General features: G+C 40.4%; 10 protein-coding genes across 22 annotated transcripts; 3 read left to right on the forward strand and 7 right to left on the reverse strand.

Annotated features, from left to right (window-relative positions):
• The first annotated feature begins 1,580 nt into the window (after positions 1–1,580).
• On the forward strand, positions 1,581–34,657 carry ptcd1 (pentatricopeptide repeat domain 1). 4 transcript variants are annotated; one of them, XM_022246695.2, is made up of 10 exons: positions 1,581–1,713; positions 4,525–5,250; positions 5,799–5,942; positions 6,489–6,629; positions 7,101–7,424; positions 9,017–9,688; positions 11,057–11,173; positions 13,569–13,751; positions 16,032–16,203; positions 32,260–34,657. In XM_022246695.2, exons 2-9 carry the CDS (start codon positions 4,705–4,707, stop codon positions 16,188–16,190), a joined length of 2,286 nt encoding a protein of 761 aa, XP_022102387.2. In that variant the 5' UTR covers positions 1,581–1,713; positions 4,525–4,704; the 3' UTR covers positions 16,191–16,203; positions 32,260–34,657. The 4 variants fall into 4 exon arrangements, with proteins under 4 accessions (XP_022102387.2, XP_022102386.2, XP_022102385.2 ...); XM_022246694.2 differs by lacking the exon at positions 32,260–34,657 and adding an exon at positions 17,189–18,919; XM_022246693.2 differs by lacking the exon at positions 32,260–34,657 and adding an exon at positions 17,231–18,919.
• LOC147798611 (uncharacterized) lies at positions 20,035–25,640 on the reverse strand. 2 transcript variants are annotated; one of them, XM_087139496.1, is made up of 2 exons: positions 22,253–25,640; positions 20,035–21,966 (listed from the first exon to the last, which is right to left on the reverse strand). In XM_087139496.1, exon 2 carries the CDS (start codon positions 21,834–21,836, stop codon positions 21,444–21,446), a length of 393 nt encoding a protein of 130 aa, XP_086995622.1. In that variant the 5' UTR covers positions 21,837–21,966; positions 22,253–25,640; the 3' UTR covers positions 20,035–21,443. The 2 variants fall into 2 exon arrangements, with proteins under 2 accessions (XP_086995622.1, XP_086995620.1); XM_087139494.1 differs by having other exon boundaries at positions 20,035–22,035.
• LOC110985581 (testis-expressed protein 47-like) lies at positions 25,564–40,672 on the reverse strand. 2 transcript variants are annotated; one of them, XM_022246705.2, is made up of 8 exons: positions 40,513–40,672; positions 33,992–34,064; positions 33,626–33,729; positions 32,282–32,488; positions 31,901–31,960; positions 28,738–28,801; positions 27,111–27,206; positions 25,564–26,584 (listed from the first exon to the last, which is right to left on the reverse strand). In XM_022246705.2, exons 1-8 carry the CDS (start codon positions 40,651–40,653, stop codon positions 26,541–26,543), a joined length of 789 nt encoding a protein of 262 aa, XP_022102397.2. In that variant the 5' UTR covers positions 40,654–40,672; the 3' UTR covers positions 25,564–26,540. The 2 variants fall into 2 exon arrangements, with proteins under 2 accessions (XP_022102397.2, XP_086995618.1); XM_087139492.1 differs by lacking the exon at positions 40,513–40,672 and adding an exon at positions 35,215–36,576.
• LOC110985579 (G patch domain and ankyrin repeat-containing protein 1-like) lies at positions 37,047–43,630 on the forward strand. 5 transcript variants are annotated; one of them, XM_022246702.2, is made up of 3 exons: positions 37,047–37,222; positions 40,777–40,847; positions 42,130–43,630. In XM_022246702.2, exons 2-3 carry the CDS (start codon positions 40,809–40,811, stop codon positions 43,273–43,275), a joined length of 1,185 nt encoding a protein of 394 aa, XP_022102394.2. In that variant the 5' UTR covers positions 37,047–37,222; positions 40,777–40,808; the 3' UTR covers positions 43,276–43,630. The 5 variants fall into 5 exon arrangements, with proteins under 5 accessions (XP_022102394.2, XP_086995617.1, XP_086995616.1 ...); XM_087139491.1 differs by lacking the exon at positions 40,777–40,847 and adding an exon at positions 40,599–40,703 and having other exon boundaries at positions 37,192–37,222; XM_087139490.1 differs by lacking the exon at positions 37,047–37,222 and having other exon boundaries at positions 40,710–40,847.
• Positions 43,291–50,694, reverse strand: dxo (decapping exoribonuclease). Its single transcript, XM_022246698.2, has 6 exons — positions 49,605–50,694; positions 48,760–48,983; positions 48,045–48,258; positions 47,511–47,646; positions 46,103–46,188; positions 43,291–45,591 (listed from the first exon to the last, which is right to left on the reverse strand). Exons 1-6 carry the CDS (start codon positions 50,141–50,143, stop codon positions 45,438–45,440), a joined length of 1,353 nt encoding a protein of 450 aa, XP_022102390.2. The 5' UTR covers positions 50,144–50,694; the 3' UTR covers positions 43,291–45,437.
• On the forward strand, positions 49,829–70,071 carry stk19 (serine/threonine kinase 19). 3 transcript variants are annotated; one of them, XM_022246707.2, is made up of 8 exons: positions 49,829–49,913; positions 65,017–65,119; positions 65,557–65,708; positions 66,319–66,542; positions 66,801–66,898; positions 67,499–67,557; positions 68,257–68,345; positions 69,120–70,071. In XM_022246707.2, exons 2-8 carry the CDS (start codon positions 65,026–65,028, stop codon positions 69,160–69,162), a joined length of 759 nt encoding a protein of 252 aa, XP_022102399.1. In that variant the 5' UTR covers positions 49,829–49,913; positions 65,017–65,025; the 3' UTR covers positions 69,163–70,071. The 3 variants fall into 3 exon arrangements, with proteins under 3 accessions (XP_022102399.1, XP_022102398.1, XP_086995619.1); XM_022246706.2 differs by lacking the exon at positions 49,829–49,913 and adding an exon at positions 62,484–62,841; XM_087139493.1 differs by lacking the exon at positions 49,829–49,913 and adding an exon at positions 62,943–63,054.
• On the reverse strand, positions 69,921–76,062 carry slc25a17 (solute carrier family 25 member 17). The gene is made up of 9 exons (XM_022246704.2): positions 75,857–76,062; positions 74,777–74,837; positions 74,323–74,389; positions 73,430–73,584; positions 72,623–72,748; positions 72,099–72,247; positions 71,449–71,547; positions 71,089–71,159; positions 69,921–70,634 (listed from the first exon to the last, which is right to left on the reverse strand). The coding sequence occupies exons 1-9, from the start codon at positions 75,920–75,922 to the stop codon at positions 70,481–70,483; spliced, it is 948 nt and encodes a 315-aa protein (XP_022102396.2). The 5' UTR covers positions 75,923–76,062; the 3' UTR covers positions 69,921–70,480.
• Positions 76,063–76,593: 531 nt separating this feature from the next.
• Positions 76,594–79,585, reverse strand: LOC110985587 (beta-1 adrenergic receptor-like). The gene has a single exon (XM_022246715.2). It carries the CDS (start codon positions 79,328–79,330, stop codon positions 78,215–78,217), a length of 1,116 nt encoding a protein of 371 aa, XP_022102407.1. The 5' UTR covers positions 79,331–79,585; the 3' UTR covers positions 76,594–78,214.
• Positions 79,586–80,964: 1,379 nt separating this feature from the next.
• On the reverse strand, positions 80,965–87,565 carry LOC110985611 (uncharacterized). Of its 2 annotated transcripts, none has more exons than XM_087139461.1 (4): positions 87,391–87,565; positions 84,593–84,722; positions 83,805–83,997; positions 80,965–83,187 (listed from the first exon to the last, which is right to left on the reverse strand). In XM_087139461.1, exons 2-4 carry the CDS (start codon positions 84,631–84,633, stop codon positions 83,002–83,004), a joined length of 420 nt encoding a protein of 139 aa, XP_086995587.1. In that variant the 5' UTR covers positions 84,634–84,722; positions 87,391–87,565; the 3' UTR covers positions 80,965–83,001. The 2 variants fall into 2 exon arrangements, with proteins under 2 accessions (XP_086995587.1, XP_086995586.1); XM_087139460.1 differs by lacking the exon at positions 87,391–87,565 and adding an exon at positions 86,079–87,293.
• Positions 87,566–89,912: 2,347 nt separating this feature from the next.
• scpep1 (serine carboxypeptidase 1) lies at positions 89,913–101,471 on the reverse strand. The gene is made up of 14 exons (XM_022246746.2): positions 101,294–101,471; positions 99,370–99,494; positions 99,044–99,133; positions 98,445–98,600; positions 97,650–97,724; positions 96,892–96,964; positions 96,687–96,724; positions 95,712–95,840; positions 95,053–95,146; positions 94,597–94,707; positions 94,032–94,094; positions 93,537–93,611; positions 92,161–92,318; positions 89,913–91,636 (listed from the first exon to the last, which is right to left on the reverse strand). Exons 1-14 carry the CDS (start codon positions 101,370–101,372, stop codon positions 91,574–91,576), a joined length of 1,329 nt encoding a protein of 442 aa, XP_022102438.1. The 5' UTR covers positions 101,373–101,471; the 3' UTR covers positions 89,913–91,573.
• Between the last annotated feature and the right edge of the window lie 15,816 nt (positions 101,472–117,287).

A 117,287-nucleotide genomic window follows, 5' to 3' on the forward strand; every position in this document is an offset into this window, starting at 1 on the left:
TGTAGTTTCTACCTTGATGCATCTCCAAAATAGACCAATTCATTAAACAGCACCTCGTGGGCCTTCTACCAATGACACTGAGCTACGATGTCCAGCATGCCGGCACTAATAGTCTGAAGCACGAGTACATACCACGCACAATGTAACCTGCGCACTGCGCATTGCATGTGGCGCAGAGAGAAGCGCGTGCCAATCACGTGCTCATCATAGCGTGAGGGCAAACGCACGTCACCAGGCAAACACGGCTGACCGTACGACTTGAAATCACCAAGGCGCGGCAAGTGTGTACTCAATGTCACCGCTCGCACGCTGCTAAGATAAACAGAGAAATCCCCGTTTCGGAGGGATTAAATTTTAAGAAGGGTAATTCGCCTCACATCACAGAAACAGCGCCCCCAGTTGTCCAGGAAAGCATAGAAAATTGCGCTACAAGTATAGAAAACACTAGTGCGCATCGAACAGAAATAGCGAAACCTGGAGACTCTTAGGAAGCGATTGGGGTCCCATTTTTGTTTGGAAATTCAAGATTATGGCCAGAGGTTCATTTCTCTTTCATTTTCATAGGGGTTGGCCACACAATTTTCTTACATTCGCCCTTCCCCTAAAACACCCCCAAATAGTAGTCAAAGTATACGCTCAGCTCCGAAATCCAGGGGGGGGGGTGAGGATCAAATCACTTTCCCTTTCTACTCATTGCCATTTGTTTTTGGCCTAAGTCTAAAGGCTGCAATATCCCCCAAACAGTGTAAATCTTTTAGTTGTCTTACTCGCATGCTCAGTTGAGGACAAAACAAAGAAACAAAAAAATTAAATGACTTAAATTGAACAACAGCGACAGATACAATTATACCTACCCCACGAATCCCTCCCCCAACATAAAAAAAATCCTGGGTAATTCTGATCATTTCGATAAAATTTGGTTCAGTGGCACTTTTTAAGGGAAACATTATTGAAAAACATCAACCGAAGCAAGGAGCAAGTAAAAGCAGTTTGCCACTCGGAGTTAAACGTGTCTGGCCGAGCCACCACCACCCTGTGGATCCAGAGCAGAGTGTGCGTGCTATCGACAACTGGGGGCCGGGGTGCAGACCACTAATTTGAGTGAGAATTTATGGCCAGCGCATTAGCGTTAGCAGTATCTTTTGATAAAGGAGATTGTTTGGACCCTAAAATAGTGAGATTGTGTAAATCGTTGCCAGAATCAACTCCCTGGGTCTTTGAGCTTTCATATGAGAGCAGAATGGTTAAAATCTACGGTTGAAAAATGGTCCTAAGTGCTCCAGAAATTTGAGGGTTGCCACTTGAAAAATGGCTGCAATAAGACTTTGGAAAATCACTTTTTGGGGGTGATTTGTTTTGTGGGAATAATTAAAAAATGTAATTGGTTAACCCACAAAAAAATTGAAAAGAAATTGAAAGATTAGTGATTAGATTCATTCGTGTTTCAGAAATATCAGGGATGTTGGCGTGCATGTTATTGGGTCAGCCCTGAACAGTGCTGATTTTACACTGTTTTCAATGGGGCTTGAATTTGTGGACAGTACCGTGAGCCCAACACGAGATCAGTTCGCTCGACGCGTCTGTAACAGCGCCCTCATCGAAGCATTTTACAAGATGGCAGCGTTCTTGTGAACTCATGTGACAATCTGCGATCCGTTGCACGCAACATGTGTTAATATTTTACCTGTTGACCTCGTTACACTTACACTTAAGGTATGAAGGGAGTTGGTTTAAGCATTTATGACCCCATATCCTTTTCTTACCCCATTACGAATCAAGATGACTTTTGAACAGGGTTAATAGGCTAATCTCAATGATCACCATCCATGACAATGTTTTTGTCTATCATGTCATTGCATTGTGAGTGATTCATTGAACTGGGTCTGGGGGAGGCCGTTACACTCATTCAATCACTTTTTGTGAGGCCTAAATTTCAGTTGAATATAGAGCAAGTAACATATGGGAAGTTCGAGGAATAGCACAATTTTATTGGTTATTGGGCCTTTAGGCTTAAGCCTAGGCCTAGACTGAAATGAACTATCAGCATGATCGGAGGGATAGAACCTGTTCATTGCGGTTTCAAGTCAACTCAGACCCAAACCAACTTGGACCCATGCCAACTTGGACCCATGCCAACTCGGACCCAATACTAACCCGGACCCACGACCAATTCGGACCCACAACCAACTCGGACCCAATACTAACTCGGACCTACGACCAACTCAGACCCACCCTGAGTCGACTCGGACCCAACCCCAGGAGCGTGATTAACTTGTTGAAAATTTTGATTTTGTCCACTTTTACATTTTAGCATTTGGTAAATGACACTTTTGCACTGCATGATGCCAAGATGTAACCTCCTCTCTACACGTAATGCAGGGAAACAGTGGCACAGGCTTTGAGTTTGAACAGGCATGGTGGTTGAAAACGGTACAGGACTAGATTTGATATCAGTGATGACTTGGAAAAATGATAAGTAACCGACGAGCGTCGTATTTTTATGCAGGCACATTTCCTTTGATGTCGCTTGTATTTGCCGCTTGTAATCAGGAATGTTAATCAGTTACATGTATTAGCTTCCGAGGTACCGGTGTAATTGACCACAAAGACTGACTTTGTCACCTTCCATTCTTGAAACCCTATGATCGGGGAGTGCGAGCTTGGGACAGCCAATGGGAGCAGCTTTTGGAGTGTGGTTGACAGTACCAAATCATTGACGCCCTTCCTCCGAAGTTTTTTGGCACTCCAGATCACCAGAAGAAATCGAATGAACTTTCACCAAACAGCCCCCAAAGTTTTTGATGCAATAAAAAGCCACAGATAGGCCCTTCTGATGTACAAACCTCAATATCACGAACATTGACCTTTTATAGTGTCTCGTGGTGTTATCCCCCACCTCACCTTTCAAATTTTTTTGGCCTGGCAAGTCTCACCGAATACCGGCAGATTTAGGCAGATGGAGGAATTCACCCATTTAGGCCTAAACTGACTCTTCAAATAACTCAGATAGGTTGGTAATTTCGAACAACATAAATCAAATCATTTTGAAATAAAAATGTGGAATATTTCCTATTGTCTTAAACTTGGAGAAGTTTTGAAGCATTGTATGTCTGGCAGTGAGCTCATTATTAATATTTCGTAAAAACTGAGCGCATAGTTTTACTACTATTAGGGGGTATCTTTGGGAAAAGGCGAATTAAAAAAAAATTATAAAATTGAAACGAAAAGTGATTGATCTGGCCATAATCTTGAATTTCCAGCAAAAAAATGAAGGCCGACCTTTTCGCGATGTTCAAGAGTTGGCACTATTTTGGGCTATTTCGGTCTATGGGCGCGTATTTGGTGTAATGCAACCATAAGACTCAGTGGGTCCGAGTTGACTCAAGGTGGGTCCGAGTTGGCGTGGGTCTGAGTTGGTTTGGGTCCGAGTTGACCTGATCCCTTCATTACCATCCAGTACTGCAGAGTGTAGTGTAGGCTATAAAGTGAAATTTAATCAATCATCGACCATGTACATGTGGATACCAACACCATGAGAATGAATTATTTTCATGATTAATGAATTGGGGATTGTGTATTTGGGGACCCTGCTCCTATAATCATGATAATAGAAGGGAGACCTACATGTAGGCCTAGGCCTACATGTAAAAAAACTTCACTTTTCAGATTTAACTAGATACTGTAGATGACCATCATAAGGTTGAAGTAAAAAGAGGGCAGTGCTTTTAGGGAATTTATGAGAGGAAACTGTGCTTTAACACGTGACACATGGTGGAGTCAAATTTGCATGGCCGGTTTATAAGTAAGAATAACAAATTTTCTCAGTTTATAGGCCTAATTCAACATTTCCAAATAATAGGGTTGGTGCAGTAAAGAGAGTGTTGCCTTTGATTTGGGGGGGGGCTTACCAGTTTTGTAAGAGTAAAATAACAAAAAAATGGGGCTTCCCCAAATACATGAACACAGTCCCCATCGATTGTATGTTTGTCACATTGTTAATGTTCTGCTGTGAGAATTCAGGAGGAATTTCTATCAGGTACATGTATCAAGTACCAAACTGCCAAGTACGACCTGTTTTTCTGCAACTGTAAATGTTGGGCATGATTGGTCGATCTGTGCAATCTTTTGTTGTTTGTGCAATCTGTCAGTCTTATTCCACATTTGTCTTCTTTTCTAGCCTTGTGTTTGACAGGAGAATTATTTTGATAGGTTTGTTTAAGTTTCAAAATGAATGTGGATTCACATACATATTACTGAACAGTGATGTTACATGTAGTCAGTTACTTTGCATTGCACCCAGGTTGATCTCAGGAAATCTCAGACTTTAGTTCCCTAGTTCAAATGTTTTCATGTTTTTCAATTTTCAACAACCACAAATTAGAAAGAACAGGTGAATGGCTTGTAGTTGAAGAATCAACAGATATTGAGATTGATTTAATATGCAAATGGAATTATCACAGCCAAAAGTACAGCGGCAACAAAACCTTTTTTAATTTTAGTAACTTGTTTTTGCTCTCATTCCAGGCGCAGCGCTGAGCTTTGTTGTTCAGACCAGGAAGAAATACAGTATCTAAGAAGTTTACTACAGGAGAAATGCGAATGTGCATCTACATGTACATAAGAGAGCAGATCTCAATTTCAAATTTACACACTGTAACTTGAGGATTTTTTTTAGTGTGATCTACTGTGATTGGTGTAAACACAATGGAACTCTTCCCAGCTGTGTTGTCCTTGCAGGGGCAGAAACTAATAACGCCTTTCAGGCTTCCAAGATTTGTCATGAACAAAAAGCCATCCGCTACTCTGTCACACCTCCCAAGGTTCTTTCAAAAGGATGATGACATACTAAGAACTTCAGGCCCTCGGCTAACCTCAGCAAGGACGCTGGCCTCATATCCGAGTCCTCGTTGGGCACCCTGCTTTTCTGTCAGTTCTCTGCCATCTCAATGCCGACCTGTATCATCCATTCTGACTGTGTGTCAGACAACATATTTCCCGTCGCCTCCATTTTCACCCAAAGTGTGGTTTTCTCAGAGCAGCGAATCACTACATCCTTCAAGCAGAACAGATGAGGAGAAGGAGCGGGTCATGCTAAGTGAGTACGGAAGGACATATTCGGCAACCAAGAGGTACACTGAAAGGAGATCAGCAGAGCAGGAATCTGATGATGAAGTGATGGCTCAGGAAAAGCTTGACGACTTGTCACCAGAAGACACGTTTGGTACCCTGACCAATAAGTATGAAAAGAAGGTGAGAATAAAAGTACTCTTCATTATTCCAGGACCGGTCTTCCTGAGTGACCATATCTCCTGTCATAATTCTGAAGTACATATTTCTCACAATCAAATATCATGGTTTGCTGGATAGTGGAAAGTTCTTTGCAGAATCCATGTACATGTATATTGTGACACTCTGGTCATAAAAATATTACAGTTACTGTGACGTTTGAGGATTCATCTGCCAATTTCTTAGATTGATCCCAACACCAATAGATATTTTGAATTTATATATATATTTCATAGTACAATATACTCCCAAATAACATAATGAAAAGTGAAACAGGCTCTTTTTCTGGTGCATGCATTTGAATAAAACTTTGTTTCTTTGTGTGAAATCGCTGATGCAGAAATTGCTGATGTTTGCAAGACAGAATATCACTGATGGCAAATGCCATTGTGGAATGTATGTAATGTGAATGCACCAAACCCAGGAAAATCTTTACTAACAAATGTGCCAAAAGATGAAGATGTCATTTTAAAATGGTGTTTCTTAATGTATGTTTCTTAATGTGCTGGCAGTTTCGTGTAGAAGGAGACCCTTATGACATTGAGGTAGATAGTGATGATGATGGGACTGGAGACCAGAGAGCCATGCCACCAGGCAGGCGCAACACCCCAATCTGGTATGGTAACCAGATGAAGAGACTAGTCAAGGAAGGAAAGGTACTAGACTTGTGCATGTATGCAAGGAGGAACCCGGGCTTGGGTTTGAGGCCCCCAGTTATGGGGGAGGCACTGAACCGGCTTTTCTGCATAAAATAATTTGCCCTTTACAGGTTTTTTCTCTTTCTGCACAATAACTGGCAGCAATGCTTCTGTTACTTGGAACTTCCAGGAGTTTACAGGAATCATTTATTCATTCATTCTTGTTTCTGTTTTTGTTTAGTTACACCAATACATGTATGTGATCCCATCTTTTGACAGATGACAGTGAATGAATTCTATATTGTAGAAGAACTCCAGAGGATAAATTCTGAGGGAAGTCCACTTTGATGAAGTACACATAGGGCTGGCACTCCAATCCATGTTACTTACAAGACTGGTTATGGACCAATTCCTTGAAGAGGAAAAGCAAAGAAAATACCCATAGAAAGATTTCTGCATAGGTTTTACAAAGGAATACCCATAGAAAGATTTCCACATAGATTTTACTGAGGAGTGATAAATATACATTGATACTTCTTCATTTTGAATTTTTGCCTTTTGCAGTTGATGGAAGCCATTGATATGCTAGAAATCCGCATGTTGAAAGAAGACCGAGTTCAGCCAACTGAGTTTAACTACAATGTGCTGATTGGGGCTTGTGGGAGAGAAGGATACACCAAGAAAGCATTTAAGCTGTACAATCAGGTACAATAATCAGTGACAAGCGACTTTGTCACAAGTCATATCCAACTGATGCGGTTGACCCTGTATATAAGTCTAACCTTAACTCTAACCATGCCAAATCCAGTCAGACACTACATGATTCTGAAGATCTGCTGTCTGTGGATTTGGGGTGTGGAACCTGGCAATGAAGATTTCCAAATTGAATTGATTGATAATTTTCTAGGACTGTATTTGTAATGAGCTTTCCAATGAGAAATCTTTAAAAAAAATGGTTTTGAGAAGAAAAATGATTGAAATTTAATTTTTGAATCCCTCTTCTCCTAATTTAAATTGGAGGGCAGATGGGAGTTTGTGTGTGCATGTATTTGAGTTGTAACTCACTGGGTCTTTTCACAACCACACATCTTCTCCAAAGATCTGTAGTAACATTGTACTATTGCCGACCTTTACTGGTCAAAGTATGGTTGAATAATTCACTGGTGTGAGTTGCAGATGAAACAGCGAGGCCTGACACCCTCAGAGGTCACCTTCACAGCTCTCTTCAATGCCTGCGCCGAGTCCCCATGGCCGCTGACCGACGGACTGACCAGGCTTCGCCACCTCCACTCCCAGCTCCAGGAGAAAGGCATCACGGTGAACCAGATTACCCACCACGCCATGATCAAGGCCTACGCCAAGTGTGGCGACCTCCCAGTGGCCTTTGACCTATTTCGTGACCTGTTGTCATCAGGCACCGAACTGACCTCGGAGAGTTTTGCCTTCCTGCTGTTTGCGTGTGCGAGTGATAAGCAGAGAGGATTAGTTTATGCGATTGAGGTTAGTGGTAATGCTGATTTACGAGCGGATTTCCAGGTCCACAATGTGGCAACAAGTGTAGTGTTTTGTGCTCCTATTTTACTCTTTTTGATCCTGAGTGATGTGTTGGGCAAAACCAACTGATTCAGTTTGGGAGCTACTTTAAATAGAATAAAATGTAGATAACTGTAGGAAAGAGTCTTTCCAAAGGCTCAAATTATCCAAAGAATTGAAGTATTTTTGGTGTAGAATTGATAAAAACACAAGGATGCAAAGAGTGAATGCCAGAAAATTCAATGGAGTCTACAGTTTGGGAGGTTTGTCACTGTTCTTGAGGTGGCATCGATTTCTTCCAGTTGCAAGGATAATGTGCAGATTGATTCAAGCATTGGTTCATAATGCTTCACTGAAATGGCATGGATGAGTGTTTGCTCATGAATGCATTCATAATTTCTTGTTTAACGTCGTGGAAATATGATCATGTACATGTGACTGCACTTTCTCAGTTCACGTGGCTCTGGCATGAAGCACCTGAGTCAGTAGCAGTAGATGAAAATTATGTACATGCCACGTGTATCCCTTCAAGTGTTCAATTTGCATTTTAGAAGGATGCATACTCCAGGGTAATGCACTTACTAAGTGCATACGTGTATATGTCCTTGTTATGTCATGCTTGTTGAATTAAGGTTCACATCAACCAAAGCAGTGTAGATCAGCACAAGATCATTTGAAAAATTTACGTCAGTGCTGTATAGCTCTGAGGTAAACTAGTTCCTTTTTGTTCCATTTGTAAAGGAACAAAAGTTCTTTATTTTTCTTAATCAAGTGGGTTTCAAACAGTTAGTTTGATTCTGCAGTTAATATTCGTGTTTTCAAATATTGTTAATCAAAATGTGCAATTTTCTTTTAGTTTTAAAATGAACCATTTGTGGTTTGAAAATCACAGCATGCAAATATAAAAGGTTTGCCATATACTCCATCCCAAGAAAAGCATTTTTAAAAAGAACAAAAATGCTGTTTCATCTTAATTAAAATTTTATTGTGGAAAGGAAAAAAAAATGCCTCTTACAATAATTCAAGATCCACTCCAACTGCATGTTGAGAAGAATCTTAAATTACATTCTTATGGCTCAATATCACAGACCCACATGTATGTGCATGCCACTTGAATATTACATACTTTCTCAAAACAACCTGCTCTTTCATGAATTTATGTATTGGTAATATCTAATTTTCTTGAACTGGTGACCTACATGTATGTGTAGGTCACTTGTGACAAAATGGCACAAGAGGCTTGAAAGCAACAATTGGGATGGTCGTGTCGTTTGAAGTGTGTAATATTAAAAATTTCTTACTCTCCGAAACAGCAAAAGTGCCAAATCTTTTTGGTACATCAGAGCAAAATCTCAAAGTTTTATTTCCAGTATTGCATTGTATGATTTCTTCAATTGGTATCTCTTAACAAGATATCAACAATATGTAGGTTTCTAGTCACTCTGAGAGTGAGCCTTTGACTTTGTTAATCATAGGCATAAATTACCCTTTGCATTTTTGCATAATTGGTGTAATTAATTGGCATAATTTAAAGTGGAACCTATTTGTCTTGTTTACAGGCTTGGCGTCAGATGCTTCAACGGGGTATCAAGCCTGACATCTACACATACAATCTCTTACTAAGAATCACACGAGATTGTGGAATAGGGGATCTAGAGTTTGCCACTCGTATACTTCTTAATCACATGGCAGAAGGACACCCTGAAATGCTCCCTAACCCTGGAAAAACAGGCAGGAAAGCCTCTTGGCAGAGATCATCCCAAACTGGAGTACAAAGGTCACAAGGTCATACCACGGAGGAAATGATAGAACTGACCCCGCTTGAAGTTAAGCATGATGCCAGTTTAGATGTTGATAACAAGGCGACGTTGAATCCTGTCGGTCAGTTTGGAGGTGCTGATCAAACCTTGGTTCCCCAGGAACCGCTTCCAAACCTCTTGGACCTGTCAGCAGATATCAGTCGAGTCCAGTCTCTGGCTAATGTCTCTACTTCCCCAGATCGCCTGGCCCTCCTAGGTGGTGCAAGAGGCGTCCTGGACAGCATGAAGGAGCATGGTGTGATCCCCAATGTCAAGACATTGACGCTGATGATGGAGAGCCTTCCCATGACCACCGAGGATGAGGAAAGACTCCTTGAAGTGGTAGAAGAGTACAAAGTCAAGGTTGATGTTGACTTCTACAATGCTATCATCCGAAGGAGGTCTCGAAGGGCTGATCTAGAAGCTGCCAAGGTATGAAAACAATTTTTTGACTCCTTGCAACAGTCTCAGTCAACCTCACCCAAGATGCCAAAAGACATAAGTACTGTTAGATACCGGAAAGTCCTTGTGTGCTCGTTGATGCACAGAAATCAAGATATGTACATGTACATGTATGTATAACAGTGTTACAGGTGCGTCAGCACATCTTACAAGCCAATAGCAGTCGTGTTGTCAATTACTCTATGTTGGGTCATTTGATGAGAGGAACAGTATTCACAGAACACATGTGTATTCTGATTTTATCTCATTTTTGCAATAATAAAGGGATGCCTTTGTCACCAATCAATTGAACAGCTTGTTACTTGGCATAGGACTGGCCGACTTGTGATGGACTTGAAGGGATTTGTGATGGATTCAGGTACAACCATCGCACACATGGTGCAGACTGTGCGTGAAGAATTTTAAATTTCTTACCCTGTGCACACGGGTGCATCATTATCTCCTTCATCCATGGCTTTAAGACTCCCTCATTAAGATTCTGTTTAATTTTCTACTCTCTTTAGTAAATTATTGTGAACCTATTTTTCCTGTAATTGTGTGTCTTGGGTTGTATTTGGGCCCAAAATTTTTCTTTTGGGTTTATCTTTAAAAAAAAAAAAATCTGACATTCGTGACCTGTCTCAAATGAGCACTCGGTCATGAGTGCTTTGGATTACAGCATTCCCAGAGCTAATACTTAAAATAAGTATGGTCCAGGGCAGTGAGGAATTGAACTCAGTATTGGCATTGATAAGCCTTTTGAGAGTTAATTTTGAATAAAATCGGAGTTTAACATCTGATTGCACATAAGCATAACAAATGGAATTTCCCAGACTGTAGCTACAATATATACCTTGTGATTCCGAGTAAGCTTTTGCATATTGTAGCAACCTCCATCTCTGGAATGGACTGGTTCCTTTGTGCTTTTCTCTGTTGAAAAACAGTGTATTGGTACAAGGCATCTCTTAATCTTATGCACATGTACATTGTAACTTAGCAACAGCTTGTCCCGAATCATGAGACACTACAACAGTGTCTGTAGTATGAAGAAGTCATATTGTTGTGTTCACAGAAATTTCAAAAAGTCAGTGTACCAGATGTTATTCAAATTTAACTCGCTGAAGGCTTAAATTGGCCAGCCATGTACTGTATTTACAAAACCTCTCAAGTCTTGTCTGAAAGTTAGGTTTGGTTGAGTGCTTGGACCTCTTGTGGGTGCCCTCGCACAAAATACCTGTATGCTTGGTAAGTCTTTGAGTGTTTCTCCTATTGGCAGAACTTGCCTGTGTTGTACTTTATCAAAGGATTGCTTTTGGTATGAAATAATTGCGGTTGTTGTTTTCTACGTCTGTGTACCAGGCCATACTCCCTCTGATTCAGCAGAAGGGCTTGTTTCCCAACCTGCGGACATTTGTCAACTTGGCCTGCGAATGTGTCAAGCCCAAAGATGGAATTCAGCTGTTGAAAGACATGAAGGTGAGTTGTTTCACCTGTCTTACTTACTGCTGCCACCACAGCTTTCAAAGAATTGACCACCGGGTGCTTGTTGCATGGCTTGTGAGGATTCCATCATGGCGCCATAATAATGAACACAATGTTCAGTGCACAGCCTAAGGTCTTTACTTGGTTTAAGTTTGATTGAGGCTGTAAAGCTGAAGTGCGGCTGACAGAAATCAGGCACAAAGTCTATGGGATTTGGGGGAAGACAAATTAGAAGAATAAGTAAAGAAATTAATTATCTTGAAAAAACCAATGGCTGTCCCACAGCTTGCATAAAAGCCAACTTGAATCCTTAAAAAACAACAACAAACAAACAAACAACTCAGAAAAAAAAAGAGACAAGGAGATAGGAAAAATATAAATAAAGGCACTTTCTATTGACATTTTTATTAGCAGGCTCAGAATAACCAAGTGCGTTAAGGTAAAGACATGCATCATGTCATGCGTGTCATTAAATTGAGATGCATTTATCATTTTCTTATTTGCTATGTAGGAACTGTACATAACAGAAAAACAAATATACATGTATATAATGAACTGCATTGCAAGTTGCATCACAGCATATGCATGTACATTTTAGTTTAGTCTGTATTTGAATATTCAGTCACTTTCCAGATAGTGTATTCCATATGGCTTCAAATATTTTCACAGTTTTATCTCATTTTCGTAAACATAAAAGGAGACCTTTGCCCAGACGGCACACAGGCTGGGAGTAATGTGCCATTTGTTAAAGTATCACCTGTTGATGTTTGCATAGATTTATACGTAGATGGTTTGATACAAGCAACATGGATGCATTTGTTCTGAAAGGTGTATTTGGTATAAGTTATAGAAATGTAATAATGTACAGTGAATGTTTAAAATCAGTATCATCCACAAACATGTTTTGGGATCCTGCAGCTTTCTAGTTTATGGCTGCGTTCATCTTTGTGTCTACATGCTGGGGGCATGTAGGGATGGACCACATGTAGAAAGTAAAATTTGTTGGTGACATTTTTGGCCCATGCTGCCACAAAGTCTTTCGTCACCAAAATATCCAGCATATGCGCGCATGGCCCCACAGCCAGGATCTGTACTGGTAGGTTGTTTGCACAATATGTCCCTGGTCCAGAATTTGGCTCTTTAAGGGGCAGGGCAATATTTCCAATGTAATGGGATTTACTGCATATCAGGAAATCTAAATTTGATGCCAAAGACCTGAGCGAAGGAGCTTACTATATGTACATGTACTGTACATGTGTGTTGAGTGTAAGAATCTGTGTGTACGTACATGTACATGTCGTACCGTATACCTGTATGAGTTGGTAACCCCTCATTGTGTTAAGAGCATAATTTCTTTTGTATTAAAGGAAAGTTGGATCTGCGTCATGGGTACAGACATTTGTCTCAGTGACCTTTTTAGCCCCTATTATTTTACATCTATTTTATTACATGTGTGTGGTCCCTATAACCCAGTAGCAAGTGGAAATGTAAATGTATGTTATTATTATTCTTACCGATATTTATTCAGAAATCAATCAACTCAATGACTGACAAATCCACATACAAACAGGATACAGTTGATTAATTCTAGGATAGCCCCCAAAAGCCAATTACACAGGCTTACATGTATTTCCACTTGGGTCCCACTGATGAGCTTCATTAAAACAGCAAGGTTACTGGCACCAACGCAAATCTCTCACAAATACAGTTAAAGAGAGTCATCATCACATTTTTCTGAGAATAGCGACATACACAATAAACCATACATTAAATGTACATGTATCTGGTACATACAGACATGTAGTCTCCACGTTTCAGACATTTTTAGCTTCAAATTTATTGGACACTGCTATCAGTCATGCAAGGCAAACCCTTCCATTGTGAAGTCCATCTTTTCCAGCTTCGGAACAGTCTTGTGTCTTTAAAGCATTCTTATTGACACAAGACTACTCCACTGCAGGAAATTGCTGAAAAGTGACATCATTAATACTTGCCTTGAATTGCATAATACAGCATCAATGTACTGTGTTCAAAGTGTTGCTTATTAACAGGGGGCATTGGTTTTTGTGGTCTGATAATAAAAAGTGTCTGTTTTTTTAGCAGGCCTCAGTTTATTCCATGAACAATGATGAAACTAACCATAGATTAAAAGAAATAATGGCAAACAAATTTAATTTGCAGTTACCAGTTTGACTGTGTGTGCATGATAGAGAGAGGGTCTGTGAGATCGGAAGGGAATTGCTTTTCTCTTTTAAGCTGGTTGTGAAACTTACCGGATGGTAGTACAGTAATTAATCAGTAACCCTTGCACAATAGAACAAAGTAAAACAGTTTGTTAAATTTTTTTAACTACACAAAAATTATTGCTGTAGTCTGTTGCCCATTTCAGGAGGCAGGTCTCAAACCAACAGTGCATGTTTATGGAGCATTAATCACAGCAGCAGCAAGGAGACAAGATTATTGGTACCAGACCGAACTTCTAAAATGCATGGAAAAGGACAAGGTGTCACCCAATGAGCAAATTCTTGAGAAATTGGAAACCATGGCAGCCTTTGGTCAGAACCCTTCAAAGGTAATTAATGTTATAAATGCAGTCAGTGCACACCCCAGGGTTGCCTGGATCAGCCAGTCCTTGCATGAAAATATTTCTCAACTGTGGTGAAAAATAAGCTCTTATGATGGGGGATGGTTTCATGACTCCTTATAGATATTGTTTATCCTTAAAATGGGATTTTTAAAAGTTGTTTCAACAGATTTTTGTCTTATTATGAAGTCTTATTAATTAAGGATTTTCATATAAATTGCAATATAATGATCACCAGAAGGAATTGAAGCTGTGGGCTTGAGTGAGAAATTTGATCTAGAGTTTTATCTGAACATGTAATCATCCTTTGGGAAGTGAAAGGAAAATGGTAAATTTCTCTGACAGTCAGTGAATAAAAAGTTATTTTCGCTTACATGTGCACATTGTAAATGTAATGCACCAAGACTGAGCTATAGTCATTAAACTACATATTTTACCTGCTCTTCACATATCTTTGCATATATATAAACATGGATCCTCAGCCACATTTGTATACATTAATTATAATAATTCATCTTTTACTTGTCGCTATCCAGGGGAGATTTAGGGGAGGCAATATAGGTTTTGTTTTGCTTACATGTACGGTACCGTCTCAAATATTACGCTCTGTGAAATTACTTCCCAGAGGTACATGTATCTCAAATACATGTATTTTGTATCTCGGTAGAAAATATGAGCAGATTTTCTGTGAAATCAACCTTGTTGCTGGGATATTCTCACTATTAAATATCCATCATTCTGTCCTAGGGAAACATGCATTATGATATTGTATAGTACGTGCTCGGAGTACACCTTTGAAATACATGTATATACATGTATTTCTTTTGGAGGCAATGCCCTGAAAAGCACTATTCGAACCTAACTTAACGATGCCTCTTCATTCACTCGGTGTGGTCAGAATGTCTCTTACAGGATGGAGATTTATGACGTACATGTAAATAGCAAGATTGTTCCTGGTTGTCTGTTAGCATGACATTAGGTATTCACATTGGCAATTCTTTGTTGAAACGGCTTTTTGGTTCATCAACCTTGCGAGCATATTTTTCTGACCATGTGCCAGTGGGTGTCACAGTCACAGTGCATCCAACTGGAACCAGTAGCGTTGAGGTACCATATCAAATGGAAAGTGAGGAGCGGAAGATAAGATCTGAGAAGCCCACTCCTGAAGATAACATCCAAAGTCTAGTATCATGGTCGGTATAAATAGGTTCACCCTCCAAGCTATTGAAATGCATGTAATTGACTTCTTATGCAATTCTGCCCTGGGTTGATTTTAAAGGTAGGATATTTCACTTCCCTGCTGCATTGTTATAAGCAGTGAATGCTGAATGCATTTTGAAAAAATATGCAAACTTACATGTGTGGGTTGCTCACTTAAATACTACATGTAGTACAAGTGCTTATTACTCAACAATAAATTTGACGGATATCGACTTTGAAATCAGTCTGGTATGCCATTTTTTAAAGACATCATAGTTACATTCATGGGTCATTCCATGAGGTTGGGGCACAATTTGTGACGGTGTTCATTGTTACATGGGTTCCGTAAAAATGAGCAGCTATTTCCCTGCATGTGGATTCCAAATTATACATCTTGCAAGGCTGAATACAGAGGTGTGTGTTATTTTTATAGAGTGAATGACCTAGTCTACAGGTCATGACGGGTGGTAAAAGTTACCCATGTAACAAGGACACCGTCACAAATTGTGCCCCAACCTTGTGGAATGACCCTCATGGATACGCAGAGCAGTTGATACAGCACTCACCACAGGAACTTTTTTGTCAAGTTCTGGTTTGAATCTCATTTCCAGTAAGTTTCTTTGCTTAATTAAATACACTTATACTTCACCTTCTCTCTGTATGTAAACAAACAAACACGTAAAGCCTAGTTGCTTTTTTAACATGCTGATCAGCAGCATGACCGGTGTTTTTGGACATGTATGTTAGAAACTTATTTTGTTTTAAACCCAAGTCAAACGACATGGAAACTGGATCCTATAGTCTCCAAAATAGCATCCCAAGAACACACAAATTGTTAGCAGAAATATACCCAAAGCACTAAATAGCTCAGTCGGTAGAGAGCCAGTTGAACACTGTTGAGGTTTGATGCTGGAATCTGTGTTGATTCATATATATGTATGTGTTGTGTTATTCTACTTAAAAGTAAAATCCTGTATTGGTAATTCATCTGAGTTTTGAACAGGCAACAATTCCTTGTCTTATTGTAATGTTAATGTAAAGAATATGTCTAATGTTGTTCTCATGCAGAGTGGACTGAGTAAACGTCAAGCCAGCAAGCAAGCCAAACTGAATCTTTTCCGCGGTTTCTACACCCGGTGGCTGGATAGGATGGGAGTTGAAGAGAAACCACACCCATGGAAAAAGTTTTACAGACCCAGGGCGAGTCCTGCCTCCCTTGAGTCGTAGGAATGAAAACCAGGTAAGCAGGTGATGTGTTGTATTTTCCAATTCTCATTGTACCTGTAGTCAGTGTGTTTTTTGTTGAAATGGCAGGCAGTTCTGGGTGGGGTTAAGAGAGGTGCCATCGCAGACAAACCAGAGCTGCATGTACATGTACGTACACAGACAACCGTGAACTGAAAAAAGTTTCATTCAGTATCTTCACGCTGTCACACAAGAATTTCAGTGAATAGTATTTTTTTCCTGAGGTGCAGTGATCCAACATAATTATTCTTCACATTCTCTATGCTCAGCCTGCGTCTATTTTTCAATTGATGCTTGCTCTGTCAGATCTTTTTTTAGTTACCCTGAACAGTGCTGCTTCCTCTAACAGGTGCATTGAGGGCTGTTAGGGTTAACGAGACACACTTCTCTCACAGACTGTCCAGTTACATTATTCCCACGCGGTAGTCCCAGGAGGACCCAAACTGCAAGGTTTCAAAGTGTATGGCTATGCTGGAAGCCCCAAAACCCAGTATGTGGAAAATCAATTTGATGTACCACCTGCACTTACTGGCTGCTCTCACCCACCTCTATCCTTACCAGAATATGACGTTGTGAGACTTACCCTTGGTGATACATTAATGTCTTTTGTTCTTTTCTTTTCACGCATCTTAGACAAGGTCCACTGAACCTGTTAAAACCCCCCAAGCTACCAATTTCATTATGATTCTTCAAACAACGTTTTCTTTTCCACTGTTGTTAGCTTTTAGACAAAGAAATTTCACTTGAAAGTTTATCACATTTGCCCCATTGTGTCTTGAATTTGTGGGGGCTGAAACTAAGACAACCAATAATGGAGCTGGAACATTTCACCTCAGTAAAACAGCTACATATTTGGAAGCTGTCGTGCTTATCTCCATTATAAAGTAAGAGACCAAATAAAAATAATACTTAGTCTACACTCCTCCAAAGTAAAACCCTTATTAAAGTGAAGCTATATTTTCAATGATCCATGGGCAAAGCAATTAAACCGGTGCTATGGCAACGTGCCCACCCCGCTGCAGGACACAGCTGGTTGTGACAGCAAGACATCTTTACTTATTCGGCGGTTCATCAGTCACTGCACTATAACTGGCCTAGGAAGGCGAGGGCTATCCGTAGAGGCAATTAATCTGCCCCTGAGTGGATGATGCCAGAAGAGGAAATGATTGGAGTTTGAAGCGACAGCTGTCACCCAGCCTTTGAAGCGGGAGAAATTGCCCGACAGTTATTTGTGGAAGTAGTTTAAATAGCGTTAAAGATGAGTCCCTAAAAGACAGCTCCAAAAATTGCTGCAATAAGAATTTTCCGTGACATGAACAAAAGATCTATTCCCTGCTTAATGTTGATACAGGTGTATCTAGAAAATGTAGCAAGGGGCTGATAGTTGAAAAAGAAATGCCCAACGAAACCGTTACCCGTACCAGTTTGCTATACTTCAAGAAATGTATGTGCCTCAGACAAGCCTTTTATTTTAACAAGCAAAATTTTGTCATAGTTTTGTTAATGCATCTCAATTATACGCAATTGAAATGCATCTTACAACATGATGTTATCTTTGACATTTGATGGATTCGCAAAGAAAGTAGATACTTTCCGAATCATCGTACATTTGAAATGGCGTTCCTACAAGGAGTTGTTCTCAATTATATACCGCATGCATGTAATATCACACTTCTCTTTTCTGCCACTAGTTGACCTTTGTGAAAAACAATTTCACTCTCTCGTCTGTGTATTAAACCATTAGAAAAGTCCTTTCTGTGTGATTAAACACGGCGAAATTCTATTAACCATTATTTCTGAAATCAGAAAGCTTTGTCTTTGTAATATTTCTGATGCTTTAGGGCGTTTTTTCTTTATTTCTCCTAATGCTGCAGTGCAAGCGATCCACGTACTATTGTGCAGAAGTGTTCAAACGTGAATTGGTTGGATTCCCTATTTATTCCTCCGCACCACACTGTTGTGGTGCAGGGATTTTAATTTGTATCCGCTACCCCTAAAGTACTTGACCAACCAATACATGTACCTGAATTTTATTTTCCAACTTTTTGAGGTGTGTTGTTCCGTCACGCGTCAATCGCCACACAACCTGTTTCTGAATGTTCTTAGAATGGCTGATTCTTCAGTAGGGTCTATAGGCCTATACGGCCGAGTGTTCGATGTTAGATGTCATGTCAATGAACCTGGCTTGTGTCATCAAGGATTATCAGGGATAACTTCATTTCCTGATAAAACTTGGTTTGAAGTGACATTTTCCACTACATTTTATAGCTTGTTCTGTAAAATTGCAGATATGTAAAATCCCGATTTTTTGGCACAGCTTGTTTCCTCTTTGACCTACTCGATTTCCTGTACCTGAAAATTCGAAACACCGCTTTACCAAAAATCATTTTCTTTGCTCGAAGTAATTTCCATTTACCTTCCAACCCACGGGCACTGTCAATCAAGATCCACTTTTAGTCATGCATGAATGTCTGCCATTATCACTTTGGTCCGCTGAATACATGTACTATCTTGATGTCTCACAATTGGTCATGTTGGTCAATCTATGGGTGTTCTGTGTGCCTCAGGCTAAGGTATATTCCAGGCAACTTCAGACTTCAGGTTTTATCTTTGCTAAGTCCTTTTGGAATTTTATATGTTTTAGGAGACCAGATGATGTTATTGGCTTATAAAGCGATTTAACGTACATAAAAATTGTCAACATACATGTAGTTAAATTTGTTGGACTTGGGTTATTGGATCGATGCGTGCTTTAATGTATCCTTTACAAATCGTTCAGATTATTTTTGGTCATATGCGCGGTAAGCTGTCTTTAAGCACGTCATGTTATCAAATTGTTAATCACCATGGTAACCCCATACGGCGTGTCGCCAATTCTCGCCAAGTCGGAATCGGGAAACACGGCCCGTATGCATATGACGGTGGCATATTGAATTTGAACGAAAGAGTTTGTTCCCGGGCCCTTTCCATTTCTCGGATTTACGCAGACAGGTTTACGTTTCGGAATGATTACTTTCACTGAATACTTACCCTGAAAGAGTTATGCGTCATTCGAGTCTTGATTTTGAGCTTCTAAATTATTGAAAATACCAAAATTCTTTGCCACAGCCTCCTGTAAAAGATGTCTTTGAGAAGCCTACTAAAAGCTAAGAGTGATTCTGTATTGTGTTGACGATTGGATTTCTTCATAAATTTTCAAGTGGACGTAGACTAATGTGCGATAATCATTCCAGCAAGAACTGCAGTGTCTTATATTTGGCTTTTCCAGACTGTATTTTAATTTTCTTGAACTTGGTCGAAGATGTCCGACAGATCATGCCAAATAGGTGTGCTTTTTGGGGCTTGTTAACCCCCACCCGTAAAAAAAGAATTGCCACCCCTCCACCAAGAGAAATTTGGACTGTTTTGAAAAGCGCCAGCTGATGAAGTGATTTCAAATAATGGGGTATTTAGTGTCTGAGCGCGCGGTAGTCACCCGTGATCAGTGGCGGGGACAAAATCAGTGAAATATTATACTTCTGGTCATTACGGGAGCAATCGTATAGTTCAAGTGACTGCACGGCTGACATCGGGAAAATAACAGTCCAGACGGCAGCAGATGGCTGAATTCCCATGAATTAAAGTAGCAGGAGCGGGAAAACCTGCGTTGGTCAGGGGTGTTTTCATTTCTCTTTATAATTTTCACTGGCAGTCTGTCGTCGTAAGTATGACATTATGTCCCCGAATGGCTGAATGATGCACATTATGGTAATCACAGGCAGTCAGGTATCTAGCAAGAACCCACTACCTCTCAACTCATCGATATATACCATTCCATCAAAACATGACTGTTTCAAAATGACTGGATTTATTTTCCTCATTAGATGTACAGCTTTTTTGTAACCGTGTACCTTTCTTGGCCAGTTTTTGCTTCATTCGTGCAAACGTGCACAGTATGACATCACCACAAAAAGTGTAGTCATGCATAAACAGGATTGGTGGCATTTAAACAGTAAAATTTTGAGATACAGGCCTACATGATCCAAAGGGAAGAATGAACTGCTATTCAGTTAATTCCTGATGCAAATATAATTATACAGTCACTAACTAGCGCACTGTTCAAATTTATGAATTTCCTCTGTCCCTGTTCCGTAACTCGAACCATAAACAACCGTGAATGGCCAACCAATGTCGTGTTTTCCGGTAAATTGTTTCAGTTAGGGTATCTTCTATTTACATCCCAAGACTTTCTTGCAAAAATGAAAAATTTCGTTAAACACAACCGAACGCTCCCATTCATAACTCGACATCAATAGTATTATCATAACGGTTGATACTTGATGCAACTATTACCCTGTCATATTTGTTTCCTTTACTCAAGGCAGATGTCTTACGTTTGGAAGAGATTTGGCCATTGGCTGGGACAATGAGCCAGTTACAGCAAGGTCATTCGGGAGCAAAGCACGCGCGCGTCCGAATGACCTTGGACTCGCCTCAGTTTGGGCATGCACTGTTGGAATACCGAACTGGCACAATAGAAACGGCTGTTCAGGGAACAAAAACAGTAACAAGGCGTGTTTTCTGTGGGTTTGTTCATGAAACAATATCACACAAGCATAAAGGTACAAATGCATGTCACAGAAATTATTGTATATAATTGATTGTATCACACAAAGGTAAGAAGTATGGAAGTGAGAGCGGTTTGTAATGATAGTGACTACTTAATATTACATCACCGTGTAAACACGTTTATTTTCCTTTTGAATAACAGGCAATTTAATGTTAGACCTGATTACTGACAAGTTTGACAGTAAGTTTGATTTTTAGAAGCAATGTGTATTTAAAAATATCAAATTTAAGAACTTGCTTACTGCGTGTAACACGCTGACAAACGGACGTTTATACAAATATAATACACGTGAGTGCACGGGACATCAATACATTGGTACATGGGCAAAAACTGGGGTATTTTGCGCATTGGTGATTTGGATTTTACAAGGATTTGCCATCTACAGTCACCATCGTGTGTTCGTAACCATTTAGATTTCCTTGCACCTCAAGTTAACGTTAGGATATCAGTGAATTAACGTGCGCGTCTGATGTCTCTAAAACAGCCAACGGAATGAGGTCTCATCATCGACGACGTGATCTCAAAGTGATAACTGGCATTGTGCACTTCAAGAAGCCGCACGTGGGCTTCGAAACAACTGGAGCCGTCTTGAAGTGTTGCATCTCTCTACCCGTTCCTGCAACAAGTCAACAGGTGCTCACCTCTGACGTCTCCCGTATACTTGGCATGAACCCGTCCTCTTTTTTCACCACGTCCACCCTGTGCTTAAAATGAGCAGTTAAGATGTCTATCAGGGCGCCGCCCTGAAACTCTCGGCCTGAGGTGGTGAAATCGTCCTGTCCCACCTGATTCGATACGGCCACCGTGGGCACTGTCAGCGAAGTCGTGATGGTGTATTCAAGGCTTTTGCGGCGATCAGCCGCTCTCAAGTCGCCCTTGTGCTCCGTGATGTCGTCCGACAAGACGATGGCCGTCTGGACGGTGATGAGTTCGGACAACAAGCGCTTAGCATCGTACGGTTCTTGCTCGATAGACGACCGGTGGTCTCTCGTCGGATAACAGCTCGAGCCACTTCCCATTACTGTTTCTTTAGCAAACCGCTCCAAGGCGGCCCGTATCAACTGATCAAGAAAACTGAAGCGAAATCCTGTCAATAATGCTGGCTGGTACGGCAGACCATGGAGGAATAAGGAAGACTTGGTGAGTTGTCTGAAGAAAAAAGGACAGTACCGTGTATACAACTTTGGTAGCGTAATCCGGTTTCCACAAATCGGATATCTACAAAAATAAAATACCACTGGACATAAAATGTTGGAAATAACGTAACTATTAATTAAGTACGACTTGCATAGGACTTAACTACCACAGGTGTGCAGAGACGGTAAAACACCCAGTTTCACACAGTGAAAGTGCTGTGAGAATTGAAAACTATTTTCACTTGTGATTCTCCTGTGACAGCACGCACAAAATTCCTTCGGGCATAAAACTAACTTACCTCAAACTGCGGTTTACGACGACGACCTCTGAATTAGGAAAGGAGTACCCTGATTCCTACAACCAAGCAGAGGATTCATCGGGCTCCGAAGCTATCAGAGTTTTACCGTTTGCGGGCGAGGAAAGACTATAGAGTTTTGCGTCAGCAGTGGACAGAGAAATGCTCAGATTGTTTTGCTTTCCGTATTTATAGCAAAACCAATAATCCATGCGCGCTCTCCGATGTTGTGTGCATATGCGAGCCTGCTGATTACGACTAACGACGTGGGATGCGCAACGGAGTCCATTACGGGAATTGAGGAGTCTTCAACTGAGCAGCACGCAAATACACTTCCCTGACGGTAGAATGGAAGTTTCCAAAACAGCAATCTATAGCATACACCGGCGAAGTCACGCCGGGGCGCACGTGAAGGCCGTGATCCGGAAACTTTTTTGTTACCAAAAGTAATTATTATTTTCACGAAGTTCCGGCTGTTTGTCGCAGACTGAGGGTGAAGTTTGGAAAGTTTGTTAAGTGGAAGACTGCCGCATCAGGTGCTTGGGGGTCATTACCCAAATTCCGTAAAACAGACGTACTGTTTGTACAGACGCGCAAAACTGAACCTAGCAATGTTTTTTGCTTTATGTTTTTGTCCCCCGTTTCAAAATTCAGAACGCTATCGATCGCTCAGTTTGTTTGAGCGCTGTCCTACACCATGCCTCACAGTGTGTCACATACTTTATTACAGCGTCCCAATACCAATGTGACTGAAAAAAAAATGCAATTTTGGCCCATTCCAAAAATCTACAATCACCAGTGCAGTGCCATTATTTTTCTGAGCTGTCAACGTGAGAATGTCCGGGAAATGAATGCCTAAGTATGGGCCGAGTCTGGAAAACATACATCGTGCACCCACACATCGGATGAGAAGAGCCATGTTGATGGGGGAGTGTTCATTTTGTTGGTGACGACGCGACCGTATAATGCGTTCGTTTCACAGTCGTTTGCCAATGGAGCGAAGTGTAATTCCGCGAAAATGAGCCTCCATTGCTAGGGAAATTGCGCCCTCTCTTGGTCCCCCTTCGGGGCAGATAAAGTCAGTGTAATGCCGAGGACTAGTCAACTCCTGAATCTGTTAGCATCTTTACCCTTCACAACTTCACCGGGACTAAGTTAATGGTTTTTCATGCGCCACTTGAGTGCCAACTTTTCTATTGAACCTTGGGAAGAGTTGAAGATGGCAACAATTTGGTCTGGATAAATTCACTGAGCCGAGTTTGACGCCCGTAGGCCCAGATTGATTTAGCAAATTGCACTTTTGTCTGCAGAATATCGGACGTCCCCACCTTCAAGCCACATTCTTCCGGGAAACTTCAAGTAATAATTGCAAGGGCAACCTGTTTTAATGGTCGTCTCAGTTATAACTTTTGCGGCAGAAACTCCGGCCAACGGCACGGACAGCTCATTGTTTTTGGCGAAACCATCTTACGAAAAACAATGTAGGGCCTGTCAGCTGCTGCGTAAAAAGTGGGCGAAAGGGATGATAAGAGAAGAGTGGTATAGCAGAGGTCCTTCCATTATTTTCCGAAGGGGTTTACCGCACGCGCAGTAAAGGTCACTATCGCATCTTGATTTGATTCATATCAACTCATCGAAATTCTACTTGACTGTGTTTCAAGAGTCCATCGATCCTCACGTGTCCTGGCATATGGCGGCACAATATCAGAGTTTTCTCGAGAGAATCCAACCTCACCACGAGGACTGCCACGTGCTCTGAGCGAGTCGAAGTCCCGACTTATACATAACCCCCTCCCTCCGGAGGCTGTTTGTGGCGTTGGTAGGCATCAGTCTGCAGCTGCTCGGTCCTCCGTCAGACCATAAGAGTAAGTCGGTATGAAACAGGTTATTCTTAGTTTCGTGAAAATTTGTACCCCCGCCTTCATTATTTTCTTTAATTATTTTTGAACAGTTCCTTTACATCAGCCCATGTTGCCCCGCCCACAGTAAATACTACAAAAGCTCACCAAGCATACCACTTTGATAAAAATATTTTGATGTGCTTCCGCTCTCCGACCACAGAGCTAGACCGATGATCTGAATAGAATTAATTGTTATCACGAGAACAATTTTCAGCCCGTGTTCATGCTCCGAGCAAAATTGCACCAACTCCTGCATTTTTACCATTTGTTGATATCTTCATATAATCGTCATATATTTTATCTGATGCCCGGCGTAGTGTGATTTTGTATGCGGAGAGAGCCAATCGCCGCCAGCACGTGTAGGTACACTACACGTACAGCAGCTGCACGTTGCTGGCAGCGTGCTCACTGGCAACAAAAACATAAGTGAAATCACAACAAACACTTTCAACAGAACTTGAAATTCAGAATTAATGTTTAAAAACAATGTGATTTTACCATCAAGGATATAATTTCTCAGGAGCCCTTTGATTTAGTGTCTGCGAATTGGTGAGTTTCAAAAAAGCTATATTTTAAATACTATATAGCTATATTTTAAAAACTAGAAACGGCTATATAGCTAATAATTGTTAACACAATTTGGATTTTAACATCGCGGATCTAATTCACATACCCAAATAAATAAGGAACGAGTGGTCGTTTTCTTTCTGTTTAGCGTGGGAAAAACTGACAGAGTCTGTTGTGAGTGCTGAAATTTCACACTATTTTTTTTCAAGATAAGCCTGTGATTTAGCGTCTGTGATTTGGTGAGTTTCAAAATAGCACAATATTTCCTGGTCCCTTTCAAGTACAAAAACACTCTGTCTTCATTTAAGACCAGGATAATGTTTTCATCAATTGAGTGTCACCAGGGGATTTTTCATTTTCCGGAGGTTCAGAATCGGTCATTTCCAATTTAAATGAATTCCTCTCTGCGCGTGTAAAATCGCGTGCCCCCCCAAAATGGCAGGGGGCTGAATTATACAGGGACGTCTACATGTATTTGCTTGAACGACGTCACATGTGGTATTTTCCCTTTATTTGTTAAAAGGCCTGCGACGAACAAAAACATACCATACTACTATCCCCTGTAATGCATCTCCAAGCCCCTCCCATGCAATGGGCATACACATGGAGTACTTTTGGTATCAGTTTCGGCAAAGGAAACTGATTCAGTGATAAGATGGTTCCAGACCATGTTCTATAATTCCGGCTTACCCCCCCCACCCCTGGAAATAGTCACTTGGCCATGGCAGTTTGTTAATTATTATATAATTATAACAACAATATAAATTATTCTATAATTCTATGCATTCGAAACATTACACATGTACCTTGTATAATTTAAAAATAATGCCACAAAATGCCAATAAGTAGCTGATTTGCAAGTTTAATGTCAAGATGCACGTGCCTTGTCGCGTGGCCAAATATCAACTGCAGTTCAATGTAAAATAACTTGATTTGTCCAAGATTTATTTGCTATAAAATAAATCTGGTAGGAAAAACACTGCTAAATTTTTCAGCAAGTCAAATGTTACCTAAGATGGTGGTAGTTGACATTTATTTTTGTTGCATTTGCTTCAAGTTCCAAAATGATTTTTGTGCTTCCACATTTGCAAAATACAAGAAGATGAAGACCATTTGTGGTTGGAATGAATCTTACCATGTCATCCGGTCTGTGGGAGTTGGTCAATGGGTGTGGTTCATGTGGAAGGCCAGACAGTGCTTATTCCATTTTTACATCAGCTGACGATACATGTTTTGTGAACATAAAAGCCCTACAATGATGTGCAAGATTGGCTCATTAAATTTAACTGATTGTCAGCTTTTCCAAATTGTACAAAAAAAAGTTAGTCTCTGATCAGACTGATGTTCTGGAATTGATGCGGCTACGAGACTTTTTCTTTGTTTTTCCCCTTCAGGGTTGGACTGTACAGACAGTTGCAGACACACGCTGTTGAGTCATGGGACTGGACCAGCTTTGTTATGATTATAAGCTGACAACAAACAACTTCGTATCCATAGTTTGCTATCATAGTTCAACATCGATTTCCCTTAGTAAAAGTGGAGCTGCCTGCAAAAATCTTGAGGCAGTGTGGCAATAGAGGGTGCTGTTACAGGTCTCACAGAGTAACAAAGATCGACGTGCATGCTTGACCAAAGACGATAGACTTTTTTGCGGGGGGCCTCACATCTCTATATTTAAGTTTCTATGACCTCTTTCTTACTATTGTAAAACAGACCCAACATTGTATTTAAAATGTGATAGAGCGTTGTCAATAATACACAAAAGAGATATAAATAAATGGTACACAAATCCCTCAGATGCTGAATATGATTGATGCTCTCTATCAAATCAGAGGGAAATTCCGTGTGGGTAGGGGCCAAACCAATTCTGCATTAAAGGAAAAAAAACTAAATTTCAGATCAGTAAATTGGCATAATGGTGCAGCATATCAGAATGTGCATCTAGCTTACTGGAAACTACTGAGCTACTACTAATTTAGGAGTTCAGAATGGGGCGACAAGACGTGGCATCTGATCTCATTTGAGAAACGAGCACTTTAGATCCTGGAAATTTCTTAAAAAGCATGCAGCTGACTGCATACCCATCATGAGAGAAGGGTCAAGCGGGAAAAGTAAAAGTACACGTAGAAGTTATTTTTTGTTTTGAAGTTGTTGGAAAAACTCTGCCTGATGTACCAGTTTGGTACATCAACATTGCATGAAATACCCCCTTGGCTTAAATTGACAACACTGAGCATGATCGAAGAGTCTATTAGGTTCATGTTCGGAATAATGGAACACAGAACAGGTACATGTACTTTCTCTTGTGTTACTGGTGCTGTAGCTTCAGGATTAGAGTTTGGGTGGGAGAGAAACAAGTGGGGAGTGGCACTGGGATGCAATCAGTCACTTACCACTGTCCAGAACTATATCCAGTGGCTTGTCATATCGATTCAGGAACTCCTTTGGGGAGCAGAGATCAGTGCTCTGCAGTAGAAACCCAATCAGATCTGTGTAGTGTGGGAGAACATTGGAGAAAAGTATTCTTTTACTTGCCACTGCTCATCAAGATTTCATCTAATTTTTAAATATCAACCTGTCCCTTCCAAGCCAATGTTAAAAACTGCCCATCTAATCCCAGCAATATTTCTGAATTCGACTCCCTTTGGTGCTGTTTGAAGTCATAATAGTTTAACATCCGGTAGCTTTGAAGGAAATGTAAAGATTAATTAACCAGTGATAAAAATAGATGAAAAACGTGAGGGTTTGTAAGTCTTGTAAAGCAAAAACTGCCTGTCCAAACTTTTTAAAATCTAACCACTGGATAAGTTGACAGGTAGCCAGACGAGACACTCCGTTACTAATGCAGGCTGGTGAAGCCAATGAGAGGGTGTTTACACACCCGGTACATTTATGTATTCCAATTTTTTGGTCACATCATGTGCGCAGGTTGTGGCTTCAGGAATGCCTATTGTACCAAGACAAACAGACTTCCTTTATATGGCACTGTATCCAGTGAAAGCTTATAATTCTAAACAAGATTATTAATGCTGTCACTTGGAAAAAGATGTAAAGCATTCCTAGTACTTTGATCAAGGTTATAAAAAGGGCAGAATAGCTCATGCGGCTTCACTGCTTTTTATATGGTTTGTATGACTTAGTTTGTCATTGGCACATTTGCTTCCTGATAGGTACATGTAAGCAATCAAGTGTGGTACATCAGATGAATTCAATGCTGATGTAGTCTGATTAAAATATTTGTCAAAAGTAATTCTCCTATCATAAAACAGAAACCATGTTAAAATCCCAAATCAAGTTGGAAGTATTTGCAAGTATGTTTCTTCTGGATACAGGGATTACTCATTTCAACTACTGGGGAGCATTTCGCATTTCTCCCCGTCATTAAGGACGCACTTTTATGAGGCTGGCTAGTAGTAACCAAGCCTTGTAGCTGGGCAGTGCATTCTGAACGCCCACACATCTTTGGATTGGAATACGAGTACATGTACTTGGACAAATAAAATTAATTTGCCAAAGTCTTTGTCCCTTGGGTAATAATTGCATGCACACTCGATTTTGTCCAAACATGCTATACTCCTACTCGCAGTACTTAGTCAACACTGAGATATGTCTAGGCTTGATAATGTCTTGATCCCAACTTGATTACACCTTTTCATTTCATACCAGGCTTAAGGTTGGGGTGCGTCTGCCACTCAGTGTTCTCAACTCAAGAATCGTTCAGTTTCATGTTCCCTTCTCTCTCTCTTTACCTCAACCAAAGCCAGTAGAGAAGTTTCTTGAAGCTTTTGAGAAGCTGTCAGCGTGAATTGCTTATAATTCCAACCATTCATTTTGTTGTTTTGAAATGTGAACAGAATGAGGATAGTACTCTGAAAGATAAAGTCATTTTATGCTGAAACTAAGGAATAGGAAGTTGCATTACGGGCCACTGTGCTACACAGAAATGTGACCACTAGATTTGTATGACAGCATTTTACAGTTTATCACGCATTCACCAATGCCATGAGGGCTAGAACAAACCTTGGGGTATAAGTAGATCTGGAACTTTTTCATGCAGTGAATCCATCACATTTTTAAGTGTTACCTGGACAGAAATTAAAAAATAAGACAAGGTTTAAAAAGTCTGTGCGCAGCTCTCTGCGTTGAATAATTGTTGCAACATGTAATTTGGGAGTAACCCACATTATGCACTGTACATGTACAGTATGTATGTTGTTGTGTGAGATAAATCTGAATATCATATACACCACCGTTGTCGATAGGGTCTAGTTTCCAAGTGATTGGTACTCTCAACTTTGGATTCACTACATGCTGAGTACGTTAAAGCTTTCAACAGAGTTTACAGTACTGAACATGAATGATGGATTGGGACATTCCTGAGCTCTAGATTTCTGGTATAATAAGGCTTGCCTTGACCTTGATTTATATGGTGTAATGAGTGCATTTGACTTGGGAAATTAAATTCAAAGTTTAGCAACAAAAGCCATGGTCCATAAAAGCAACCAGACAGATAGTACATGACTATACAAAACATGGTTTTGATATGAAATTCAAGGGTTAGTAAAGTGAGTTGGGTTGCTAATCTTGTTCACAAATTAATGCACCCACCATTCGAGGACATGATACGGTAACTTGGACTTTGGATGGAATTAGTTTGAGTAAAAAGAACAAGTAGAAGTACACAACTTGCTTCAAGCTGCAGGATTTCACACATGATGCTCAGGTAAAAGAGCACAGATTTATTTAATTCTCTTTAATCAGCAGTCGGCACCCAAATAGGAAATAAATCAGAATAAATGAGCCTAAATACAACAGGATCAGCACCCACAGTTTCCAGTATTTCTATCGGTTATGGGCTGTGGACCCGCAGTACATGTACATAACCTGACAGGGGGTTGGCTTTTTAAGGGTACTGCAAAAGGTTGGCCAGTTTCTGATAAATCAACGTTCTCCATGTAGAACTTTCTGGCTCATTTTTTCTCCAGACAAATCGCATTCCTTCCAGAAAGTGATTCTTTGTACAGGAGTGGACAGAGGGGAGAGTGAGGAGGTGAAAGTAAACACCAATTTATCCCGGCCACATTGCAGTGCACGTGCTGGGGGGTGGTGTTATATTTACATAAAAAACCAAGAGGGATTGTGACCACTTGGTTAAAATGTCAAGATAAAGCCCAAGCTTTTTCTTAGTAAGCACTCTAAAACCTTGTTATATCTTTCCAGGTACATGTAGTATATGACTGTCCTTTGGGGGGAAATTAATGCAAGATGGCTATTTTCATGAGTGGAATTAAAAACAATTTTTTTCTTTTAACTACAGCACACTAATTCAAATATTTATTTCAGACGCGGCACACAACAAGGTTTTACTACATTGTCTAATAGTTTTTATATTTAAACAATTTAGTTAACTGTCCTCTTCCTGGTACCCCATATGAAACCCCAACCAGAGGGCTGCTTAGTATCTCAGCTCTGAGGTTCTAATAACAAGGTGGCTCCATGCAAGTGTACAATGTGGGCAAAGTAGAAGACCATTAACCCCTCTCCCTGACTATCCTTGGCTTCCGTTGTTTGATGTTGTACTAATAAAAACGAAACTTCACAGTGGTTTTATGTGCTGATATGATCATGTTGATCATACACATTGTTCCAAACTTTTGGTTCAAATCAATACATTCAAGTCATATGGTGAATAGGATGAGTGCTCGGGGTGGGGGATTAAAAGTGTTTCAATGTTAGCATAGATCTTGCTATTGTTGTTCTTGAACAGTTGACTTGTTCATTAGAGACATAATACGAAAAACTGAGCTAAGATTATTTGCTGCAATTTTGAGACAATGCACAAGGCTAAGACAGTGTAAGCAGTTCAAGCTTATGCAGTTTATAGCTCAGAATGAAAATGTTTACCTACTGAGAGAAATCACGGGTTTTTTAGCTGCTCAATACTTTGCAGACATGTGCATACGCATACAGGCACAGGGTTTGCAAATACATGTATACGTTTCAGCATGAATTATGTATTGTAATATTGAACATGCCCCAAAAGTCTCCATTTGTTTTTATTGATGGAATGGTTTTCATTAAAGTTCTGCTTGTAAGAATCTTTAAACAGAACATTGTGATAGCCAAACTGATGCTGAAAAGTTTGTGGATTGATCTTCACCAAATCCCGGTCAGTAATTTCAAATGATCGAAGCTTAGTCCAAGGGATGAACGGATAAAGGATGAAAGAGCTGGGCAAACCTCTTCCTAATCCCAAACACGTGCAGCCCACTCGCCTTTTTTCAATCTACAAAGCAAATTGACATTTCGCTAAGTCCTTTGCAGGAGGCAAATGGACTGTGCTACGTGTGCTTCCTGGCAATGCTGCCCCCTGAGGCATCCTCTAGTCTCTTGACTGAATGTTGGAGCAATTTATATTTGCCGAATCAAATGAAATAGGCAGCTTATCATATTCCAATCCTCCTGCACCTGAAACATATGGGATATATCAGTCGGTGCATTTTGCCAACAAGCAAGGCAGGCTGTAACATAGCCAAAGGGGTATAGCCCCCGCATATATATGTATATATTAAAAAGAATGTAGCATGTATGTTTCATGTGTCTGATATGGTCAGGTCTGCTGAATTTAAGCACAAACATTAATGAGAGTTTAACAACTGAAATGGTTAGAAATGATCACAGCTGGACAGTTGATTTAATCATCCTCAAGACAACTGTTAGAGTGGAAATCACTATGTAAGGCAATCTGGAATAAAATGAAGTAGGGCAAGGCAGGGTAGGGGCAGTTGGGGGAAGGATGTGGTCTGGGCAGGACAGTGAAGGGAAAAGGATATGGCAGAGCTGACAGCACAAAAACGAGGAAAGTCCTGGGAAAGAAAACTGGGTCAACTGGACCACATTGCAAAATGGGAGGGGGGATTTCCGGCTAAACCAGGGTAAGGCTAGGAACAATGCAGGGCGGGTTAGGATAAAGCTGAATGTACGAGCTTGACAAGGACAGGGAGGGAAGGCGTGGCTGTAAGTAAGACACTGATGATACAGCCAGACAGGGAAAGGTGGGGTGGGGGATGTACATGTAGCATGACAGTGCTCAGGCGAAGCTGAGGCATGATCAGGCAATGCCAGCCTGGTCAGGGCAGGCATACCGGTACCGGTACTTTGGAGGATTCAGAGCAGATCTTACCTTGGGTTGTTTTGCCAAGTATGCACCAAGCTTCAGCATCAGTGCCAGACATTCTGGGGCCTTAATTTGAACAAGAATAATGGATAAGTGAAAAATTTGAAGATACCTATGCCGACGGAGCTTAGAAAGCTGGCTGTGGTGAATGAGGCTGTTTTTCTTTCTCTCATCCAACATAAATATAACCCTCTCCCATCATGGCTTTGCCCTGGCTTGAAGTCCAGGGGTAATAATTGGATATGAATGCCAACAGATGTGAATGTTTTTGAAATTGATGTCAGAATTGTATAGTTATTATTTGGGGAACTGTAAATATGTGAAATTGGAAGTTGATGCCTAGTTTTCTTATTTTCATTTCACAGTGAAGAGCTACACAGCTCTTACCAGACTCTGAATGGGCTCGCTGGTCTCGTACTCTTCTAGACGGGAGGCTGGAAGGTTCAGCACTCGGAAGCTCCACTGGCTGAATAGCCTGGTGGGCACATTGCTGGAGATGACAAGGATCTTGCTCTGAGAGATGAGGGTCTGGTCACCGGCTTCCTCCACAATCCCCAGGTCCCGGATGAGGGCCATCAGCATCTCACTTGAAGACTGTAAATTTGGAGGGAAAAAAAATCATTTAAGATGTATGTGTTTCTGCCTTTCTGAGTGCTTTTGCTTAACCTGCAGCCACTTTCATGAAACTTTACGCAATGACGCAACTCCACTTACGCCACATTTTATTACGTAAGTTGCACGACAAATTAAGACTGATTTCACAAAACTTATGCACTGTGTAAGTCTATGACTTACGCAACATATTATGGTGTAACTTACCCAGTCATTTTAGGTGGCATAAGTTGCGCCAAACAAAGCAAAAATTAACAATTTGATAGATTATCGTGTTCAGTTAAGCCTCATCATTGCTCAACTTAAAAAGGCTTACATAAGAAATGTACAACTTTGTTGTACAAGGTAATGAAAAACTCATTTGGCTGTGAGAGAACGGCGAGATTTTCTGTCCGGTTCTGGCGAAGAAAAAGACGAAAACTTTTTCAAATTGGTGGGCAATGGTGATTCAATGTCTGTTTGATGACTGTTGTTATATTGGAAAGGAACAGCTGTCACAAGCCCTTTTGTGTCCTTGTCCAAGAATGTAATATTATTGAAACATGGCGCAGCCACTCAACTTCGTGAAATCAAACATAATTATATTGCGCAATTACGGCATAGATTTGTGACACAACGTTTAAAGTTACTCCACTCTTCATGAAATTGGTTGCTGGGGCAGAGCCTCAAAATGGTGTTTCCATTTCCCCATCGATCCCGGCTATTCATGCCTAGTACCATCAAATTCAAAATGCATTGTCATTTTCTGCGAGAAGATGCAGATAAACTGTCTACACTGCCATTGGAATATCAGGGGCCCATCTAGAATATAACAAATTCCAAGCTAAAGAGCCTCAGTTCTTGAAAGAAGTAGGCAGAGTTTATTTTAATTTCAGGATTTTTATACATCAACTGGTTGACTGGCATGAGAAAGTAAGTGTTCTGATGTGGGAAATGTTTACATGTGCATGAGGAAACAAGTTCCAGAGCAACTCATTCCATCTGTGAAAATCTTCCACTTTGAAAGCACTGTAATCCACAATGGGGCAGATTAAGAGAAAAAAGACTGTTTGTTTTGAGATGCCATATACATGTATGTACACGTACATGTACATGTACTGTTTTACAAAATTTTCCCACCTCAACAAGATGCACGTAGTGATTAGGATAGACCAGCAGCATTCCTGTGGCTCCTTCACCCTGGAAATGTGACTGCCATTGCTTAAACTTCTTCTCATAATGAGCTGTTAAAAAAAATCAAAAGAGAAGGCAGAAAGCACTTTAGATCACGATTCCAGCCTGTTAATCTCTGAAATCTTGTCTTGAATCTGAGAGTAACCCGGTATTACAACAACTCTTTTTATTTAATTTTGATATTGTGTTACTGCCTTGGCTCATGATATTTGTAATCTTACAAGATTACAAAAAGGTACTTTACACAAAGTACATGTATGCTTTTTAACATAATTTTGTAATTTTACTGCTCATGGCATCAGTTACATGTACCTCCAAGATCTCGTTTGTCATCCAGTCGTTCACTGAGTCTAGCTATGTAGACAAGTCTGTGGAGGAGAGCTTTCTGTAATAAAAAATAAAATAATTTGTGCAAAGAATTGGGATATAAAGATTAAACATGTCTGTTTTTTTATGGCTTTGGATTCCAAAAATAAATGTAATAATATAAAATAAAAAGAAGAATGAAATAAAATAAAATTAAATAACATAAAATTACATGTACATCAAATGGAATGAAATTGAATTGCCAATTCCCTAGTGTTGCAATTGCCAATTCTCTAATGTTAGATAATGGAATTGAACAGTAAATTGACTCATGATTAAGGAACATTTCAAATTAGCAAAAAAAATCCTTTTAAATTTGGTAGTACATGTACATTCACAGAACCGTCATGCTATTAAAAGCATTCTTTTGGTGAATGGACTTAATGGAATACACAGAGTTGTAAAAGTAATTTCGTTCAAGTACATTTCTCTAATTCAAAACCAAAGTAAGCAATTTTTCCCAGCAATTTGTTCTGACCAAATCCACTGTGTGAAAGTTTCAGCAGAGCATGGAAGACCTGCAAAAGATTGTAATTTAAAATGAATGAAACCACAATTAACAATTGCTTCAAACATGCCGAAATAAAGATGTACCAACAAATTGAAAACGGATACTTTGGTGCTGAACTGAATTCATTTTGTTATTGAAATCTAAGGGAGTCAGGTTGGTAGTGTGGTGCTATCATTCCGTTCTACCTCTGTGACCCAGGATCAATTCCCACCCAGGCCAACACATGGATTGATATTCAATTTTCTTCCCATTTTGGGTTTGATTCCTGTATTATTTAGGTTATTCTCCAGCTTTTTCTAAGTAAACAATTTTGTACATGTGTGTTCTCTTTTCTCTGTGCAGGCCATCTCTCACAAATCAATTGATGGAAAGTGCACAGAAGAGTGTGAGCCATAATTGGCTTATTTGCTCCTTGTGAACACTGCAAGATCACAATCTAAATTCTTTTTTTCACTTCAGAAAATCTTAAGAAAATCGAGTTTGCCATAAAATACAAATGCTTGATTTACTAAAGAAATTCAGGGAAAAAAACTTCCAGCACAAGTGACCAAAACATTAAAAGCAAGGATAACAATCAGATGGATCCAAAATACATGTAACAAAAGAAGTGAACAAGTGAGAAAGACTGATGGGACAACTGATAACTTGAACACTGTACCCTGTTTGCATCAAATCTCTGTGCTCTGTTCATAACTGCATCCAACATGGTCATTCTGTGTTCAGGGAAGACACTATCAGCATCATCATCATTATCACTCCAATGCTTGCCACTGCCTGGCTTCTTGGCCATCATTCCACGGTCTCCTCTAGATTTTCTCCCTCTCACAGATGACCTTTTCTATTACATGTATTACTGAATGTACCCTGTATGGTCTACAATCCTGTGCAATGCTGAATTCACGAGTGACCATCCAAAGTTTAGAGATGCCAGTGCAGGACTTGACGGTTAGCAGGGATTGAAAGACTGGATGCAAAAGATTGTTGTCCCAAGAAGCTCTGGATTAAACAAAGTGGTGAATGGGCATTTCTGTGTACCACAAGTATGTATTGTTAAAATCCTATCATCTCTGAAGAAAAGGGCAAACCAAAAAGAAATCAGATGGTTCCCTGCAGTCCCTGTCTTTGAGGATGATGAATGAAACTCTCGTTTCTGACCATTTGAATAACAAATGCTGACAATTTGGAGTGTACTTCCTTTGGGCAACATGCAGCTTTATTGGGTGAAGTTTTGCAGCTTGGGAGGTCACTTCAGTCTGTTACTTTCTACATGTACATGTAGCTTTCAGCATACATGCAAGTGTATGGTGTACTAGTGTAATTGGTGTTACCAAGGTGATTTATTTTAATTAATACTGTATTGGTGCTCTGGACCACTTCTCCTTTTCCTGATTTTTCAGCTACTTGTACGATTCCTGTGACACCAATCAGTCTAAGATACATGTACTGTAGGTAAAACTGTGCCTGTTCAAACTCGGACCAATCAGTTACTATGCCTCGGGTGCTCTGTCAATTTCACACTAAACATCAAATGCATCAGATAGTTTGCAATCCAGGTCTCAAGAAATTCAGGCGAGTAATGACCGCTTGAGAGAGATAGAAATGTGGCTAGAAGCCAAATCAGCACTCAGATCTACAGTGGCAATGTGCCCAACTTTCTCCTGCAGCAAAAAGCCTAGTCTCCTGCAACTCTGAGAAAAAGGTGATCTCCAGTGCATCCAATCATTAAGGTCTCCATGCAACCATCATGGCATCTGTCCTGTAGATAAGAATCTTTTAAAACAAGATGAATGCAAGCATGCAATCAACTGATAGATCCAGAGTTGATGCATCCACAGGCTCATGAATCCAAGTCTAAGGTGTGTATACAATGTACATACATGTACAGGTATGCATCTCTCAAGGTCTTAAACTAAAGGCGAGTCCAACACCAATTACAACTCTGCCCATAAGCAGAACAAATACATGTTGTACAGGTATTGTAGGACATGCATGCACGTGTAATTCCACAAGACTTTAGCCCTCCCATTAGACAACACAAAATTCCGACTGTACATCAGATTGGACTGGTTGGTGCTAAGCACTTGGGTTGATATGTAATTTCCTCTTCATCCATCCCAGACAGGTGGGGCACTTCACAGAGTGGAAAGCTAATCAATTACAGAAAGCGAGCTCAAAACAAGGCAGTTCTTCATTAGCATAAAGCACTCAGCCTTCCAACTTCAAATGTGAATGCATTTGTGTACACTGGACTCAAATCCTGGCACTGAAGTGGTTCAGACTGCATATTTGTCCATGGCAGTTCATACGGTGTATTTGAATCTCCTGAAAAGGGAAACATATTAACTGATCCATGTCTTGTTTCTATGGTAACTGTTGCTAAGGACCGCAAAACACAGTAAGTTGACCAGCTGCATTGGCCAAGCCAAATACAAGAATGTCAACATGGGAGTCATGGCCCTGTAAATAAACACAAGTCTCACATTAACAGACACTAAATCAAACCACCATGCTTGTTAAGTGGTGGTGCGAATTTGATCTGAATAATAAGCACAAGCAGTCCCCTGTATTTGATTGATGTAGGCAACTTCCAAAGCAAATGTGGATTTACCCTTGACTGTCCTATCCCTCCCCTTCAGTCTGGATGGATGGCTTTAATACTGGCAAAGGTAGGAAGTTTTACATCTTTGCGTTTTGTCTGTTTATGAGGATTCCTTATTAAAAATTGATATGTTTGTTTTAGCCATTCGCCTATGTAACCTCACAATGTGGCACAACAAAATTCATTTACATGTACCTGTAGCTTTATTCTTAAACCAAAACCCTGGTTATTGGTCTTGTGAAACATGCTTTAAGTACATGAACTGGTAGCTACATGTAGGCCTGTTTTACTAAATGGCCAGTCACAGTTATATTTGAAAGGGATGTCCATTTTTAGGTGTTGCTTATGTTTTATGATGATTACATAAGATAAGATGACACACCAGTATTAAAGTAAATAGCAAGATACTTTGGTGGAAGCATGTGAAAAGTGTTTCAACAGTTTACAAACACATTTGTGTGAAGACACAATCATAAAACGGTTTGCTTTGTTCAATGAATCAATCCTTTCATTGTGATTTTTTTTCCCCAAGAACACTATAAACATGTACAGTGTACCTCATCTTCTAAAACTGCCAGAGACCCTCAGTTTTCAACAAAGATTCCACCACTATAACAAATACACAATCTTAAAAAGTGCCCTGAGCCCCGCCCCCAAAAAAAGGAAAGGGCTGTTGGAAAATGAAAACAGGAATCGTCTCAATAAGACAGTATTCTAACAGCGCATGCCCACAACGAAGCATGTCTAGGGTCATTCGGACATGCATGCAGGGTCTGCCCTATCAGTAGTGTGGTTCAACGAGGACTCGCACATGTGCTTTGTTCCCGAATGATCTTGCTTTTTTGAAATACTGAACAGGCTCACTGAAATAGGAGATTTTATTATTTTAACATGTACACCTGCAAAAAATGAGTTGTCACAAGAGGTGTAGGTTCCCAATTTATGTTGAAAGTTTACAACGCCACAATGTTTTTCAGGTACTTTTTTTACTTTGCAACAAGCACTATACATTCTGTAAGTTTTGTAGTCTTAATGGGTAGCTGCAATCAATTTGTTTTAATACAAACCTTCAAAATGCATAGGTCTATGTGTATCTTAGCCTTATTTTCAACTTTGGTTTCACTATTTCGAAGGGTATTTCACTGCCTGGTTGGTTTTTATGCCAGTGAAATTTCCACATGCATACGAAAACTGTGATGTCACCCCTGAGAGAAACCTCAACGTTACATTCGTTTGTATATCAAAGTCCTGCATTTTGCTAGACTCACTTTTTTTACTGATTCACCCTTGTTTCTGTGCATAGCATTAAACAAACTTCCCTTTCTTGGAAACATTTTCAGTAAGTAAATTCTGGGTCCCAGTTTGAATAGAAAAGTCTATGCAATGAACTTTGTCTTCCCTAGGTGACATCACAGTGACACTACCCTCAGTTGCCAAGAAAGCATGCATAATTGTAACTATTTCAAACAGTGCAAACAGTCAATGCATTTTAACTAAATAAGAATGCAAAGGAGGTTTCAAATGTACATGTACATAGAATAAGAATACAACAGTGGAGAAAAATTGTGTCTAAGAAATTAATTGAAGCTACACTTTAAAGATACATTATTTGGAGATGAATATTGCTCAAAGGCTTCTTGGTTATTGTAAAATGCTGTAAAACTTGGCTCTGTCGCACAGTCTCATATGGAAGCATTGAAATTTTCTGCACTACCTGAATATTTAGACAAAAGTCCCAACTAAAATACATACCTAATGTCCTCAAAAGTGCTCTTTTGTTGAGGATTGGAAAAATTTGGAATTGAATCCATACAAGTACTCCTTCCTTGTCCTCTAAAATCTAATTAACCATGCGGTTGCATGAAAGGGGAAAAATAATTGAACCTTACTTCTTACAACCATTAAGAGAATTTTCTAAAACGCCTTTAACCTACAAATAACACATTTTTTTTAGAGCCTTCTGTATTTTGTCTAGCACAGGAATACTTTTTTTTTAAATTAAAAGGTAGCACCCCCCCAAAGATTCACAAGCAGTAATTTTTAAGATAAAATATTGATGGGAACCAACATGAACACATTCAGGTTATGGCACACATTCTGTCAATATCCCTGGTAAGAGTGGGAAATTACATTTAATTTGAAACCATTTAGAAAACTTTCCCATGCCGTTTAAACATGAAAATGTCCCACTTTTACCACAGTGCCATCGAAAACCTTAAGCACAACATGTTTATAATGTAAACAGTTGACACAAAGTTCCGGTGATGAATTTATGGTATTCCTTTGACATGTTTTGATAGCAGTAAAGTGTAAAATTACAGGCATGGTTTACAATAAAAATGAATGGCAGATTGAGTCAATCAAAAGTCAAAGCTCTAAAAGGGGCAGTTGTGTTTAAACATGTTAAATGTTTGGGAAAATCTGTAAATGGATTTGGAACTTTTTTGTTTAAACGTGTAAAGGTTCCACCTTTCATCCCTGGCACATATATGTACTTTAAAACTGCAGCACTGGCATAGGTCAGGGTCACTGGTACATGTATATGTATGTGCACATTCTCTGTCAAGATCTGGTACAGCACTTACAAAGTTTGACAGTTGATATTTGTCTTAGATTCTGACTGTTTATCCCAATATACATGTACATGTACGCAGACAGCCAAGCTCATGTACGAATGCGGTTTGGTTAAATCGCAGCCAGATGTTGAATTGCATGACATTTGCAACATTGGAAAAGAATGGAAAATATGACATAGGCCTACTTGAAACATTTAACATTTGCAGTTGGATTGTAAAGATTTCTTTTAGATCGAGAAATAAAAAATTACATGCAGTGTACAATTACAAACCACATCAAAGGTTGATAGACCCTGATGATAAAATCTTTTTGGTAGGCCTACGACTTCCAAAGATGCTGGACGATTCGAAATTAAAAAACCTAAAGCAAAGTAAGTACCAGTACATGTACATGTATGGCAGCTACTACTACTATTAATACTAGGAAGCACCCTCTTTTGTTTCACTCTTCTTTATTGGGACTCTACCACAATCTGGGTTCGAAGGTCGCAATCTTCAGGCTAGTTTTACCCAAGTTTTAACAACTTTTTCACAGGGCCTTAGCTTGTGTCATGAGTGACCAGGTGACAAATTACACCTTACAGTACAGGTTTCTTCCTTCCTTGCTCTATGCTTCATCCATGCACTTTTTTACAAAACGGTGTTCACCGTGTTCACATGCTGATTCCCTCATCCTGCTTATGATGCTTTGGTCTTGTTATCGTTACCTAAGCTTTAACAAATCCTTTGAACAAAAATTATTGGTGTGTTAGTAATAAATATTTTCATTCCTTTTCCTCACCCTGTTTAATGCTCTGTTTCGTTCTTCAATGACTTCTAGGAGAGTTAACCGATTGCTTTCGTACATTGAATCTGCTTTCGTTTCAGCCATTTCTGCTCGTGTAGCGTAGCAACAGAAAGCATAGTCCGGATGTAGCTCCATAGGCGATCGTAACAACTCTCGCATAAAATAGTGCTTCATGTGAGGCAGGGGTAAGACTTAATAAAACTCGTTGGTCTCGCCAAATCTCAACTTAATTTTTTTTTTCGTTTGTTAATACTGCAGTTTATGCTGAGGAAACGTAGCACAGCTTAGCGATGCAACGACAGCTCAATCCAACTTTTTACTTAGTAATAGTAAGTCAAGTGCTTGTTAATTTAAAGAGATTTTAGAAAAATCACATGGCTCACGGGATTTTAATTTTCAAGATGGCTGCGCTCATAGACGTCCAAGGTTGATCCAGTCAGTCAATGATCAGACTTCTTGGGGCCTGGAGAGCTGAATCATACACCTGTAATGGCAGTTTTATTGTCGTAATGAAACTTTAGTCTGTATAGACACGATAGAGTAAGTTTATGTTGGGCAAGTTACAAGATGCGTACACACTTGCTTTATGCAAAACCTGACTAGGCATCCCCGAAGGGGTCGGCACGCCCAACCACGGACATACAGTAAACGCATAGACCACCAGATTCTATTCAAAACTGCAAGGGCATGAACGGTTTTTCGTTATCTGCAGGGCACCCGACTTAAATCAAAACTATGGGCAAATTCACCCGCGGTATAGGGAATTTTAGCCCCACACGTGGGGCCTAGTGGCTCTCTTTTACAATCAGTCTCTTGTCGCCACCACAGCCCTACTTCAACTTTCAAGGCATGTCTTTAATGCCTGAAATCCAAACTGCAGGATTGTCTCAAACTTTGAATCCTAATATCTTCCGAAATGAGAATGACTCAACAATTTTACTTACACCTGTGTATTCCTCAGAGTTTGGACTTTAATATGAGCACGCTAAAGCTTTCCCAAACTGTATATTTCCCGGTGTAGGCCTATGGTGCATTGAAAAACCCGGCCTGTGATATTTATGTGCTGACAGTGGGCAGTGCCATTTGGGAAAACGAAGGCAGTGCTTCATGCGTTGGATATCAAAGCACCTGACTGGCGCTTTGGTATAGGTTGTACCATACAAAACTGGTTCCCCGTCACCTTGTGTGACAGATGAACAAGGAACTGGTGGAATTAAATTTGAGTAAAATTAATATGCATGTTACTGTACCATGCTCCACACACTGTGGGCGTGCTGTGCACTAGCAAAGTGCACGCGAAACTTATTTCTAAGCAATACTGTTACAATATGAATTATGCATCTACTGCACCTGTCGGGTGCCTTGACTTCCGACGCATAAAGCACTGCCTTCGTTTTTCAAAATGGCACTGCCATGAGCCACAGTATGTTTTTTTAAAAATCATACCCCCTCCCACGCAGAGTGTACACATGGCCCTCAATCCCCTCCCCTTTCCCTTGTGCTGCATATGTGTTATTAGGTGAACAGCCCTAATCCCATTGATGAAAAGTTTGTGTTCAATCAATGGGGCTGGATTTTTAATATAATAATGTAATTTGTTACCATTTACAGGTGCATACCATGGATTCTTCATTTCTTTTTGGGATAACTAATCACCAGCTAGTTCAGCCTCCATTCCATGGAATACAGTTTGTGAGATCAACTTTTAAAGATGATAAGTCTTATGTAAACAAACAAAGTTCTGGGGTCCTTGCAGAAGAGGGTTGCACCACTGCAGCTGGAAAGGAGGCCAGAGATTTTTATGAAAGTATAGTATCTATGGAGGTCTCAAATGACTGCACAAGTACCTCATCAGAAAAGCAGCAAAATTCCAAAAGAAAAGGCCTGCAGTCCATTCGGAAGAGGAGGAATGTAAGTGCTAGTAAGCATTCAAGGCCATCAGGTAGTCAGAGGCAGTCTGAACGGGTTCACACAAGAAACGTCAATAACTTCTTGCGACATGCACAGGAAGGTGACGTCCAAAGTTTAGCTACACTTCTTGAGGATGGCAATGTCGACATGGACGTAGTTGATGGTTTCAACTGGACGGCCTTAATGTGCGCAAGTTACAGCGGTCAGTCGAATGCTGTGGAGTTCCTCCTCGAGAAAGGGGCATTGTGGGAACATCACCGAGACAAGAGTGGTCGAACAGCATTAGATCTTGCCAAGATGGCTGGCCACACTGACATTGTCAGGATGCTGACGGATCACCTAACACCTGAGGATCAGCAAGAGCAGCCTCCAGAGACTAACAAGGACAAAAGCTTCTGGTGTGAGGTTTGCAAAGTTGAATTTCGGGATTCAAACAAACGGGAGCACCAGTCCTGTACCGTGCATCTGTTTAACTGCAAGCACAAACCCCAGTCGACCCACTACTACCTCCCTGAGAGCAACGTGGGATTCAAGATGATGATGAAAGATGGATGGGACAAGGAGCAGGGTTTGGGTCCTGATGGGAGTGGACTTAAGTTTCCCATCAAAACTGTACTAAAGCGAGATCGCAAGGGTTTGGGGGCAGAAAATAAGGACAAGGAGTCTGCCAAAGCAAGGATCACACACTTTGAACAGTTTGATGTCAGGGCTGTAAAGAAACCCACTCAATCAATGGGAAAGAAAATGAGAACTTCAACTCTCAATAAAAATACTCGAAAGAAGATGCAAAACAAAGATCGAAACTGGGAGAGAGATTTTAGACAGTCCTTTAATCTGGAATTATGAATAACACCAGAATACTTCTAAAGGGTAGCCGCAACCAATTTGTTTTAATACAAACCTATAAAATACACCTTTGTGTTTCCGTCAACCTTATTTTAAAATTTTGTTTCACTATTTCAAAGGGTATGTTACTGCCTTTTATGATTTTTATGCTGAGTATTTCCATATTCATGAGCAAAACTGGGATGTTATCTGAGGAAGATAACAATTTTACATTGGTTTGTGCACGAAAAAATCCAGCATTTTTATAAATTTTGTTTTGTTTTCATAGTTATTTATTGTTTATATGCATAGGAATAAGTAAGCTCCAACTCGGTTCTCGGAAATGTTTTCAGTAAGTAAATTCTGGGCTCACAATTTTGCACAACAAAATATGTGCATTGATTTATGTGTTCCTTAGCCCTAAAGGTCCTAAGTCCTCCAACAGGTGAAGGATTGAGGACTGTTAGGGTAAATGACATCACAGCAACAGCGCCCTCAGTTGTCCAGGAAAACATGGGTAATTTTAAGTTTTAACAAGTGCACTTTTCAATGCATTTTACCGAACAGGAGTATACAAGACCTTTCATACACTATAGTAGAGTATAAAGTTGCAGAAAAACTGAGCCTAAGAAAAATTCATTGCCGCTTAATTAAGGCATTTCATATAAAAGTACATGTTTCTTCAGATCATGTGAAAAGTAAATTCCCATTAAATACAATAAACTACATGTAAATGCAATAATGGAGAAGTTCTGTGTATATGAAGAAGTTACACAAACATTTCACAAATTATTTTTTGCCAAGGCTATGTTGGTTGGACTCTTTTTGAAACAAAGCATTATTCAGCTGAGTACAATGACCACTTTCTTGTTGGATACTGTCTCACGTCTACATGTACATATTGGAAAAGTCAATGACACACTGGATATTTCATGACATCCTCAAATTATTAAACCAGGTGAGCATCAGGAATGATTTTGAAATATTTAGGGAAACAATTTTATGACCTAATTTTCCAAGCGCAACTTTTAGAATTATGACTTTCATTATTCCACCACTGATTCAGAGCCATTTATAGAGAGAGTTGCGACATGAGTGTCATCATTGCTGGAGACAAACTGGCAGGTGTATACCAATGTACAAGGACAGTCGGTATACAATAGCCACACCCTCTACTTTACACATAATGAACAATTTTTCGCTTCCAAAATCTGAAGCTGGCACTGCTCTCTATATACAGCTCTGCTCTGATCCAGTAAAGAGCACCAACAGAGGGCAGCAAATTACATTTACACCGGAGATCCTCGACAGGGCTTGTCAAAGAGTTTTTCGATGCTGTTAAATATGTGTATACCTAAAGCTCTTAAGTGAATTATGACATTAAAGGTACATGTAGTCTTCTCAGGGTCGGTTCAGTCTTAATTTAGCTAATGATACCTGTGCAATTTGCTCCCAAATTTTGATGAGCAAAATGTCTTAGTTAACAAGTTACAATGATTACCATTATCACAAATAGGTCATTTGGGAGACACTTTGTGGTAAATTTTTCAACCTTAGGGAGACATCGGTCATTAAATGCTCCAACTACCAGAAGGAAGCCGAATTTTACAGTCCAAATTTAGAGAGAAGATAGATTAGGGTCTAAAATGAAAACATGCAAAGTTTGGTGAAGATCGAATTAGGGAATATTGAATTATGGGTCAGTACAGTTGGAAAAATTTTGTGCACATTCTTGTGGGAATGTCTCCCTAATGACCCATTTTCGGTAATCTCCATAACTGAATGCAGATAACAAGGAAAGTACAACCAATCTCCAAAGTTTGGCATTTTTGTTCAGACTGACGAAACAAGAACCACAAAAGTTGTAGTTTGATAAAAAGTCATACATGTATCTACACATTAAAAAAGTGCTATATGTAATGTACATTCAAGCACTGCAAGTGATCTGCCTCTTATTTTTCAATTTCATTTCTGAGATTTCAAGATCTGGTAATTTCCACAACTATACATGAAAATAAAACAAAACTATTTATCCCAATAGTCCAACACTCAGTCATGCATGCATAATGCACAAGCACCTGAGCCTGGTTTCCACAAGTCAGACTTGGCATCGAGATGTCTATCCTTTCAGAATTTATCAATTTGATGTGGCGTTTCAGGTCTCAAAGCAAGTCCATCCGATGCTATGATGTGGCTTTGGTTTCCACAGATGATGGGCGGCTGTCCTTTACGAATGCACGGATATACCATTCTGGTATGAACTGCTGTCCGTCTGCCTGGTGCACTGTGTAGGAGATGACGTTATTACCTGGCTTCCGCTCAAAGAGGTAAACCACACTAGTAGACAGAGGAGACAGAAACAACATATTTTGAAAATGAAATACATAAATACACCTTAAGTTCAAGTGACAAAATGTACATGTACATGTTTATGATGGCATTACTGTCAAGTACATGTAGCTTGATACAGGTTTGCAACCACCTTGCAACTACACACATATATGGATAAGCTTGAACTTGCTTTGAATGGGACTAGGCCTTTATTCTTATGAGTTTAAAGAACAGCAGTGCTTGATGAACCCTGTGAATGAACACTGTTCAGGCTTCTCCCTTACCAGGAGTACTGTAAGTATGAGTAATGAGTGGACTAGAGTTATGTACATGACTGAGGTCCCAAAGAGCCACTGCATAGGATGCACAATGGTGGGTGATCTGTAGTCAAAGGAAGATGAGAAGTTGTGGTGGTAGTGGTTCACACCCTGTGATGTAAGCCCTAGAAAATTAACTTCCTTGCAGGTAAGATGATTGAATATTTCTCTTTTTTGGTTCAAGTAGTCCATGGACTTACCTTGGGTCATCAATGACAGTCACTGACTTGATAAAGTCAAGGAACTTCACCAAGAAGTTGAAGCATACTGAGCCATTCCACCATCCCTGTTTGACAACAATAATTATTTCAGCAATATTCATCAACACACTCTTAAACTTCGAAAGCTCTGCTTCGAAGGGTGGATTACTTTTAACTTTGTAATACATGTGCATGTATTGCCCATGGAAAAAAGATATTTCTCTCGTCTCTTGTGTACCGAAGAGTGGCTAGCTTTAAAAATGTTTGTCTGAGGTAAAGGCAAAGATGATTGAGTGGTAAAAGTCACAAGACGGAAATCTCTACAATCTGTATACTTTCATCTCACTCCTTTTTGACTTAACACCACAATGGGCATGCATTATTTGCTGGAACGGTAGGTTAAAATGTCGTTAAAAGAAAAAAGTAATGCCAACACAAGGGTCTGATGCCTTGCACAATGTTTTTGTATTTTCAGGGTAGCTTTGTCCGAATCTAGCATTTAAGAAAAATGCAATGATATTTTCTTACAATCAGTTTTGTGCAGACATCAATGTATGAAGACTACAGTGGCTGATCTCTGCCAAGAATACATTTTTTTATTTTATGACATTATAACGCCCTAATAGGGTGTTACTACGCCGTAATAGGGCGTTATTATGCCGTAAAACGACGTTTATTACGCCTAAAATTAGGGCATTATTACGCCCTAAATTAGGGCATTATAACGCCATAATAGGGCGTTATAATGCCGTATTAGGGTGTTATAATGCCGTAAAATCAAAAAGTGCATTCCTGGCAGAGATCGGCCACCGTAGAAGACTGTATTGAATCTTATATTGAGTAAGCTGGACTGAAACATGCATTTTTAAACATTCAAAATTAAACAAGCATTTCCAGACAAGTGAGGGTGCTTTTGTCTTGATGTAATCCAGGAAAATACTGTTTAGTTTGCATGTTTTCCGGCTGTGAACTCCAAATTTGCCATTTAAAAACATTTCTGAAAAAAGGTTGCTCACGGCCATATACTTCCACAACAATAAATTGCCTAAGGAAATGTTATCTACGAGAGCAGTGTTTAAAACATCTAGAGATTCTTTGTGCATAAATTAGTGCAACACTGAGATTCAGTGCCTTGGATGACATCATAGTTTTGCTCACGAATATGCAATGTACATGGTCATAACAACCAGAAAAGCTCCAAAATATGAGTAAAAATAGTAAAACAATAATTCAAAATTGGGTTTATTGAAACTGAAAGGTACAATTTCAAGGACTTTAGTAAAATTTAGTAAAAATTTCATCGTCTCTTTAAGCTTTTGGCTATGTAGAGATCAAGTGAGATGTTAATGCTCACACCCCCCAAGATCTACAGCCAAAAGAGCCTTATTTTGATGAGGTCTTTATTTACCATAGATAATTTGGGCATCTGCATTGTCTTGAAGTGTTTGATCTCCCGAACCACTCCCTCGTCGTCCCGGAAACCACAAATGACCTGTGGAATGCCAACCAGGAAGGACTGGGCCCACCATTTCACCAACTTGTACCTGAAAAATACATGTAACAGAAAAAAGATTCAGAAAATGACAGAAACTGGTGGTGAAACAAATCTGCAAGTATCTTCCCCACCTGTCTGAATTTCTTACTGCTTTGATAAAAACTAAGAGCCACGTCACTTTTCATTTTCGTCACGATGACAGATACATGTATACACGTTAGGCACAATGCTTAGGGACAGTCCACGAAAAAAGTGAATATCAGTGGTTTATTGGGAAGATCATTAGATGTCATTTAAACATTTAAGCCAAACGTGCTTCTAACAGGCCACTGCTCAATAAGCAGGCACAAAGACCAGTGCATGCAGGCTCATTCTACTTGACAGTCTTAAGAGTGGACCATCGAGCAATCTGGATAATCACCAGTGGGATCCACCTCCACTGTGTACCTGTAGAAATTGTTCTCGTTCTTCTGAGAGTACCACTTCCGACTGGTCTTCAGCTCTAAGTAGTTGCCCGGTGGCTTCTCTTTGGATCCGGACTGGAGACAATCAACCTCCCCACTGTAGAGGAGTTTGTAGGGACCAAGGTCTGACCGAACCACACTACAGAAGGCCTCAATGTTGTTGACCGGTTGACTTGTGTCGGGTGATTTCTTACCATCTTTAGAAACCAGAGAAATTAGATTTACATGAAATTAACTGTTTAACACAATCATTTCATTAAAAGTTGGACTGACCCTAATGCACAGCTCAAACATAACTTTTGTTAATCTGAGGGGTGAATGCTGAACAGTGAAATGAAGGATACTGAGAACGTGTAACCCATGGGTGACCCAAGGTTCAGTGCCAGACACCGTCTTGGGCACTGTCTGTGTAGTAATGTCAATGTAGAAATTATGCAAAGCTGAATCGGCACTGCCACACCTTTGAATCTGACAGGATTCAGCTCCAAGTTGAGTTTGCCACTGACAGAATCCTTGATTGGGCTTTATGCTCACAGATACCACTTACAATAGGTTTTTCAATATTTTCTAGTTTCCATCTGGGAGAAACAACTCTTTAATTGCAGCATCCTGCTTTAGACATGGATGCCTTGTTCATGACGGAAAGTGCTGCTGAAACATGAAATTCTATAAGCCTCTAACACGTCTTTTCATCTCACCACTAGTGACATACTGCTCAAATTTGTAGCCCCCGTACATGCACAGCTGCTCCCAGTGATTCATGCCCAGCCTGCGCTGTCTCTCCTCTTCCGTCTCAACCTCGCTGATGTAGATGGTCCCCCGAAAGAGCGTCGCTGCCATTTCCCATCCGTCGCGATTCTCATAGGGTGTGCAGAGGAACTTGGTGAAGTGGCCACGCCAGGCTATGAAGTCAATACCTAGGCTGTGAGCAAGAAGAGCTGTGGTGTTTAGCTGCCGGGAATCCTGCCTGATGCAACAGATGTATAAAACTGTCAGACAATGAAAGCCAGCGACGTTCAACAATGCTACAGTAAACTATTGGATCCTCTGTTGGCTGTCCCCTGAAGGTGAGGACACTCCATTTAGGCCTTTTTGACATTGCGACAGTTACATGTAACTTTCAGGCTTCTCAAAGTGATATACGTATGTCACTGCATGGAAAAAGAAGAGAAAGATTGCCATATCCAGCCTCCACCTCAGTCCTCATACATGTACACAAAGTCTAAAGGCCATGACAGAAAAAGTTAAAGTCCAAGTATTTTCAAATCTCAAATTTTTTCACTTATAAATTAGTGTTTTTTCAATAGATTTAATATACATTTTGTGGTAGTATGCAAGTCATTTTAAGGAAGATAACTGACAGGCGGATGTGAAACTCTTTCCAAAATGAGTCATGCCTACCACTCCATACATTCCATGTTTTTTCCCCCAAAATGTACAAACTTGTCATGTTTGTGACAACAGGATCTGCACAGATATATTTGCCCCTTTATACTGGCATTGCTAGGGTGACCTAGTCAGGGCCAGGCAGTGCCAGTGATACCTTTCTATCAAGTCATCATCCTTGATGTCGTAACACACACTGACGTTTCTCTGTGGTCTCAGAAAATGTTTCTTATTGTGGACTATCCATTTCATGACATTATCCAATCTCTCCTTCACATCGTCATCTCTCTTAACAAATGTTTCGAACCCTTGTCTAAGATCCAGATTAAGGTCCGATTCTTTGCTGAGCGGGTGATAATGTTTGAGATGCCTGTTGTCATTTGCAAAAGTCCTGTCAATCTCCAGCGAGAAATGACCGAGTTCCTGAGGCCGGCTGAAGAAGGGAAACTCTCCAATAAAATCTGAGGTGGGCTTGACTGCAAAAGTTCTTAGCACCACTGGTTTTGAACAAGTTAACTTTCCCAACGAAAGCCTAGGCCTATCACCAACAATGCCAATGACCCGATTATCAGTATGTGTACATGTAGTTGTAGTTGTACATGTCTGGTCAGTGTGACGCTTCACACGCTTAGTGGAACGCTCTTCATCCAGTGCATCACCGTCTTCTTGAGATCTTCTAACGTTAGATCTTTTCATTTTTGTAAATTAGCTTAATAAAGTTATAACATGTGTATACAGCTTGAGAACCACACTAGGCACAGGCGACGAAGCCACACATTTCCGAGTAAGCGCTAATGAACTATACACGGTACAGTATGTAGTCTATATCGTTGCACCAGCATAAAGAAACACGTACTATACCAACGCGGTCTGTGCACAAGTGATGATCAGGCTATCAGCGCTGAAATTGCACAAAACTCTATGGAAACTGGCTGCGGCCACGACCGTAGACTCGTTTGAGATTTCTAGCCGCAGCCAAGCGCTCGGTGTCTGCTTGATTGACTTGCATATCACCTTTGACCTTCTCGGCTCAATCGAGAAGCAATTGCAGCCAGATATGGGACGAGAAAAACGGAGCATGTATGTGTGTAGTCTACATACTCGTCGACGCAATACTGACAGTGTAATTTACACGGAGCCTGGGAACAGGACCATGTGCCCACTAGTGTATGTAGTCTACATACTCGGAACCAGACTAACAACTACCAGCGATGCACAGCGAAACATTTCTCATGTACATGTACATGTACATGTGTACATATACACCGGCCCAGATAGCTACAGAATACCAGCAAAAATTGTTACGTCTTGCGCATGGCATGCATTCTATCTCTGTCATTTTTCAATTTTTTGGAGTGCATTATGCAATGTCAAAGAAGCGGAAGTTAGATGTAGAATTTTTTAATGATCTGCAGCGAGCCGAATGTATGATTCAGACCTATTTATCAGCCAGGAGTGCTGCACTGAACACCGACTTTGTCAAGGTTAATGCTCTCTCGACTGATGACAAACTGTCTCTGATTAGTCGCAAGATTTTCTTTTGACGAAATTGAAGTTCAGCTCGTTATGAAAGCTGTCCTGGACAACAAGTTTGTGGATCCCATTTTAATTTCGCAAGGTTTATCTGCCGAGTTGTACTTTTGTGCATTTTTGTATTTTTAGTCAGTTTTTATCTAGTGTGTTTCTTGTATTTGTTGACATTTTTATGGAGACCCTCTCGACAATGATTGAGTTCGCTTTTAGGCTATCCGTCAGGGGTGTCAGCTAATATTGTTCTTATATATTGATATGTATCGGTTTTTGTATTTTGTGTTGGTTTTAGTACCCTGAGAAGTAATAAATGAAATGAAATGACATCGAGTTGTGTGAAGCACTGTGCATCATCACTCGGGAAGAACACAGGCCATCCAATATTTCCAGGCCTGCTTTGTACTAGTACTTTAGTAGTACTACCAGTACTAGGCCTGCTAGTAATTTGCGATGCTCAACATCCAGCTCTGGCTCTACGACTGATTGTTTGTTCGCACCACCGGTGTCTCACTGCATTGATTCTGGAAGTAAACTCACCACACACCATGAAATAACAGTTGTTCAATATTTTACAACAAATGGTGTACAATTTGCTAAAAAAGTTAATCTCCGTTGCCGGCCGTGCCAGCTGGTGTATAATTGGCACACATATGACAGCCAGGCGACATCTTGGTAGTTGTATGATGAAGAAAGGCCAGCCATCAAGGCAAATGATTCAGTCTTGTTCGAATGGCAGTGCTCACTTGCGTAAGTTTTTTTCCCCTATAGCCTAGGCCTAATTATTGGGAAGATGGACAACAATAATTGAGTCTTATACAAGTTCCATATACGGACACCAGTAATTCTGGGTCTTACTAATTGCTGTCAACACACCGTCAACACATGATCGGCCTAGTATAATTTAACGTCAACACAGCGTCAACTGACCAAAAATACAACTTTGATCTACAAAAGCATGAAAAGAGGGATAGAATACTTGGGCTGAAAGACACTTTCCAGTCGTTGGATGTCAGAAATCAATTTGCAAAATGGAGTTTATCACATGACAAAAATTATTTTTAGCTTAGCAGCGTAGCTGTCTGCTGCCATCTTGCCTCCTCATTGAACTTGGACTGTATTTATGTTGCTGACCAGAGGAGATTGTTCCACAAAATCACAAATAGAACCTTCATCCATGCCATGTGAAGTTATGTGTGTGCAACAAAATATTTGTGTTAATTTGTAATATAAATGATGCACCATGATATCTAAAAACCTTGCAGCATACAGATTGGATGCTTAGATTGCTGTGCATACATCACCGTGTGACCTTTTTTCAAACTCACTAATACAGTGCGACAGGCATAACAACCAACTAGTATAATGAACACTTTCCGGACAAATTTAAAAACTGACATTAGAATTCGGTTAAATTTGTTAAAACTTTTAACTTTTTGCTTTCCTTTCCTGCATTACATCAGATGGGTTGCATGCAACAAGTGCTCAAAATGGTTTCACTAGGAATCTGTGGGCATCAAAGTTAGTGATGAAGAGGCTGCAGACATTGAGTTTTTGTGTCCATTTTATGCTCTATAAATCAACTTTTGAAGCACTTTTTGACAGAGTGGTTAAACTACAAAAACTTTGACCAATTCGGTGTGTTAGGTTAGAATGTTGTCACTGTGTGTGACGTCCTCAAAATTATTGCGCAGTTTGAAGAGTTGTAAACGTATACATGTATTGTTACTGATTTCTTTGTTTAAGAAATCAGCCAGCCTGGTACATTAATTTAAGTCATTTGATGTACAGGCACCCATTTCAATAACACCACTTATAGATTCGCCACAGAATGCAGAGGTCATTGGATTGTAAACGAACAGAATAATCACGTTTCAACTATAACTGCTCTCCTTCGGATGTATAAGTGTCATTTTTTGGATGGCTTTTGCAAGTCCCCAGTTAGGAAAAGGAAGCCTTGATATCAAAGTACCTGGATATTTCATAGTTGCTCATTTGAGGAGGAGCTGGCATATATGCTTCACATCAGTTAATGATGCCATGCTTTCCTTCATGTATATTTAGAAAATGCTTTGGCGTGATAGGTTTTTCTAGTTCTTGACCATGCATCAGTGTGGTTCCATACATTTTATTCGTAAATGTACATTGGTAAAGATTTCCTGGAAATGATCTAATTAAACTTCAGACGTTTAAAAAAACAGAAAAGCTATTCAGTAACATACCGGTACTGAGGGTGGCACACAGAAGGAAAACTCAAACGGCAAGAAATGGTTCACTTTTAACATGTTATTGTGGGTTCATATTTATCAGAATTCCACTTGTGCATTATTTCAATTTTCTTTCAAACTCCTCCAAAATATAATGGTAAAGGACATTCTATAACATAAAGATTTAAAAGTGTCCTCATATCATAGAAGTGAGTGACACGATCACAACGTGTCAGTTTTTGTATAGTTATGAAGTCTTTAGTAGTTTCAGGTAATTCCATTAATATCTCACAGATACCCATCTCACAAAATGTTTCTTAAACTGTTCCATCACATTCAAGCATTATGTTCAATGTCAGCGACTTTGCTAAATACATAACACTGGGAAAAAATTAACTAATTCAAAGCATTTACAAAATGTAAAAGGCAAAAGGCATAGTTGAATTGCAGTTATTTTATAAACTGCAGACAAATGCACATTTCATCAATAACCTGAATGTCTGCCACTCTATCGAAATGGGAATCAGACAATGTCCAGTCAGGGAGGAAGGAAGGGATGCTGTGTGTGGCTGCATCACAGGAGAAGATCATGGATGATAGTTGATAGGTCAAGAAGGTAATACACTGCAGTAACTATGATGGAGTAGGTGTTATGGGATGAAAGCATTATTCAGGCAAGTTTTTAAATGTAAATCCTCCAGTACAGTATTCAGTCCCCCGTAATTAGAAACTGATTCTTCGTATTCCATAAAACAATGAAAATTTGCACCAACTCAAACAGAGACTTCCAGGATTCTGTTTCTTTAAAATTACCTCTTGAGTTCAAGTTTGCATTTATTCCTATCTGTCCTTTAGCACGGTTTGCAATTCTAGGCGGCAGTAGGTTGTGTCTACTGCATCTCACAAAAGTATGGTGTTCCATATGTGCCATCTGATCGCATTTTTTGACGGGCGTCGCATTTTTTAACTGGCGTCGCATTTTTCGACCAGCGTCGCATTTTTCATTACTTCATCGGAAAGACCTATGAAGGCCAGGATCTTGTCCATCAACGGTACTGCCAGCTTATTATAAAACACTCGAAAACTAGTCTGAGAAAGAATGAAGTTATCTGTTGTGGAGATTCTCACACGTACGGCAACATTTGTCACAGAAAAAAAGAAAATTAGACAGAAACGCATGTACATGTACATGTACGTGTAACCCCAGGGTCGATCAAGAAGCAGCAGCTACGACGAAACAGCCTTTTCAAACAGTGACACTTTTCAAACCCAAATCTACATGCAGTCATCAAGACCTTGGGAAGTCATTTCGTTGAGTAATAAACACAAGCCCCCCCCCAACAAAGAAAGATAAATGATCTCAAGCCCATGACCAGACGGCCTCCACCGGGAAGATGCCTGAACCACGGACCATTGCCTGAACAACTTCCAATGTGTGAAATACCTTTCTACGACTGTAATGAAAAAAATAATAATAATAACAAGATCAGCCTTGGCTTCCTCTGGACAGATTTTAATGGTTCAAAAAGTGTTTTCGGAGGCTTTTCGTGATTTTGTTGTTGTGAGATTAATGGCACCTTTGGCACTATTGTGCCCTTTGTGCCAACTTCAAGTACAGTCTTCCTCACAATGAAGACATCAGGCTTGAACTTTGAGAACAATGACGGATAAGAAGAAAAGAAAGGACAAGTCTGAAAACCCAAGAACTGAGAAATGACTGTGTAAAAGGAGGCATGTACTGTAGGATATGTAGGAGGAAACCAAATAAAAAAGAGATAATTATACATGCATACATGCAAACAAGAAACTGGACAAAGCTTAGATGAGAAGAGCTACATATGAAATGTGGAAAACATGTACATGTGTAAGGCAATCAGTAGATGAAGGATGTTATGGGGGTAATATGACATCAACGATCCTCCAGACATGGAGATGGTACAGTGTCCTGCAAGCCAGCCGTCTCCCTTGCAATTTAAGGGCCCGTGATCCGCCGGTACGTTCGCAGGATGCATACTCACATATCACACCAGAAAGCATGGGCAAATATGGATAAATGCACATGTATGTATGAGCATGCATGTTCATATTAGATGTTACTGTTAGTAGCCTTGATGTATTTCAGTAAGTGGGGAATATTATATTTTGAGTTTAAAACATTTTTAAGTGTCATTTGATCTGGAGTTAATTTTAATGATTTTTGAAGTTTTCCCCAGGCACTAACATATTTGTTACAGTTTATGAGAAAATGCTCAACATTGTCGTATGTGTTGCATGTTTCACAAAATCCGTTCGCGTGTTTACCGATTTTTTTTATAGAAACTATTTAGATTTTTACACATATCAAGCCGGAGTCTGTGAATCTGAACTTCTTGCCAGCGTGAGAGGTTTCACGCGTTCATGCTAAGGGAAACAATGGGTTGTATTTTTTTAAGTAAAGATGCTTTAGAATTATTCCATTCTCGTTGCCACTGTTGCTTGATGCAATTTTTGAGTTGATGTTTAACTTCTGTTATAGAAAGGGGCAGTTTATGGTCAATAATAGTTTTTTTAGTACCCTTTTTAGCAATCTGGTCAACTTGTTCGTTTCCTTTAACTCCACAGTGTCCTAGTATCCATTCAAAAATAACATTGTTAGCCTGATTTTGAATATTAATAAGTGTATGCCGAATATCACAAGTTAATTTGTTTCTTGAGACAGGCCGAGATATAGCTTGTATAGCATTTAGACAATCTGTGAATATACAGGATTGCATAGGCTGAACATCTTCAATCCATTCAAGGGCCAATAAAATGGCAAAGAGTTCCGCTGTAAAAATAGAGGCTTCGTTGTTTAATCTGATGTTCTTAGAATAATTAAGTTGAGGTATGCATATACCACATCCCACAGTGTTATTATTCGGGTCGACAGAACCATCTGTATAGATGTGAAGTGAGTTACCCCAAGTCATATGTATGATCTCTAGCAAGGGAACCCTTTACATTGATATCCATGATATGTTTAACGTGGTTCAGAATTTCTGTTGAGATATCAGGTTTAGTATGATGCCAGTAAGGAAAAGGATTGTGTAATGGGAAGGTATTAAAATGCAGTTTACCTGTTCTGGCTTCAAATGGGGCTTGGTATAGATTATTTTTCCATTTTTTAGCAAAGTAGTGTTTCTGCCAGCAGTCTATTTGGACGTATTTATTCGGATAAGAAGCATGCATATCCAGTTTGATATTATATAGATTACAAAAATAATTACGGCTGAGATAAAGAGGAGGATCTCCACACTCTACTTGCAGTTTCTGTAACGAGGTTCCATGCAATGCTCCACAGCATATCCTCAGAGCCTGGTATTGTATACTATCTAATTTTTGCTTGTGTTCTGAAGCCGCTGAGTTGAAGGCTTCACATCCGTACTCTAGAATTGGTTTGATAAGAGTTTTGTACAGGCGAAAGAGAATACAACAGTCTGATCCCCAATCAGTTCCACTAATACATCTGAGGATGTTAAGTTTAGCGTTGCTTCTATTGACGACATAGTTGATGTGTTCCTTCCAGGTTAGTTTGTTGTCAAAGATGACAAGAAATTTAGCTGAATTTTGAAATTTGATGTCAGAATTATTTATCTTCAGTTTAGAGGAAGCATTTCGTTTATGAGTAAATAGGACAGCGTAGGTCTTGGGAGTTGATATTTTAAAGCCCCATTTTCCACACCAAGAAGAAATGTTATTGAGACTTTGTTGGATCTTATTGGTAATGAAATTAATATTTCTATTGGATTTCCATATGACTATGTCATTTGCATATTGACAGATATTAACTCCATTAATACATTGAGAAAGGTCATTAACAGCAAGATTGAAGAGTGTTGGACTAATAAAGCCACCTTGGGGTGTGCCATTTTTAACAGTACATGATTCAGAATAAGTGTTATTTATTTTAACCTGGATTTTCCGATTTGTAAGAAAGTCATTGATCCATCGGGTAATGCGCCCACTAATTCCAATTGATTGTAATTTGATGACAATTCCTTTGGTCCATAGCATATCATATGCTTTTTCAAGATCCAGGAAGACCACCAAAGTACTTTCCCTGTTGGCAAAAGCCTTGTTTATGCCAGATTCAAGATGAATGATATGGTCTTTGGTGCTTCTCCCTTTCCGGAAACCAGACTGATTATTACTGATCAAATTGTGCTTCTCCAGGTACCAGATAAGTCTATTATTGACCATGCGCTCCATTATTTTGCAGAAGGTGGAGGTGAGCGCAATTGGCCGATAAGATTTAGGATCGGTGGGAGTTTTGCCGGGTTTAAGAATAGGAGTAAGTATGGCTTCTTTCCATTGGCTAGGACACTGGGAAGTACTCCAGATCTTGTTGAAAATGATGAGAATAATTTCACGTACTTTTTGAGGGAGATGTTTAATAAAGTACACTTTGCTGCATCAATGTCAGTTTCCAGTTCAGACATAGTAAAAGGTTCATTAATAACATTCTCATTATCATCATTAAGGTGAAAATTATTTTCAGCATTTTGTTTAGTTTTTAAAAAGGAGGTACTGTAATTTTGATCATTGCTGATAGAAACAAAACTTTGAGCAAGTAAGTTAGCTTTATCTTCGTCAGCGATAAACTCTTTATCACTGTCTTTTAAGACAGATGTTAAACTTAGTATGCGTATTGTTAATATGATAAATTTTGTCCCAAATCTGTTTGGAAGGAGTTTGGGAGTTCAAAGTATCACAAAAACTTTTCCAATCATCTCTTTTAGCGGCTTTAATAGTTTTACGAACAATAGCACAGGTACGTTTGTAAGCTATAAGGTCTTTAGGGCAACGGGTTTTCCTTGACAATTTAAGGGCTTTTTTCCGGTTTTCAACAGCTTTTTTACAGTCATCATTCCACCATGAAGTAGATATCTTTTTGGGATGGAATGATTGATAACCTCAGTAAATTGCTCAATGTACTCATAAGCATCTTCAGCATTAATATTAATGCTTGGCTCAGTAATAAGGTTATCACAAGCTCGTTGAAAGGCATCCCAGTTGGCTCTTTTGGTGGACCAACGTGAGTTATAGTTTTTGGAAATGTACTGGCATTTTTGGTTAAATTCAATAATGATAGGGTAGTGGTCGCTTCCCCAAGTATCATCTAAGGTAGTCCAGTTACTCTTGGCTGCGAGATCTGGAGAGGTGATAGTAATGTCAATGCAAGTAGTAGTACCATTGGAGGTGTTAATTCTAGTACCGTTTCCACCATTAACACAGACAAGATTGTGTTTGCCCATTACATTTTCGATGATATTACCATTGCCATCACTCATTTTGCTTCCCCAGAGGGAGTTGTGGCTGTTAAAGTCTCCACAAATAATAGTGTTCTTACTTATATGATTTTCGATGTCGGTTAAAGAATCGCCCTTCAAAGTGAGACAAGGGTTATAAGCATTAATAATTTTTAATTTACTTTTATCACTATTATACACTTCAAGGACCTGGTACTGGAAAAGGGAATTTTTGTCAACAATATTTCGAACAACAAGGGCTTTTTTGGTAAAAATAGCACATCCCCCGCCACAGGATTTAAGGTCAGGTTTCCTGTCCAATCTGTAAATGTTATATCCAGGAAGATTGAAATTCTTACTTTCTTTAAGCCATGTTTCTTGTATACAAAATACATCGGGTTTGTCGTTCCAGTCATTTATAGCATGCTTGAGTTCATTTCCATGTGCAATAAGTGATTGTGCATTCTATTGTAAGATAAAGACCATGAGGATAAGATTCATGTTTATGTTTACTTTAACTTTCCCCTTTTGACCGATTGGATGTTTTCAATGCTGATTTGAAGTTTCAGGTTGTGAGGACTTAGCAGGGGCTTCTCTCTGTTTCGTTTTGGACTGAGAGGATTTCTTTTGTGTCCCCTGCGGGGATGTACCAGTGCGTGAGGTTTGTGTATGACGTTTTCTCTGTTTGTCTGATGCCTGATGTGTTTTGGTTGATTGATGGAATAAGTGATCAAAGAGAGACTTTATTTCTGATTCCCTACTTTCCTTATTTTTAGTTGATTCCCAGATTTGAAGTGTTCCAATAAGTAGTTCTATTAGCGAGTTATCTGCCAACAAATATGGTGAGATGGGTTCAGTTTGGCTAGCTACTGATACGTCTTCGGTTTGAGTAGAAATCTCTCTTTTGGACGACGGTTGCAGATTCTGTCTTCTTTGTTCACTGCTGACATGTACATTTTGTGTATTTTGTGTGTTCGCCCATGTTTTGTTTGGAGTCCAGGACTTTGCTGCCTCAGCATAGGATATGTTGTAGGTTACTCTAACTTTTTGGATTTTCTTTTCTTCTCTAATGGTATCACAACCAGCATAGGCAGAGGAGTGGCTTCCACCACATCTGCTGCATTTGACTTGGTCTTTTTTGTCACACTGATCGTACGTGTGAGTACCACTACATCGGACACATCTTGTTTTGCAAGTTTGGCATCTGGAGAATTTATGATAACAATGGTAGGATTTGCATTTTCTTGGGACGAATACGGATAAGCATTTACATTTCTTCTCTTTTGGTATCGAGAATAGGAACTGTTGTCAGACTCTGTAGAATCTTCACTTGGGCTTATTGGTTTCGCTCTTTTTCTGGACATTGGTCTCCATGAAGTTTTTGGCGAGCTAACCCGAGTTTCCATATCTTTGGCATGCTCAGTATTTTCGTTATTGCTATCTGCATCGTTATCGTCGATATCATTTTGGTCATCTTGGGCTTGACTCATGAGAACGTCTAATGTAGAGCGTGGTTGGTTATTGTTTTGGTTTCGACTATGCCTAATTTATATTCTGATATCTGCTGTTGTGATAGCTGATCCCATGTCATGTCTTCCTCACTTTCGTCGGCCATGTTGGCTCGACGATGTACATGTAGCTTTAGTACGTGTAGTTATAATCTGCAGATGTTACTGTAAATGGTCATAAAAGCAGCAAGGGAAAAAGGAAACAGCAAAGCAAGCAGAGTCATGCAAGCATGAAAGCAAAGAAAAGATTGCGTATGGAGAAGGTCTCACCACTCGCACAGCAACGTAGAGAACATGTCCGTACCCGTTCAAAGCTCAAGCCGCTCTTCTCTCGTGATTTTGTATTGCTGACAACTTCTTTTAACCAAGAAAAAAGTAAAGTTTCTCAAAGTTATGGTGCGTGACAATTCTTTCGCCAAGAGTGGTTACATTTTAAATTATAGACCGTACTGCAATAAACGCTTCATCGGGAAGCATGTCTGCAAGATGGCAAATACGATACCAACCAGAGTGAACAATGGGCCTACTATACTGGGTTTGATTTTTGTGGCAACTAGTAATCATCAGTACGGGGACATTTTTCACTCAAAAAGCTTGCAGAAGTGAGAAACCAAATTGAGCGAGGTGAACTTTCACGACTAATCGGGTTCATTAAAGGGCTGTTAATTTATTTACATACAGTTAATCGACGCATACATGCTAATTTAGCCGTTTCCATAATCATTAAAAATATGTACGCACACTTTTAGCATCCAAGTCAACAACGTCAGGTCAGGCTGGACCAAGGCTGACCATTGATGATTAATGGCTTATTCACAATGAAAGGCGACGCAAGTTGAAAAATGCGACGCCGGATGGCACATATGGAACACCATGTATTGTGAAATGTATACCCCCACTCGTCTATATACATACACATTGAATCACATAACGAATGCTTTCATAAAACTTGTGTGATGGTTTAACGATTAAGCATCCTTACTGATCCAAATACTGTCTGGAAATAAATGGATTGGAGAAACATTTTCTTCAGTGTGGAATTTATAGCGAGTAACAAGCATATGTATGCACATGTACACATGTGCGTATATGGACACTGTTTCAACTAATAAGCCTTTTGCAAATTAAGTAAGTTGAATAAAATCGGGTACAATGAGTTCGATTCATGTGAACCCAGCAATTGGAATTATCCACTAGTAAGACACTTGCTATACCTCCTGAATTAGGACAAGCTTTTCCTCAGTTACGTAGGAGATGCCAATACACTATTTAGTGGATAAGAACGGAACCAGAGTATCCCTGAGACGGTACCTGTGGTCGGTTTGCAAAACTTTGCCCCGATTCACGAGGCACATTTTAACAATGATGACGGTCTGCCCATACTCGATTGTGTGAAGGAAACAATCCCTAAACTCTCCAAAACTGTACGTAGTACCAACTGCTTTTATGTCTGTCGGCTTGTATTGTACCTTTTAATTATAAGTAGGGGAGATGGCTGCCGGTGACGGCAGATGCGCAAAGAACTGTTCTTGTACAGGGTTGATGTGTGTAGATTTTTCTTGTACAGGGTAGATGCGTGTAGACTTTTCTTGTACAGGGTAGATGCGTGTAGACTTTTTATTGTACAGGGTAGATGCGTGTAGACTTTTTTGTTGTACAGGGTAGATGCGTGTAGACTTTTCTTGTACAGGGTAGATGCGTGTAGACTTTTCTTGTACAGGGTAGATGCGTGTAGACTTTTCTTGTACAGGGTAGATGCGTGTAGACTTTTCTTGTACAGGGTTGATGCGTGTAGACTTTTCTTGTACAGGGTAGATGCGTGTAGACTTTTCTTGTACAGCGTAGATGCGTGTAGACTTTTCTTGTACAGGGTTGATGCGTGTAGACTTTTCTTGTACAGGGTAGATGCGTGTAGACTTTTCTTGTACAGCGTAGATGCGTGTAGACTTTTCTTGTACAGGGTTGATGCGTGTAGACTTTTCTTGTACAGGGTAGATGCGTGTAGACTTTTCTTGTACAGGGTAGATGCGTGTAGACTTTTCTTATACAGCGTAGATGCGTGTAGACTTTTTATTGTACAGGGTAGATGCGTGTAGACTTTTTTCTTGTACAGGGTAGATGCGTGTAGACTTTTCTTGTACAGGGTAGATGCGTGTAGACTTTTCTTGTACAGCGTAGATGCGTGTAGACTTTTCTTGTACAGCGTAGATGCGTGTAGACTTTTCTTGTACAGGGTAGATGCGTGTAGACTTTTCTTGTACAGGGTAGATGCGTGTAGACTTTTCTTGTACAGGGTAGATGCGTGTAGACTTTTCTTGTACAGCGTAGATGCGTGTAGACTTTTCTTGTACAGGGTAGATGCGTGTAGACTTTTTTGTTGTACAGGGTAGATGCGTGTAGACTTTTCTTGTACAGGGTAGATGCGTGTAGACTTTTCTTGTACAGGGTAGATGCGTGTAGACTTTTTTGTTGTACAGGGTAGATGCGTGTAGACTTTTCTTGTACAGCGTAGATGCGTGTAGAATTTTCTTTACCGTGTTCATGTGCATGTGCACGTGTAGACGTTTCTCATTATGCTACGTGTAACGATAGGGCTAGGGATCACTGGTAGACGTTCGGATCATTAACTTACACACGCGCTTGAGGGCGCTTCTTCAGTCCAATTCGTGTAGCCGTGTATGTAGTCTACACACATACCACTCAAGTTTTTTTGGTCCCATATCTTGCCGGGTATATCGAGAAGAGCGCCATGAATGAACGTGTACGTACGTACGTAGGCCTAGAACGCTAGAACCTAGCGCATTACACTTTTGGGGCCGTACGCAGAGGAAGACTTCTTGTGGAGTTTTTACACTTCCAACCATTCAACCATCAGCAGTGCAGTCGTAAGTCATGCATTCTTCGAGGATTGAGGCCTTGGCTCTGTTGGAAACGCCAGGAAGACTCTGTCACTAACCATGCACTGACCTCATGTCACAGTGCCACTGTGGTCATGACAGTGTCAGTCTGGGGGCCGATTTCCGGACACTCAAACACCATGAACACAATGCATGGTGGGGCCTACATCATACATGTACAATGATGTAGGGGACCTACATGTAAGCCTGCATTGATTTTTGGGGAGTGATCGGGTGATATGCACCATCATGTCACGTCATCGCTCGATCTTTCCATAATCAGTCCATCTCACTGCATCATGATTTGTAACATAGTTCCACCATGTCCACGATCAGTCTAATGTTATTTGGGCCTACTGTACATCTTTTGTTTCTATGAAAGCATAGTTCCGACTGTTAAAGATTGTTTCGACATGTTCAAACAAAAAGGGTGATTTTTTTTAAAGGTTTTCCCCATCCCATCCCATTCATCTCAGCTGCTACTCCAACCCTAATTCCCTATACCATCATCCCATCCTCCTGCTCCACCCCCATGCCATCATCCCGTCCATTTCCTCCACTTTCCCCATTCCATCATCCCATTGTTATCCATCTATTACTCTGCTGTCCATCCGGATCCAATCCATCTCTTCTCTGCACCCATGCCTACATCATCCCACTTATCTCTTGATCACCCCTACATCCCACCCAACACCTACTCTGACCCCATACCATCACCCTAATCCATTTCTTTCTCTGCCCCATCCCACCCATTTCCTACTCCACCTCCCAATCCCATCCATTTCCTTCTTCACCCCCATCCCATCTTCCATCCATCTCCTCATCCTTTCATCCCATCCATCTCCTACTCTGCCCCATCTCATTTGCATCCTTCTGTTTCTCTATCCCCTTCCCATCGATTTCCCACCTGCCCCATCCCATTATCCAATCTATAGACTTTTTCGCCTCCCATTCCTTCATCATCCCATCGGTCTCTTACTCTGTCCTCTCACCCCATCCATTGCCTATTCCACCCCATTCAATTATCCCATCCATCTTCTACTCCACCCTATCCCTTAATTCCATCCATATTCCATCCCCCACCATCATGTTAATCCATCTCTTACTCTTCCACCATCCTGTCTTTATAATTTCATCATTCAATCAATATCTTACTCTGTTCCCTCATCCCGTCTATCTCCTCTCACCCCACCCATCATCCCACTCATCTAGCACATGTGACATACTATTACCCATAAACCCACAAGCAAAGACTTTAACATTAGGCGGACAGCCAGCCATATGCCATAGGTTCACCAAAGAGGGAAGTAAAATAGGAGACTTAATGCAGAATCGACCAATTGTGCAGAGCGATTAAGCAATCGTGCAGAGCGATTGAGCGATCATGCCATTCGGTCCATCGAGCTGAACATAAACACTGTTACGCAAGCAAAGTCTATTCTGGATGTATGTGTACATGTACTGTTATGCTGTAGTTTTCTGGCTGTTAACGATCAGTCTTCCTTCATTTAACATTTTCTGCCAGTTTGGTCAGTGCTTAGTGCTGAGTGCCACTGGTGTAGCCCAAGTACATGTAACTAGGATTCTATGATTTGCCTCTTAAATTGGACATACATGTAGCTGGCAATAGTGGCCTTCCATATCCAAATGAATACTATTGATGTACCGTGAGAGTACATGCACCTGTAACTATGGGCATGGGGGGGGGGAAGTGGGCATTTGCCCTGCAGCAGTTATGTGCCCCTTGGTGCCTCCCAGTTTGAAATGTAGTAAACATGTAGTAAACATTTGTGAACATGTTAGGCATGATCAGTCGCTACAACGTGTGTACGGTTGCTCGATCTTTGCAAGATCAGCACTCAGATCGGTGGACTGGATCTTTGCACGGTTCGTTGATAATTCTGCTGTCAGCTAATTGATTTTCTTTCTAATTCACAGTTGTGAAAGATTGTTTCAAAAACATGAAGTTGGAGATTTTATACATACAGGATCGACCAGTTGTGCATGTTGCCCTGAGCTATCAGGCAATTATGCCGAACACGTACACAACCTATTCATTTTCTTTCAGTGTCCCCTTTTTAAACATGCCTTAAAAAGTCTGTAATATGCCTTCATCCGGCTTGTCTTCACCAGACTGCTAACTTGACATTTGTTTTTTATCAGCTGAAGGCAATGAAGAGGTCCCGGGTGCCAGACGCATTTAATAGCAGGAGAAAGTTCAGAGTCACAAGGACCTCTCACAAGTGGGAGGACTCGAGTATTTCTGGTGAGCAAGATTGTAAGAAATTGGGTAATTCCAGCAATTAGGGGTCCATTTTTTATGTCCCTGTCACATCTTACATACGATTTTGTAAGTTCAGAACACATTTTCTAATTTCCAAGAGTGATGAATTAATGCAAATTACCTGCCAAACAAATAGTAATAGTTTGAAATCAGTTCCGGTGATATTTCCATGTCAAATATAAAACAAAGGTCAGATGAAACAGAAATGCAAAAATGTCACACTTCTGGACCCCTTAATTCTGGAATTACCCATATGCCCGCTGTTTCAACCCTTGCTTTACAACACTCTGTACATTTGTGTATTGCATATGTTACATGTTGTTACTGATCTGCATGTTTCAAATCTTGCTCTCTAGTTAATGCTCATTTAGCAAAGTGGACAAACTAGTTACATGGATCTAATTTCTGTTTTCTTTTAGCATCAGAGGTTCCAAGTGATACTAAAGCAGCTCTGCTGTACTTGCGTTCCTTGGTCAACGTTGAGGTGTTTGAGAACCGCATTCCCCCAATCGTTTTCAAGCAGCAGGTGTACAGCATCGTCAAGTGCAAAACGACAGCTGACAAGCACATAGTAAGATACTGGCCAGCACTTTCGATGACCTTAACCTCCCAAGGGTTGCTGGCCCTAACTTTCCCCATTCACACAAAGTTAAACACCCATATGGGACTTTGTGCACAGAGGCTGTTGGACTTTTTCTGAGGTATGCCAAACCCAATGCAAAAGCCAGCTGTTATGGGCCTACCAGACCTATCCCCACAGAATTAAACACTTTACTACTGTTTAATTCTGTGTGGTTGGGGAAGATTAGGGTTAAACGACATGTCATTCTCCCATGTTGAAATGCTTTCTTAGCCCCTGTCATTACAGAAAAAAAATGTAAGAAACCAAAAAATCAACTAAGAACACATGCATATGAGAAGTAGGTAGACAGAATGGGTTATTGGCCCAAGGAGTAGGGGGTAATAAGGATGATGTGCTTTGGGTAGTGACATTAGTAGATAGTGGCTTGATTCCTCCAGTCTCTGAAAGACTTCCATTTTAGAGATGGGGTTGTTTCGAGGAGTTTGTGTGTGCTTTGTCATATGGCGCAAAATGGGGAGTGAAGTGTATGTTTTTTATTCATGTGCTCTTTTTCTCAAATTCATTTGATACAAATGTTACATGTAATGTTCTATTTCAGAATGACTTGAGAGAGAAAAAAGAGATCAAGCTCTTTCGCTTGGGTAAGGAATCAGACACTTTTGCTATCGTCTTTACTGATGACTACCGCGAGCATGTCAGGAGGACTGTGCCTGACAGTTCTGCCAAGGATCGCTTCCTGGACACGGTCCTGGAGAAGACGTCAGACGTCAGCCTGGACAGGAAGACAATGTCAGATCTTGGTTTCAAGGATGAGGAGATCACGTAAGAGTTGAGCTGGTTTGCTTCACGGTCTGGACTGAGGGCATTAAGGCCACCAGGTTCCATTTCAGAGATACCGCTTATAGAGTTTCGAGTTATGGGGTATTCAGTTGCATAAAAATCATATTCTTTCAACGGGAATTAGGAATTCCTTCAAGTTAAACATAATTTTGAGTTTTTGCAGTTTGACTTAACGAGAACCTGTTTCTGTTAAATTTTGCATCACTCGAACCATTCCCCGTGGATTCCTTGTCATTGCAGGCAATTGCTCCATGGGGGCGTGCTCAATGTCAGAGATGTGGGCAGCTGGTGGATTGCCATTCCAGGTGCTGGCATTTTCATGAAGTGTTTCAATAAAGGTCAGCACTGAACCATTCATCCTTGAACCACTTTACATGTACATTGAATTTTTAGTTCATTTGAGCTGGCAAACTGGAGGGCGCTGGCCATGGGATAGTCAACACAGCAACCTCTCTATCAAAATATGAGTCTTCCTGAAGATTGTTCTTGTGAAACTTGTATCCCATGAGCTGGTTGAAATTTACGCGAGCTCTCGAAAGATATTTGTACTTCAGTGCAAGACAAGATTCATTTGTTTTATGGATGTAAAGAAAATATCCAACTATGAGTATGCATATTATTACCTACCTTGCATTCAAGTGCCGTGGTACTGGCAGGAGCATCATGCTGGCAGCTGTGCAAAATATAAATGTCCAGTGTGGGTAGCACGTTGCCTCGGCCTTAACTGGGGGAAAGGCATTTGCTCACCTTGTAGTCCCGCCTCTGTGATTTTTTCCCAAGCCAATTATTCAAAGCGCTCACCAAAGCGACGAGCAAGGGTGGATTTTGTTTTTAGGGTTATTCATGCCAAAAACCTTGAAAGGAGTTATTACTTTTCACTAGATGCTGGACTATTTCACCTTGCAGTCCTGGCCAATATTTTTTTGTCTCTGTTTCAGGAAGGGATGCTCTGTTACGTTCGATAAGGAAGTGCAAATACCAGAAGATTTTGCAGCAGGTGGGTACTTGTATTCCCAGCACGAACTCAGTTGTAAACATTTCTGTTTTTCACCGGTGGTATTGCAGAAAGACACCAAATGAAGTGTCCCTCCCTTGTTAAGTGTCAGTTGGCATGTTATAACCGTTTAAGTCATTCTATAAATCTGGGGTCCAATTTTTTGTGTGTCTCTGTCACATCTGGCAATAGAGGTTATGCACGGCAGCCATCTTCCCAGTAAGTGCTTTTGTTGTGAGGGACATCCACAAATGGTCTACTCAAGTGTATCCCTATGGAACTAAAAACACTGACCAGGAAGAAGGCTGTGGTGCGTAACCTCTGTTGATTTTGCAAGTTTAGAACACTGCCTTTAATTTCTAAGAGTGATAAAGTAAAGCAAAATACCTGGCAAACAAATAAATGCAGCTTAAAGTCAATTGCAATGATATTGCCATGTCAACTTCCACAGGGTGGGTGCAACAGGCATGCTCGGGACTCAATTCCAGAAAAGTGGATGCAATGAGTGACTAACTTGGGGTTGATACCTCCTTTGAAGTCAACTCATTTGTGAAGATATTGGCATTACTTTCCAGTACGACTGAGTAAGATTTGGGCTGATTCCAATGAATGTTGTCTAGGTTGTTACAGCTTCCAAGCTATGTGGTATTTTTCTGAATTGATTGAACGTGCCGCAAATTTTGTGATCTCTTTTGTTCCCAGGAACTGGAAGAGAGAAAACTGGCATCAGTGAAGAAATTAGGAATTCGGTATCACATACACGACATCATAGGTGCAGAACTAGTGACAAGGTACGTTAATTAAAAAATAAATGGAATTATTTTGATGTTGAGGAATTAACCACTTCGCAGCGATGGCAGTTATCAATGTTGATGATCCTGGGATGGATAATTATCATTTTTTTTTTTTTCAAAATTCTTTAAAAATTCATATCTTCATTTACTGGACACTTACACCCACATGAAGGATTGTCGGGGTTCTACTCTTATCTGAAAGACAACATCTATTGACGCTGGAGTATTTCAGCCAAGCCTGCCGCCTTTTAAAAAGAGCCCAGATTTTGCGGTGTTACATAATTTTCTTTTGTTCACGAAACTGGCACAGTGCGCTGCTGACCTCTTTTCAATAGGGACCAGATTAGCGTGCAGCGGTACTGTGTGGCTCATCTCTGTGGTGGTGGAGCACTTTTGTCCCCGCTGGTAATCCGCTCGCGCTAAATCCCCCAAACCATGGTATACTGTTTCAAAACAAGGCTGGATTATCTCCACTATTGAGGGTGAAAAAATGTTGATAATGCCCAGCAGCCTGGTCTTTTGTTACGAGTATGGTCTTTTATTACAAGGGCCCAGCTCTTTTATCCCGGTTTCGGGCTCCTCGGCTTCGTGTATAAAGCCTATGTGCTCGAAAACGGGTCCCCCAGCAGCAAGTGGTTAACGAATGTTTTATAACCTTTCATTGCAAATGATGGAAAATGAAGTAGTGGCGTTATGTAAAGTCGACCAGTAGGAAGTGCACAAGAGGTTTTGCCAGCATTTTGACAGCATTTTTATGCTTTCTGATTTCAGGCAAGAAACAACCTCTGGGACAATGTTACGACTTGATGAGTGATTAAGCTTCAGAACTTGTTCAATCAGGTCTGATAACGACCTCCATCAGGTCTCCATAAAGTGTCAGTACTTTGCTTTCCAGTGTACACTTAAGATATTCTTGGTTGGTGTTGATTTGGAAGTTTAGCGCCCTTTACAATTTCTGGTCCTAAATTAAAATTCACAGGAAACTTAGTTCTGTTCAATTCCTTTGTACTATTTTTGTAGATACAGAGTACTATTTATATACAAAATTATATGAAATGTTGAGTATTCTTTAGATTGGTACAAAGAGTGAACCTATGTGCTGCTTGCACTTGTGATACAGCTGGTTTGGTACAGAGGCTTTGCATGGTGGCCATCTTGCAGGGCACTTCTTTTGTTCCATAGGGATACCACTTTTGTGCATACTCTGTGGAAAAAAGCCCTGGACTGCAAAATGGTAGCTATGCAAACCCTTTATGTAGTGTCACATGTATGCTCTTGTGTTGGTGACTGACTTGAAGAGAAGCCAAAGACAGATGCATGAAAGCTGAAATCTGTGGCAGCATAATTACAACACTCATCAACCAGTACTGTGAACACGTACATGTAATTGAAATGTTTATAGTAGCCTTTATGACGCATTGCAAATGTGCTGTGTGACTCGGGCCTTGTAAATTTGAAAGGCTGAGTCACGTCTCCTGTTTGTCAAATTCCCTTGGTTAATGTCTTGACACTAATGTAAATGTATTCTGTATAATTTTAATTTCAAATTCAAGAAATATTTTGAGCGTAATATTTCATTCAATGGACATGATTCTTTAATCATTCATGCTGTTACAAAAACCAAGGACACTCATTATATTGTTCAGTATATAAAATGTGAACTCAAAGTTCACAAGATTGCCATATTAAAATATCTCTTTGCAATGGAAATTGAAACAAGGAACAGTGGTCTGCTTTACAATCTTTAAACCAAACTCTTCACTGTCCATATTGTGCTTTCGTTGTTATGCCTAATAGTTTAATTCAACCCTGGATTTCTCGGCCTTCTCAGCAGCAACAAATGGAACCATTTTAGGTAGTCTGAACAAGAATACAACTCTTTCATCTCAACTACTGGCCACATCATCCACAGAGTTTGTAAATCTGTGCTGGGGCATTAAAGAAGCAAAACACCCCCCCTCCAAAACAATGAGGCCTGATGAAAGCTCATGATTTATTTTGTTTGAGAAAATTCAATACAGATGCCGGTAAATTAAAACTATGGATGTAGCTGTCATTACAAAGGCCAGACGGTTTTTGCACAAAGGGGCGAAAGACCGACATATCGAACCTACTTTTAGATTGATGGAAACCTATGGGCTCTTTTCATCCGATTTCTCTGCTTTCATTAATTGAAAGATGACGGCTGCAATTTTCTCATAGATGGCAAACATCATGGCAGCGGTCAGGACAGTCTGCAGTAGTTTCGCTTCCAAGCCCTTGTAGAGACCAAGAGGTCCTTGATTCCTGTATTAAATGAAGTAATGATAATGGCATTAATTCTCCACCAAGGACATGTATATACACTGGACAGCAAAAGAAACTTGACACTTCTGTCAAAGGCCACACATAAAAATTCACTCCATAGAAATAAACAATTTTTGTACACAGGTATGCTGCAATACCCCTTACTAATCACATGCCCAAAAGCAAGTGACTGGCCAGCCCTCTTCCTCCTCTCCCAACTGGAATATCCTGGGGTCTCAGTCAAGTACTTATCCACCACACATGCCTGGAGTTTAGCATACCACAGTTGTGGGTGAAAACAGCCTTCTGTGTTTTAGCAAGCAATCAATCAAATAGGCAGTATACTGTATGATGTCCCATCCATGTAATGCTTCAATTCCTCTGAAATAGCTGTTTTTTTCGTTACTTTTATGTTGTAGCATGTTTGAAATTTGCTTGAAATCTGATAACTTACCTGACAATATAACTGAGCACAGACCACATGGACTTCAACTTCCTGTGAGATTCCGATTCCTCTTTGTCATACTAAAAAAACAACCAAATCAAAGTCAAGTATTAGATTCACGGCCAGTCATTAATACCAGTCAAACTGGGAGAAGGGGTGGTATCCCCCCGCCCTCCTGATATGTAACAAAAACTACATTTTGGGAATTGAAAAAGCCAACAATTTCAAAGCAGAACTAGCACCTTCCTTTGGAGGGGATTCTTTAGGGATGAAAAAGAAAAGTGGAAAAACATTTCCGGAAAAATCCCCATTTGGCAATTCCCAGGATTTCAAGCCCTGATATGCCCCTGACAACTTTCCCTTACACACCCTTTGTTTTGCCTGCACAAGTTGAAGTGGGTAGGTGAGCAGAGTTGCAATGACCTTGGAAACAGCACCTAAGACGAAGTAAACCACGGATGAATGCTCCTACGGAAGAAGAAAATCGCAAGCATTTTCTCGTCAAAGATTCAGAAGGCAAACAGATGCAAGAAACTAATTACTGAGCCAACCAGATGTGCATTGTACAAAAATGTCCCTTGCATTTAAGCAGAGCAGCTTTCCACAGATTGTTGTTGCATTTGTTCGCATGGAAGGAACTTGTAGCATATATCTGAAGGAAGGGAAAACAGGAACTTGGGTCCTGTACACATGGATGGGGGACTGCTTTGGATCGATCTTGAAAATCAGACAAGTTTGTAACACCATTGGGGGAAAAATTCATGGAACTTTTCAACAGGTAGCTAGATTTACACCATGCTCCTTAAAAGGACTTCACACCTACAACTTGCTCACACATGTACGTCCTCGACATGATATTTTGAATGTTGAAGTAACACCTTGGACCAACTGGCATTACAGATTACAACACCACTGTACTCATGGTTTCTGCGAAACGGACGTTAAGGTTCTGTATTTGCAACAAATCATGTGCTGATTCATAATGTGAATTTGGGCCTGGATTATGACCAAGCACTGACCTGGTTTCCTGTGTATTGGCTGATGAACCTCTTAAACGCTTCATAGACCATGAAGTGGATGGCAGGATTGAGGACCAAGAGGAGGGAGGATGACATGCCATTCCACATTGCTGCCAAGCCTTCATCTTGGATGATAGTCCGAAAAGCATCTGCAAAACAGTAAAACCAAACAAAATTCAATCAGTGGCTTTTAGTGTGGAAGATAACCAAAATCAACAATAAATTAATTGCAATAGTGTTTAGGTTGAAGGACTGTCCCTGATTATGGTTCATGAAATGTAAACAGTCACGCTCTCCTGAGGACAGCCAGAGCATCCTGGCTGAAACGTGGAGTTAATATTTTCCAGTTCATATCCGAACCACACCTCTTCTGAAGAGATCCATGATGTACATGTACCTGCAACCCTACAGCAAATAAACAGTCTTTGCCAACCTGATTCTCAATATTTGTCATGCCTGGGTGATGACCTAGCCCTATCCTCCAAGCTGACCAATTAAATGTATATGTGTGTTGTGAGACTTACCAAAGATTCCGGAGTAGTGTGGATGCTTACTCTTCTGTTTCTGCTCCGTCTGGAAGTTAGCGCCTTGAAGTTTCAACCTCATGTTAACCACCCACATGGGTGTTGTGACCAGCACATTGATGACTCCTGTAGAGTGTGATGGTCACAAGATCAATATTATTAGTAAAAATTATCTACTCTGAGTACAAGTACCCAACCTCTTCAACACCTCAGAGGGGATATACTTGAGCATGGGGTTCATTAAGAAGGTCAGAATGCCCCAAAGGTCGAATCACCTATCTTCCGATTAATTTCCTTCCTGGTAAAAATGTAGATTGTGTTCCTCAGTCCCTACATGACTGTAGGGTTTACCTTCAAATGTGTTAAAAATAATTCAACTACAAGATGTATGAGAAGTGGACAGTCTTGTTGACTGTTAAAGGGGATCAACAGTACAAAGCTTGCTGAGATTACTTCTAAACATATATCGGTGTTTCAAGACTTGTTGAGGACCTGATGAATCAGTGGACCACAAACAGTGGTCTGAATCAACAAGAACAATTTGAGTTTTGACTTGAAATACTTTGAATTGGGTTTCACCAAGTATTTTTATTGGCAACATATGATGCTGAGTACAAACGCCCTTTAAGCTGGGGGGCCAACTGAAAACTCGTTGATGGCAACAGTGTCCTTGAACCACATGTGATCCAAATATGTTGGTGATTTAAGCAGTGATAGACCTTTCAGTCTCAACCTCATCCATGATGTGGAAATAATTTAAGGCTTGCTACAGATTGGGCACTGCACAAAACTCACAGGAGGACTCACCAGCTACAACACCAATAAGGAGTTCCTTGATGGCAACAGTGCCCTTCATGTGATCCAAACACGCTGCTTTGAGACCGTTGAAGGCGTAGAAGTAGACAAAGTTGGAGCAGCACAGGCTACTGATGACAGGGAACCATCCTCGGTAAAGGGAAAACCTGCAGTGGCAAACAGCTGGTCCTGTTAAATACCAAAGTGTGCTTGTGCTACAAGGGCTCATACCTCCATTCTACCACGTCTAATAGCATTTGAAGCAAGATATGGGACGGAGAGAAACCCCCCCCCCGCCTTTGTGTTGGTCATTATTTGATCGGAATCTCAGGAATTCTTTACAGACTTCTGGGGGGATGTGTTAGGTAACAATAGTCTAGAGCTTGTATAGGGATTGGACAGGTAAGGGGGTACCCCTCCGTCCCATATCTTGCCTGGTATACCAAATAGGGGGAGGTCACTATCTCTGATAAAGCCAAACACTATACCCCGTGTAAATTAATTTTACAAGCTCCTGGAAGATCTAAGAAATGTAGCAGTACTCAAATAACACTACACCAGACAGACTCAAACCCCCAAGCCTCAAGCCTAGATGATGGTCGAAGAAGTGTTTCAGATAACTACAACAACCTGTTGGGCCCCTCCTCAATCCTTAACCCTAAGTTTCTGTGCTGTAAATTGGCATTTTGGCTGTAAACACCTCTTCAACGAGTCTTCCATATGTGTTATAGTGTGTGCGGCAACTGCTAAGACAAAAATTGGTCTCAAACTTCTTATTGTGAGACAGTGCTTTGTGAATCCCTTCGAGAGTGGATTCCGAGAGGAATAATCGTTTGTCCAATGCTTGCAGACACTACTCAGTAGAAACCATTTTGGCCGTGTAACACCTCTGAATGTATACTTACACTCCTTCTTCCCTGACAATTTCTGCAATAATGTGAGGAGTGTATCTGGCCTCTCGCTTATCATCGACTAGAAAGAAACGAAACAAAGCCATACCAATAAAAGCTGCATTCCGTCAAGTTTTACGTAAATTATAGGTAGGCAAAATAACGAATGCTGCAAGCATAAAGAATTCTTGATGTTTGCATTGAACTCTTCGTTCATCAAGATGTGATCAGAAGCATCCCCAACATTCCCATATTCCCAACCCTCCACTTTTGAAAGGTCTCACAAATGCCCCCCCACTTTGAAAATTGTTCAGCCGCTATTTCCTCCACCAAAATGCAACTTTTTGTACTTTTTTAACTGTCGAAAGGCTTCAGTGGAAAATGTCTCTAGAAAAGGGGTGAAAGTGATTTTATTTTTGGGGAGGTTGGGGGATGTTGGTGAGGCAGTTCAGTAGAATAAATTGCTCACTTTGTAGTCTTGTTCTTGCCGTTTCTAGAGGATAGAACAGTGTCATTGCTGCAATAGAACCCTGGAATTCAAAACAGATACAAATGCAAAATTGAGGAGTTTGAACTTGAAGCACGGTACATTAAGATCTGTCCATCGCAATCTTTACTCTTGCAAATTTATTGTACTCCCTCCTGAGTCGATAATCCAATGAATGGATGTCTTCATTCAAAGGCAAATCAACAGAGGATAGAGCACAATAATTCTGCACAAGATTCAAGACTGTGCTGACATGGCTGAGGAGATCCATTGCATGTGCAAGTGCTTAGCAAATTAACCTCACAATCATCACAATGGCTACAGTATGTAGGCCACATGATCAGAAAGGCCATGTGATAGATAGAGAGAAGGTTGAAATGAAACAGGACAAGAACGGCCTCAAACAGGTCAAACTATTTTGTTAAGCTTAAAAAACCCTAAAACCCCACATGTATGTGAGGCGCATTCAGTCACTGTTCAACCTCTCACTGAAAAAGGTGGAACAATGCCTATCCTTGTTTCCCCTCCACCACTCCATCCTTCCCCTCTCACATGTCCAGATTTGGTCACATTCTTTCAGCCCCAGTTGGCAGTTGATGGGTTTTTGGTGGAAAGAATTCAATACATTTTAAGCTTGTTACAGTTGAGCTCTGAAGACAAATGGCACTGCGTTTGATTTGGATGCTTCCGTATGTCACTATGTGACCCACTCTGCGAAAATGAGTCTTAAGTCGCCAGAGCTACTTCGAAGTAAAAAGTGTTTTAGAATAATTTTGCACAGTGAAATCAATAGGAACTGACAGCATTTGTCACCATAGAGTATCCACTTTCATCAGGATGCCAAACATCAAAACAAAAAACTCAATTTGCTCTTTCTAATACAAATGAAAACGCAAAAAGTGGCCCAGGCGACTTAAGACTCATTTTCACATAGCATGTTACATATTTATTTGAACAGATAAAATTCAGAGAAAACATGTTTTAACCCTCCGACTTAATTTGTCGGGCATGCCAGGTGCATGCCAACACTACACTGGCAAAAGGGTGCTTGAAAATACTCACAGCAGCTCCAGCTATGGCATGTACCAGAGTCTGGTAGGAAAACAGGGAGGCTTGAGCACCTGACATCTCTCATCCTTTGAGGTTTCATATGACGGCTTCTGGTGGTCAATTAACTTCGTAAAGTGTTTTCTAGAGTCTTTAGACTAGTCATTTCTGTTCAACGCTAGACGTGCGATCTAAACCCGTGTTGTGTGAGCGCCCTCTACAATTCGCATCGCGCAAAACGTGCATCTCCAAGCGTGACGTCAGCGCGCTAAGTGCGACGGAAAGTTTTGGTCAGATCACTAATATTGCCCTTATGGGTGACATGCGAAGTCGAAGGAACGATTGACATCATCGACGAAAATTCTTCGAGCTGCGGCGAGGGGTGGGGGTGGATCAAAATCCTAAATTTTCTGGCAGTGCTGGTTGCTTGCTGAATGGAAATTGGAACAGTGGACTGGGAAAGGGGAGAGGTCTGCGGCCCTAAACCCACACACATTTTGAGGTGCTGTTCATCGGATTTCACTGGTATTATTTGGCTGGTGGAACAATCAAAGAAATAACTTCAAAATCCGATTGTTATGGCTACCAGAAAATATGCATGAGGCCAGGGGAGTTAAAATGGCCCATCCCCTATAAGGGGTATTTAGACGGAGCAATGATTGGGAGACATCGAGAACTGAATACGAGGGCGACTTGGTAAAATATCATTTGTGCGCGAGCCAAAAACGCAGAAGATACGCTTGCACTGAATGACTTGAAGTAACTCTGCACTGTAATGCCATCGGGCCGGGCATGGGCTGGTCCCCGTCCCTATTATATAGGGACCGGTAGCTAGCTGCGGTCGAACGTGCGCGATCAGCTCTGCCAATGTGGATACTAAATATTTAGATTTTTGTCAGACCAATTACGCTGCAGCGAGAAGAGAATAAAACACAAATACCTATCCTTGCTACACCTCTCAATCACAGTCAGGTAAAATATTTTGCAATGATTTTCATCGATCATTTTATGCCGGGCAATTTTTTCCAAATCAGTAGTTACGGTATAAAAGTTTAGATAAATGAACAATAATATTGATGATGAAGTTTTTTCAGTAATAAAGAAGAAAAGGCAAAATATGCTGTCAGCCCCTGCTAGATTTTTGCATTGAGTGGGCCTCGTTCCTCACACTCGGTAGCAGGATTCTGTTGGATTCATTACCCGCTACCGGTCCCTACGTACGTTCGGAGGCCATCTGCTGTGAGACGTCTGTGGACCTCGTATGGGACGGGAATTAGTGTTCATGGGCATAGCGTAATGCGACAACCAGAATTAGCCATTATTGCTGTAGCACAACCTGTGGACAGGTGATACGCACACGTTACATACCTGTCAGACCAATACGGTACGTGTCGTTATTCGCCAAATGCACGCGCGGGTCAAGCTGTAGAAAGTGCTTGGGTGCAGTGCCAACACGGTTGTAGCGTGTAATCGGATTCATCTGTATATTTACCGGCTGTGCTGTAACCCGGGAGAGCTGAGTCTCGATTAGGGGGACTGGATTCCGGGTAAACTCTAAAAACAAAAAAATAGGGGCTAGCCGCTGAGTCGATGAAAAAAAAAGTGAGGCCAGATTCAGTAGAATGAATTGAAGGTGCTATGATAATTTAATCAGTAGGTTCAAATTCACCCCTCCAATGGGTCTTATCTTTGATAGTTCTAAAGAAACATCATAAAATCGTAAATATTGATGTCACCAATAACGACTTGCAATTTTTCCAGAGATACCATATCATTTCATATAGTATTTGCGGTTTTTAACATCTTTCACTTTTCATAGGCCTACCTAGCCTCGAAATGCAGATTTCCTTTTGGTGGGTGCTATCATTTCGCACAAGGGATGGAATGGAAACTTTTTGTGATAGAATGTTTTACGGCAGGTTTGCTTGAGGGCCAAGTTCAGAACCATTTCCCCGTCCCACAACAGTGACTTCGTCTGTTTTTGTAGCAAACATTGTTTGTGCGTGTTATAATTCGTAACCACCGACATCAACTAACAATAATTCATGTCTAAGGTGAAACCAATGGGGGTAATGCTGCGATGGAGGCACCATGGATCACCGATGACATACACTAGGCAGAGAAGACCAAGGCTACATTTCAGATAATCGCCAACCTTTCACAATCGTCAGCTTGCATTACACGTTTGCACTGAAATTACATTCTTTTGCCCGTCGGGCGCACCATGCTTCGTGCATGGGGGAAGCAATTTCTCCATGCTTCGGGCAAGCAAATCACGGTGTGCTGTTCAGTCATTGCGAGCATAATGTGAACCTTTCCAAAGAAAAGTTTAAAAATCAGCTTGAACTGATTGAACTTGGGCCACTTTTTGATTTAAAAGTATATGTGTTTCAGTTGGTATCCCGTTGGTGGTGTAGCCGAAGGTGGAGATGCCTGTCCCGAAAAGAACCTGTTACCAGGCCTGAAGTTCAAATTCTGTCCGTTTCTTGCTCCACTCCTGCGTCTCTCGAAGCATAGAAGTCTCTTGAACGCCTCCCTGAACTGCGAGATGGCAAATGCATAGATAAACGGGTTGACGGCACTGTTAATAAAACCCAGCCAGTTGATGTAGCTCCTGATATCCTTCAACTCTTCCTCGCACCACGAGCTAACGAGAATGACCGCAAAGACAGGCAGCCAGCAAACCAGGAATGCCCCTACTACGAGCCCCACTGTCTTCGCTGCCCTGTACTCCCGGTTTAGTTCAGTCTGAGTCTGCGCACGGCCTAGGTGTATTCTCATGGCTTCTTGAGGATGTCCCCTATCGTTCCCGCATTGAATCCTGCCTTTGTGAACACTCCTGCTATGCTGCCGAGCTACTTGACACATCCTTGCGTAAAGAGCGATTATTACTGTAGCTGGGACAAAAAACGCAACAGTAATTGACACAAGGCTGTAAAGCGGCGGGGAAGGCGGTGGACATCTGACACCAGATCCGGGTGACTCCTCGACAACTGCTTTCCAGTAGAACATCCATGGGAAGGACACACATAGCGACAGACCCCAGGCCAAAAGCATGAGCACACCAGCCACCTTTCTGGTCATCCTCACGGGGTATGTTAGAGGATAAACGATGGCCATGTAGCGATCAGCTGTGACAACGCACAAGTGCAAAATGGACGCAGTGGAGGCCATGACGTCCATCGCGTAAAAAAGAAAACAAGACCACTGTCCCAGGTACCACTCACCTCGGTTGACAAAGCTTAGGCTGATGTAAAAAGGTACGACCACAACTCCGACAAGCAGGTCGGCACAAGCGAGTGACACCAGGAAACTGTTAGTGACGCTACGCAAGTTCTCTGTCTTGACAAAGGCGACAATGACAAGGAGATTGCCGGCGATCACGACCGAAGCGAGTAAAGATGCACACACCGTGGCGACAACTGATACTCTTGCCGATAGACCACCGCTCGCTTCCAGCGTCATCGAAACATTAGCGGAAACGGCCATTTTTGTTACCGTACAACAATTATTTCTGGCGACGACGACGATGTTAGTATGAATGAATTATTGATTAGAGAAATATGGGAGTTTGATAAGCATTGCGACAATGAAAAAACAGTCAACCTTGGTAACAGTTGAACATAATCATGAAAGCATCATCGGCAAAAATCAATGTTAACGTTGTCCGTGTATGCACTACAATTATGTTAACACGGTCTTAAACCCAACGTATACTGACGACTGTTACATTCACCACATTCGAAACATCTCATTTGTAATATTTAAGGTCGCACGAACAGATTATAGAAGAATGTAGTGGCTTAAGATGAAACATGAATTTTGTTTGCATCGAAAGAAAAATCCGTCCAATAACAGTGCAAATTATGTTCGTGCTTCTCTTGCCATTATAAATAACTCGATTCGTAGCTTACACCCTCGTTATGGAAGCAATCAGTTTTTCACCCATGAACCGATGACGCCCATGTGTCATTTGCAGAGACCTCTTCCTGGACTTGACTTCCCTGTAAACCTTGCCAAAATTTGACATCCCTTTTCTTTGGCAATTTAAAACTCTCAGAAATTCTTTGGAGAAAAACGCGCACTGCTTGTTTGAAGATTGTCTCTTAAACCCCAATGGGCTCCGGGCATTGCACATCATTGCTTAATACCCAAGTGCACTGGAAAAGTTGTGGATATTTTACAGCGAATATATATATACCCCTGCGGAAGCATATCTGGGGGAAGCCAAGGGAGTGAGGGAACCAAAAATGTCCTTGAGTGGAAGTAAAAGAATGTGGGCAACCATTACGGGAAAAATACCCCAACCGCCGAATGTAGCCTGGATTATTTCTGGTTCAGCAGTACATGTGTCGTCATTTCTAAAAGGATGTAAGTAGAACTCCTCAACTATTTGAAGCACCCATCATGTGCCCCCAAAATTTGGAGATAGTTTTTGAGCCAGCAACCCAAAGTCATGCTTAAGTTAGGGTTTTAGGCAGTCAACGTCTGTGCATAGGTGAGAGTGCAAACAGCCGTTTATCTTCCATGGGACAATTCCAATGTCTCTATAATCATCTCACTGACATGATAAGTGGAAGCACGCATAATAGGTCTTTGGAGACACAGTGGCCTTGCTGTGTGACGAATATGTGATGACTGGGGCGCTTTTGGAAATATCGTCAGCTTTTTGCTGTACATAAATTGAAACGAACCAGTGTTTAGACTGTAAGGACAACTTCTTTAAAACTGGCAAAAGTATCGACGTACGTCCCTGAGGCTATTTACCGCAGTGGCGACTGACTGACAGCTGAGCCTGTGTTTCTCCGCTGCGAATACAGTCTCTAACATCTTTTAAAATGAGATTCTTCCTTCTTGCCTCCAAATTATCGTGACTCTTCAGTTCATATCGGGCCCGCAAAAGATTCAGATTTTTAAAATTTTCTAAGCTGCAATGTCATCGATGCTCAAAAAGGACAAGAATTGCCCTGTTCAGACAACTCCTGTATCTGGTCAAAATGCCAACTTGAAGGATTCGACCAGTCCAGCAGCCCAAGACACCCAACATTGCTGTGTTCATTTGATTTTGTAAACTGTTTACAGATTCAGCTGTTTCTTAGAGTAAATCAACTCAAAATAAAAGGTTAAGTGTATACATGTGTATTGAAACTCTACAGAAAGTAAACTTACATCACACAGGGATAGTAGTAGTTATGCTCAGGAAAATAGCAATATCATTCACTGAATGGAAAAAAACATACATGTACATGCGTTTCATTTTTTTGGACCGGGGGTACAGGTCTATCTGCCTTGTTTGGGTGGATTTTATTTTTCTTATTAAAATGTAGAGACACTTATAAATCCCCCGACTGCCTTGTTGTCTGCCTATATCGAACTTATCAGTGTACAGACGTATCCGATATCATGACGTCTTAAATACCGCACTCACACGCACATTCTTCAGCTTGACGCTCGTGTCCATTGGCAAATCACTACACCATGTTGGTTGAAGAGGCATGTAACGCGAGCGTACCACCTGTCCACGAGCATTGTGCCATTGCAGTAATGACTTCTAATTCTGGTTGTCGAATTACGCTATGTAATACGCATTGGCCCACTTTTGGCCGGTTTTACAATCCAATTTTATTCCCATTTCATGTCTGGAACTTACAGAAAGTCGAAACAAGTTGAAAACTTATACATGTAGAATGATTTTTATTACAGTGTACTTATTTTTTTCCAATGCCCTTCTAACCATGGTATGTTATATTATGTGCCTCTCGCGGTTAGTCGTAAACAGTCTCGAGTGGTTACTTGCGCGTGCGTGGCGCTACTTGAACTATAAAGTGATGTGGCGCAAAACTAGCTGGTGCTTTATTAAGGAAATCAATATTTAAAAGTGTTGTTGGCCGGTCTTAAACGTCAAAGTCCAGGTCAGGAGAATGGACGTTGAATATCTCGCCAGCGGCTCGGGCAATGTAGTAGCGTCTATTTTCTAAAGCCAGTCTTAAAACGTTAGTTTAACGGATCGGACAAGCTCGTATTTATTCCCATTTATAAATACCTTTTCAGTCATAAAGTAAGAACGAGATCAAAATTATTTGTTTTTAGTTTTCATAACTCGTTTTAGATCTGCCATGTGATGGGCTCTCGACCAATAGGAACTGTTAAACTGTCTGAGTTATCTATGAATGCATTTGAAAGACTAGGAGTACCTCTTCTTTAAGATGCAGAATATTGAACGAGAAGATAATTTGGAACACATTATGCAAACTCACTTCCTTTTACAAAGAGGATTAGTTGATTTCTGATTACTCAACCAACACCCCATCCCACGCTCACTTGCAACTCAATCGCGAAGTGAGAAGGGCGCGTGCAGCCCATATTTAATTAAATCCCTGTCCATTTTGATTAGGGTGACTTCTAGCTAGGCTCTACAGCACGGTTTTCTGCATTGTGATGAACGAGAGACAGGCGAATTTGGAATTTTTTCACGCACTTCGTGCCAGGTACTGGCAAGAGCATAACGCTCTATGCAAAGATGATGTTTAATTACAAAAGTAAACGAACCGTTCGTTTGAAATTAGACGGAACTGGGTAAAGGCTAGTCATGGTCAATTGTCTTTACTGTTTCAGGATACATTTTATTTTTATTTAGAATATTCTGAATTCAACTCCATGTATATTTATTGAAGTAGCCTTTAATAAAGGCGCGCGTGGCTACGTGGACACAATGACGCGTATCTCGGCTGCTAGCACGACGAAGACTACCACTGGTCTTTTCAAGTTCGCGTTACCAGTCGAATATCCTTGGTGCACCAGTGTCACGCGCGTTGACTAAAAGCTAGTATTGAAGAATAATATTTTACTTTCACATCCCCCTTAGATTACGATTTGGAAATCTTTTACACAAGTATGAAAAACGGTGCATTACGGAAGATCTCAAATATTGTCAATTTATCAGTTTACGAATGATTGTACAAAAATATAGTTATCGCGCTGAAAATAAAATCCACTGCTCCTTTATTATACATACCGTTATCTCATATGTGGCGCACATGCCCAGTTTGGACTGATTCCGTAAGCAATGGCGGCAAATCCGAAAAAGGATCATTCATCTTATACACCAAAATTTCTCAAGAACATTGCAACAGAACTGTTCAGATATTTTCACAGAATATCTAACTAGTACCCTGGGTTGCCGACTGAAAAAAATTCACCTCCAAAGACAAAGCCTTTTGATAGACATACACGGCCGTGTCCAGATCTACGTCGTATCTCTCAGCATTGTCGTCAATGAAATTTGTGAGCGTGGAGACGCTAATAAGGTGCTCCTCAATCCAGAAGCTGTAAATATTTGTGGCGTCCTGTAGAAGACGAACAAGAAATCAGGACAAACTCTTCACTATTAAAAGGAAAATAAACTTTGGGAAAAACCCCAGAAAACTTTAGAGTATGTACAGTTCAGTGTTTATATAAATCCATCGAAACACAGGTTATTTTTCTGTTAAAAGATTTGTGAGATGTTGGTTAATCTCTGTCATCCAACTCTCACTTCAGTCGTAAGCACCATAATTCCAAGGTTTTTAGCCTTTTTAGTTTTCACATTGTGGTTAGAAAAGGATAATTCCTTGTTGAAGTGTACCATGACATCGCCCTTTAATTTATTCTTATGAAACACAAATGCTATTTATAACAAGTTTTCAAAATCAAACTCTCGTTGCTTAATAGAAGTGTGCATCTTGTTTCTTTACATTGCATAAACTGCAAACAAAGCGTGAAGTCATTTTGAACCAGAAAGGGTAGTGTAAACATTGATCCCCACTATCCGGTTCGTAAGTGACTTCGTCACTAAGGTGGACGCGCCACGATTTGCAGGCTCCCATTGGACGATTGCAGAAGTTGCGCGTTAACTTTCGGTTCCATGGTTCCACATAAATGGCGATCAATGCATGTAACCCTGGAGAAAACTAAATGTGCTTACAATCCGAGACCGGATCTCGTTGGCCAGCCATCCCCACAGCTTTTCGCAAGGCAGCATGGCGATCAATAGATACACTGGGCTCATTTCCTCAGAGACTTCCCGCCCGAAGTTGATGTATTCGGTTGCGGCTTTCGTCAGTGAAACCGCCTCAGGGTCGGCAATGTGCCATTGTTCGAATAGCTCTCGGTTGTACCTAATGATTCCCGAAACAAAAGCCGTTCATAATTATAAAAGCATTTTTAAAAATTATCTTTAAATCTTTGAAACGAGGGACATTGCTGTCAAAAACAGCTCATGAATTCATATTTAACAATTTAAGTAATTTTCCAAAGTGATAATTTTCCTCTAAAAAATGGTTGTACATGTGGTTGAGGTATATGCAAAGTCAACAATTTCTCAAAAAGAAAAGAAAGAAAAAATATATTATTTAGCTGCGACCAACACTTGTTCAATCGTACTTAGGCCTATACATACTTTCGGGGCCTTTCCCAAAAATCGAATTATTTTTTTCTGAAGTAAGGCTAATTATATCTCCAGTAGTATTTCAACCAGATATTTGTAAAACCCATTTAGCGGGTCAACATCAGTTGACAAAAAGGCAATTCGTTTACGGGCACGGTCGGTATGTACATGTATTTGTCATATTCATATGTTGCCAATGCTTTGAGTTTGTCTCAGTATTCAGTTGAAAATCCGTTATCGTCATCGTTTAATGGCAGTAATTAGTGAAAGCGCCAACTTGAGTAGGCGTTGCCACAGCAATCCCTTGTCAACGAAATCAAACTTACTTTTCAGAAGTTTTTATTTGTGCTTGAAGTGCTGCAGCCATTTTAGAATCACCGTTCGCTTTCTGCGTTGCGATTTTATAATGCTGTACCACATAGAAACAGAAAACAACATCCTGCACGAAAAAGCTACCTGTACAAAGATCAAACATAAGGTCGAAAAAAACCCACACACATCAGAGAAAGGGAAATAAATGAGCAGTGAATGCAACTAATCAACCACCCATCCTAGCAAGCCAGTGCCATTCCCAAACCATAAACCCTCGTCACGTAAAACGCACTCAGCTTACTAAATGGAATGAACAAGCACTAAAAAATCTTGTCATTTTACAATCGCCTTCTTCTGTAATTCAGATTTAATACACCTATTCATAATAACTTAACTGAGACATTCCCATAGATTCGTGCATTCACTTTGACGACCTAGAGCTCCCAAAAGCCACGAATTTTTGGACAATTTTATTTAAGATCTTATGCATGTATAGCCATCTTAGTTTCCCATTAGAGCGAAAAATACCTCCTTCCATAGAATGAATTATCGTAATGGAGACATTAACATACCTCCCTAATAGCTGTCTTTGCCTGACACATATCGTTCCTACAACTACAAAAATTACTCGTGAAACCATGCATGTAGAAGTGGAAGAAACTGTCGACTGTTTAATCTAAAATTTACATACTAGAGAGACGCTGCTGTCTCTGTAAATCATCCAGGCAAATGATCACTTAACACTTGAAGAGATCCGGACGGTAGATAAAAGCCTTAAAAGTCGGGAGCACTATGCTACAGTAGATACATGAGTACTGGCATTTAATGATCTCATTCGGGTCTGTGCGCCCTGAGGAACTGTCAGTGACCAGAGGAAGATTCTTCGTCCCGAGGCCAAAAAAAAAAAAAAAATCGGACACCTTTACCCGAGGGAAGCAGAGATGTGCACGAGCGACTGAATTGAGCCAGTCCATGTGTATAAAACTACCCCTGTCCAAAATACGAATAAGACTAAACCTTTCAGGGCTCTGTGGCTCGTGCGAAGCCTTAGCGCGCGTGTCTATTTCACGCCCATGCAAATTTCATGCACTAGCCTATTAGTGTACCCACGTGACCTCGTTTTAGTCAACTGGGATAAAGAGCCATTGCGGTCTAATGATAAGAAAGGCAATTGTCGTGTTATTTATTCATAATACATCTAGTAGATATACTCCGTTTTTACGAGGCGGTAGTAACTAGAGAGAAATTTCTCCAGGGGCAACCAAAGGACGTGGACATTTTGTTTTCGAGAGAGCATTGCGGCTTCTACACAAATTGTGTCTTCTTTCCTTCAATAATTGTACACAAATTTGAACATTTGATATGGGGGCAGGAGCTCCGGGGGGAACGGACTTTCGTTGCAGGGTACAACCCGTGCCCCCCGCCCCCGTAATTACTCTACCAATACGGGACTATTCTATACTGTGCAGTGATCGCTTTCCCTGGATTTGTCTAGTTCACCGAAATGCCTAGGATCCAGCAGGCCTGACTTAATTCCCTGGATGAATCTGGAGTGCAGAGCAGTTTGGGCAAGGGCCTGACTCTTGCTATCCTTCCACAGCCATTCTGATAACCGCAGGTTTGCCGTTCCTTGTTCGGCGTCAGCAGCCAACCCCGCTGACTGCAGAGAGAGAGTCTTCAGCAGCGAAGGACAGACAGTCCCGAACAAGAACCACTCTTCGTCCCGCGGACTGCATTCCTCGGAAATTAATGAGACAGGTTTCATGGGTTGTGCAGCACAATGTTGAATGAGTATACAGGACAGTATGAGGACTGCTCGAATCATGTGCACTTGATTGCACATGAAGTCGCAGTGTCAGTATACAGTTTCAGAGCTATAGTGCAGAATTCGTGTGCCAGGAGGTTTTTAACTTAACAACAGCTAATAATCCTTACGAACATCTTGCACGAAAGAACGACTCTCCACACGTTACTGTATAGAAAATGCGCGCACACATTGGTCAGGCAAACTGTATTGTTGAAAAAGCTCAAATCACTAATGCGGCGTTGTCACGCTTACATGTACGCATGCACTTTGTTAAAATAACTTTATCGTTGTTGATAAGAGGGGTCACTTGAAAATCTACACAAGGCAAAGTCCTTCAACTCTACAGCATAGTACTGTATTGGCCACGCACAAAAGAAAAGAATTCAACCCATTTTACAACCCGGTAACGGTTCAACTGTTGGGCAAAAAAGGTAAAAAGGTTAACCTTCCGAGAAAAAATGCAGAGTGACAACCTAATAGAAATTTATGCTCGCGTGGAAATTATTCGACCTTTTGGGTAGATGGCATCTAGTAGTATGATTATGTTTAAAAACGTATTAAGATCCTTTTAAAGAGGCAAAAGCCACTGCTAAAAAAATCTTGTCTGTCGAGACGATATTTCTTGTGTTCCGAAGAAAATCTGGCGTTTCTGTTTGTCAAAGCGTCCCAGTACTTCTAAAAATCACGTGGAGACTGAACTTCCCGACTTTAGGTGATATTACAGGATAGTCTTATTGGCATATTAAAGTTGAAACAAAATGACAAAGATAGACCATTTATCGTCGCTCTGGGCGAACATAATAAAAAAAATTGAGGCCGTAATCAAACGCATTCATGATCTGTAACTGTGACACCGGCCAAACAGACAAACTTTACCGGCGTGGCTCCAAAAGCATCGGAATATACCAGTACATTTTCATGACATTGTAAACAACCTGGACAAGAAAGTTGTGCGTGTAGATACTTCTTTTAATGTCGGGGTCATCGGTATATGACTTTTCTCACCCGGTTGGTGACGTCAGTCACCGATTGAAGCTTGTCATCTTTAGCAAACTACCAATGATGCTGCTGGTGTGCACATCTCTCTGCGACACTGATGAGGTTTCCCCAGCAGTTGTGAATATTACTGCCAGTTGACCGCCGTTACCATGGAGGCGGTACTAATGCCGGGTCAATAAGTGCAAGTCATACACGACGTCCGGGAATCATAAAGCGCGACGATTCATTTGACCCATAAATGCAGCTATATCAAAGGGCGGATCCGGGGGGGGGGACAACGGGACTGAGGCCCCCCAAACCGATACAATTTTTTAAATTAACGTGAAGATATCAAGTGTCTTAAACTGAGGTTGTTTGGATTTTGATACGGCCTCGGTTGTATCGGAAGGAAACACCCTCTCTGGAAACTAGGTTCTCTCTTAATGTGGAACATGCAGTTCTCTAGGGACTAGTTGCGAGTTAATACAATTTTTGATTAACTGGAAGATCCATTATGAAGGTATCGTCATGATTTTCTGATTGAATGTAGGGCTATACTTAGTTATGTTCAGCCGTCTACCGAACAGCTCTGTTCGGAAACGTAAATAAAAATGTAATAAACAGTTTTCAATAAATGTTTTGTAAAATTAATGTTTTGTCACGGGCGCCACTAGCCCGGACGGTGGGGGGGGGGGTACAGCCTGACGGCAACGTTTTCAGGCACATGCGCAAAACTACAAGTGTTTTCCTTTTGTGACATTCTTCAAGGTTAATTAGACGCGGGATGGCAGTCACAAACGTTCCATGTGACACAAAATCATGCAGAAGCAAAGCCAGTCCATTAAAGTATAACAACCATACAGATGAGCTAATTTGCAGTCAATAATCGCGGCTTTCGTTTGAAGAATAAAAATCTATTTTTCGTCAAACCCTTGATCCAATAATGGATATTACTGATTGGTACAGTTGAAATTTTGACAACAATTGGGTCTGCATGATTTCTGCGGCTGGCCCCGCGCTGGGAGGAGAAATGCTCTTTACAAAATGTTTGTGAAGGAAATATGTCACAGCTATGGATGCTCAAGGAATCGTGGATGTAATTACTATCCATGCATGTACATTAATTGTGCACGTGTCATGCGCACGCCAAATGCTGACCAATGTTTCTGTTAAATAAAAATACTCTCTGTCAAGTGCGTCCTCTAAAAATGACGCATTTGCCTTTCCCAGCGCCCTAGTAAAGGCAACGTTTTCTCTATGTTTGCTGCCACCGAGAGATGGCGGTACGTACAGTAAAAGTTCATAGAAAGTGAGGTAACTTTGACGCGTGCCCCTCACCACAGCCTTCGACTAGAAAACTTTGACGGACCTCTGTCTCGAGTGCTGGATTTTCATCGGCCCGCAACCATCAAGTTCGGGCACGAAAGTCGATTGCTCTCAATGCTCATGCGCAATTCAGTCACACTCGACGGACCCCAGTCGGCCTATTTTTTTTTTTTTTTAAATCTCATCGTTACTTCACAGTTGGCCGCTATTCTCGCAACGTACTTTGCCACTGAAATATTTTACCTTCACCGTTGGATACCACACATCACACCGAGGGGCAAGTTTGAGCTACGACTATACTATAGTTCGACTAACACCGCCCGAGCGATGAATGGTTTTTTATTTTATCTAGCCGACTATTCGGGACCAGGCCCAGGTGTGTGGTCGCACTGTTGGTTATCAAAAGCCGATTTCATTTATCCATTTATCATTACGGGGGAACCATTCAGTGAAAATAACACAGCCAACGATGAAATGTGAGTAACGACAAGACTTATTTAAACAAATCGATTGGGTCGTTCGAGTTGCGCATGCGCACTGAAAGCAATACGGGCGTTTCACAATAGTGCACCTCCAAGAGTTTGCAACTGATGGGCCAATCACAATGCGCGAACTCTGTCGACCCAATGCGCGTTTGGAAAGGGTCGTCAAATTTCGCGCGTTGTGATTGGCCAACGCGTTTCAAACTCTTGGAGGCGCACTATTGTGAATCGCCCGTATTGCCTATTAGTCGAACTATAGTTCACGCCAGAACCGAGGACGCATGGAATAGTTTCCACGTACAGTCCAAATTATGTAGGGACCACTAATCAGACTATTTCATTGGTACCTCAGCTTCCGTCACCTATCTGCAATTGTGAACAGTGAAAGTTTGGTTAAAGTTCGTTTCCTCGCAAAAGTTCCTCAACATAATGTCTGGTCTTCAAGACACAAACAGATTCTCCTCCAAAATGGATTTAAAATTGCTTTCGAGCAAGACACGTGTAACCACAAATACACCGGGACATACAGCAAGATGTAGAGTCCATCCAACATCGTTCAAATTTTGGTTATTATCGGCCCTGCAGACACTCGTTTTAATTTCATTTGAGACCATCGGTATGTTCAGGTGAGGAAACTATCAGAAAGAACAGACAGCAGTATAACAAAACAACTGTTAACTGCTGTGATATGGGATATCATGTTTTTAACAACCGATGGACCCATAGACCCCGAGGCGAAAGTAATTGTTACATCTCTTTGAGTTCGTTTAATTTATACGTACAAACAAAACAAAATTTTGACGAGGTATGAAATTTTTCCTAAGTTCCAACTACTCCTGAATTATGTTAAATTTAATACTGTTATTCCATGCAGGCCTACCTCTAATGGCATGGCTGATCTAAAGGGGGTGCACTTTGATTTATCACTTTTTGTGCCTTGTTAGACGATATATTTGTATCTAAGATTTCACAATAAAATATATTTCATGACGCTCTAAACACTCCTGTTCATAAATCCTGAGTTTACAAGCCCACCATACCACAAATTTCCACCGAGACTCTATTCTGGCAACATGACAAGGGAAAAGCTCTTTTCAGAGCGTGTGAAATAAAGATCACTTCTTACTTGTTTTATGTAACCGATGCATACATATATCTCTATGGTATAACATTAATTTGCGATTTACTTTCTACCAGCAAGTTTACAAATATCAAAATGCTTAAAAATCCTTTTCTGTCTTCATGAAACGCATCTCGACAAACTTTATGTTTTAATATACATTTGCATCAAATTTTTCTGTCAAGTAACATTCGCTGGTTTTGTTTTCACAAGTTCCTTTAGTCGCTGTGATGAAAAAACACATGCGTTAACATCAATAAAGCATTGCTGTACTGGTTCCCATTGCACAGCGGACTAAAAAAAGTAGCCAATGGACGCGTTGTGAAAATGCGGCAACCAGTCAATGCACATCGCGGCCACGCCAAATGGCGTTACCACATGTACATGTATGCATGCTACCGCGATGCTACAGGTCGAAAAACAACGATGGAGAAAGAAGATTCCCGCAAGTTAATTCGCAGAACTTGACCTCTTGTACATGTACGTATTTCACTCGTTCACGTATTTAGTTTGAAGTTTTGCTACTCGTATTTGAAATGAGCGTGTTTCCATAAAAATTTCTGCCGCAGCATGAAAGTTCACCGCCCGCCCGAATGAACCATGCTTACAACACAATACTTGTACATCTATACCCCGACATTGTTGGCCAGCTGCTCGTTGTGACTAGTGTTATGTATAGTGGCGCGCACGACCTAAATTTTCATTTATTCATTCAGCATCATCGACCTTTTTGTTTATTAATGCTAACGGAAAAACTGCCGGCTTAAATCAGCATATAATTGAATACCCCATTCAATCGGCACGAACAAATGTAAACTAGCTTCTTCCCAACCAAATATTTGACCTATCGACCCTTCATGAAAGTAATAGGAAACAGAACTGTTTTTTGGCCTAATCTTGAATTATACATAAAGCTTTTCAGTGAGGGCCCAATATAAACATCACTTCATTATATCTTCCAATGCATCACGTATTACTTATAAAATTCATTACTTTTCATGTAGTCATACACTCTTCACAGTGACTTCTTCATTATGCTAACAGATGTTACATGCTGCAAAGAGTCCAAGTTGAACAACCAATAAGTTGCAAAGCTTGGGCCGGCTTCTTCATGGCACAGAGGTAGCATGAAATACTACAGTAAATTCATTATTTTGATTCACTTAACGTCTACTTTTTATCCTATTTTATTTTGGAGCTTTTCTTTTCTATTTATAAGACTATTTCAGCAATTAGGTCCCAACACTTAGTACACTCATCTCGTTTAAGTATTGCTGCGTGGTTATACCAACTTAGTGACCATCTGCATCATCTTGTATGCTGTCCCTGGAGCATCAGCAGGAACCTAAAAAATGAAAGAGATAAGATGTAAATATTGCATATAATCAACATGGTTTAAAGGATCTGCTTAGGCTACTCCTACAGAATTACATTTTCAGCTTTATTTAATAAAAAAATGCTGCACTACCTGTCGTTTCTTATTATTCAAAACCTTTTAAGCAAACACATATGATCAAAGCCAGAGGGGTAATATAATATTTGTCGTATCAGTTTTCCATTTTGATAAAAATTCCCTTTTCAAACACCTAACTCTGATCATGTTTTCAAAAAATGAATGAAATTTTAAAACTCCTGGATTGGAAAATTTGTGGCATTCCACATCCCCCAGGGTGAACAGAACATCATCACCACCCCGAAATAGTACTCATCTATAGATGTGTGCGCCGCTGCTGCTGTAAACACAGGTTTTACGAAGTAGCTCGCAAATGCAGGTGAGTGCTACTTGGTGGTGTTGATGACGAGATGTGTACCAGTGCATTCGTTGGCTTTGCTGGACAATATTTTTAAAATGAGGAGAAACTAATATACCATGTGTCCTGCCTTCATGATCCAGTAGAAAGCAAAATTCTGGTAGGACTTGACAAATGCTGCTCGCTTCTGAGAATAAACAAGGATGGATTTCCAAGAGCTGTTGTTGTAGGAAGGAAGACCACTCCATTTCAACTTCTGCACCCACACTTCAGTGCCTAGTAAAAATGGGAGGATAAAGGGAAGGCAAGGAAACCATGCTTAAAAAGCCAATGAATGTACAACCACAAACATAATCATGTTTTGATAGCAAGCAGTTCTCATTTTGGAAAATGTCTATGGAATATAAAGCACTACAACTTTACATTATGGCTGCTTTGCAAAACCACTGTCATTGAAAGTGATTTGGAATGGCATCTTATTCTGTGCATCTACGGCTTCCGATTTGTTTATTAGGATAAAATATCAGACCTGGTTTAAGGGAGAATTTTGACAACTTTGAAGTGTTTTTGTAATATATAACAAAAATCAAAAGCATCTCAGGAGCACAACGGCTACACAACGACAATAGGGCATTAAGAAATGAAAAAAAAATCTAATTCATGGTGAAACTGTTACTTACAAGTTTGATCAATTTGGTGGGAAAGGGAAAAAGCTCTTTAGAAATTTTCATGGACCTGCCAAGAACATAATCTTTTATTTGAAGAATCTGTCATTTAGCTATTCATAAATACCTTAGACAGTCTCCCTATTCAACGTGCAACATGACCATGTATTAACATTCGATAATGTCTGCTGAGAAATGATAATGCCCACTGTGTAAATCATGCACTGGCACCTAGACACAAGACAGTCAATTCTGATTGGTCAAGAGTCTGTGTGAACACAGCTTGCCAAGCACATGCCAATTGGGTGATTTGCATGCGGAATATACCATAAAATGGACGGGGGTGTTTCGGAAAGGGAAAGTAAAATTGCTTGAAATCCATTACAAACTGACTTCATTTGACTCACTGACTAAAAGAGTATTTATGAATGGGAATAAATATGTGCTTGACTGGTCTTTAAGTATCATTGAAGACCAGCTCAGGAGACCGAACGCTGATAATGCCTGAGCTGCAGTCGCGTCCATTCTCCTGAACCGGTCTTAAATACACATTTAAGACCAGCCAAGCACATATTTATTCTCTTACTAATGTAATGTAGACTTAATTTAGCAGCAAAAGTTGATGAAGTCATGTGCTCAATGGGGCTTCATTACACAAAAGCTGCAAAGTGTAAAGGTCAAAATGTATCGCTTTAAATTAAAATTAAAAACTGTTACCCTCCACACAAATTCCTCTCTAAACATAAATGGCTCTGTGAAATTTGAAGAAGCTGGTCAAAGTGAAGTACAATAAACAAACAGTACAGGGTAGGTTTGTTGCAGATCTTACCTACTGTGTCAACTATCAGATCTAGTTGACCACTATACACAACCACAGAAAGATTAGAATCTAGCAGACTATCAACTGTAATAAGAAAATAAAAACAGCTGTCATGCCAAAATACCTTTGCTATATGCTTGCCTGTAGTTGTTTCTCAGACAGACAAAGAAGAATGTGCTGTATGCAATAATAGTCTACTTTTATTCAAATGACATCTTTTCTGAAACATGAACAGGAATTTGCTTAGTTTTCGAGGCACTGACATGTCAATATGGACATTTATTAGGGTCCTAAAATACGCACAGCATTTAATGCAACACCTAATCTTTAATAGGTATGATATCCTCATGGAACATCAGGCAGATTGTCAGCTTTGAGAATTCTTCCTGTTTTCACTGTGCAACAAAAGCTACCTAGATTGGCTTTTGGCCTTTCATGACTGCTTTGTATGGACTGCATGTTTTATGACTGCATGTGTTGTAAAACAAATAATTTTTTCCTTACCAACATCGTACACTGGCTTCATAAAATCAACCCTTAGATGAGAAAACACTTCATCAGCCTGACCTACATGAAAGACGCATTAAAAACTTGAATTCTACAAATAATTCCTGAGTGTATTTCAATCTGAATTGCAATGGCATATCCCTCAGCCAAGAAATGTAAAGTGACTGAAATCATGTGGCATCAGGTAAAAGCAAATTTGGTTGCCCACCAAATGAGAAGCTAAACTGAGATTTTGACTGGCTGGACGTCATGATTAGATGGTTAAACTTGACACCAGCCTTCTTGAATAAAGTCACTATATGCAAGGTTGTCCTACCAAAACCCATTTATCTACTTGTATCAGCAAGCCCAGGAGTATTTAGGTAGTCCAGGTTGCTACATATTCAGCAGATGTGAAGCACTTTGACCCTTTAAAACTGCGCTCATTAACAGATGGATGCAAGGCCCCTGGAAATATTTGTCTTGACAAAACATGTCAACAACAAACAGATTATTCAGAGAAATAACATCAATTTTGTCCACTTGGCCACAAAGAAACCTAACAAATTCAAACTGGTCATACCTCCCCATGTGACATTGTTAGGAATTCCAAGCTTCTTCTTTATTGGGCCATTCATCAAAGCATTCAGGTCGCCCTGCTGAAGTGGTTTAACATGTCTTCGGTATAACTTTTCTGGAAGAGAAAAAGAAAAGTTGATGAAAGCATGTAAGAAACTGTGAGTTCAAATTTTATTCAGTCAACATCATAAGTGTGAAGCATTACTTCCTATATGAGAATGACACTCATCAATATCAGCGCTCAGATCAAAAGGCCATAGCTCCCAGAGAACTTGCCTCATATTTCAACCCCATTTCATTTACCTGTACAAAACTGACTGCCTTTTGGGATGGATAAATTTTACCAGCCTTCCATTCTACAAGTCAACACAGATTATGCATGTGCAATATTTAAAACCTTTTACTGAATAATTTGCTTTGGTCAGATGGAGGATTCATGTGTATTGATCAGTCAACTTACCGAGTGGGGTGAGGTGTGGCTGGCTGTCCAGACGTTCATACAGGCTCTCTCCATAGTTAGTCAGAATGTTGTAAAAGTTGACACCATCAGTTTGCTAAGAATGTGAGACCCCCCCCATATTGTGGATATTTTAAACAAAGCATTTGATATGTGTACGTCAGTGACTCAAACTCACTTACATGTAAGTTAAGATGCGCAATGAATTAGAAATTATTTATAGACCAGACTAACTTGACCGGAAGCTCAGATCTGACAGCAAAGTGTCTTGCTATATCACAACGCTCCAAAATTTGAGAGTACAATCTGAAAAGCTGATTGAAACCAAAGTTTATTCTTAGCCGCTATGGCAGGCAGTATTTCATGCAGTAATGCATTTAATAGAAATTAATTTTGAATCATGAAGCCAAATCTAGAACACAGATGCGCATTATACAACTGGAAGAGTCATTCGTTGGTGTTTGTTTTGTTTAGTATTAAATGAAACATAAATTCAATTTTTAAGTCACAACTTGTGCACAAGCCAACGAAGTTGCAACCTACTTATCTCAGACTGAATTTTAATAGGATTTTAGAATGAAGAGGCTTAGACACTCAACACAAGCCTCCTTTTGAGCGATTGGAGCATCTGCATGAAGAATTTGGCCAGTTGTAAGACCTACGTTTTCAACCACGTCCTCACATGAACTCCACTTGTCCGTGGCCTCAGCATATTTTCCTTGATTGAAGGCATCTTCAACAGCCTTGGCTGCTGTATTGACAGCCTTCAGTCCCTTGTTATCCAGCAATGACTGCATAGATTAAGAAGAATATAACCAACGATGGCAGATGTTGATGAAACTGATATGTGTAGTTCCACCACATGCAACAAAGTCAATTACGGGTTGCATATGGGAATCTTGTATACAGATTCTTGTGCTTAATGACAGGGGGACTCACAGTTTTGATTGCAATTTCTTCTGAGAGGAAACTTCATATGTGCAAGGTATAGAACAAAACAATATACATGTAGTATGAACAATATAAGAATACTGTAGGAACAAAGTATCCATTGAAACACACTCAAGAGTGAAGTAAAATCTCGCTCTGATGCAGAGTTGGAGACTGATCTGTGTGCTGTTTTCCTTATGATCCCTGACAATGGCGGACAGTTGCAGTGTTGTAGTCGAGACCATCACAAGACCAGACACACGACCAGACACAAGATCAACACAAGGCCATGCACAAGACCATGCACTGGCCCAGTCAAAAGTTACAGTGTGAACAATGACAAAGGAATGCTTTGTTGCAGTTCAGTTGAATAGCTTGTGACTTGAATCCAGACTGGAGGTCTTGTGTTGATCTTGTCTTGTGTGGTCTTGTGAAGGTCTTAAATGATCTCATCTACAACATTGGTCAGCTGTAAGACCGTCAGGCATTGGCAATTTAAAGGCTGATCCAATACAGGACCTGCTAAAAATGGTGGGGGCAACCTAGCCCAGTCGAAAAAAGTTGGGCAGCCACTGGCCTCCCTGGTCCCCTGCTTCCGCCACCAGTGATTCCAACAGAGAGACAACTTAAACATTCAGGCTTTTCTGTATGTTAAGTTAGGCAGTATGCCATGTACTTTATTTACTCATACTGTCGAAGATACTTACAATTGAATAAAGATATGGTCCCCAGGAGTTCACAGAATCTGTAATGAAGATACCAGAAAAAAATATTTTTGCAGACTTCCATGGCAAAGTGTTTTGAGAGCAGGCTCAAATTACTGTAAAGAGAGCTGGGAAATATGAAAAGGAAAGTAAAAAAAACAGTGACGTTGAGTGCATCCGTACATTATCAACTGCACTGTATACTCACCAACAGGTGAAATCCAGGAGTCACCGAGGGCCACTCCCTGGAAATTGCAGCTGATTTCTCCTGCTTTTATGGCCTGAACAAAGTTTGAACAGAGGGCATAAAACTCACGAATCTCAATTTGTCTCAAAACATTGATAATTTACAGTATTTTGTGATATTCTGTGACCAGATCCAGCAAAAAATATGACTGACTTGTTTGTATGATGGGTACTGCATACCCGCGGGTAATAGTAGTTTATTTTACTTTGCAGTCCCTGACCCACATAACTATTATTTTTCTTGTTGTGTATTCGGATTTTGTCCCTGGTCCCTGCTACTGCTTCTTCTTGTTTTTATAACCATTTTGTTCAATTTTGCTTTGTTTGTTCTTGTGATAGTCAAATAAATAATAATAAGATTGGCTCGGCTGTGTTTCAGCTGGGCATCATAAAGCACATGCTACTCTGCCAATTCCGACATGAAGAGATTGTTAGTACGTAACAAATCTTTACCCCATACAATTAAGTCACAATTGATGAGCTTAAGGGGTGATTCACAAAAGAAATGAGGTAGAACTAATGAACAAAATTGCTGGAAATGGTAAATCTTCAACTTACTTTTCAACTTTCCACTGAAAAAGATTTTTCTGAGTCTAATGAAATAATCGATAAAGTGCTTGAGAAAACTGCTGCATTAAAGAAATTTGGGAACCACATCTTGGGCAGCATCTGAATGAATGCATCATGAAACATAGTAACAACCAGTTGGAGAATTCTCACCTGCAATAGAGCCTGGGCAAAGCCGGCTGTCATCTTTCCTCCATAGGATTCACAGAATATGTATAGACGATTTTCCTGAAGGCAAAAAGGGCTTACCAAAATGCCATATCAATAAAATATAGGCCTATGTCACACTTTAACATGTACATTTTCCTATGGAACCTGTGGGGGACTTGCTCCACTAAGCACCATACAGCACATGCAAATAAAGTGTGACATCAAACAGTGCAGACATCAAAGAAAAATCAGGTTACCAGTGAATATGTCAGATGATTAATACTGTGGCTGGTACTTGACAGATTTCTTAAAATTCTGTGACTTGAGTAAGGTCATATCATTTTAACACAGTGAAATGAGCAAAGTCATTTGCTCACCATAACTTTGGTCAAGTCGAATTGTTTACCTGTTAGGGCTCGAGTCAAGTGACCAATAGTTGCGACTCGGGTTGGACTTAAGTTGAGTCAACGACTAAAGCTTGAATTTGGGCTGTGACTCTTTATATTTTGAAACCAGGGCATAATTTCACAAAATCGGGGTATAAATTTTGTGCATGTTTTGAGACACGTCATGTCATTTAACCCCTCAGTACTCCAGTCAAGTTGCCAAAATTTGTGTCATGAGTCAGACTCTAGCCCAGTCATTGACTTGACTCGTTACAAGTCTGCTCTGAGCATTTAAATTTCTAGCACAATTCAGTGGATCCACAGACTCGACTTGTGGATCAGACTAAATTGCTGCCTGAACCAATTTTGACTTTATTAATCCCTGTTAGACAGGCTTGACATTTCCAACTACCTTTAATTCGGGGTGGCGCTTGTAGAAGCTAATCATAAGTGTAACTAAATCTTTTCCAATCTGGGTGTTGTTGGTGGCAAAAGCATTGGGAGATGTTGTGTAGCTGTATCCTGTCCCAACAGGGTTGTCAATAAAAAGAACATTGGCTGTCTCCACCTGCATCAAACATGACCCAGAAAAGAAACTCCCAAGTAGCATTTTTCAAAAGTTGTCACATTAGGAAATTTGGGTGCTTTTGAAATTTAATTATGATGCCTCCTGCCGACGTCTTCACCGACAAACAATAAGTCAATAGCTCTTTTCTGCTTTGTTAGATTAACTCAAATTCTGTTTGTCAGACTTGATCCCAACTCATCCACATCAACGAAAATCTCACGTACTGTTTTCCTGATAAATCAATAAAAATGAGCTTTCTGTCTCAGTTTTTGAATGCGTAATGAGGTGTCATGAGTTGCCAGGAAGATTCCCATTATTCTTTCTTTAGGATTAAACTACCTTTATATATCTGAAGTCAGTTTTCCGTGTCCACAGGTGACATGATCTCTCTAATTTTCTTCATTTAGTTCATCTGTTTAAGATGACTTATTGTTTTGACCTACCCAGGTGGCATTTCTTGGCTTCAAGTTTACATCTTGTGGACCGATCTCCATGAAGTTACCAAAGCCAGTCGAAGAACCACCAGGACCGCCCTAAAAAGGTGAGACAACAAGAGTGAATTCCAAACATGTCAGTTCAGTGGAAAATAGTTTGGAAGAGAGGGGATTTTTGCTTGTTATGAGCTAAAAAAAAACTGACTTAAAAAAATGCTTTGTACAAATTTGATAAACATGTTTTACTTGGAGTGAGGCAACACAGTAATGACAGGTCCAAATCAAACATGCCTCAAATGAGCGACTTTGCTAATTTGCTGATGGCCACTCGGTACCTGTAGCCAGATGACTACTGGAGCAGATTGTGGATTCTTCTGTGCTTGATACAGCCACCAAAACATGTAGGCATCCTGACGCACATTGACATAAGCCCAGTCCTCCGTTTCTTGAAACCCATGGCCTTTGAGAAAAAACACATATGCAAATAAAAAACTTCCCATACGGGTACATGTACAAGCACGGCAGTGTTGTAGTTAATCCTGTTCCGAAACTGCAGACTTGAAGTAAGATTAATGTAACATTCCAGACTTGACCCTAGAGGTTGGACTCAGCATGCATTCTGAACATTGTCTTAGTCCCATTGAGTACACAGTCTTACACATCCACACTTGTTTCACACATTAAGTGTGGACATTCCTTTGTTCTCCTGTGGTTAAGATAACTTGGGAAAATGCTCCTTTTTCTCCCACTAGGACAACTCCTCTGAGTAGAATTTTTGATGATTATTTCCTGGACCGTTCCTTTTCATTTTGCCACAGATACATTTAACCCTGACCCCAAAATGCCTCTGAAGCTGTTTTCTACAAAGAGGGAAATATTGTGTGGACGTGTGCAAATCCACACAACGCCATCATACCCTGTATTATGAGGACTTCCTTTGTGCAGATGTCCACACTATATATGCCATGCCTGCACATGGCTTTGTGCATAGGTGCCAAGACAGTTATAAATTTGGTTTTGTTCTCCAAACACGATATACAGAATATACATGTATTTGTGCCGGGACGTTGGTTGCCACATCCCCACCTTGCAGAGGATCAAGTTGAAACTCAGCCAGTTATATGTTTCTTACACATGTATGAAAATGACTCAGAACAAATGCATTACGTCTTGTGACAGACACAGAAACTAAGAAAGATTTTTCTGGATAAAACTTTCACAGCACATTTTCAAAAGGAAATAAACTGATGTTTTATTGTTTTTCCAAATCCAGAGTTGATTTCCTGATATTGGTAATTCACACGAATGACATGACTTGTAAAATCTTGTGAGGACTTGTTTTGGACTCATTAACGATTATGTCAAATTAAAATAAAATGTCACAGTCCTTCTTTGATCAGTTTCATCCAAGTCACTTATCACTGTTTCCTTTAAATTATTTTTGCCAACCCATGTACATGTTTATATCCACAGCACTGCACGAATGACTGAGCTTATGTGCAAAGCCAGTATGTCGGCATACATGTTTGTTCATTTAAACTATCTGCCACATGACATGGTCAATGCTGTTTTGTACACCAAAGGGAGCAAATGACACCCTCATCTGGCTTGGCAATTTGGTTCAAGAACTACTGAATTGATAATTTATGAATTAAATACACTTTTGTGGATTAGTCTTTTGCTTTTGTCCTAAAGGCCCTGCACTGATGGGTAAACAATAATGGAAGTGATGTCGGGGGGGAGGGAGACTCATGTAGATAACTGAGAGAAGCACATTTAAAACACAATTACTTGTTAAATGTATGCCACCCAATGATGCTGCCACACTTTAGCAGTGTTGTATTCAACTCCATCACAAGTCCTTTCACAAGTCCCCACCCAAGTCCAGTCACAAATCCATTCCCTAAGGCCAGCCACAAGTCCAATCACAAGGCCAGTCACAAGTTCATTCACAAGGCTAGTCATCATAAGTAACAAGGTGAACAATGACAAAATAATGCTTTTGTCACAGTTAATTTGACAGTGTTTGAACAAGATTGAATGACTTGTGATAGACTTTAAGGGACTTGTGATGGACTCGAATACGGTCTTGCGCTTTGGACATGTCCTGTATCAATAGTCGGACTTGAGAAAGCACACTCAACATTTCACACTCCAATCAAAACATTTCACCGCATATCATATGCACAGTCACCCGCCTGATCATTGAGTTCAGGCTTAAATTAAGCCTTGTAACCAAAGTTTTTAACAGATACTGACCTCTAAATGACAAGGCCCCAGTCACTGTGTGACTCCCGAAAACAATTCCTAGGGAAACAAACACTAACAAAGTCCGCATTTTAAAGTTTGTTGCTGCTGGCTCCGTGAATGTGAAATGTGATCCGTAATGCGAGCGGTGTGCGTGACGCGAGTCGGCGACAGAATCTGGAACTGTGAGTCGGGTCATGTGATGAGCAAGCAAACGCACGTGATAATCATCACTTGTCAGGTGATCGACTCTTAGTCTTGCTCCTGTCGCGTGTATGTATTAAACAGCAATTTTCACCGTGCGCCACGTGTGCAAGACCAGTTGGGCATTTTAATGAAAAGCCTCACGTTGCCCTCTCGTGAAGTATTTTGGGCGGTAATTTCTTTTGGATTGTCCTCACAAAAATATCAAAGAAAGCGCATGTGGTAGTGTACCTGGGCGTCGGCTATGGGAATATATAGAGTCTGAAAGTTGACTCCAGATTCGGAGTAGCGCGTTTCCAGAACTCTCGGATAGGCAAAATACATGCAAAAATTTCAGTCACTATAGACATTATATTTATTCACTTGTTACAATTTCAGCTCCGTAAAAAAGCTTTTGTAGAAAAGTTACTGGCATATTAACTAATGAATAAAAACCAAAAAATTACTCAGCAATAACGTGTCCAAAGCTGACCTCTCACTTCCGAAAAATACATACCGGTACGTACTGTGCGACCAGACTCGGTGTACTCGTGCGCAAATGGTAAGTTACAGAATTATCTTATGACACTTTGTAGGTAAAACTGAAATAAAAACAGGAGAACCATAAGTTTAACAGTTTCTGTATTTAGAATGTTTTAAATTTAGATCTCTTCGACTAACTCTGCAAAGTTATACCTTAGTTGTCGTTCACAAGAAAATAAAGCATATGAGCGTATAAAAGAGCTATAGAGATCTTGGAATGATGATGCTGGACTCGTGACGTGAAGCGTCGTCAATGAAATTCGCTTTTTTACCTGCCCAATGCAAGTCAGTCCTGCTGGCAAAAGTTTGGAGGGTGGGGGCTGATGGCCACTCACTTCATGCATGGCTCACAATGCATTCACTCCATGCACAATTAAGAGCGAGTCCATGATAAGAATCACTGTTATTTGTCATTTGAATGCCTTTGTATGGAATTTACTTGATGGCACGGACTATAGTTACCTCCCTAAAACAGCTTTCCACTCACATCCCCCCTCATCTTCAATTTATCACAATAGGCAGATAAGGCCATGGCACGAGAGGTTATTTCGATTCGACTCCGTGGCTTCCAAGGGATTTATGACCCATTCATGGCATCCGAAAGTCTGTCAGTCCTGCATTACACACAGACTCAAGTAATCACAAGGAACAGGATTTTGTCCTTGTCATATAATTGCAAATTCGAACATTTTAACATTTCAGTTCACTGACTGTGCCGACGTTTAAGGGAATTTGAACTGGTCCAGGGAATTCCTTGGAAAGGTGCACATCTGTACTCGCCCCTTGTGTCTCCAGAGTTTACCAAGTGAACTAAGTTTTTGGTGCTTTTCATCAGAATGAAACATTCAAATCTGTTGGCCACTGAATAACACTTAAAATTCTTCAAATATCAGAGCTGCCTTCTACACGCTCCGATTGTATAAATTCTTCAAAACGCTCGGAATGGGAATGGAACTCAGTTTTGCGAAAACAACAGTGATTGACAAGTGGGCTAATCATGCGCCTTTTATTTGGCGCTTTTGAAGAGAAGCATTGAGCAGCGCTCGCCTGTTTTGGCTCATGCAGCGCTCTTTAACTATATGAACAAGTCATATACTTGTTGAAAACAGTTGACGCAAAAGCAGATGTGTGGCATCAAGAATTTCCAAGCAAAAGAGATGTATCTTCGCCATGACTTCAAGAGAAACAGCACCTAGAATAAACTGAAGTGATGCCACAGTTGGCCCATTTGGCATAAAAAATGGTTCATCGTGCTGTGTGCCGTGCCTTCGTCCACCTCGGCCACCCTGGTGGCACGGCAAGGACGGCCGAGTCGTCAACTGACTAATTGGCATCAGTCTTCCGCGTTAGAACAATTCACGGCACTGGGTGATACCCAGAAATGGCGTAAATGAAGTACGTTTCTTGTTCAGCACGTAGGCCTTTCACTCAGTGGAAGTTGTTTGGGTATTCTTCACTGTTGCAGAAATGGATACTATGTAAATGATTGCCGGGGAAAAAATCTCACTCCAAACTCAGGACAGATAAACGTACGAAAGGGAGACCGCACCCTCTCGTCAGTTGGAAAATCGCTGTAAGAATTTAGCCCTGACGTTATTGACAAGGACCACTAACTCTGCCTTGGTGGTTGCCTTGAGGGATGGAAGTGAACAAGAATGTTATGCTCTCAGTAGACAGGTAAAGATCTGTGTCAAATGAAATACATGTACATACTTGTCTGCGCGGAAATAGCCTCCTTTACCTTCTTAACCTTATGGAGTTCAGCTAGTCATGGCGCTTAGTAGTCGGGGAGTCTCGCCAAAATGGAAAGACAAAGAAACGCTTGATGTGTATAAATCTATCAGACTGGACAAAAAAGTTTTCTAAGTAAATTCTTCGGAATTTTCTGAGCTAAATTTCGCTGTTTGGGACATTTTCTTACTTTTTGATGATTGTTGTATTTATATTATTTTAATGGAAAATTAGTGTTGTCCGTATATGAACCTCTTGCCGCCAGGATTTTGTAAAATTTGCTGGAAATCGTGCTCGACCTTCTAAATGGCGGCTTCCACGTTACATCCTGATGTACGCAAACAGCGGGTTTTCATTTATCATAATTATAGCGGAGTCCCTTAACATGGCACACCTTGATGTTTCCTGCGACATTCCCCATTTTATTAAATTTTATTTGTTTAGTTGTAATTTTATTTTTAAAATCCAATTCATTCAGTTAGTATATAATGTATGCTCTTGAACCTTTGCGAACATTTTCAGTGTCGTGAAATTTGGTCCAACATTAAAAATGACGATGTCCTGAAATTGGGCACGAACTCAGCTCAGTGTTCTTCAATGTGCCGCACTTTAACAAAACTCATAAAATCCAAATTAGAATTCTTTTAAAGCTTACTTACACTGATAAATCATAATTACATCTACTAAAAAAACCCAACAAAAAAATTTGTAAAAAAAGTCTTCAGTTATTCTTTGTGACTTCCTTGGCGCTACGAGCATCTACTATATAAGCTGGTTAAGCCACGAGTGCATATCCTTGGTAACAACAAATGAACCAAATTCGCCAAAATTCAGTTTCCAGCATATAAAAGTGAAAGACCACTTGGAAAAAAGATAAGTTGCATGCAATACCGAATGCATTTATGAAACTTCAAGTTTGACTTCAGGACTGACAAATTTTAACTGCATTTCCTTATAAAAACAAACCTAGACGAATTTGTCTGTTCAAGTACCACACAGAAGGGACCTTTCAGAACCGAAAATAGTCATTTTAATCCGTCCTAAAACCGACATTACAGCTGCGGGGAGGGGGTGATAAAAAGGAGGTCTAAATTCTGTTTACGGGTTGCACAAGTTGTTCCACAATCATCCATTGTCCGAAGCCGGTACAAATTCTTTTGACAGTTATAAATCAGTATTTGACTATGATAATAGCCTAAATAGTGGCCTTGACTTATACAGTGAAAGAACGATACATTTACCGGTTTGTGTTTTCTCCTGCAGTTGGCAGACACCCTCGGAAAACGTTTTGGCGGGCAACGGAGCCGTGTCAAGTGGGGTGAGTTTATTACAGTTTTCACATTCAAAGCACACAGGAAATGACCCACATTTAGATTTTCCTTTCCCCCATTAAAACAAAAGTTTTAGTGCTATCAATACTAATACGTGAAACTTCATGATGGCATGGTCCCAGAAATCATTACTTTTATCCTTGCGTGGGCTGTCAGGGAGATCGAGCGACCCTGTATATGTTTTTTTGCAGCCAAAACGTCAGCAGATATTGACCCCCAGTGAGCCTTTTACGACATAAATTTGAAAAAAATCTAGTACACTGAGTTCTTTATGTTCACGTGAACATTACAGTTTGAATTTCCCCATACTAAAGACACTGCTGTTATCGACAAATCCGACGAGACGCCATTCGAGGGGCCATTTACACTCACGCAGCCACCTCTACCTGAGCCCAAACTTCGGCAAATGACTACTGCCTATTGATCAAGGAGGAATTTCACGCGCGCGCACCACCTATGTGCGAACAGGATGGCCCCGTAGTAATGGCTTGCCCGTCGGATTTGCCTATACCTCGTGATTCGGCGCAACCTTTTGCTTAGTTAAGCCTGGTTTCCATATCGACGTACGAAACGTAGAAAGCAACGCAATCAAGACGCAACTTGGCGCGGACATAAACATGCCAAACGGAGGTGTCGCCGACAGCGCAGACAAACACAAACCAGCCTGCGAACGATTGGCAAAGTTGAGCCAGGTTCAACTTTGCCGACTGTCTGCGTCGAGCAGCCGTGGTATCCCCAATGCAAACACACATGCTGGCATGATGGCTGCGTGTATTCGTGCATAAAATGTCTGAAAATTGTTCAAACACAGCAATCCCGCTTTTATCTAAAAGGGCACATGTTCCTCTATCGATTGATGTAAGTTTAATGTCCATTGTTTATTTAGTAAAATATGTGCAAGAGAAGGCGGGAGTCCTTGTCCTACTGCTTGCTATTTTTGTGCAATTCGCCCTTTATCTACAATACCGGTCCTCTTCCCGCGCAAAGATCGGCCCATAAACAGTCGGCAAATTGTCCAATTCTACCGGTACCAATCATCGTGCAATCTGACAGGGCACATGCTCTTCTTTCTATTGATGTAAGCTTAGTTTTTCTTACTTTCAGAAGCACATTTGACTACCTTTGATGTTGGTAGGTGTTTTGCTGCAATTCTCCGTTTGTTCACACCTTGCTGCCCATTTCCTGCAAAGAGGGGCTCCCTATCTCCAGGCATAAAAAGTCTCAAAGTGGATTATTTCCTGCACTCCTGGTAGCATCAGAAAGGTAACACGATCCTTGAGATATCGGCAAAAGCAGCTGAAAGTTCTTGCCCTGTTGCTTGCTGTTTTGCTACAATTCTGCGTTTGTCCACACCTTTCTGGCCCATTTCCTTCTGGCCCATTTCCTATCCCTTCCCCAAAAGCCTCAAAGTGGGTTAGTTCTGGCAATCGTGGTATCATCGGAGAGGTAACACGATTCTCTATCGAGTTGTGTTGGTTTCATATCAGTATATGGTGCAGTTAGTGAGATATCGGCAAAAGAATTTCGAAGTTCGTGCGCTGCTGGTAGGTTTTTTTTTCATATTGGCCGAGTTCCTGCGTTTAGGTTGCTCCCTATTTGCCGGCACAAAAAGGCTAAAAGTGGTACACATCACTCAATTGTGGTATCATCAGGGAGACCACTCGATTCTTCATCGAATTGTGTAGGTTGCATACCCATATTTGCTTCAGTTGAGGAGATATCGTCAAAAGAATTCTGGAGTTGTTGAAGTAATGCTAGCTGATTCACAGCCAATCTGCCTTTGTCAACTTCTTGTTGGCCCACTTCCCGGGTAGATAGAGCTCCCTTTTTCTCTGGATAAATAGTTAGAAAATTGTCCAAAACTGGCAATCTTGGTATCATCGGACAGCTCATGTGCTACTCTGTCTCATAGTTTCAGTTTCATAACCATGTTTAATATAGTCCGTGAGATATCAGCAAAAGAAGTTAAAAATTCTTGCCCTGTTGCTTGCTGTTTTGCTGAAATTTTGCGTTTGCCCACGTCTTGCTGCCCAATTCCTGTGCAGAGATGGATTCCTATATCCCTCCCAAAAAGCCTCAAAGGGCAATCGTGGTATCATTGGAGAGGTAACACAATTCTCTATCGAATTGTGTTGGTTTCATATCCATATGTGGTGTAGTTAGAGACCTGAAAATTGTCCACATCAGGCAATCTTAGTGGCATCTGAAAGGGCGAGTGTTCCTCTATATATTGATGTAAGTTTCATATCCATATTTGTTTTACTTAAGAAATTATGTGCAGAAGAAGGCATACGTTCTTGTCAAACTACTTGCTCATTTTGTGTTATTCCATTGCCTCTTTCCATTACAGGTTCCTTCCTGCGAAATGATGACTCTCTCTGTTGCAGCACAAAGGACCTGAAAATTGTCCGAATCTGGCAATTTTGGTGGCTACAGAAATGGCAAATGTTCCCCTATCCATTTATGTAAGCTTCATATCCATATTTCTTTCACTTAAGAAATTATATGCAGAAGAAGGCATACGTTCTTGTCGAACTACTTGCTAATTTTGTGCTATTCCATTGCCTCTTTCCATTACAGGTTCCTTCCTGCGCAATGATGGCTCTCTATGTTGCAGCATAAAAGGCCTGAAAATTGTCAAAATCAGGCAATCATGGTGGCATCTGAAAGGGCGAGTCTTCCTCTATACATTGATGTAAGTTTCATATCCACATTTCTTTTACTTAGGAAATTATATGCAGAAGAAGGCATAAGTTCTTGTTGAACTACTTGCTAATTTTGTGTTATTCCATTGCCTCTTTCCATTACAGGTTCCTTCCTGCGAAATGATGGCTCGCTCTGTTGCAGCACAAAGGACCTGAAAATTGTTCAAATCTGGCAGTTTTTGTGGCTACTTAAAGGGCGAATGTTCCCCTATTCATTGATGTAAGTTTCATATCCATATTTCTTTTAGTTGGGAAATTATCGTAAGAAGAAGTTTTTGGTTGTTGTCCTGCTGCTTGCTATTTTGGGCTATTCCCTTGTCCCTTCCCGCGAAATGATGGCTCTCTATGTTTCAGCATAAAAGTCCTGAAAAGTGTCCAAATCAGGCAATCTTGGTGGCATCTGAAAGGGTGATTGGTCCTCAATATATTGATGTAAATTTCATATCCATATTTGTTTTAGTTGGAAAATTATGGGCAGAAGAAGGCATAAGTTTTTGTTGAACTCTTTGCTAATTTTGTGTTAGTCCATTGCCCCTTTCCATTACAGGTTCCTTCCTGCGAAATGATATCTCTCTATGTAGCAGCACAAAGGACCTGAAAATTGTCCAAATCTGGCAATTTTGGTGGCTACAGAAATGGCAAATGTTCCCCTATTCATTTCCGTAAGTTTCATATCCATATTTCCTTTAGTTGGGAAATTATCGTAAGAATAAGGCCTTGGTTGTTGTCCTGCTGCTTGCTAATTTTGTGCAATTCCCGTGTCCTTTCCCGTGCATTGATGGCTCTCTCTGTTGCAACATAAAAGACCTGAAAATTGTCCAAATCAGGCAGTCCTTGTGGCCACTTAAAGGGCGAATGTTCCCCTATTCATTGATTGAAGTTTCATATCCATATTTTGTTTAGTTGGGAAATGATAGTAAGAAGAAGGCTTTGGTTGTTGTCCTGCTGCTTGCTAATTTTGTGCAATTCCCGTGTCGTTTCCCTTGCAATGATGGCTCTCTATGTTGCAGCATAAAAGACCTGAAAATTGTCCAAATCAGGCAATCTTGCTGGCATCTGAAAGGGCAAGAGTTCCCCTATATATTGATGTAAGTTTGATATCCATATTTCTTTTACTTAGGAAATTATATGCAGAAAAAGGTATACGTTCTTGTCGAGCTACTTGCTAATTTTGTGCTAGTCCATTGCTTCTTTCCATTACATATTCCTTCCTGAGCACTGATGGCTCTCTCTGTTGAAACATAAAAGACCTGAAAATTTTCCAAATCTGGCAGTCTTTGTGGCTACTGAAAGGGCGAATGTTCCCCTATTCATTTATGTAAGTTTTATATCCATACTTCCTTCAGTCGGGAAATTATCGTAAGAAGAAGGCTTTGGTTGTTGTCCTGCTGTTTGCTAATTTTTTGCAATTCCCGTGTCCCTTTCCACGCAATGATGGCTCAAAATGTTGAAGCATAAAAGGCCTTAAAATTATCCAAATCAGGCAGTCTTGGTGGCATCAGAAAGGTCGATTGGTCTTCTTTATATTGATGTAAGTTTCATATCCATATTTCTTTTACTTAGGAAATTATATGCAGAAGAAGGCATAGGTTTTTGTCGAGCTACTTGCTAATTTTGTGCTATTCCATTGCCTCATTCCATTACAGATTCCTTCCTGAGCAATGATGGCTCTCTCTGTTGCAAGATAAAAGACGTGAAAATTGTCGAAATCTGGCAGTCCTTGTGGCTACAGAAAGGGCAATGTTCCCCTATTCATTGATGTAAGTTTCATATCCATATTTCCTTTAGTTGGGAAATTTTCATAAGAAGAAGGCTTTGGTTGTTGTCCTGCTGCTTGCTAATTTTGTGCAATTCCTTTGTCCCTTCCCGCGCAATGATGGCTCTCTATGTTGAAGCATAAAAGACCTGAAAATTGTCCAAATCTGGCAGTCTTTGTGGCTACTGAAAGGGTGAATGTTCCCCTATTCATTTATGTAAGTTTCATATCCATACTCCCTTCAGTCGGGAAATTATCGTAAGAAGAAGGCTTTTGTTGTTGTTCTGCTGCTTGCTAATTTTGTTCAATTCCCTTGTCCCTTCCCGCGCAATGATGGCTCTCTATGTTGCAGCATAAAAGGCCTGAAATATGTCCAAGTCATGCAATCTCGGTGGCATCTCAAAGGGTGATTGGTCCTCAATATATTGATTTAAATTTCATATCCATATTTGTTTTAGTTGGGAAATTATGGGCAGAAGAAGGCGTAAGTTTTTGTTGAACTCTTTGCTAATTTTGTGTTATTCCATTGCCCCTTTCCATTACAGGTTCCTTCCTGCGAAATGATATCTCTCTATGTTGCAGCACAAAGGACCTGAAAATTGTCCAAATCTGGCAATTTTGGTGGCTACAGAAATGGCAAATGTTCCCCTATTCATTTCTGTAAGTTTCATATCCATATTACCTTTAGTTGGGAAATTATCGTAAGAATAAGGCCTTGGTTGTTGTCCTGCTGCTTGCTAATTTTGTGCAATTCCCGTGTCCCTTCCCGCGCAATGATGCCTCTCTATGTTGCAGTATAAAAGACCTGAAATATGTCCAAGTCATGCAATCTCGGTGGCATCTCAAAGGGTGATTGGTCCTCAATATATTGATTTAAATTTCATATCCATATTTGTTTTAGTTGGGAAATTATGGGCAGAAGAAGGCGTAAGTTTTTGTTGAACTCTTTGCTAATTTTGTGTTATTCCATTGCCCCTTTCCATTACAGGTTCCTTCCTGCGAAATGATATCTCTCTATGTTGCAGCACAAAGGACCTGAAAATTGTCCAAATCTGGCAATTTTGGTGGCTACAGAAATGGCAAATGTTCCCCTATCCATTTATGTAAGTTTCATATCCATATTACTTTTACTTAGGAAATTATATGCAGAAGAAGGCATACGTTCTTGTCAAACTACTTGCTAATTTTGTGCTATTCCATTGCTTCTTTACATTACAGGCTCTTTCCTGCGCAATGATGGCTTTCTATGTTGCAGCATAATAGACCTGAAATTTGTCGAAATCAGGCAATCTTGGTGGCATCTGAAAGGGCGAGTGTTCCTCTATATATTGATATAAGTTTCATATCCACATTTCTTTTACTTAGGAAATTATATGCAGAAGAAGGCATAAGTTCTTGTTGAACTACTTGCTAATTTTGTGTTATTCAATTGCCTCTTTCCATTACAGGTTCCTTCCTGCGAAATGATGGCTCGCTGTGTTGCAGCACAAAGGGCCTGAAAATTGTCGAAATCTGGCAGTCCTTGTGGCTACAGAAAGGGCGAATGTTCCCCTATTCATTGATGTAAGTTTCATATCCATATTTCCTTTAGTTGGGAAATTTTCATAAGAAGAAGGCTTTGGTTGTTGTCCTGCTGCTTGCTAATTTTGTTCAATTCCCTTGTCCCTTCCTGCGAAATGATGGCTCTCTATGTTGCAGCATAAAAGGCCTGAAAATTTTCCAAATCAGGCAATCTTAGTTGCATCTGAAAGGGTGATTGGTCCTCTATACATTGATATAAGTTTCATATCAATATTTGTTTTACTTAGGAAATTATATGCAGAAGAAGGCATAAGTTCTTGTTGAACTACTTGCTAATTTTGTGTTATTCAATTGCCTCTTTCCATTACAGGTTCCTTCCTGCGAAATGATATCTCTCTATGTTGCAGCACAAAGGACCTGAAAATTGTCCAAATCTGGCAATTTAGGTAGCCACAGAAATGGCAAATGTTCCCCTATTCATTTCTGTAAGTTTCATATCCATATTTCCTTTAGTTGGGAAATTATCGTAAGAATAAGGCCTTGGTTGTTGTCCTGCTGCTTGCTAATTTTGTGCAATTCCCGTGTCCCTTCCCGCGCTATGATGGCTCTCTCTGTTGCAGCATAAAAGACCTGAAAATTGTCGAAATCTGGCAGTCCTTGTGGCCACTTAAAGGGCGAATGTTCCCCTATTCATTGATTGAAGTTTCATATCCATATTTTTTTTAGTTGGGAAATTATCGTAAGAAGAAGCTATGGTTGTTGTCCTGCTGCTTGCTAATTTTGTGCAATTCCCGTGTCCTTTCCCTTGCAATGATGGCTCTCTATGTTGCAGCATAAAAGACCTGAAAATTGTCCAAATCAGGCAATCTTGCTGGCATCTGAAAGGGCAAGAGTTCCCCTATATATTGATGTAAGTTTCATATCCATATTTGTTTTACTTAGGAAATTATATGCAAAAGAAGGCATACGTTCTTGTCGAACTACTTGCTAATTTTGTGTTATTCCATTGCCTCTTTCCATTACAGGTTCCTTCCTGAGCAATGATGGCTCTCTCTGTTGCAACATAAAAGACCTGAAAATTGTCCAAATCTGGCAGTTTTTGTGGCTACTGAAAGGGCAAATGTTCCCCTATTCATTTATGTAAGTTTCATATCCATACTTGGTTCAGTCGGGAAATTATCGTAAGAAGAAGGCTTTGGTTGTTGTCCTGCTGCTTGCTAATTTTGTGCAATTCCCGTGTCCCTTCCCGCGCAATGATGGCTCTCTAGGTTGAAGCATAAAAAGCCTGGAAATTGTCCAAATCAGGCCATCTTGGTGGCATCTGAAAGGTAGATTGGTCCTCTATATATTGATGTACATTTCATATCCATATTTTTTACTTAGGAAATTATATGCAGAAGAAGGCATACGTTCTTGTCGAACTACTTGCTAATTTTTTGCTATTCCATTGCCTCTTTCCATTACAGGTTCCTTTCTGCGAAATGATGGCTCGCTCTGTTGCAGCACAAAGGGCCTGAAAATTGTCGAAATCTGGCAGTCCTTGTGGCTACTGAAAGGCGAATGTTCCCCTATTCATTGATGTAAGTTTCATATCCATATTTCCTTTAGTTGGAAAATTTTCATAAGAAGAAGGCTTTGGTTGTTGTCCTGCTGCTTGCTAATTTTGTTCAATTCCCTTGTCCCTTCCCGCGCAATGATGGCTCTCTATGTTGCAGCATAAAAGGCCTGAAAATTGTCCAAATCAGGCAATCTGAGTGGCTACTGAAAGGGTGAACGTTCCCCTATTCATTTATGTAAGTTTCATATCCATACTTGGTTCAGTCGGGAAATTATCGTAAGAAGAAGGCTTTGGTTGTTGTTCTGCTGCTTGCTAATTTTGTTCAATTCCCTTGTCCCTTCCCGCGCAATGATGGCTCTCTATGTTGCAGCATAAAAGGCCTGAAAATTGTCCAAATCAGGCAATCTGAGTGGCATCTGAAAGGGTGATTGGTCCTCAATATATTGATTTAAATTTCATATCCATATTTGTTTTAGTTGGGAAATTATGGGCAGAAGAAGGCGTAAGTTTTTGTTGAACTCTTTGCTAATTTTGTGTTATTCCATTGCCCCTTTCCATTACAGGTTCCTTCCTGCGAAATGATATCTCTCTATGTTGCAGCACAAAGGACCTGAAAATTGTCCAAATCTGGCAATTTTGGTGGCTACAGAAATGGCAAATGTTCCCCTATTCATTTCTGTAAGTTTCATATCCATATTACCTTTAGTTGGGAAATTATCGTAAGAATAAGGCCTTGGTTGTTGTCCTGCTGCTTGCTAATTTTGTGCAATTCCCGTGTCCCTTCCCGCGCAATGATGCCTCTCTATGTTGCAGTATAAAAGACCTGAAATATGTCCAAGTCATGCAATCTCGGTGGCATCTCAAAGGGTGATTGGTCCTCTATATATTGATGTAAGTTTCATATCCATATTTGTTTTACTTAAGAAATTATGTGCAGAAGAAGGCATACGTTCTTGTCAAACTACTTGCTCATTTTGTGTTATTCCATTGCCTCTTTCCATTACAGGTTCCTTCCTGCGAAATGATGACCCTCTCTGTTGCAGCACAAAGGACCTGAAAATTGTCCCAATCTGGCAGTCTTTGTAGCTACAGAAAGGGCGAATGTTTCCCTATTCATTGATGTAAGTTTCATATCCATACTTCCTTTAGTTGGGAGATTATGGTAAGAAGAAGGCTTTGGTTGTTGTCCTGCTGCTTGCAAATTTTGTGCTATTCCCGTGTCCCTTCCCGCGCAATGATGGCTCTCTATGTTGCAGCATAAAAGACCTGAAAATTGTCGAAATCTGGCAGTCCTTGTGGCTTAGTAAAGGGCGAATGTTCCCCTATTCATTGATTGAAGTTTCATATCCATATTTTTTTTAGTGGGGAAATTATCGTAAGAAGAAGGCCTTGGTTGTTGTCCTGCTTCTTGTCAATTCCCGTGTCCCTTCCCGCGCAATGATGCCTCTCTATGTTGCAGCATAAAAGACCTGAAATTTGTCCAAATCAGGCAATCTTGGTGGCATCTCAAAGGGTGATTGGTCTTCAATATATTGATGTAAATTTCATATCCATATTTGTTTTAGTTGGAAAATTATGGGCAGAAGAAGGCATAAGTTTTTGTTGAACTCTTTGCTAATTTTGTGTTAGTCCATTGCCCCTTTCCATTACAGGTTCCTTCCTGCGAAATGATATCTCTCTATGTTGCAGCACAAAGGACCTGAAAATTGTCCAAATCTGGCAATTTAGGTAGCCACAGAAATGGCAAATGTTCCCCTATTCATTTATGTAAGTTTCATATCCATACTTCCTTTAGTTGGGAAATTATCGTAAGAAGAAGGCTTTGGTTGTTGTCCTGCTGCTTGCTAATTTTGTGCAATTCCCGTGTCCCTTCCTGCGCAATGATGGCTCTCTCTTTTGCAGCACAAAGGACCTGAAAATTGTCCAAATCTGGCAGTCCTTGTGGCTACAGAAAGGGCGAATGTTCCCCTATTCATTGATGTAAGTTTCATATCCATACTTGCTTCATTCGGGAAATTATCGTAAGAAGAAGGCTTTGGTTGTTGTCCTGCTGCTTGCTAATTTTGTGCAATTCCCGTGTCCCTTCCCGTGCAATGATGGCTCTCTATGTTGCAGCATAAAAGACCTGAAAATTGTCCAAATCAGGCAATCTTGCTGGCATCTGAAAGGGCAAGAGTTCCCCTATATATTGATGTAAGTTTGATATCCATATTTCTTTTACTTAGGAAATTATATGCAGAAGAAGGCATAGGTTTTTGTCGAGCTACTTGCTAATTTTGTGCTATTCCATTGCCTCTTTCCATTACAGATTCCTTCCTGAGCAATGATGGCTCTCTCTGTTGCAAGATAAAAGACGTGAAAATTGTCCAAATCTGGTAGTCCTTGTGGCTACCGAAAGGCAAATGTTCCCCTATTCATTGATGTAAGTTTCATATCCATATTTTCCTTTAGTTGGGAAATTATCGTAAGAAGAAGGGTTTGGTTGTTGTCCTGCTGCTTGGTAATTTTGTGCAATTCCTTTGTCCCTTCCCGCGCAATGATGGCTCTCTATGTTGCAGCATAAAAGACCTGAAATTTGTCCAAATCAGACAATCTTGGTGGCATCTGAAAGGTAGCTTTGTCTTCTTTATATTTATGTAAGTTTCACATCCATATTTTTTTTCCTAGGAAATTATATGCAGAAGAAGGCATACGTTCTTGTCGAACTACTTGCTAATTTTTTGCTATTCCATTGCCTCTTTCCATTACAGGTTCCTTCCTGAGCAATGATGGCTCTCTCTGTTGCAACTTAAAAGACCTGAAAATTGTCCAAATCTGGCAGTCTTGGTGGCATCTAAAAGGGTGATTTGTCGTCTATATAGTGATGTAAGTTTCATACCCATACTCTCTTCAGTTGGGAAGTTATTGTAAGAAGAAGGCTTTGGTTGTTGTCATGCTGCTTGCTAATTTCGTGCAATTCCTGTGTCCCTTTCCACGCAATGATGGCTCTCTATGTTGCAGCATAAAAGACCTGAAAATTGTCCAAATCTCGCAATCTTGGTGGCATCAGAAAGGTAGATTGGTCCTCTACACATTGATGTAAGTTTCATATCCATATTTTCTTTAGTTGGGAAATTATCGTCAGAAGAAGGCGTTGGTTGTTGTCCTATTGCTTGCTCATTTTGTGCAATTCTCGTGTCCCTTCCCGCGGAAGGATGGCTCTCTATGTTGCAGCATAAAAGACCTGAAAAGTTTCGAAACCAGGCAGTCCTTGTGGCTACCGAAAGGGCGAATTTTCCCCTTTTCATTGATGTAAGTTTCATATCCATATTTCCTTTAGTTAAGAAATTATCGTAAGAAGAAGGGTTTGGTTGTTTTGTTGCTGCTTGCTAATTTTGTGCAATTCATGTGTCCCTTCCCGCGCAATGATGGCTCAAAATGTTGAAGCATAAAAAACCTTAAAATTATCCAAATCAGGCAATCTTGGCGGCATCTGAAAGGGTGATTGGTCCTCTATATATTGATGTAAGTTTCATATCCATATTTCCTGTAGTTGGGAAATTATCCTCAGAAGAAGGCTTTGGTTGTTGTCCTGCTGCTTGCTAATTTTGTGCAATTCCCGTGTCCCTTCCCGCGCAATGATGGCTCTCTATGTTGAAGCATGAAAGACCTGAAAATTGTCCAAATCAGGCAATCTTGGTGGCATCTGAAAGGTAGATTTGCTTTTTTCATAACGGACATTATTGACATGTCCAATGTTATTAATTTTGCCTGGATTCTGCTTTTTCTTTGATTAAAAAGGGGCTTGGCACCTGATGATCTGCGTGGGGACGTATTAAGTCCTGAACCCCAAACAGGACGGGTGATGAAGTCAATGACAACACCAGACCCTTAACTTGCAGATTCAGCATGGCGTCGTTTGCCAAAGAATGTCAGGGTAGTTTCGAAGTGTGTATCATACAGTACAACTTTTAGTCACAGTTAGTAACAGTGAAATTGATTTTTGCGCCAAAATGTTCAGGATAATGCAACAGATGTCATCTATAGTGGCCGGCAATCTTTTTCTTATATTTTGTACACAGAAAATTTGAAATGTGCAATCAATTACTGGTATGTTAGATTTTATTATAGAATTTCGGTTTTTTAGAGTGAAATGCATATTTATGATTATGCAAATAGACGTGGTTTGCAAACTGATGTGAACGGAGAATACACTCTTTAAGGCCCTGTATCTCCTGAAGTACATGCCTGACTGGGTTCAAATCTTGCTAATATCTTGAATAGAGAATGCTTTACAGGAAAATTGGCCGTATGTGATGATGATATCATGAGCAGACAAGTCACGTGACATTAAAGTTGAACTCTTGAAGGCCCTATATTTCCTGAAGTACTTCTCCAATTGGGATTAAACCTGCATTTATCTTGGAAGGGAGCTCTTTGGACGAATAATGAACTGAAATGACAAATGACGTCATCAGAAGACAAGTCACATGACATTAACGGTGCACTCCTCAACATGCTGTATCTTGAGAAGTACATGTTCGATTGGGTTCAAACCTTGCAGATCTCTTGAAAGGGAAGAGTTTTAGACAAACATTGACCTGATGTGGTAAGGATTTCATCGTGTGACTGGTCACGTGACATTAAATGTACATTCTTTACAAGCCTATATCTTGTGAACTACATGTCTGATCAGGTG

Source organism: Acanthaster planci, linkage group LG07 (assembly GCF_054643075.1).
Source record: "Acanthaster planci isolate LZ-2023a linkage group LG07, COTS_SCS, whole genome shotgun sequence".
Taxonomy (NCBI): Eukaryota; Metazoa; Echinodermata; class Asteroidea; order Valvatida; family Acanthasteridae; genus Acanthaster; species Acanthaster planci.

Bases quoted from the DNA above. Each gene is read 5' to 3' on its own strand.
- LOC110985581 (XM_022246705.2), bottom strand. From the start codon at position 40,653: ATGGAGCTACATCCGGACTATGCTTTCTGTTGCTACGCTACACGAGCA. The intron at 31,961-32,281 runs GTAAGAGCTGTG...GTTCAAATTAAG, and splicing joins GCGAGCCCATTCAGAGTCTG to GCCCCAGAATGTCTGGCACT. The intron at 26,585-27,110 runs GTAAGTGACTGA...CCTTTAATGCAG, and splicing joins GGATATAGTTCTGGACAGTG to AATTGGTTTGGCCCCTACCC.
- LOC110985587 (XM_022246715.2), bottom strand. From the start codon at position 79,330: ATGGCCGTTTCCGCTAATGTTTCGATGACGCTGGAAGCGAGCGGTGGT.
- dxo (XM_022246698.2), bottom strand. From the start codon at position 50,143: ATGAAAAGATCTAACGTTAGAAGATCTCAAGAAGACGGTGATGCACTG. The intron at 48,984-49,604 runs GTATCACTGGCA...TCTTGCTCACAG, and splicing joins GATGATGACTTGATAGAAAG to CCTAGGTATTGACTTCATAG. The intron at 46,189-47,510 runs GTAAATAAAGAC...GTTGTCAAACAG, and splicing joins AGATGCCCAAATTATCTATG to GGATGGTGGAATGGCTCAGT.
- scpep1 (XM_022246746.2), bottom strand. From the start codon at position 101,372: ATGCGGACTTTGTTAGTGTTTGTTTCCCTAGGAATTGTTTTCGGGAGT. The intron at 96,725-96,891 runs GTGAGTATACAG...TCTTCATTACAG, and splicing joins CTCCTGGATTTCACCTGTTG to ATTCTGTGAACTCCTGGGGA. The intron at 93,612-94,031 runs GTAAGGAAAAAA...TTCTTATTACAG, and splicing joins GAAGCCAGTGTACGATGTTG to TTGATAGTCTGCTAGATTCT.
- LOC110985579 (XM_022246702.2), top strand. From the start codon at position 40,809: ATGCAACGACAGCTCAATCCAACTTTTTACTTAGTAATA. The intron at 40,848-42,129 runs GTAAGTCAAGTG...TACCATTTACAG, and splicing joins CAACTTTTTACTTAGTAATA to GTGCATACCATGGATTCTTC.
- slc25a17 (XM_022246704.2), bottom strand. From the start codon at position 75,922: ATGTCAGGTGCTCAAGCCTCCCTGTTTTCCTACCAGACTCTGGTACAT. The intron at 72,248-72,622 runs GTAAGTCTCACA...ACTGTTTTGCAG, and splicing joins ACACTACTCCGGAATCTTTG to ATGCTTTTCGGACTATCATC. The intron at 71,548-72,098 runs GTCAGTGCTTGG...CTTCTTCCGTAG, and splicing joins GCCAATACACAGGAAACCAG to GAGCATTCATCCGTGGTTTA.
- LOC110985611 (XM_087139460.1), bottom strand. From the start codon at position 86,421: ATGTGCAATCAAGTGCACATGATTCGAGCAGTCCTCATACTGTCCTGT. The intron at 83,998-84,592 runs GTAAGTTTGATT...GGGAATCATTAG, and splicing joins CAAATAAAAACTTCTGAAAA to GTACAACCGAGAGCTATTCG. The intron at 83,188-83,804 runs GTAAGCACATTT...CGTCTTCTACAG, and splicing joins ACGAGATCCGGTCTCGGATT to GACGCCACAAATATTTACAG.
- ptcd1 (XM_022246695.2), top strand. From the start codon at position 4,705: ATGGAACTCTTCCCAGCTGTGTTGTCCTTGCAGGGGCAGAAACTAATA. The intron at 6,630-7,100 runs GTACAATAATCA...TGTGAGTTGCAG, and splicing joins CATTTAAGCTGTACAATCAG to ATGAAACAGCGAGGCCTGAC. The intron at 7,425-9,016 runs GTTAGTGGTAAT...TCTTGTTTACAG, and splicing joins GATTAGTTTATGCGATTGAG to GCTTGGCGTCAGATGCTTCA.
- stk19 (XM_087139493.1), top strand. From the start codon at position 63,007: ATGGTGGGGCCTACATCATACATGTACAATGATGTAGGGGACCTACAT. The intron at 65,709-66,318 runs GTAAGATACTGG...GTTCTATTTCAG, and splicing joins CGACAGCTGACAAGCACATA to AATGACTTGAGAGAGAAAAA. The intron at 67,558-68,256 runs GTGGGTACTTGT...TTTTGTTCCCAG, and splicing joins ACCAGAAGATTTTGCAGCAG to GAACTGGAAGAGAGAAAACT.
- LOC147798611 (XM_087139496.1), bottom strand. From the start codon at position 21,836: ATGGGAAGTGGCTCGAGCTGTTATCCGACGAGAGACCACCGGTCGTCT.